This window comes from Pinus tabuliformis, chromosome 1_2 (assembly GCF_031772625.1).
Source record: "Pinus tabuliformis cultivar Carrire ecotype Pingquan chromosome 1_2, CPIR1, whole genome shotgun sequence".
In the NCBI taxonomy this organism is placed as follows: Eukaryota; Viridiplantae; Streptophyta; class Pinopsida; order Pinales; family Pinaceae; genus Pinus; species Pinus tabuliformis.
Genome location: NC_142298.1, coordinates 58,618,565 through 58,762,743, shown reverse-complemented (window position 1 = coordinate 58,762,743; position 144,179 = coordinate 58,618,565).

Here is a 144,179-nt window from a genome sequence, read left to right as displayed (position 1 = left end):
AAATTCCCTCCACAGTCCCCGGCATGGAAATCTTTCATGACATTGTCAGTTTCATTTAAAGTTAAACAGTTCAACAAAATTCCTTCATGATTCTTCCAAAATAGGGCACTATCTATGACACAAAACTTTGATGCTTTCATTTTCAAAAATATCTTTTTGGTTCTGGACGACCCTGGGGGAGCAAACAGGTTTAACAATATAAAACAAATATCAGCATACCAAGGTGATTGCAAGAAAGCTTGACTGATCTGTGGAGTCGCCAGCTCCTGTTTGTTGTCCAGTTCATTTATGTCTAGGGCTTGAAAATTTGTTTCGGACATCAATTTGGCTAAACCTTGTCCCTTTATCAGTTTAGTGGGCTTTATCTCAATGTCATACTCAAGGATATTGGCAATCCATTTGCCTCTTTTTCCCTCAATTCCTTCTTGAGTTAATATGTCTTTTATAGCAACATTTGGAACATAAGCAATCACATGTGAATATAAAATGTAAACTCGGAAATCCTTGATGGCCTTAACAAGGGCATAGGCCTGCTTTTCCATTATTTGATATTTCAAGGGTGCATCTCTAAGGGCTCAGCTGAAAAAAGCAATAGGCTTTTCATTTCCCTGATCATCCTTTTGCAAAAGGACAACAGCAATGGTGTGTTCAGATGCGAATGAAAAAATGATGAAATCCTTATCATATTGAGGGCTTGTGAGGACTGGTGCTTGGGTTAATGCAGTTTTTATGCCCTCAAAGGCTTGCTTGGCTTCTAAGGTCCATTTTACCTTGGAATCCTTCTTTAACATGTTATTTAGCATTCTTGTTAACTCAGCTAAGTTTGGGATGAATCTCCTTAGGAAATTGATCTTTCCTAGGAAAGCTTGCAACCCTTTGATGTTTCTTGGATAAGAGATTTGCAAAATGGCTTGGATCCTTTCCAGATCGATTCTAATTCCATCTTTTGAAATAATATGGCCCAGCAATTTGCCTTCTTCTAGGCCGAAGAGAGATTTCTTGGGGTTCAAGGAAATGCCATATTTCCTACAGGTTATGAACACTTGCCTTAGGTGTTTAAGGTGCTCTTGATCATATTTTTAGAATGGGGTAAGGTCATCAAGGTAGACTACCAAGAAATCATGGATTTCCTTGGAAAATGCAATGTCCATTGCCCTTTGAAAGGTAGCACCTGCATTCTTTAGGCCGAAAGGCATCCTCACATACTTAAATGTTCCCCACGATGTTGTAAAGGCTGTCTTGTCTTGGTCATCCAGGTGAACAAGTATTTGATTAAAACCTGAAAGCCATCTAGCAAAGAAATTATGGAAGACCCCACTACTCTTTGTAGAATATGGTCCATCTTTGGCAATGGGTAGTGGTCCTTAAGGGAGACTTGGTTCAAATTCGTTAAATCAACGCATAGTCTAATCTCACCTGTTTTCTTTCTGGTGGGAACAAGATTGGATACCCATTCTGAAAATCTAATGGGTGCTATGGTACCTACTTCAAAAATCCTCTTTACTTCTTTCTCAATCAAGCAGAGAAGCACAGGATTGATTCCCCTTAGTTTCTATTTGAAGGGCTTTTGATTTGGCTTTAAGGGAATGGTATGTTGAATCACTGAAGTATCATAGGACTTGAGGTCCTCATAACTCTAGGCAAAGACATCTTGGAACTCTTTAAACAAGTCAACATATTTTGGTTTTTGATCAGGAAGCAAAGACTTGGACAGTTTAATCATTTTGGGCTTCTCTGCTGTCCCAATATTGCAGTCTTCCATAGCAGCATTTAATGGTTGCATCTTTGGCTTTTTGGGGACATCGTTTGAATCAAATATGTCTTCTAATGGAGTGAGGCCAGCAGGCAAAAAATTGTCTTTTAAATCAATGATTTCGGCCTCTGTTTCAGCTATTTCTTCTAAATGCATTTTCTTCAGCTCTTGCATGTTTTTCTCATCAAAAATGGTTGGGTGCAGCATTTGATTTGCTGCTTTAGCTGTTATAGTTTGCTGGATTTGGTTTATTGCTTGCAGTTGTGGGTTATCCATGGCATCTTCATCAATTTTTAGGCCTGAAAACTCATGCTGTAAGCTAAGAAAATTGTTGATTTGAGCATCATCCTCAAACATTTGCCAATCTTTGACATTGTTAGGGACTGCAGGCCTGTGCTTTATTTCAGCTGAGAAATGGTGATTGGGCTCAAAGGGAAGCTTGCAAGTGCTAGCAAAATTAGCTAGGCTGTGGGTATGTAGGTTATGGCTTCTTGGAATTTTAGCAAGCTGGGATTCAGTGAAGGTATTGAGTATTTTAGTGGCAGCAGTCCTATAAGCTCTTAGTCTGTTGTCATTTGTAACAAAGTTGCCTTTCATTCGTTGTATGATTAGGTCGGAGTCACCTAGAATGGAAACTTTTGTTGCTCCTAGAGATTTGATTAGCTTAAGGCCTAAAAGGAGGGCTTCATACTCTGCCATGTTGTTAGTACATTTGAAATTCAATCTATAGGCATGACCCTCTGCATGGTTGGTTTGTCTGTTATGGATCCACACTCTTGCCCCTGCTCCTAACTTATTAACTGAACCATCAAACTCCAAATACCATAGGATTTCTTGCTCTTGATTGTTATTAGGAGTTTCAACCATTGTCGGAGTGGGCAGATTTGAATTTTCTGTTTCGGGAGGTTCTTCTTGTGTGCTGGTTGCATTGATTGTTTTTTCAGTTTCATGGGTATGGGCAACCAATTCCTCATTCATGCATGCTTCTTGTTCTAAAGCCAAAGGCTTATCATCAGTTGGAGGACTTGTTTCATCATTAAACAAAATAAAAGAATCCATATCAGAATGGATTGAGTAAATTGGAAAGTTTTGGGGCTTTTCCTCACTACTTACCACATATTTCATAAGTGTTTCCCTATACAGTCTCTTTGGTTGCCCAAAGACTGATATAGTGGCATAAGAGAGGTCTAGTTGGAGAGATCCTTGGAGTTTTGCTCCCCAAGATCTTGATAAGAGCATGCCATACTTTGGTGGAATGTCAGCAACCACCACGTCCATTAGGATTGTTTTGTTGGGATATTGGACTAAAGACACACATAAGTCTTTGATTAAGCCTAAACACTTGACTTGACTTGAGTCAAAGGAGAATAAGTCTTTGTAGGGTCTTGTAACATCAAGGTTTAGCTTCTCCATTACAGCTTTGGGCATAAGGTTGTGTGAGGCACCTGAATCAAACATGGCATTATGCAAGACTTTATCATGTATGTGTAAACTGACATAAAAGGGTAGAATAGCCCCATGTGTTGATTTGCCATCGACTTCAGGTCTGAAAAGGAGCTCAGGTTGATCATCTAATACATTCACATCATCCCTATTCTCTGGCATTTGCAGCAATCTTTTGATTTGCTGCCTATAGATATCATGTTTGGCAAGTTCAGAGAGAGGCATAGATATCTTCAGTTTACCTATTTCTGCCTCTAAGTCAAATGGTTTATCTGATTGAGTTTTAGTATGGTGATTGGCATATTTTCCTTTTTCAATTGCACTTTCAGCGATTTTCTCTTGTTCTTCATTGATTTCTTGAACTATTTCTGATTTGGAAAGGTTTTTAGGAGTGCTGTTTACATTTTCCTTTGAGGAAAAAGATACAAAAGGCTGATTTTTAGAGGGCTGAACATGTGTGACATCCTCTATGGTCACCTCTTTTGGATTTGGGACTATTTTATCAGCAGTTTCTATGAGGGCAACCTTTTCTTTGATATTCTTAGGCTGCTTGGTATCATTTGGTTTAACCTTTTCGGGCACATCTATGGTTCTTGTCCTCAGCTTATACTGTTTGTGGACCTCGTAAACAGCTGAATCATAGCCTTCTCTAAAGTCGAAAGACTCACTAGACTTAGTCTAAAATTGATTTATATCATCGTCATCTTGGTCTTCTTGGGTTAGAAAAACTTGTTGCTCACCCTTCAAACCCATCAAGTTTATGTGAGTGTCCTCTGTCTGCTCACTGGACGTTGATGCTTCAGCATAGTTCTCATGAAAAGGAGGTCTTATATCATGATCAGGACTAGCTCTTTCAACATTTGGGTTTTGGTATTTTCTAAATTTTGGGTTTCTGATAGTATTGGTTTGTTTTCCTTCCCATGATGTTTTTCTTTCCATGGTTCCCATTCTATCTTCAAAACTGTTCACCTTATTTAATATTGCATCCAACTTTTGCTCAGAAACTGAAGTTTCATCTTTGAAAGTAGTTCTTCTCTCAGCTCTTGCTCTGTTTCGTTTGGCAATCAGATTTGCCTCCACACTGACAGCTACATTCTTCATGTCTGCTAGGCTTTGAGGAGCTCTTTCCCTCAATTGATATGCCATGTCGATATCAAAACCATCTGGGAATTTATACAAAGCAAGATCAGGTGGAGGTCTGAGGTTCTGTGGGATTGCATTATAAACATTGTTAAACCTAGCACAGTAGTCTAAGACAGTTTCTTGAGGGCCTCCTTTTATGGTATCATATTCGGACAAAATGTGCAGCGGATCTTTCTTTTTCTCCCACCTGTTAAGAAATGTCTGGTAAAGGGCCTCTGGATCAGCTATGGAATTTGCAGGAAGAGCTCTAAACCAGGGCCTAACGTCACCTCTGAGACTTTGGACAAAAATCTTCATTCTTACATGATCATCATCTATTTCATAACTCTCAAAATAGTCCTGCATTTCCTTGGTGTGTTGCAGGGCTGTGCAAGAACCAGTACCATCAAAATATGTGATTTTAGTTTGGTAATCCTGAGGCATAGCCCCAGGATTAGCAGGCAGCTATAAGGGTGCATATCTATTAGCCATATTTACAGGGATAAATGGAATAGCAGGAAGAAATGGAACGACTGGAACAGTGGAGATAATATTAGTAGTATGTGTAGTGGATGAAGGAGTGGAAAAGGTGCTTTGAGAGGTGGATGAATAACTAGGAGAGGTGGGGGTTGAACGAAATAAAACTTTGACAGGGGTTGGAACACCGCTTGGCTGAACTACTTCAGGACTAGAATCAGCAAAATCTTCTCTTCGCTCTAGCTTTCTAAGGTTCCCTGGGATTATATTGGGATTTTCAATAGCAGCTGGGGGATTTGGGTCTGGATTTGACCTTGTATAACGTGAATTCTTCTTGGGAGCCAGCTTCTAACTTGTTTTTTGGAATTTTCTGAATAAGATCCCCAGTGGAGTCGCCAGTATGTTATCACTCAGGTTGTCCCTTGGCTCCTTAAGGGATACGGCCGAGGTAACCACAAACCAATCTTTGGACTATAGGTCCTAGCCTACATGCAATCAAAGAGAGCTCTCTCTTTATAATTTAGCTTTGTTTTGGGTTTATTTTAGGCTAGTTATGATGTTCTTGGGTTTTGTTTTGATTTTGGTGGGAAGGATGATGTTTCAAGTAGAGTTGGGATGCATAGTGTGAGAAGTTCAAACCATTGGGCATGGAGTCATGGATTAGGGCTTGCTGTTGCATTTTCTTGGTCACAAGAGGAATACAACACAAGGTAGCTACACATAAAACAATACCAATTACTGAAAAAGATGGAATGAAGGCCAGAGATGAAAGGCAACTAAGAATCTTTCGCCAGCTAGCAGAGAAGGAAGGTGAATGAATGTTTATCTAGGAGCAGTTAATAATTCCTAAATAACAGTCATATGTGATGGAATTAGTGTAAATATGAGCCAAAGGGTATTCATATTCATAGCCAATTCAGAGGAAAACATATAGAAATCACAAAAACTGAGCATAGAGTGCTGCTAGGCAAATTCTAAGCTAATCTTTCTTTCTGCAACTTGGACCATGACATATAGATGGTATAACATATATAAATTGAAAAACAGAGACAAGGAAGACTTATTGAGCCATGTAGGAGCACGAGAATCCTATAGTCACTCTTCAGCCATTAAAACATCCAACATAAAGTCCATCAACAAGCTCTTCAGTGATCTTTGATTATAGAAGTTCACAAAAATACAGCACAAGTCTAGAGAGGAAGTTATCAACCAACCAACCCTTTCTACATCACTGAGGGCGGTATATATAGAGAAAATATCTACAAACAACAGATCTGAGACAGATCTCATGAAATAAGTGTCTTAACCTAATTTGTACTGAAATAAATGCACAAAATATCTATCTAAGCTGCGCTGGAGGCAGCAGCATCACAAAATGAGTAAATATGGGTCCTTTGAGCTCTGCGCTGGCCATTTTGCCATAACTGTGCCTTGGGCTCTGAAGCGCTGCTCTCATGTGTCTTTACTGCTCATAAATTCTGATTTGGTGAGCCTTAATGGCTTTAAGCTCCTTACTGATACTCTTTGACTTGGATGGAGGGCCTTTATTGCTCATCTGCTTTGAAATTAAGATTTCCACTGAAAAACATTTAACTGATACTCTTTGTCGCTACTCTGATACTCTTTAATCTGAATCGGGGCTCATCCTCACTGTTGATACACTTTTCGCTGTTAAAATCGCCCTTGCCTGCCACTTTATGGCAAGATTTGATTGCTGTGGCGCTTTCTGCGGGCTTCTGGAGGCTTTGAAGGAGTTTCGACGCTGGCCAATCAAAACACTATCAAAAATGAAGAAATTTTGTACAAATGGCGGAGGATTAGTGAAAAGCTGACTGTACGGAGGCCGTGCTCATTTTCCAGAGCAAATTTGGGCTGGATCGATCGAAAATGGTGAAGAAATGACCCTGCTTCCCTTGAACTTGAAGCGCACGTGGGTGCCGAACAGAAACTATGAAGAAATGGCCTTTTTTCCTTTATAAGTCGAAAAATTCCTTTAAACGTGAAATTTGAGCTTTGCGGGGGCGGGAGCGACCACTGTAGCTAAGATTAAATCCTGGCCGTTGGATCGCGCGAAGGCAGATCCAACGGCTGGCGCTAAATCGGCGATCGGCGGATCGGCGGACCCAAAACATAAAACCTCCGAAATGCCGCGGACCCGAAATGCTATAGGCTCTTTCTTTTATGGAGATCGGGTCCGGCCCGTCGGCGATTTCATATCGGCGGATTTAATAAAAATGGATAAGCGGACCCGATCTCCCTTCAAAACTGCACTTTATAATATTTCGGCTCTGGCCAGTCGGAGCCATATGGGAGTGATGCGATTAAATATGGGCCGTTGATCTAAGGGCCCGAATGGGCGGCTATGATTAATTCGGCATTTCGGCAATCGGCAGGGCGGAGGGTTTATACACATTCGATCGCCGAAATGGTGCGATCACCAAAAAGATCAGAGTCGTTGAATGGGCGGGGGCGATGGACGGCTGAGATTAACTCGGCGCATTGGTGATCGGGGCATAATATATGTAAAAGGGGCCAATACTGCCGCGACCTCCGACAGCGATATTGCGTCGGAGGGGGGGCATATGCATTCGGAGACATACCATATCCATCGGTAAAGGGCCATTTGCGATCGGAGGCATTTTTTCATTTCGGCTAAGGCATTATATGATCGGAGGAATGATTTAATGGATCGGAGATGGATTTCTCCGATCGGAAGAGGGTTCAAGTGCATCGGAAGGGGCCTTTGGAGATCGGAGGGGGATTTTTAAGGCTTTGGAAGGGAATCTTAATGCATCGGAAGGGGTCCGAAGCATGGAAAGGGGGTTTTTTGCCTTGAAAAGGTAAAAACAAGGTTAATGGAGGGATTTGCTCATCGGAGGAGGGATTTTATGAAGAAATAGGGGCTTTTATGCATTGGAAGGAGTCCAAATGCATTGGAAGATGGCTAGATGAGCAAAACTGAGGGTTCTTACTAAGTTTCAGGCAAACTTAGTAATTCCCAAGCATATTTATGGTTATTTTTCAACCAAAGGGAGGGGATATATAAATAGGGGGATTTTATACATATTTTAGTAAGGGGAAGGGGAAATAGATGGGGATTTACATAATAATGTTAGGAGTTAATATGAAAATGACAAGAAAGCGCTAAGTTGAGAGATCTTAGGCTATAAAGGGGAAATAGAACTTTGTAGAGGAAATATGAACACTCCTTAAGTAAAGCAGATCTTTACCAAGGCAAATGATATGAAAAATGATGAATTTAAGAGGTATCAAGCAGATCTTGACCTCTTTAGGGGAAGTCAGTGAATATTTTGGGGAAGAGAAAGAAGGGGGAGTTAAACATGCCTCGCTTGAGCGCCACCAAGGGAAACTTGCTTTACACTTGTGATCTGAAGTAGATTAGCCCTTTGAAACACAAAACTGATCATAATTGCTTATTCTGCAACCTCAAAAACTACCTACCCAGCCTACTTGCCTAACATTTTTTCTTCTTTTTTGTTTGGGTGCACTTAGACTAGCAAACCCAACTTTTCAACTTTTCTTTTTGCTATCCTCCTATCTAAATCTATCCTTATTTCTGCCAGGGGCCCAGATTAAACAGTTGAGCGCCCAAGATTCTCTACCTATCTACAAATCTGCCAAGATTAAATAGTTTGGACAGACATTTATTCTCTATATTCTAAAACAAGATATTTAAACCTAGGGAAGCCAAGATTAAGTTGTTTGGCCTTCCCTTAATTGTGAAACTCTTCAAAAATGGTATGATTCTTCAGAAATGGAATTTGGTGGAAATATGGAACTTTGTAGCATGAAAAGATGACATATTTGGCATGTAAAACAGTCAATCATGAAATATGAACACCTATTGCAATAGGAGGCTAACATATTAGATCAGAAAAAATTCGTAGTATTGCTCTTTGGAATGTTGCAGGTGCATTACATAACCCAAAAGGAAGTACTCGGTAGGCATAAGTTCCCCATGGACAAGTAAATGTGGTTTTATCTTGATCTTCAGGTGCTACCTGAATTTGATTATAACCACTAAAACCATCCAAGAATGAGAAATACCTCTTACCTGCTAATGCATCTAACACTTGATCTATAAAGGGAAAAGGAAAATTATCTTTAAGGATTGCTTTATTCAATTCTCTGTAATCAATGCACACCCTCCATTTACCATTCTTTTTAGGTACAATTGCCAAAGGAAAAACCTATTGGCTATCTGAAATTGGGTAAATGAAGTTTACATTCAGTAATTTTTGGAGCTCTTCTTTCACAATATCTCTAAGATTTGGATTCATCCTTCTCTGAGGTTGTCTAATAGGTCTACAATTTTCCTCAATGTAGATGTGATGAATACAAGTCTTAGGACTAATTCTTTTCATATCGGTGTATTCCCATGCAAATGCAGCAGAATTTTGTTGTAATGTTTTGATTAGCTCTTCTTGTTGTAGTTTCTCCAAGTTTTTGTTTATGTTCAATGTTCTACCTAGAAAAATTTCAATTGTAGAGCTACCAAACTCTTCCATAGAATAGAGAGACATCTGCCTAGATGAAAGTATTCAACATTAGATTTTTCTTGAAATTTCTCATGGTCATATAAGATGATTCAAAATTTTCCAATGTATTTAAAATTTGACTATCTTCACTAACATCTGAAATAGTAAAGAGAGGCTGAATATCATATTCATCATCAATCCATTCTTTGTCATCTATTTCTGTGATTGATTTTGCTGGAGGATATAGAGTAAATTTTTTTGTTGAATTACCATCAGAAATATACATGTCACCAGATCTACAGCTAATAAAAGCATCAGTTGTGGCCAGCCAAGGTCTTCCTAATATGAGTGGATGTCCTCCTAGATTGTTCTTGGGAGTTAAGATCATGAAATCAACAAGATATTCCCAAGAATCTAAGGATACTGAAATATCTTCTAACACTCCATCTGGTTTGATTACTGATCTATCTACTAGTTGCAGTAAGGAAGGTGTGTAAAGAAGATTAGGAAGCTTAAGTAGTTCCATAGTTTGTTTGCTCATGATGTTTGTTGCTGCCCCTAAGTTAATCAATGTATTTGGAATTTCAACTCCATTGATATGTGTTTCACAATTGGACTTCCTGGATCCACATATTTTTGTATGGAAAATTTTCCCATCATTATGTCTGTTATTTTTCCTACCAAGTGAATTCTTTTTGTTTGCTTTGTTTTTCTTCCAGATTCCTTTGTGCTCAACTTCTTTATTGTTTTGGCTAGAATTGGAATTTCTTTAATGGCTTGTGTTATAGACATTTTTGGGCACTACAACCCCAAGCATGAAATGTCCATAAACCAAGGGCTCATAAGTCCCTAAAAGTGTTGTTCTAACCCCTAAAGGAACAAGGTCAACTGATTACAGCTTCTCCCAAAAGTTCTCCATGAAAAACTGCTCAGAACTGGTCAAAATAGGATCATTTCAGCTGCTCCATAGGCAAAGTGCGTTGCATCTCACCTAAACACACTGTGTGGGTGCGTTGCATTTCAAAAATCCCTTCTATGGGGTGCGATGGGCGAGAAGTGACAAATGGCAGTGTCATTCCGTGAGGTGGAGAGGCATGGAAACTTCCAGAAACTTCTCCTGTGACACTTGCCTCTCTGAATTCGACCAAGGATGAGTAAGAGATCATCAATCTCCAAGTGGAAGCAAGAACTATCAGAGGGAAGACACTAATCAAATCACAAGCTGACTCATCTCTCTTACAGATATCTATATATGGATCCCTCATCCCAGAGATCCACAGGCTGGAATTTTGCATATTGTAAGGAATTGATGTTGGTTTCTTGAGACAACATCAGATCGTTGGGTGATCTAAGCTTTGTATGAGGTGAAGAGGGGCTTCCTTGCTGAGAGGATGATGCTGGGTCAGAACAACTGGTTGTAACTCCCCTTGGCTCTTTCTTGTTTATCAATAAAAGCTATTCAAGTTTTCCTCCATACTCTTGTGTCATTTATGTTTACTGCATTTGTATGGTCAATTTACATCTGATACTAGATTTTTTATGATTATAGATCCATGTTCTTGTATAGTGCTATGCTACTGTGATCTTACAGGTACTCTGTGAAGCTGGGCATGCAAGGGAACAAGTAGCGAAAAAAATATCAAGAGAGAGAGGAATCGAATCAGGAGATTAGCGCAAGACAGAGGTTGGTCTTCTTTGTTCTTCTCTCATCTATACTTCATAAAGGAAAAACGAAAGTAGCTTTGCTTTGTTTGTTTCTAAGGTAGCTATCACACCTTAGTGGGATAAGCAGTTCTGTGTAGACACTTGTCCTTGTAACAAAATGGCGACTCCACTGGGGACGAATTAGTTTGTTTGTTTATCTTCCTTGTTGTCTATTTTATAAACTTACAGACGAAGCCTGAAGTCGAGCCAGGTAGCTTTCGAACTGCATTTGCTATGCAAATTCAAAGTAGATAAATGTCGCTTCAGTCAATCTCCGGGATTTGTTTATAAATTAAACAACTGATTTAAAAACTCTCTGATTTCCCTTTGTGATAGCTCTTAGATCCTCCTTAGATCTACCCCTGATTGTTGCATTACTGATTACCATTTGCTCGGCCAAAACCCATGAACTGAACTGCAAACTGTGACCCGAAACCCAAGCAAAGTCTCGTCTCTGGCCCAGCGCAGGTACTGTTCTGTGAATCTGAAATTCAGTGCACTTCCCGAGTGTAGTAGGTGCGCTGCATTTCAAATTCCCTGTGTTACAGGTGCGCTGATCAGACTAGGCATTGTGCAATTTTGGTTTCTGTAGTTCATTATTTCCAGTTCTATTCATGAATTTTGCTGCCTATGATCAGTATATCTCTGTTTGAAACCCCTTTTCTTTGTTGTTATTCCGCCTCCTTTGTACAAAAGAACTGTAAATGTTTTTGTGTGTTTGTTGGGTCATTTTCAGTTCTCCTTTGCAAAAGTAACGTAATCGTACTGTCGTCCTTTGATTTGAAAGCGTCGCAAGTGTCGTTTTCAAGCATAGGAAAGAGTTTGATTGCTGTAGATGGTCGATTATCCTGTTACTATTGTATTTGGTCTGAATTTGTAATTTTTCTAGTGTCGAAAACAAGTATTCATTTCAAAATCATAAGGTGTTGTGATTGCCTCCATTTTTTATTTCGAAAAGAAACTTGTTGATAACTGTCGCTTGAAAAGTAATTCAGATTTGTGCATCAACTTTCTTTTTACCATTTACATACTAAGAAAGTCGAAAACAAATACATGCATGTGCATTTGCATTTAGACTGTTTGATTGGTTTGATTTAGGAAAGTGCATTTAGAGTGTGCTCTTTGCTCTTTGTGAAAGAATATTGTCTCTCTTTCCTTAGTAGCTAGGATTTTCATTGCACAAAGAAGATAAAAGACTGTTTATCATCTTAGATTGCATTTTAGGAATTACACATCTACATCTCACGGTGAACCTGAAAGGCAAACTTCATAAACAAGATCAACTATAAAATAAATTCAATGAATCTAACAACGCTTTGGAACCTAACACACAACATTTAGAAGTCTAGGCTAGAGACGTATTCTAGCGTCGTAAAGCTTGGTAACTGTTGTTCTCACTGATGGTTGGGTGATTCCTCCACTTTGAGACGATAAGTGCCAGTACGGACTTGTGCTACCATGTACCGTCGAGTATATTTTGGGAGACCACAATAGGCTTAATCCTTTATCCATAGGAAGCCGTGTCTGCCGCCCTATCGATCGCAATGCACTGAACACAGAATCCGGGAAGATTGACTGCCGTACCGTAAAAAGTATTCTGCAGTTTTGCGATTGGTTTGGTAATCCCTCTACCTAGATTTCCAGAGCAGTCCCTTTCGTTCCTTTTCAGACTCCTTAACGGAAAAGGTCCATCTGAGCACTTGTCACTTCAGGCTCATTAAAAATCGAAGGCGACTAGAGTCATCTTTTGTTTTTTCTCGACTCTTAAAAATTGAAAAAACAAGTTGTGTCAAAGCGTCTAAAATTTATTTTAAACGGAATAATCATCACCCTTTCCTACGTTCATCTTAGGTTGAGAAAATGGAACCCACCAACCAAGGAATTCCCCTTGGAGGAAATACTAGTTCCTTCTCCTCTTGGGGAGATGTTGGTGCACCCCATATGGCCACATTGTCACTTCCAGGATTGACAATCGGTTTGCCCGTATGGCTCTTCTCAACCTCTGTCGTTCAGAGCACCGCAATTCCTGAACAATCGAGTCAGCAACTAGACGGGTCCAGAGTTACCCACCAACCTTCTACTTTGTTATAGACATTTTTGTGCCTTACAGCATGAAGCATGAAATGTCCATAATCTAAGGGATCCAAAGTCCCTAAACATGTTGTTCCTACCCCTAGAGGAACAAGGCCAGCAAACCACGGCACTCAACGAAAGTTCTCCACCTGAAAACACTCAAAAACAAGGCAATTCTGGATCATGTCAACTGCTCCACTGAGCATCTGCGCTGAATGTCAACTGCTCCACTGTCTGCCTGCGTTGAATGTCAACTCCAAAGAAGGCTACCTGCGCTGAGCGAGTTTGGACATGTGGCAGAGTCATTCCTCAAGGTGTCAACGCCCAGGAAGCTTCCAAAATGACACTTGGATCAGGGAATTCGACTGGTGATGAGTAAGAGGTTCCAAATCTCCAAGTGGAAGCAAGAACCTCCAAGTGGACTTAAGAACTGAAGTGGGAGAGGACACTAGTCAGCTTCATGCCAGCCTCAAGCTGACTCATCCTTTCTCCAAAACTCTTATATATAGATCTCTCTCATGAGGTCTAGGGAGGCTGGAATCTTGTGAATGTAAAGAATTGCTGTTGGTTTGAGTTTAGAACTATTGGGTGATTTGCTTTGAAGGAGGTGAAGAGGAGATTTCTTTCTGCTGGGAAGGTGATGCTGGATTGGGCCTCTTATGGTTGTATCACTTCCTGAATCTTACTTCTTCCATTAATAAAGCATTTGAGGTTCTTCTATATGCATGTGTCTCAATGGTGTATTGTTATACTTGTGTATTTGATTTATTCTAATCCTTGAATCAATTATGAATGTATGCTTCTTGTAGTTTCCCTCTCTTGCCGTTTTGCAGGATCTTGGTGTAGCTGGGCCAGTGAAAGAGCAAGGAGCTGGGGGCAAGCAGCAAGGAGAGAAGATTGGATCAACCATTAGCGAAAGACATCGGTTAGTGGATCTCTTTCTCCCCTCTTTTACATCTCATAAAGAAGTAATCTTAGATAGCTTTGCTTTGATTGTTGCTAAGGAACTATCACCCTTAGAGTGGGATAGGGTCATTCCGTATTGGATACTTTTCCCAACAACAAATTGGCGACTCCGCTGGGGATCGTATCTTGTTGGTTGTTTGTGTTTTTGCTATTCATTTCCTAAACACAGGGAGTACCGAATCGAACTGCATTTGGATCTTTCAAATGCAAAGTAGAGGGCAGCTACTCTAGCTCAGTTTCTGGGCATGTTTATGATTTGAAGAGCTGATCCACAAGGACTCTGAACAACTCTTAGTGATAGCTTTTCATCCTCCTTTGAATCATCCTTTAGTGTGTACTTGATTGGTAGCTTTGATTTGGCCAAAAACTGTTGATTTTTGAGCAATCTGTGACCCAGAACCAAGAGAAACGAGAGTTTCTCCTTCATTGCAGGCACTATGAAGGCATTCTGCATTTCAACGCAGGTCCCGAAGGGGCTACCTACGCTTAATGTCAAACTGACTGTGTTCTACCTGCGCTGAACCAGTTAGGCCTTGTGCAATTGGGGTTCTCTACTTTCTGTTGCCCTGTTTTCATCCCTGTTTTTGCAGCCTGTTATCAGTCAATGTACCTATCTGAAACCACCTTTCTTTGCCACTATTCCGCCTCAGTTGTATAAAGAAATTGTATTTGTTCTTTGTGTATTTCTTACATCATTTGCAGTTTCCCATAACGAAAGTGAACTAGTCTTGCTGTGGCCTCTTAGATCTAGACCTGTGATAAGTGTCGTTCTGATCTTAAGAGTTAGTTTGTTTGTTTTTCATAGCCGATTGAGCTTTTGCTTTCGTCATATGGTTTGAATTTATGTATTTCTAGTGTTGAAACAAGTAAATCTTAAGGTGTCTTTTGATTTTTGACAAAAGCTTGTTTGCTTTCACTTGAAATTGAATTCAAAGTTATACAACAGCTTTCTTTTTGTAGTACATCAACATTAAGAAAGAGAAAAGAAATACCTGCATTGTGCATGTGCATTTTGACAGCTTGCATGTTGATTTAGGAAAAAGTGCATTAGTGTGTGCTCTATGATATGTGTGAAAAGATGATGTCTTTCTTTTCCCTCAGTAGTTAAGATTTTCATAAGTTGAAAAGATTGAAAAAGCTTGCTTCTCATCTTTAGACTGCATTTAGGAGTTGTACCATACATCTCGTGGTGATCCATAAAGGCAAACTGCTAAACAAGATCAACCTAAAATAAATTGAATTTACATAACAACGCTTTGAAACATAACGCAAACACATAGAGGTCTAAGCTAGAGACGTGTTCTGGCGTCGTTAAACGTGATATCTTAGCGTTGAGTGGTTGGGTGATTCCTCCACGGTGAAGCGATAAGTATCAATATGGACTTGTGCTCCCACGTACCGTCGCGTATATATTGGGATACCCCTATAGGAACAAAGCCTTTATCCATAGGAAGCCGTGTCGGCCGCCCTACTGATCGCAATGCAGTGAACACAGCATTCACGAAGATCGACCACCCGTACCGTAAAACGTATTCTGTGGTTTTGCGAAAAGTTTGGCACACCCTCTGCCTAGAACTCCAGAGTAGTTTCTTTTGGCCTTTTTCAAACTCTATAATTGAAAAAGTCCATCCGAGCATTTGTCACTTCGGGCTCGTTAAAACATCGAAGGAGACTAGAGTCATCTTTAGCTTTTTCTCGACTCTTAAAAAGTGAAAAAGCAAGTTGTGTCTAAAGCGTCGTTATAAAATTTATTTTAAAACGGAACATAATCACCTCCTATTCCTGCGTTGATCTGTAGGTTGAGAACATGGAACACACCAACCAAGGAATTCCCCATGATGGAAATCCTAGTCCTTTCTCCTCTTGGGGAGAAGTTGGTGCGCCCCACATGGCCACATTGTCGCTTCCAGGACTGACAATTGGCCTGCCAATCTGGCTATTCTCAACCAATGTATTTCAGAACACCATGGTTCCTGAACAGTCGAGTCAATAGTTAGATCAGTCTAGAGCTGCCCACCAGCCTTCTACTTCCTATAACTCTTCCTCCAATCCTTCATCTTCGCAAGGTAGAGCCGGCAAAAGCCAAGTTCCCATGGAGAAGAAGGAGAAAAAGAAGAGAGAGAAGAAGAAGAAGGAGCCTAAGGCGACTGGGGGCAAGCAAAAGACATCTGACAAAAATCCACACACAGCACAGACCGGGCCTAAATCGCCATGTGTCATATGTAGAGGAGACCACTTCCATAGAGATTGTCCCTGTATTCCCCGGATACTAAGGGATTGGTCCCCTCGTTTGCACAATTCGGGAGCATCAACCTCTGATAGCCATGTTGAATGCTTACCGTCAACCAGCGAAAGTGAAGGTTCAAGACAAAGAGGGGGAGCAAGATCCCCCGGCAGACTGTGTGAAGGCGATCACGTCATCCACCGTTGTCCCTTCTTAGACGAAGCGAAGAGAGTTTTGGAAGATCGTCCGATTTCACCGTTGAGACTTCCTCCTGGATACAAAAAACTCGTGCCAAGTCCTTCGTTGGTTGAGAATACAGCTGGCCCGCTCAAGTGGTTAGCTGAAGCGTCAGTCATTGAAAATGAACCTACTGAATCCAAACCGGACGAAAGTCCAAAGGTCGAAGCGGCAGTTGACCCGGTTCTCCCTTCAGAAGCTTCATCTTCAAATGACACCGTCACTGAAGATTCATCTTCAAATGACACCCTCACTGAAGAGAATAAGGATGACACCATCCAGATTCTTTTCATCAACACAGACTCTGATGAGCATCAGGGCAATGCGCCCATTACTTTATCGCAGGAAGGAACATCGTCAGGGTCATATCCGGCCGTGTATTCGGTCCCACCACCAAGCAACCTGGTTGTGTCCTTTGATTGGAACCAACTAGGCAGACCCCGGTTGCCAGCCAGTATACCATTCAGAATTATAGTCCAAATATACAGAATGGTAATGGCTGGCACTATCATTGATGAAGGGGCGTCTGTGAGTATCCTTTCCTCTGTTGCTTGGAAAGCACTGGGTTCCCCGGCGTTTTTGCCTGAGATAAGAAATCTCTCGGGTTTCGATAAAGGAACTAGTCAACCATTAGGGATCCTCCCCAATGTGCCCATTACATTGAAAGGGAAGGCCGTTCAAATGAACGTGATGGTCGTTCAAGGACCCTTGGATTATAACCTACTCCTTGGGCGAGACTATATATATTGCATGGGAGCAATAGTCTCCTCACTCTTTAGAGTAATGTGTTTTCCACACGAAGGAAGAATGGTCAAGCTCGTAGACCAACTTTCATTTCCGGGATCATGCATCGCAAATAGTCACATACCAACCCTGAATGGTCTATTCAATCAAGAAATGTCTCCACCCCCAGTCCTTCTTCCCGATGAGTGCGAGTGATTCGGGAAGATGGGACTGGAACCCAGGGGGCATGCATCCTGGTCTGCATTGGGCAGAGAGAACTTTGGGTATAAGGTAGAATTTCCGCGAGAGAATATGACTAGTCCGTACCCCGTCCGTGGATGGAAGAGGGGTTGTTCTAGAATAAGATTCTTTTGTCAAAGTTACGTGTTTGACAAAGGTCATTCACCCTTGTCTATTTCGGTAGACATTGCCGAGGAAGTGTTTTGTTGAAAGAATAACAAGACAATCTTTGGGTAACCAGAAAGAGGTAAGCCTCCCTCAGTAACACAAATGTTTTGTCTTTGAGTAGTGTTCTTCTCTTGTCGCAAGTAGCTGCTCTCTTGTCGCAAGTAGCTGTTCTCTTGCGATCTTGCGAAAAATCTGTTAAAAGTTGGGCTGACGAGAAGACAAGTATCGTATAGACCCGTTAAAATTAACGAGAAGACAAGTATCGTTAAAATTGGACTAGCAAGACGACAAGTAGCTGTGAACACCCAAAGAAAAGCAGAGGTGAGAAGGAGGAGGGGCAACCTTGAAATTGTATTTTATACCTGGGGGCATGCAACCCTTTTGGAGTGCAAGCAAAGAGCGGTTATTTATCTGTTTTTTGGATTAGCCGTTTCCGAACTTGCATAAAGAAAGGAGCGGAGCAAAGCTTAGTGAGATGAAGCTCCATAAAAAATAGAATCTTGAGGGGACATTTCTTATCTTATGACTGGTAAAATCGAGCAGTTTTAGCATAAAGTTCATGCTCGTTAAAAAATAAACGCAAGATCCGAGCAGTTTTAACGCGGTCTTCATGCTCGTTAAAAAATAAATATAAGCAGTGAGCAATTTTTCCTCCAGAGTTTAAGCTCATTTTTAACTAAAAAATGAACCTATCCCAGTGAATAACCACTGTGATCGTAAATTTATCAGCCATAAAAATCCTTGGTCGTGTTTGCACCTGCCACCTCCACTTTCATTTGGCCGATCGTTCACCAACATATGATTGTTTACCCATTTTGAGGAACAGCTGCGAAGAGTGATTTCACCTAGCCATCCTTGTGACACTGCCGTGATTGGAAAATTCCAACCTGTACCTGGAATCAGTTGCTATCCCTGTTTATCACTCGTTCCTCAAAAGACGAGTCTTCTTTGAGCTCTTTTCAACTGACTCGTAAAATATGAAAAGATTGCCGAGTTTTGGCCTTCCAGCTCGTTAAAGGACCGGAAGAGCTATCCCTCCACTAGATTTTAATCTTTTTGGACCTGAGGGATTATTGCACAAAAAGATCGAGCGCTTGTTTTGTTCGGCTCGTTAAAGATATCGAAAACTCATCCCTTTTGTATTATTTTATACTTTTTCGGACTTAAGGGATTAGATGACGAAAAAGGAATTTTGGAGTTGACTTTATGTACCTTTTCAGACTCTCTAAAAATGAAAAGGACCGAGTTTTCCTTGTCGTTAGACTCGTTAAAATGATTAAATAGCGACAAACTTGTCTTTAGACGAGAACGAGTTTCCCTATCGCTAGGCTCGTTAAAACATAGCGATGGGCTTGCCCGAAGGGCAGGTTATAGAACAAGCATATGTTATCCTCCTCAAGCTTGACAAAAATAAATAGGTACTGGTCAGAAATGACTGGGGAAAAATTGGGAGAACCTCAAAGCTTTAATGGTAGCAAGTCGCTCTTGAACATGACACTTTTCCTCCGTACCACATCGGGTTGGGTTGTTTCATTCACCGGTCTCATCACCATGGTCTCGCCAAACCATCCACATTTGGGGTAATGCTACCGATCCATCGCATCAGTGTCGTTATATGTTCAAGAGATGTTGTTCAGAAAGAGTCAACCGCGTCCCATCCACTACCATACATCATCTTTCATCCTTTCATGACCGCCACCCTGAATCATATTTCACAGATCGTTTTCACCCTCATCACAATCATTAGCTCCGTTCCGTGTCACTGATGTGGGATTCATTAAGGCCCTCCTTTGACGGATCGCTTCTTGTCGACTTCAACTCATTATCCAAGAAGTTGATCTAGGAACAACCCCCTCAGTACTTTGAAGCTTGCATGCCTCAATGGCAAGTTTCTCACTTCCGGCGACAGGTATACATCAATGACCTTCGACCGAAAGATTCTGCGTGGTGTTCGACGCCAAGTCCTTTATTCACACCACGTAGATTGTACTGCTGTACCTTGAGGGTCATCATCATTATCAGTGATTCCTCTCACGCTTGTTAACAGTTTACATCATTGACTGGTAATCAAGCGATGTCTTTCCATGTTCGACTCCAAGAAATCCTCACATGGATCGACTTGTACTTAGAGTGAAGATCGGACGAGTTTGAATACCCCGGATCTAGTTTCATCCATCCGGGCTGCGATATATATTCAGGAAATAAAGACATTAACATGTGCAGCAGATGATCATCCTACTCAAAGGATGATAATTTCCACAGAGAATTATCAGTCTACCATCAGACGATTGTCTGTTCTATGTACAGAAAAATGTATTTATAAAGCTGAGCATGGGAATGCCCGCCTCAGCTAGATCATGAAAGCAGTATGAAAAATAATGTATTGTATTGTATCTTATTACAGGTCACCTCTCAGCGATTGAATGAACTTCGGATCCTCCTGATAAAGCATTTCACCCGATAAACGACCTCATACTTTAGGGGGCAACTGTTATAGACATTTTTGTGCCTTACAGCATGAAGCATGAAATGTCCATAATCTAAGGGATCCAAAGTCCCTAAACATGTTGTTCCTACCCCTAGAGGAACAAGGCCAGCAAACCACAGCACTCAACGAAAGTTCTCCACCTGAAAACACTCAAAAACAAGGCAATTCTGGATCATGTCAACTGCTCCACTGAGCATCTGCGTTGAATGTCAACTGCTCCACTGTCTGCCTGCGTTGAATGTCAACTCCAAAGAAGGCTACCTACGCTGAGCGAGTTTGGACATGTGGCAGAGTCATTCCTCAAGGTGTCAACGCCCAGGAAGCTTCCAAAATGACACTTGGATCAGGGAATTCGACTGGTGATGAGTAAGAGGTTCCAAATCTCCAAGTGGAAGCAAGAACCTCCAAGTGGACTTAAGAACTGAAGTGGGAGAGGACACTAGTCAGCTTCATGCCAGCCTCAAGCTGACTCATCCTATCTCCAAAACTCCTATATATAGATCTCTCTCATGAGGTCTAGGGAGGCTGGAATCTTGTGAATGTAAAGAATTGCTGTTGGTTTGAGTTTAGAACTATTGGGTGATTTGCTTTGAAGGAGGTGAAGAGGAGATTTCTTTCTGCTGGGAAGGTGATGCTGGATTGGGCCTCTTATGGTTGTATCACTTCCTGAATCTTACTTCTTCCATTAATAAAGCATTTGAGGTTCTTCTATATGCATGTGTCTCAATGGTGTATTGTTATACTTGTGTATTTGATTTATTCTAATCCTTGAATCAATTATGAATGTATGCTTCTTGTAGTTTCCCTCTCTTGCCGTTTTGCAGGATCTTGGTGTAGCTGGGCCAGTGAAAGAGCAAGGAGCTGGGGGCAAGCAGCAAGGAGAGAAGATTGGATCAACCATTAGCGAAAGACATCGGTTAGTGGATCTCTTTCTCCCCTCTTTTACATCTCATAAAGAAGTAATCTTAGATAGCTTTGCTTTGATTGTTGCTAAGGAACTATCACCCTTAGAGTGGGATAGGGTCATTCCGTATTGGATACTTTTCCCAACAACATACTTCCTCCAATTCTTCCTCTCCTCCTTCCTCTTCGCTTGATGGGGCTGGTAAAGCCAAAAATCAAGTACCTAAGAAGAAGAAGAAAGAGAAAAAGAAGAAGGAGCCAAAAGCGAAAGGGGGCAACCAAGCATCGTCTAGCGAAAATCCACACACTGCACCGACCAGGCCTAAATCGCCATGTGTCATTTGCAAAGGAGACCACTATCATAGAGATTGTCCTTGCATCCCTCGGATCTTAAGGGACTGGTCTCCTCGTTTGCACAACCCGGTGTCGTCAACCTATGATAATCATGTTGAAAACACACCGTCAACTAGTGAAAGTGAAGCCCCAGGACAAAAATGAAAATACAAATTTCCTTGTAAACTGTGCGAAGGCGATCATGCCGTCCACCGTTGTCCCTTCTTAGACGAGGCTAAATGAGTTTTGGACGATCATCCGGTTTCACCGTTACGACTTCCTCCTGGATATAAAAAACTCTTGCCGAGTCCGTCACTAGTTGAGAATCTGGCTGACCCGCCCAGGTGGTCGGCTGAAGTTTCTATCATCGAAGAAAAACCATCTGAATCCACACCAGACGAAAGTCAAAAGGTCGAGGCGGTAGTTGACCCGGTCTTGCCTTCAGAGGTTCCGTCTTCAGATGATACAATCACAGAAGAGAGTAAGGATGACACCGTCCAAATTCTTTTCATAAGCACAGACTCCGATGAACATCGGGGAAATTTACCCATTCCTTTACCGCAAGAGGGAAGTTCGTCAGAGTCGTACCTGGCCATCTATTCGGTCCCACCTCTAAGCAACCTAGTTGTCTCCTTCGACTGGAATCAACTAGGCAGACCCCATTTACCGGCTAGTGTACCATTCCAAATTATTGCTCAAGTATATAGAATGGTTATGGTTGGTACCATCATAGATGAAGGGGCTTCTGTGAGTATCCTTTCCTCGATTGCTTGGAAAGCGCTTGGTTCGCCATCGCTTTTACCTGAGATGAGAAATCTAACAGGCTTTGACAAAGGAACCAGTCGACCGTTAGGGATCCTTCCCAATGTGCCCATAACACTGAGAGGGAAAACCATTCACATGAACGTAATGGTAGTTCAAGGACCCCTGGATTATAATCTACTCCTTGGACGAGACTATATTTATTGCATGGGAGCCATTGTCTCATCACTCTTTAGAGTGATGTGTTTTCCGCACGAAGGAAGAGTGGTCAAGCTCGTAGACCAGCTTTCATTTCCCGGATCACACAGAGCAAATAGTCATATACCATCCCTGAATGGTCTTTTCACACAAGGAATGTCTCATCAATCTCCAGTCCATCCACCTGATGAGCGCGAGTGATTCGGGAGACATGACTGAAACCCAGGGGGCATGCACCCTGGTCTGCTTCGGTAGGAAAACTTCGGGTATAGGGTAGGTTTCCGCGAGAGATATATGACTAGACTGTACTCCCGTCCGTGATTGGAAGAGGGGGTTAGACTGGAACAAGATTCTCTCGTCAAAGTTATGTGAGTGGATTGTCTCACCTTTGTCTATTTCGGTAGACATCGCCGAAGAAATGTTTTGTTTGCGCTGTGAATAGAACAATCTTTGGTAACTTGAAAGAGGATTACCTTTCCTGATAAAACAAATGTTTTGTCAGTAGAACAAAAGGTGGCCTTGAAACTTTATTTTATACCTGGGGGCATGCAAGCGAAGAGCGACTATTTATTTTTTTAAATTTGTAGGTCCTCTAACCCTTTAAACTCGTAGGATGGGTCGTTTCCTAACTTTCATAAAGAAAGGATGTGGGGCAAAACTCTAAAAATTGCCATTTTTAAATGGGACATTCTTATTATACGACTGGAGTAATCAAGTAGTTTTAGCGCATAGTTCAAGCTCGTTAAAAAATAAACATAAGCCATGAGCAAATGTTTCCCCCCGCGTTTAAGCTCATTAAAAAATGAACTATTCCCCGGTAAATAACCATCGTGAATGTAGTACTTCAGCCTTTAAAAGCCTTGGTCGTGTTCTCATCATCACCTCCACTCTGTATCTACCAATCATTCACCTCCATTTGATTGTTTACCCCTTTTGAGGAACAGCTGCGAAGAGTGATCTCACTAGCCATCCTTGTAACACTGTCGTGATTGAAACATTCCAAACCTTACCTGGAATCAGTTGCTACCCAATTTTATCACTCGTTCCTCAAAAGACGAGTCTCCTTTAAGATCTTTTCAACTGACTCGTAAAATATGAAAAGATTGCCGAGCCAGTGGCCTCTCCAGCTCGTTAAAGGGACCGGAAGTGCTATCCCTCCTCTAAATTTTAATCTTTTTGGACCTGAGGGATTATTACACAAAAATATCGAGCGCTTGTTTTGTTCGGCTCGTTAAAAGTATCGAAAACTCATCCCTTCTGTATTGTTTTATACTTTTTCAGACTTAAGGGATTAGATGACGAAAAATGAATTTTGGAGTTTCCTTTACGTTCCTTTTCAGACTCTCTAAAATTGAAAAGGACCGAGTTATCTTTGTCGTTAAACTCGTTAAAACTTAATAGCGACAAACTTGTCTATAGACGAGAACGAGTTTCACTATCGCTAGGCTCGTTAAAACATAGCGATGGGTTTGCTCGAAGGGAAAATTATAGAACAAGCATATGTTATCCTCCTCAAGCTTGACAAAAATAAAGAGGTACTGGTCAACAATGACTGGGGAAAAATTGGGAAGAAAACTTGAAGAAACTTTGTTGGTAGCAAGTCGCTCTTGAACATGACACTTTCACTCCACATCCAAGTCGGGTTGGGTTGTTTCATTCACTGGTCACATCACCATGGTCCCATCACACCATCCACATTTGGGGTAATGCTACCAATCCATCATGTCAGTGTCACCGATATGTTCAAGAGAAGTCATTCAGAGAATTCACCTGTGTCTCACCCGCTACAATACATTCATACTCCATTCTTTCATGACCACCACCCTGAACCATATGTCATCAGATCGTTTTCACCTCCATTAAAATCATTTGCTCCGTTCCGTGTCATTGATGTGGGATTCATTAAGGCCCTCCTATGATGGATTGCTTCTTTTCGACATCAGCTCATTATCGAAGAAGGCGATCTAGGAACACCTCGTTCAGTACTTTGAAGCTTGCATGCCTCAATGGCAAGTTTCTCACTTCTGGCGACAGGTTTACATCAATGGCCTTCGACCGAAAGATTTTGCGTGGTGTTCGACGCTAAGTCCTTTATTCACACCACGTGAATTGTACTGCAGTACCTTGAGGGCCATTATCATTATCGGTGATTCCTCTCGCGCCTGTTAACAGCTTACATCATTGGCTGGTAATCAGGCGATGTCTTTCCATGTTCGACCCCAGAACATCTCTCACATGGATAGACTTGTACTTAGAGTGAAGATCGAACGAGATTGAAGACCCCGGATCTAGTCTCATCCATCCGGGCTACGATATATATTCAGGGAAATAAAAACATCAAATGTACATCATTGCTGCACAGATAATCATCCAATCAAAGGGATGATGGCTCTATCAGAATCATCAGTCTACACTCAGACGATTGTCTGTCCTATGTACATAAAAATGAATTTATAAAGTTGAGCATGGGAATGCCCGCCTCAGCTAGATCATGAAAATATTATGAAGATAATGTATTGTATTGTATCTTATTACATGTCTCCTCCCAGCTTGAAAGAACTTCGGATCCTCATAATAAAGCATTTCACCCGACATCAAAAAGATTAACGACCTCATCCTTTAGGGGGGAAATGTTATAGACATTTTTGGGCACTATAACCCCAAGCATGAAATGTCCATAAACCAAGGGCTCCTAAGTCCCTAAAAGTGTTGTTCTAACCCCTAAAGGAACAAGGTCAACTGATTACAGCTTCTCCCAGAAGTTCTCCATGAAAAACTGCTCAGAACTGGTCAAAACAGGATCATTTCAGCTGCTCCATAGGCAAAGTGCGTTGCATCTCACCTAAACACACTGTGTGGGTGTGTTTCATTTCAAAAATCCCTTCTATGGGGTGCGATGGGCGAGAAGTGACAAATGGCAGTGTCATTTCGCGAGGTGGAGAGGCATGGAAACTTCCAGAAACTTCTCCTATGACACTTGCCTCTCTGAATTCGACCAAGGATGAGTAAGAGATCATCAATATCCAAGTGGAAGCAAGAACTATCAGAGGGAAGACACTAATCAAATCACAAGCTGACTCATCTCCCTTACAGATATCTATATATGGATCCCTCATCCCAGAGATCCACAGGCTGGAATTTTGCATATTGTAAGGAATTGTTGTTGGTTTCTTGAGACAACATCAGATTGTTGGGTGATCTAAGCTTTATATGAGGTGAAGAGGGGCTTCCTTGCTGAGAGGATGATGCTGGGTCAGAACAACTGGTTGTAACTCCCCTTGGCTCTTTCTTGTTTATCAATAGAAGCTATTCAAGTTTTCCTCCATACTCTTGTGTCATTTATGTTTACTGCATTTGTATGGTCAATTTACATCTGATCCTAGATTGTTTATGATTATAGATCCATGTTCTTGTATAGTGCTATGCTACTGTGATCTTACAGGTACTCTGTGAAGCTGGGCATGCAAGGGAACAAGTAGCGAAAGACTATCAAGAGAGAGAGGAATCGAATCAGGAGATTAGCGCAAGACAGAGGTTGGTCTTCTTTGTTCTTCTCTCATCTATACTTCATAAAGGAAAAACAAAAGTAGCTTTGCTTTGTTTGTTTCTAAGGTAGCTATCACACCTTAGTGGGATAAGCAGTTCTGTGTAGACACTTTTCCCTGTAACAGCTTGTAGCAAAGGGATTTTGATACAGACATTCTTCAATTCATCTTGAAAATCATAATTGGGCAATATAATCTACTTTTCTACTCCTTTATCAATTTTTAATCTTTCAGGAAAAGGAGGTGTAGAAGTAGATGTCAGTTGCTCAATGATAGGAGTTGTGTTCACTGATTCTTTTTGTTTTCCTTTTTCAATGTTTTGGTTTTGGAGAGATGTTCCCTCAAAACTTTTATTGACCTTTAGAGAATCTTCCTTAGAATTATCTTGCTCTTGAATAACTATAGAAGGTCTATCCTTTTCTAATATCCTACCAGATCTCAGTTGAACATCATTAAGATCTAGAGGAGTGATCATATAATTTGGAAATTGTTGCTAAAGCATTAGCCTCGATTTTTTACTTGTTTTGTAATTTAAGGGTGTCTATTTGCTCACTAAGACTCCCTAGAATGTTAGTTTTCAATTCATTAGACATGTTACCAATTTCTGCCCTACTTACAGATCCAGTTGCAGATTTGTTTACTCTAACAAGAGAAGGATCTCTTGGACCTTTCCCAATTTTAGATTTCCCTCTTGAGAGATGAACACATAATTCTCCTATGTCACTTAATGGAAGTTGAGAGATATCTCCCTTCCCCATCATGTTAAGGATATCTATCCATTCATCCCTAATGGATTTTAGTAAAAGAGCTTTTAATGTGTCTTCATCTAAGTTTCCCATCTTTTCTCTCTTCAAATTATAGTTGAATCTCTCAATAAAATCCTCTAAGTTTTCATCCTCTCTTTGCATCATTTTGAACACTTCATCTTTGTGATTGGTAGGCATGCAATAATCCAAATACCTATCCAAAAACGTTTTTTTCATGTCATTCCATGTTCTAATGGACTGAGTGACTAACCCCATGAACCACTTCAAAGCAGCTCCTTTCAGTGTTGAAGGGAACAACTTAAGTTTTTGAGAGTCTTCTAGATAGTCATAGGTTCTGCACAAGACTTCAAACTCAAATAAAAATGTTTCAGGATCCTCACTTTTTAACCCATGGAAGTTTGGGAGGACAGAAGGTGAGATATTTTTCATTGTGGCATTTGTTTCTTCATCCACTATAGGGAATCCAAAAGAATTATCTATTTCCCTATTTCCTCTACCTCCTCCATTATTTCCTCTACCTCTTCCTCTACCCCCTCCTCCAAATAGTGTGAATTCTCCATCTTGTTCTTCTTCTTCCACTATAGTTTCTTCAGGGTCAGTATAGGGTTCAACCTGCAAGGTTACTTTCTCCTCCTCTGGTTCTTCTATCAATGGAATATGGGAGAGAGGTTCTACTTCTTCTTCCTCACCAAGTATTCCTAATTCTTCAATTAAAATGTGCTCCCCTGTGGAGGTGAAAAAGGCTACTCCTGCTGTTGGAGATTCAAGATTTTTCTCCCCTAGAACTGACTTGGTAGATGAAGTAGGAGATTCTTTTGATTGGATTTCTACTCCTGGAACTTCAGGAGTTCTATGGCTGGGAGTATGAGTTTGGGATGGAGGTGTATCTTTTCTTGTTCTTGGTGGAGTAGGTGGTGTTGTAGGAATTGAACTCCTGCCTCTAGCTATAAATCTACCCCTAGAGTCTCTTTCTCTATGCATATCATTTTTTTTTTGAATGTAAGAGATAAGGCTACCTAGTTACACTTCCCTGACAACGACGCCAAAATGTCTGGTAAATTTAGTGTCCTAAATTGCTCTACATAAATTATCAATCCGGGTATCATAAATTGATGAAGTGTAGTGCACTGTTTGTGCTAGCTAACCCTTCTTACTTTGTTGTTTTTATGTTTTATGTTGTTTTGGGGGTTTTTGGTCTTTTAATTCCTAATGATTTACAATGTAAATTATCAAAACTAAATCTAATTTTCTTAAAGACTGCTCAAAATCTAAAAATGAAAACAAAGCTAAGAAAGAAATGAAAACAGAGCTAAGAAAGATATGGAAACAAAGCTAAGAAAGAAATGAAAACAAATTTTCTATTCTTATATTACCATTATTTCAAAATCATGAATTAAAAATGAAAGTGAAATTTGCAATTGATGTCTAACTAATTACTGAAATAAAACTAAATGAAATACTTTGGTTACTCTGCCTCTCAATTTTGGGAGAAAGTCTCCTTGGGATAACATTTGAGTAATTCTGTACTTCATTAATCTAAGAGAAAGCAAATACAAAGATGCAAAAATAACTCATTACATAGATGAAATGTTCAACCACTTAGTTAAGGATGAATTATCAACTTGAAGGGTTTTCCATAAACATTCATTAACACCATGAGTTAGTATTTTAAACTAAAAAAGAAATAGCAAAGATAGTAAATGACACTGATCAGTTTAATTGAGAATTTAAACTAGCAAAACAATAAATGAAGTAAACTATCCAACAATGTATCCTTATCATTCTTCAATCCTACTCTCATCCTAAAACAAGGTTAGTTTTTAATTGAAGAAACAAGATTACACTGTTGAGTTCTATCTTCTAAACTACTTATAAGAACTAAAAATAAATCAAGATAATGAAAACTGCTCTAAATTATAAACGCTGTTAGTAAGAAAATGATAGAAATTGCATTATGAACATTGTTAGTAAGAAAATGATTATAAACACTATTTTAGAAAGGAAAATGATGAATTTACAGTTAACAAGAAAAAGACAAATAAATAAAATAAAACCTTCTTCAGTGCAGGGGCCCTCTTCAACTGATTAGGCTACGCTTACTCAATCAACTCCAAGAAAACTCCTTCAGATGTTCATAAAAACATGCGGTCTTCTCATATTCAAATAGGGACACAAAACGCCCAAAAATTACAAAGTCTAGAACTTCGATTTCACATTAAAACTATTACTAACTTCTTTGGTCCTTTACACAAGTAGTTATAAGAAAAATCATATAACTATTTGTGGAGAAAAGCATGCTACAGCCAAACACGTAGAAGACAGATACACGGAATTTCTTCCTCGGTTGCTGGAGAAATAAATCCAAGACATGGTGGCTATTGGATTTGTTTGTACAGGTGGCTATTGGAGTCCGTAGGTACAGGTAGTTGCTCCGGATAACGCTTCCCATCACTGTGAAACGCATTAATTAACCACGAGACAGAGTCATGTTACCTTCAGTCTCTTTGTGTTTGACTTATCCATTAACCATCGTCTTATGTCATCTTCTTTGTCAACCTGGGCTGAATGAATAGGACAAGGTCCATGTCATGATGATTTCAAAGCTGCCCATGTGGCTAGTTTCTCCTTCTGACACCTGGAACCTATTAGAGCATGGAGGTAGCTGCAGAATAGCCGGTTAGCTGCAGAATAGGCTGCGTTCCATAGCTAATATACAAAAATTTATTCAAACAGCAAAACATAAAAAGCATAACATGTAAATCACTAAATGTCCTCTTCAATATGGTATATACCAGTTATTAGTGATGAGAATGCATCTTTCTTATGGAAAAACAAAGGAAAGGAATGAGAAGAGTTGCTAGGGAGAGAGTAATTTTGAGGCTCAACAATAATCACATGCTCTTCCTAGCCTCTCACCAGTCTTAAACACCTCACCCATCAAGCCCTAGAGTGCTAAAGCTTATGCCTACCTTGCCCCATTGAACACCTTGCAATTTTGACCTAATTCCCTAGCCCTAAACTGTCCAGCTCCTCCTGATCCAGCAAAACCCCTTCAAAATCCAATCAAAACTTTGTGCTACTATACCTAGCCTAAAATCCTTTTCCTGATCCAGTCATCTTGGCTGAGATCCTTACGGAGAGAGCCCTCTCTTGGCCTAGTAGGGCTAGCTACTTGGCTAAGCGTGGTTTGTGGTTACCCTGACATTGCCTTCCTTTAGCCTGAGGTTCAATCCAAGTGATAACATAGTGGTGACCATACTGGAGAATGAAAGACTAATCACCTTGGTAGTATCTTTCATTTGAATTCTTAAGCTTATGGATGATGAGTTTTAGAATTTATTAGGCTGAATTGGAAAGTTGTAAAGCAATATATAAAACTTCAAAATTTGAGCACAATGGCTTCGAGAAAGTACACTAGGGCCAATCCAGATCCAAACCCTACCCCAGTAGTGGATAATCCCAACCTGATTTCGAGAAGACTTAAAAGACAAGAAAGTTCAGTCAGTCCAACACCTTCAATAAAAGCAGATTCCTGCCCTGATGAGTGGTTGTTTTTAGAAGACCTTCCCTTTGATTTTTCATTCGACATTTCCCTATTTAGAACCAAGTCTGAAAGTGCACTTGATGACATAGTTCTAGATTCAAAATTTATTGCAGATCTCGAAGTCCAAAAGGAAAACCAGTCAATTGATGAGTATATTCTAAATTCCCCTCAATCATCCCTTACTACTACTAAGATCCCTGAGCTTTCTGAACCAGTGTCCACTACCCTTAATTCACCATTATTCCCTTCAACCTTTGAAGTTCATTCCCCACCTCCATTTATACCTTCACTTCCCTATCAACCTACTATTCCCCATCAATCACCTATTACTCCCAGTTCTCCATCAACTACTGCTTCATCTCCTAGTACCCCAATCCTTGCTTTAAATCCACCTCCCCCACCTCGAGTTATGGTTGCCCAGTATTCACCCCTTGTTTTACCTCATAATCTTGGTGCCATGCCCATTGATTATCAAACCAAGATACCTTTCTTTGATGCCACTCAAACCATTACAACTCAGCAACATGTAGATAAAATGAATGATTTCTTTGGCCTCCATGAAGTAGAGATTGAAGATGTGACAATGATATTGTTTGTACAAAGCTTTGGAGGTGAAGTTCAAAAATGGTTCAGAGCTTTACCAGCAGCTTCTATCATCACTTTACCAATCCTCCATAGGCGGTTCTTGGATTGATGGGAGGTGAAGAAGAATCCACTTCAGATTTTGTCCGAGTATGAGAACATCAAAGGAAATGTCGGCGAGAGTGTGCCAGACTATTTTATGAGGTTTAATGCAGTATACAACGCTATTCCTACCAACATTAAACCACCAGAGAGATTGGCTTTGCTCAAGTTTCCAAACGGTTTCGATGTTTATATGGCAGATCAGTTGCGGGAATGCGATCCTACCACACTAGAACACATGCAAAAGAATGCTATGAGTGTAGAAGCAAACTTGTTGGCCAAAAGAGAAATAATGAGATCTGAGAAAAGGGTGACCATGAAAGAAGAAGCATCTACCTCAGATGTAAAAATGGATACACTAATTCGAACAGTGAAGAGGATGGTTGACCAGTTGTCCATCAGAAGTAGACCCGAACCACCAATCTGGAATCCAAATTTTAGAGGACAGCAGCAGCCCCAATTCCAAATCAAGCAGAGAGAACAAAAAGCACCAGAGCAACTAGCGCAACAATGACAGATCAGAACTCCCTTACAGCAAAATTATGTTCAAGGAATGGAAGAAGAAGATGAGGAAGATCCGGTAATTGAAACAAATCACTTTTTCACTGCTGATGGTATGCCTATATTTCTGACCAAAGATGAAGAATACACAGAAGTTCCAGACATTCAAAGGGATGAGGATTACATCTTAGCAAATGATGTGGTTTTGGAGGCTGAATCTGATGATTATCAGTGTGGTTATATGAATGCTTTGACTGCACAGCAGAGGCAGTACTCTTTAAGGAGCAGAGATGTACCGGTCAATCCCATTCAGAAAAGAAAGGATGTGAAATCAAAGAATGATTCCTCAAACACTTAGAAGAAAGGGAAAGAGCTTGTTGATCTAAATCCCAACAAGGTACCATCAACAAGTATCACTGCAAACGAGAAGAACAATCAACAAAAAGATAGTGCAACAAAAGAGAAAACAGATAAGAAGGACATTGGTGTCAAAGAGGTAGAAAAAGTTTCATCCTTTAATTTAGAAAGTGAAATTGCTAAATTAAAAGTGTCCATTCCTTTGACTGAGCTTGTTAAGAATAGCAATTATAAACACCATGTATCTAGAATATTGCAAATAGATCCTTTATCAAACATGGTGAATGTCGAGGATGATCATCCTAAACTCATTTTTGGTCCAGCCATAGAAGGTCAGCCTGAAGATAGTGAAGTCCCTCCCTTTTATCTGAGTCTTAGACTGCATGAGTATATTCTCCATAATGCTATGTTAGATTCTGGAGCTTCCCACAATTTGATGCCCAAAGCCATTATGGAAAAGTTGGGCCTAGATATCACTCAGAAATATCATGATTTGTACTCCTTTGACTCTGGTAGAGTTCGTTGCATTGGTCTCATCAAAGATTTGGTGGTTTCTTTAGATCAAATCCCAGCCAAAAATGTCTTGATGGATGTGGTAGTTGCTGATATACCACCTCGATTTGGTATGCTCTTATCTAGATCGTGGGGTGCTAAACTCAAAGGCACTTTACAACTTGACTTCTCTTATGTTACCATCCTTGTTTTCGGTCAATAGAGAAAGTTGTACCGGGAAAAGAAAATGAAGTATATGATCACTAGTAAAGAGAAGCCTATGAATCATCCGATAAATGTTGTACATATTGATTTAGAGTCCTTTGTTTTGTACTCTGATAGTGGATTGAATGATGTAGACATCTAGCTTGTAGATGTAGATGATGTACCATAAATTTTTGAGAATTTTAGAGCAGTTCTTAATCAAGAAAAAGAAAAAATAGCAGTTTCTTCTTAGCATCCTACACAGCAGCAAAAGGTCAGTGAAGAGCAGAAAAATGAAGTAATCAACAAAGGTAAGGTTGAGAAAGAAACAGAATTCCAACATCTAGAAGATGAAGCCGGCCTTTGGAGCATGGACTTCGATGGCGTTGTGGGTAAAGACAGTGTTGGTATTGGAATTTGGATTCAAAGCCCTACTTTCCAGCCTGCCAAAGTCCCAAGTAATGTTAGAGTATGTTCCTATAAGTTAGCTTTTGATTGCTCTAATAATGAAGAAGAGTATGAGGCTTTGATTACAGGTCTTAAAATTTTGAAGAAACTGGATGTGAAAAGGATATCTATTTATGGTGATTCAAAGTTAGTGATTAAACAAGTAAAAGGAGAATATCAAGCAAAACATCCACGGATGAGAGCCTACAGAAATGCAATTCTAGATATTTTGAGGATGTTTCCAGAATATACCTTGACAGCAGTACCCCGGACTCAAAACATCATTGCAGATTCACTCGCCATTGCGGCTAGCAATTTGAAGATTCCAATTAATTCTAGCAATAAATTTTAAATTCATGTCAAACATAGGCCTGTTGTTCCTGATAATTTGAGGTATTGGCAACTTTTTTGGGATGACAATGAAATTAATGCCTTTTTGTAGAATGAAGGAAAGTTTAAGAATTCTTTCATTGATGATGTTTGTGATTCCGATGAACAAGATATTGAGGTACATCAAATGGAGGTTTAACAACTGAAGGATAATATTATTCCTAGAGGTCTCATACCTTTAGAGGAGTTTTTTTATCAGGATGATGTGGCAAGAAAACCAACCTTGGTTCCTACAAACAAAGGAGACGAAGATGTAAATCTTGGAACAGCTGACCAGCCCAAGCTTGTAAAATTATCAAAAACATTGTCTCCCGAAGTAAAGGCTAAGTATGTTAGATTACTTTTTGAATTTTCTGATGTTTTTGCATGGGATTATTAAGATTTCAAAGTGTATGACAATAATATCATTCAGCATACTATTCCTATCAAGCCGGATCAAAAACCTTTTAGACAAAAGTTGAGAAGAATCAATCCAAAGCTACTGCCATCCATCAAGAAAGAGGTAAATAGATTGTTTAAAGTTGGCATCATTGTTCCAATTAGATTTTCTGATTGGATTTCAAATTTGGTCCCGGTACGAAAGAAGACCGGAGAAATAAGGTTGTGCATAGATTTCCAGAACCTCAACAAAGTGTCCTTAAAGGATAATTACCCTCTTCCTAAGATGGACCATATTCTGCAAAGAGTAGTTGGAGCATCACGAATGTCACTACTAGATGGTTACTCAGGCTATAATCAGATCTTGGTGCATGAAAGAGACCAAGACAAAACTACCTTCACAACACCATGGGGAACTTTTCAATATGCCAAAATGCCATTTGGGTTGAAGAATGTCGGAGCCACTTTTCAGCGGGCGATGGACATAGCTTTTGCTAATGAGAAGGATGTTTTCTTGGTAGTTTATTTAGATGATCTGATGGTATTTTCTGGTTCTGATGATGAGCATTTGCACCACTTAAGGATTGTCTTTCAGAAATGTAGGAAGTTCAGGATTTCTCTAAACCTGAAAAAGAGTCTTTTTTCCATGGACGAGGGTAAACTCCTTGGTCATATAATTTCTAAAGATGGTATTTGCATTGATCCTTCAAGGGTGGAGGCAATCCAACATATAGACTTTCCGCGCAACAAAAAGGAGATTTAGGCTTTCAATGGTAAGATGAATTTCTTACGCATATTTATACCAAATTTGGCTGAGCATTTACGTGAAATAACTAATATGTTGAAAAAGGATAGCACTGTGAAATGGACCGAGGATGCCATGAAATCGTTCAACTTGGTAAAGTTTGCTTTGACCACAGCCCTAGTCTTGATCAGTCCTAATTATACTCATGATTTTATTATATTTTCATTTGCATTCGAGCACACCATGGCTGTGGTGTTGATGCAAAAGAGGGATCAGGTGGAGCAACCCATTGCTTTTTTCAGTAGGACTATTCGAGATGCTGCCTTGCATTACAATATCATTGAAAAACAAGTGTTGGCTCTTATAAAAGCATTGAAGGATTTCAGAGTATACATTCTGCATTCACATACTATAGCATATGTGTTATCGGGAAATATAGTGTCTATGCAGAGCTGCTAGTCCCACTAAGGCTAGTAGCTACCTTAGAAACAAACAAACTAAAACCACTTTTGTTTTCCTTTATGAGAAGTAGATAAGAGGGGAAAGAAGGAGACCAACCTCTGTCTTGCGCTTGGTTCCTTGCTTGATTCCTCTCCCTTCTGATAGATCTTTGCCACTCGCTTCCTCGTCTACCCAGCTTCAAAGAGCACCTGTAGAATCAAAGCAGCATAACACTATCCAAGAACATAGATCTACTATCATAAGCAATATAGGACCAGATATATATTGACCACACAAATGCATATATCATCAATCATACAAGAATGTGGGGGAAAACTTGAATAGCTTTATTAATAATCAAGAATAGCAAAGAGGATTACAACCAATTGTTCTGATCCAGCATCATCCTCTCAGCAAGAAATCCCTTCTTCACCTCATGAAAAGCTTAGATCACCCAACACTATGATGTTACACCAAGAAACCAACAACACTTCCTTACAAGATACAAAATTCGAGCCTCTGGATCTCTGGGATGAGGGATCCATATATAGATGTTTGCAAGGGGGTGAGTCAGCTTTTGAGATTTGATTAGTTTCCTCTCTCTGATAGTTCTTGATTCCACTTGGAGATTGATGATCTCTTACTCATCCCTAGGCGAATGCAGAGAGGCAAGTGTCACAGGAGAAGTTTCTGCAAGATTCCATGATCCTCCACCTTGCAGATTGACCCTGCCATTTGTCCACTCTTGCCCATCGCACCCCATAGAAGGCCTTTTTAGTATGCATCGCACCTTCCGGGTGTATTTAGGTGGGATGCAGCGCACTTTGACCATGGAGAAGGTGAGATGGTCCAGTTTTGACCAGTTCTTAGTAGTTTTTCATGGAGAACTTCTGGGAGAAGATGTAATCAGTTGACCTTGTTCTTTCAGAGGTTGGAACAACACTTTTAGGGACTTAAGAGCCCTTGGTTTATGGACATTTATGATTGGGTTTGCAGTGCCCAAAAATGTCTATAACAGTTTCCCCCTAAAGCATGAGGTCATTAATCTGTTGATGTCGAGTGAAATGCTTTATCATGAGGATCTGAAGTTTTTTCGAGCTGGAAGGCAACCTGTAATAAGATACAATACAATACATTATCTTCAAAATATTTTCATGATCTAGCTAAGGCAGGATTCCCATGCTCAGCTTTACAAATTCATTTTCATGTACATAAGACAGACAATCGTCTGAGTGCAGACTGATGATTCTGGTAGATCCATCATCCCTCGGATTGGATGATTATCTGTGTAGTAATGATGTACATTTGATGTCTTTATTTTCCTGAATATATATCGCAACCCAGATGGATGAAACTAGATCCGGGGTCTTCAATCTCGTTCAATCTTTACTCAAAGTACAATTCGATCCATGTGAGAGGTGTTCTGGAGTCAAACATGGAAAGACATCGCCTGATTACCAGCCAATGATGTAAGCTGTTAACAGGCGCGAGAGGAATCACCAATAATGATGATGACCCTCAAGGTACTACAGTACAATTCACGTGGTGTGAATAAGGGACTTGGCATCGAACACCACGTAAAATCTTTCAGTCGAAGGCCATTGATGTAAACCTATCGCCGGAAGTGAGAAACTTGCCATTGAGGCATGAAAGCTTCAAAGTACTGAAAGGGTTGTTCCTAGATCGACTTCCTGGATAATGAGCTGATGTCGACAAGAAGCGATCCGTCATAGGAGGGCCTTAGTGAATCCCACATCAATGACACGGAACAGAGAAAATGATTTTAATGGAGGTGAAAACGATCTGATGATATAAGGTTCAGGGTGGTGGTCATGAAAGAATGGAGCGTAAATGTATTGCAGTGGATAAGACACAGGTGAATTCTCTGAGCGACTTCTCTTGAACATATCGGTGACACTGACATGATGGATTGGTAGCGTTAACCCTAAATATGGATGGTGTGATGGACCCATGGTGATATGACCAGTGAACGGAACAACCCAACCCGACTCAGATGTGGAGTGAAAGTGTCATGTTCAAGAGCGACTTGCTACCAATAATGTTTCTTCAAGTTTTCTTCCCAATTTTTCCCCAGTCATTGCTGACCAGTACCTCTTTATTTTTTTCAAGCTTGAGGAGGATAACATATGCTTGTTCTATAATTTTCCCTTCGGGCAAACCCATCGCTATGTTTTAACGAGCCTAGCGATAGTGAAACTCGTTCTTGTCTGTATGGACAAGTTTGTCGCTATTCGGTTTTAACGAGTTTAATGACAAGGATAACTGGGTCCTTTTCAATTTTAGAGAGTCTAAAAAAGGACGTAAAGAAAACTCCAATAATCCTTTTTTGTCATATAATCCCTTGAGTCTGAAAAAGTATAAAACAATACAAAAGGGATGAATTTTCGGTACTTTTAACGAGCCGAACAAAACAAGCGCTCGATCTTTTTGTGTAATAATCCCTCAAGTCCAAAAAGATTAAAATCTAAAGGAGGGATAGCACTTCCGGTCACTTTAACGAGTTGGAGAGGCCAATTGCTCGACAATAATTTCATATTTTATGAGTCAGTTGAAAAGAGCTTAAAGGAGACTCGTTTTTTGAGGAACAAGTGATAAATTCGGGTAGCAGCTAATTCCAGGTAAGGTTTGGAATTTTCCAATCACGGAAGTGTCACAAGGATGGCTAACAGGATCACTCTTCGCAGCTGTTCCTCAAAAAGGGTAAACAAACAAATGGAGGTGAATGATCGGCCAATACAGAGTGGAGGTGATGATGAGAACACGACCAAGGCTTCAAAGGCTGATGATAATACATTCACGATGGTTATTTACCGAAAATTGGTTCATTTTTTAATGAGCTTAAACTCTGGGGGAGCATTTGCTCATTTCTTATGTTTATTTTTTAACGAGCTTGAATTCCACGTTAAAACTTCTTGATGTGGTTTTATTTTTTAACGAGCTTGAACCCTGCGGTAACACTGCTCGTGGCAGGTTTATTTTTTAATGAGCTTGAACCCTGCGGTAACACTGCTCATGATAAGTTTGCATGCCCCCAACATAATAACGCAAATCGAGGTGCATGCCCCCCAAGCTTCATTGCATTCATCTCAGTGGTTGGAATGAAGGTTTACCTTCGAGATCTTCAAAAGACTCGACTTTGATTTTACGAGATCGTAATCAAAGACTCGATTTGGAAAGGGAGTCGTTTCATTTTTTAATGAGGTTGACACAGTAAAAGAACTATCCTCATGACTCCTTGTTTCATTTTTTAACGAGGTCAACACGAGATAAGAACCATCCTCGAAATCCATCGTATTTATAGTATTCGATAGAAAATGAAAAAATGAAGGATGATTAAGGTTGCTGGAATAATCTTCGTGGTAATCCGGAAGATGGGAGCGATGGTGGTAATCTTCCCATGGTGCCTCTCCTATCATCATTGATTGAATGATTCCTTCGTCTGTAGAATGTACATGCGACCAAGGATCTGAAGAGGTGCCATATTCCTTAGACCTATCTATCCAAACACTCGATGAGCGTTGATTTGGGTTTGCCTCCCATGCCAAAAACTTTGATTGCTAATTTATTTCTATTGGGCTTGGAGGCAATACCTGCAGATGATCCATGCTGATATCATTTTTTGAGATCTTTTGAATGGAAGATATCATATTGCAGGTTCCTACCATTGCCACTTCTGCCAGATTGATCGGAGGCGGGAGGGCAAAAGTCCCCATTAATATAGGGTCTTTTAGTAGGCCTACTCCGATATTTTGAAGCGAATGGGGGCTTCCATGGATCATCGGAATGCTTCCCGTAACTTGGGAACTATTGGGGAGAAATGTTTGTTGGTCGACGATTGTAATTCCTCTTTGAAAAGGAAATGCGATCTTCCTAAATTAGGTCGACACAACCGTAGCCATAGCATATATCCAAGGCCTTCCCAGTAGGATGTTGTAATCGAGGTTTCCGTCGATTACTTCAACATCTATTTCTATTGTTTCCCCCCCCAGTTCAACTTGCAAGTTACTTAGAATCCCATATGGGGTATATGTTCGTCCATCAAATTCTTTTAATGTCGTCGAAGATCGCGACAAGGTTGGAGATCCTAAATTTTTCCAACAACTCATCGACATAATACATGTAGATTCCCCCTCATCAATAATTGTTCGATGAACAGTTTTGTTGAGGGCTTTCACTTGAATGAGGAAAGCTAGTTGAGCTGGTAACTGAGGATCATATCCTTTGTGATTAAAGGATACAAGATTAGAATCCTTTGGGTCTATCCCACCTATTGCTAATAATAAAGCCTGCTTTTGGGAGGGGCAATTTTGCAGTACCTCAAGTGTCGACATAGCGGATGGCAATTGGGCCAGATCTTCCACTATATTATAATGTTGCGCTGCTCTGGCACGCGGATTAAATGTCGACTTGTGTACTACTCCCTTTGGCGGTTTTATTGTTAGCTCTGGAATAATGGGCGGCGCAACTTCTGTCGAAGTCGTTGTCGAACTACTAGGTTGATCTTTATCCTTGTTGTTCGACAGCTGTGGATTCCCGTAATATTTATTCCTTGTCATTATCAAAGCATCATTTTGCTGTTTCGAAACCGATAACATCAGCACTTGGGACGGGGAAGCATTGTCACTAGCAACCAGATTTGTTCCTGGATTTGGAAATGGATCAGTCAACACTGCCGAGGTTTTTGAATTCTTGAAGAATTTTCTAAGCTCGGCTTTATATGGACAATCTCTTGTCCAGTGATCCTCATCACATATAAGACATGGATGATTTGGTTTCTTATCTCCAGAAGGGTTTGCAGAAGATTTTTTAAGTGATGATTCCTCCTGTTTCTTCTTCTTCCCTTTGTTTTTCTTCCTGACTCCTGGTTGCTTGGTTTCTTTGCCTTTATCAGTTGAGACGGCATTTACTTTTGAGGCGAGAAGTTCTTCTTTTGCATTTTGACTAGAAATCTTACAGGCCTTTTTAGATGTAGCCTTTGTTGATTTCGTGTCTGTCGTACCAATCATGCCATCGTCGGCATGAGAGTCATTGTTCGATTTAGGAGGAGGAGGAACCGAAAATTCCGGTCTGGGAGCGTCAGGAATTTTATCGTAGAGCGTGCCAGACTGAGTATAAATCAAGTCTAAATATTGCGCACGAGCAATAACTTTCTCTTCGGTGACGACTCCTCCTTTTGCCACATCTTCTGTAATGGAAGGTAATTATGACTTAATAAACCATTAAGCTAAAAGCTGATCAAGAACATATGTTTTTACCATTCTACGATGACGTCGCCACTCATGAATATGATCGGATATGTGAGTGGCCGTCGTTTGTTTGAAATTGGTAAGGAGTTATGTTCCCATTTCGTACCTTATAGGTAACTGAAAATGGCTTAAAAATGTTGTGGCTAGCGCACTGAAGTTATCAAACGAAGCTCTAGGTAATTCGATATACCATTTTGCTGTCGGACCAGTTAACGTCCTCTGAAAAAGGCGAAGCCTAATCAAATCATCGTTTAGGGTGTTTGATGAACACCACAGATGAAAGGTCATCACATGATTCAACGGGTCTTCACCCGGATTTCCATTAAATTTAGGAATATCTGATGGAAGTTTATGCGGAATCGCTGGCCACCAAGAGGCGTAAGCAATTGGATCGTTCGTTAGCCGATTTATATCCGGTAACTCTAAAGTTGCCACGAAGGGTAACTGTTGATTCAGGTTTGACGAAGCATACCCAGGATAAGATGGAATTTCCTGAGCAGTTGGTCTTTGCATACCAGCATAATGCATTTGATGCTTGTAACTTTGGTAAGGTTGATGGGCATAAAAATTGTAGAATGGTTGATTTTGACTGTTTTGAATATACGGCTGCCCATTATTTGCAAAGATTTGTTGCTCAGAACCTTGGTAAACTTGTTGGAATGCGGTTGTTGATATTGCACCAGCCATGGTTGTGAAGCCATGTGTTGTTGCCCAATACTGGTTGTTTGACCAAGATGAGGGGTAATTGTACCCGTTTGGGCCTGTGTCATTCCACTAGTTGGTGATTGTGGTTGAGTCGTAGGGACAAGAGGTTGTTGCATTACAACCTGAGAAACCTGAGGTTGGCATACAACAGGCAATGCTTGTACTTGTGATACCGTCACAATAGCCGGCGTAGTTGGTATATTAGACATAGGTAAACATTGTTGCATCGAGTATACAACTCTTGGTTGTTGAGGTAGTATTGGCACCCAACCGCTAGATGTAATTCCAGCATAACCTGAATTTTGTTGTGAACTCTTGTATGGTTTTCCTCCCGGAGGAGACAATGAAAGGGTATATTGCCCCCCATACGGTGGTAATCCGGTACTCAAAGGAATGGTTTGTCCTTGAGGACCGGACTGCCCAAATTGACACCGTGAAGGATCAATTTGCTGAGACTCAACATAAGAGTTCTCGGATATTATTCCGGATGAACAAACAGGAACGGACCATACTATCGAAATAGCCCCTGAGTGGGCCCCATCCAGCGATTGAGAGCTAGTTGGGATAGATGGTATGCCGGCGAACATTGTTGGAGTGACAGCAGGAAGTTCTGTCATCATTGTGTCTGACGACACAGTCCTAGATGTCGACGGTTGTTCAGACATCTCTAGTCTATCCAAAAGATTTCCAGTGATTCTACAGGAGCTTCCGATAACAGTAGACTAATTTCTGATGAAGAAGGATATAGGGTGATCTCGACTCCAAATTGCGATGGAGTACTAGATGGAGGATCCTCCACAATCTCTTCTATAGCAATCAGACCAGGTGGAAGAGGTAGACCGTCTGGTCCATAAAATATTTCTAGTGCCGAAGAAGGTATAGAATCTGCAGCGACACTTCTTCTGTAAAGGCAAGGATACCAAAAATGTTTGGAGTAACCGGAGTCTCCGATGGTGTTGGAACACTTGTTCTAACTTTACCAGGGGATTTGGAACCGGTTAAACGAGTTCGCTTTGTCCGTAACAGTTTTGATTCTGGAGAAAAACACGGTTGACTCATAAGCCTCCGTGAACGACGAGGTTTCAATTGACTTTCTTCCACGATTGCGGATTACTTGATCAACTAAAAATCAAGCGGAAATATGTTTCCGAATTAAATGAATTTTAGACGCTTTGACACAACTTATTTTTTCAATTTTTAAGAGTCGAGAAAAAACAAAAGATGACTCTAGTCGCATTCAATTTTTAATGAGCCTGGAGTGACAAGTGCTCAGATGGACCTTTTCCTTTAAGGAGTCTGAAAAGGAATGAAAGAGACTGATCTGGAAATCTAGACAGAGGGATTACCAAACCAATTGCAAAACTACAGAATACTTTTTACGGTATGGCAGTCAATCTTCCCGAATGTTGTGTTCAGTGCATTGTGATCGATAGGACGGCAGACACGGCTTCCTATGGATAAAGGATAAAGCCTATTTTGGTCTCCCAATATATACTCGCCGGTACGTGGGATCACAAGTCCGTACTGGCACTTATCGTCTCAAAGTGGAGGAATCACCCAACCAGCGATGAAAACAATAGTTACCAGGCTTTACGACATCGGAATATGTCTCTAGCCTAGACTTCTAAATGTTGTGCGTTAGGTTCCAAAGCGTTTTTAGATTCATTAAATTTATTTTACAGTTGATCTTGCTTAAGAAATTTTCCTTTCAGGTTCACCGCGTGATGTAGATTTACAATGCCTAAAATGCAATCTAAGATGATAAACAATCATTTAATCTTCTTTTTGCAATGAAAATCCTAGCTACTAAGGAAAGACAGACGATATTCTTTCAACACAGAGAAGAGAGCACACACTATATGCACTGTCCTAAATCAAACCAACAAACAATCTAAATGAAAATGCACATGCATGTATTTGTTTTCAACCTTCTTAATGTGTGAATGATAAAAAGAAAGCTAAGCGCAAATCTGAATTATTTTTCAAAGCGACATTACTAACCAGTTTCTTTTCAAGAAAAAATGAAGACAATGACGACACTTTGCGATTTGAAATTGAAAACTTGCTTTCGACACTTGAAAAACTTACTAATTCAAATCATATACAAGAGTAATAGTGTAATCGACTATCAAGAATAATTGGATTCTCTTCTATGACTGAAAACGACACTTGCGACACTTTCAAATCAAGAAGCGACAGTTAAATTACGCTACTTCTTTGTAAAAGAGAACTGAAAATGGCTCAAAATACATAACAACATTTACAGTTCTTTGCATAATGGAGGCAGACTAATGGCAAGGAAGGGGGTTTCAACAGAGGTATACTGACTACATACAGCAAAACTCCTGAATAGAGCTGAAAAGAGTGAACACAGAAACCAAAATCTAAGAGCAGAAGAGGTCTTGTCTGATCAGCACACCTGTAACATAGGGAAAGTGAGATGCAGCGCACCTACTACACTCGGGAAGTGCAATGCATCCAGATTCCAAAGAAGAGACAGTGCGATGGTCCAGGGACGAGACTTCAACTAGGTTTCAGGTCACAGTTTGCAACTCAGTTCATGGATTTAGGCCGAGAAAGTGGTAATCAGTAAATAAATCACAAGGGTAGATCTAAAGAGGTTACTAGAGCCACCACAAGGGCAATTAGAGAGCTTGTAAATCGATTGTTCAATTCATAAACAAAACCCGGAGATAGACTGAAGCAGCATTGATCTACTTTGCACTTGCATAGAAAATGCAGTTCGAAGGCTAGCTGGCTTGACTTCAAGCTCCGTCTGTAAGTTTATAAAGCAAACAAATATAGACAAACAAACAATCTATTCACTCCCCAGTGGAGTCGCCATTTTGTTATCGGGAAATCTAGTGTCTATGCAGAGCTGCTAGTCCCACTAAGGCTGGTAGCTACCTTAGAAACAAACAAACTAAAACCACTTTTGTTTTCCTTTATGAGAAGTAGATAAGAGGGGAAAGAAGGAGACCAGCCTCTGTCTTGCGCTTGGTTCCTTGCTTGATTCCTCTCCCTTCTGATAGATCTTTGCCACTCGCTTCCTCGTCTACCCAGCTTCAAAGAGCACCTGTAGAATCAAAGCAGCATAACACTATCCAAGAACATAGATCTACTATCATAAGCAATATCGGACCAGATATATATTGACCACACAAATGCATATATCGTCAATCATACAAGAATGTGGAGGAAAACTTGAATAGCTTTATTAATAATCAAGAATAGCAAAGAGGATTACAACCAATTGTTCTGATCCAGCATCATCCTCTCAACAAGAAAGCCCTTCTTCACCTCATGAAAAGCTTAGATCACCCAACACTATGATGTTACACCAAGAAACCAACAGCACTTCCTTACAAGATACAAAATTCTAGCCTCTGGATCTCTGGGATGAGTGATCCATATATAGATGTTTGCAAGGGGGGTGAGTCAGCTTTTGAGATTTGATTAGTGTCCTCTCTCTGATAGTTCTTGATTCCACTTGGAGATTGATGATCTCTTACTCATCCTTGGGTGAATGCAGAGAGGCAAGTGTCACAGGAGCAGTTTCTGGAAGATTCCATGATCCTCCACCTTGCAGAATGACCCTGCCATTTGTCCACTCTTGCCCATCGCACCCCATAAAAGGCCTTTTCAGTATGCATCGCACCCCATAGAAGGCCTTTTCAGTATGCATCGCACCTCCCGTGTGTATTTAGGTGGGATGCAACGCACTTTGACCATGGAGCAGGTGAGATGGTCCAGTTTTGACCAGTTCTTAGTAGTTTTTCATGGAGAACTTCTGGGAGAAGATGTAATCAATTGACCTTGTTCTTTTAGAGGTTGGAACAACACTTTTAGGGACTTAAGAGCCCTTGGTTTATGGACATTTATGATTGGGTTTGTAGTGCCCAAAAATGTCTATAACAATATGTTCCTAACATGGCCATCAAGGATGTTCTCATGCAAATTGATCCAGAGGGGAGAAGAGGTAAGTGGATAGCAGTAATGTTGGATTATGATCTTGAGATTAAGCCTACCAAATTGATCGAAGGACAAGGCTTGGCAAAACTTATGGCTGAATCAAATTTGCATTCTCTAGACATAAATCTCATTGCAGCAATGTCAGATGACGAAGATGGTGGCTCACTCATTCAAGTATCAGAAATGTTTCTCAAATCACCTTGGTATTCTAATATAGTTTATGTTCTTCAGCATCTTTTTCCACCTTCTAGAATGTCAAGAAGTAAAGGTAGATCACTAAAACTAAAGTCTGCAAAATTCTGCATTTTAAATAGTGCTCTCTATTGGAAAGATCTGGGAGGAATTCTTCTTAATTGTTTGGTTGAAGATGAAGCTCAGCAGGTAATGAATGATTTTCATAGAGGTGATTGTGGTGGTCATTTGTTTTGGAAAACAACAGCTAACAAAGTGTTGAGAGCAGGATATTATTGGCCAACTTTGTTTTCAGATTTATATAAGACAGTTATGGGCTGCCATGAATGCCAAGTTTTTCAAGGAAAAAGGAAGTTGCTTCCTCTTCCTTTGAAGCTAGTTGAAATAAATGCACCTTTCTAGCAGTGGGGACTTGATTTCATAGGAGAAATCCATCCCACATCATCAACACAACACAGATGGATTTTGACAGCTACCGATTACTTCACCAAGTGGATTGAGGCCATTCCGACAAGGCAAGCCACGGACATGGTAATTATCCAATTTTTAGAATCTAATATCTTGTCTCATTTTGGTTGCCCTCATAATATTATAACAGATAATGCAGCAAAATTTAATTCCAAGAGGATGGTTGAGTTTTTCAACAAGTACAATATTAAATTAGGTCATTCCACGACATACTACCCGCAGGGCAATGGATTGGCTGAGTCATCAAATAAATCCTTGGTGAATATTATCAAGAAAATGTTGGAGGAAAACAAGAAGAATTGGCATCGAAAGCTTGTTAATGCCTTATGGGCCGACAGAGTGAGTAGCAAGAAATCAATAGGTATGTCACCTTTTGAGTTGGTTTATGGTACTGATACAGTATTTCCTACATCACTTGCAGTCCCGGTCGTGAGATTATTACAGGAAGCTGGCAGCGAAGAGGATGATATTCAGCGTAGAATTAATCAAATAATTGACCTTCAGAAAACAAGGGAAGAGGTTTCCCAAAACACTTTCCAGTTGCAAGAGAAGATAAATAAAATTTATGACCGCAAAACCAAAGCAGAAAAGTTTCAGCTGAAGATGTAGTGCTGCGGTGGGATGCATGAATGAGGAAAAGGGAAAGCATGGTAAGTTTGACAATTTAAGGAAAGGACCGTATAAAATCTCAACTTATCAAGGAAAAAATGCATTTTTGTTAAAGGAAATGGATGGTCAGGAATGTTCAGGAGGGCCAGTGAATGGTAGGCTCCTAAAGCACTACTACTTTTGAGGTTGTTCCTTGAAGTTACTTCACCTTCATTGTATATACCAGTTTTGTATTCCTTGGAAGGTTCCAAGTACATTGTCATCTGATTTTGGGGCCCGAAGTGAAGGCTATAAAGTTTGAATTATTTGTGTCAAGTTTAGCTGACTTGGTTTATAATCAAGTTTAGAGTCGGTTGTGAGTCAATTTTCAGTTTGCATTGAGTCATTTTTCTTTAAAAAATTGTAGAAAAAAGGGGGTTTCCCTTGTTTTAGTCTTATGTTTGTTTGACCGTATTGCCCAATGGATGAGGCACTTTGTCTATGGTGTTCTTGACACCTCCAAGGAGCTGCCATCCCCAATAAGGCCAATGTTAGTGTAAGTATCTGCATACTTCCATCAGGGATCAAATTTTCTCTTTGCATTTTCATTTTAGGGGGCTCGTACTAAAATTTCTTACATCATTTCATTAGTTCATGTCAAACTAATCCACTGATGGTTGTCTTCTCTTCATAAAATCTAATTTCTCCCTCATAGAGTATACTTGCTAACCCTTTTTTAGGTTGTCTTTAGTTATGGTTTCAAGGTCAATTTGCAAGCATGCTTTCATTAGGTCATAGGGCAGCTTTCATTAGGTCCTAGGGTTTCATTTCCAAGGTCAAGAGCATGATTTAAAAGTGTAAATAAAGGGCAAAAAGGGTATGAGGATGATAAATAAGTCAAGTATGATGGCTAGTAAGTCATAACCACTATATAATTATATTTTAAACTAATGTAATTTTCACCTCAAAAAAGATGTTTTTGAGGTGAAAACAGAGTATTTTGAGCTAATTTGTATTTCTTATGTAATTTTAAGTCACTTTATGTAATAAATGATCCCAGCTGCACCTAAGAATCTCTCCTTGCTGCAAGACAAAGAAACACTGCAAAAATCAATTCAAGTTGAGCATTATCCACCTTAAGAGAAACAAAGAAGGAAAGGCATTTAAAACATAGTTTTGAGAAAGGTCAATAAACATTAGAAAGTGGGTTTTTCAAGTGAAAAATCAAAATCTACTCCTATATAAGGTCTCAAATTTCATTTTCAAGTTCATCATTCTCATTTAGCAAAGAAGGAATCAAAAGGTGAGGAAAAGAAGAAAGGTTGAGTGAGTTTTAGGCAAAGGAGAAGTGGTGTTGTGCTTCTGGATGGTGGCATTGCGTGTTTGGAGTAGTGGTGAAGTGGAATTACGCTTCTACAATTTGGTGCTGCGCGTTTCAGGAAGGAGAGTTGGCACTGCACGTTGAGAGGTTGGCGCTACATGTCTGGAGGTTTCCACAATGCAATTTTACACTATGTTGCGCTTTGAGTGGTGGCATTGTGTGTTTGTGAGTTGGCACTGCACGTTGAGCAGAAGGACCAGAAAGGCCTCAAACTTCATAAAAAATTCCCAAGGCACCCTCTCATCTCTCAAACGAGTAAGTGTACTCCCTATACCTCATCATTAAAGTTGTAATTGCAGGGTTTGAAGGAATTTACCATGCCAAATATGAAACCCTAGTTTCTCCCTTCATGACATTCTAGAAACCCTAATCCCCTGTATTTTTACCACCACTTATCACTAAACCCTAAACCCCTTCCATACATCACTCCATAACATCTATACCCCCTCATCCTTTATCCCACAAGATATATTTCAAATGGGTCCCAAACCCCTCTCCCTCACTTTCATAATTCATATCCTTCCCTTCATTTTCTAGTCTACTAAAACACCACATAGGGTCATCTCCCATCCCCTCACTCCTAAATCACTCTTGCTCATTCCCTTTATCCCTTTTCTTGGAGTGTACAGCCTTAAACCTTGCAAACATGGATAGAGAAGACCAAGACTATGAGGAGGAGGAAAACACAAGTAGTGACAGTTTGACAGATAGACCTCGGCATCAGAGAAAACCACACAAGGGAGGCAGAATTATTAGGGAGGAGCCATCAAACCTCAGAGAATTGCAGGCCTCTCAGTTAGTTGTCACTTGTTTCAGACATCTAGGGTGCTATGAGTTCTGTGAGTAGGTAGAGAGAATTCAACACCACCCTGAGCTCACCAGAATTTTTGTAGCCCATCTTCAGGACAACAAGGTGACTCTTGCTGGGGTGACATTTACAGTTTCACCTTCCATTATTGTGGATGCCACCAGGATTTTGAATGTAGGGGAGAAGTGGTACAAGGCACAGGACCTGGATGAACATTATTATGAGCCTTATATCAAACCCAGGTACAGAAATGAGGCGAAAATACTTTTTCCTTTCAGATTCCTTGAGGACAAGTATGCCCCCATGATGAAAATCATCATGAAGTATTTCACTTGTGAGGGCAGATTTTCCAAGTTGTACACCTATCACATCAGGCTTCTCATGAATTTTACCAAGGTGAGGATGTTAAACCTCCCTTATTTCTTGTTCAGGAATATTAAGAAGATGGCCCATTTTGTGCAGAAAAAGCCATACCCTCAGCAGATGAGCAGTCTCTATCATTATTCCCTGATCAAGATGATTGTGCTTCATCATCTTAGCCTCCTCAAAATCTCTTGGGAGACATTTATTGCTCATGACATCTTCAGGGGTCCTCAAATTCCTCCACCAGTGTCTCAAGAATCAGGGGGACCTTCTAGCAGTGCTCAAGTGAAAACAGATGAGGAGGCCAAAGAGACTAGAGCTACTGAGGTGCCCAGGACTTACATGACATATTAGAGGGGCACAAGGATATTGTTTGCAGCTGATAGGAAAATGCTTGCTCCAAAGGATGTGGAAGGGGCTTTGCCTTCTTCATCAACACAGCAGGTACAAGTGCAACGACTACACAAAGGGAAGGAAAAGATGCCAGAGCAAAGTTTTGATGATGAGGAGAAAGAGAGGGACTTTGATTTGATAGAGCATGATGAGCTGGAGCAGTGTTGTACTCATCATGGTGTGGAAATAATTGACTTAGAGGCTCAAGATGAAGAAACAATGAAGGATATCATCATACAAGAAAATGAGGCTCAAGTCCAAGCATTGATGGACAATTTGGAGAGAGCCAAGTATGTCATCACATATTTGGAACAAGAGAACAAGTAGTTGAGTGACAAGCAGGTCCTCATGGAGCTGGAACTTCTCAAGGTGAAACGACAAAGTGACAAGGAGGCACAGGTCACTTTGACTCCTATTGAGAAGGAAATTGAAGATGATAGAGAGACTTGGCTTGAGAGAGTCAATTTGCACCTAGAGAAGCTATTGCAGAAGGCCAATAGGGACAACCAGATGATCAGGCACATGGCCTACCATTACAGGACCCGAAACAAAATTTGCAACATGAGGGTCAAAAAGATGAAAGCTAGGCTAAGGCGGGCTCTAAAGGGAAAAAAAGAGGAGGATAGGCTTAGGTTGCTTGCTGAAGCTTCCTTGGCTCATCAAGATCCTTGATGGTGGTGTTTCTCACCAATTTTGGTCAGGTTTGGAGGAGTTTTTGTCATTTGCAAGTTTTGGAAATTGCACACACAGAAAATCTGGCTCAACATGCAGCGCCACTGGCTCTACGCTTTTCCTAGGGGCACCCAATGCACAAATGGCTTGCATTTTTGGATTCAGAGTGATGATTACATGCACCCTATGGATTTTCTAAGTTTTTGGGGCAGAACTGGTCCACCAAAAGGTCAAAAAACACCCTAAAAATGACCTTTCTGCCACTTTTTGGTCACACAGAAGCAGTGTTGGGTGAATCAACGTTTTAGGGGTTAAATGAGATTCAAATGAAGAAATTGCAGGTGTTTTGGAAAGTAGACTTGAATAAATTTCCAATGAGCTATCATGAGCTCAATTTGGATGTCGGGAAGGCCTCGAAAAGGGACCTGAAAGTGGCACTGTGCGTTGGGCCAGTGGCGCTGTGCGTAGGGAAAATTTTGCACAGGATGGCTATTTTTCTGAGTTTTGACTGTGTTCATGTATTTTCTCTTATGGAGGATGTTTTACCATTGTAAATGATGAATTGGCATGTAAATATGATGGATAATTAGTAGTAGAGGGTAGATTCATTACATTAAAAGTCAATTTGAGCTCAAATGAATCAGTTTTTCACTTTTAGAGGCAAGTTGTTAAGATGCCTATATTCTTGTTTCTTGTTCATTGTTGGATATATTAGCTCCTCATCTTAGGGATTCAACCCCTGAGGATGGGAGGAGGTTGAAACAATGCCTATATCTTCTTCTTCTTTCTCATTATAAAGGGTTGGACTCAGCTGGATGCTTAGACCTTGATTGTACATCATTTTGTAGCAGTTTAGCAGGAGATTAATAAGAATTGCAGTTATTTTTATGGGATCCATGTGGTATGGAGTTTTAGTACAGTTTCTTCTCTTGTGATCATATTTTATTATGTTTTGTGTATTTCTTTAATCATTTCATTGCTTCTAAGTGAATGTTTTCAAGTTGATAGGCAGAATTCATTACATCACTGCTCTACTTTGGGAAAATATTCACCATTATATGTTTTCTATAGTTTGGGAAGGATCCATGATAATCACATGCTCTTCCTAGCCTCTCACCAATCTTAAACACCTCACCCATCAAGCCCTAGAGTGCTAAAGCTTATGCCTACCTTACCCCATTGAACACCCTGCAATTTTGACCTAATTCCCTAGCTCTAAACTGTCTAGCTCCTCCTAATCCAGCAGAACCCCTTCAAAATCCAATCAAAACTTCGTGCTACTATACCTAGCCTAAAATACTTTTCCTGATCGAGTCATCTTAGCTGAGATCCTTACGAAGAGAGCCCTCTCCCAGCCTAGTAGGGCTAGCTACTTGGCTAAGCGTGGTTTGTGGTTACCCTGGCATTGCCTTCCTTTAGCCTGAGGTTCAATCCAGGTGATAACACCTTCCATCTCTAGAAATCTTTGCATGAGTTGGTGCTTCCACTCTTTGATACTCTACATGTGGTTACTCCACATCATCCTGAGGTTCTTCCTTTGGAGCTTAAATCTTCTCTTCTCCATGCAAGTGAAGCTCCCTCTCAAGGGAATGTATCATCGTCTTGTCTTCATCGAACTTCACATCTCTACGAACCACTATCATCTTGTGAGATGGAAGGTACACCCGATAGTTGTGAGGTGTATTAGTGTACCCCACAAATATGCCCAACTCAAATGTTGGTTCTAGATTTTCCTTGCATCCTTGGTAACATGATAGTAAGCCGATGAACCAAAGATCCTAAAGTGCACCACATCTGGTTTCTTACCTGAAAAATATTCTTCTAGCGTACTCATCCCGAGAATCTGATGAGGACTTTTTTTATGCACATATACATATGTGTTGCATGCTTCAGCCCACAAGTGCAACTGTAGGCCCTGATCATGTAACATTGCTCGTGAATCTCCCACAATACTTTCGTTCTTCCTTTCAGCCACCACATTTTGTTGTGGGTTATGGGGCGCTATTAACTCTCGTTGAATGGCTTCTAATGCACAAATTTATTGAATTCATTCAACACATATTCTCCACCATTATCGCTCCTAAGAGATTTAACTTTCCTATCAGTGTCTTTCTCAACAAGTGCTTTAAATTCAAACAATTTAGCAAACGTCTGATCTTCTACTACATGAATAAAATCTAGTACTTGCAATAGAAATCATCTACAAATATTACATAATACCTGTGCTTGGCTGTGGAGGCTATCGAGAAAAATCCACACGCATCTGAGCGAACTCTTTCAAGGATCGCTTGTGCTCAACTATCCTTATCATGAAAGGTGGCTTTGGTGTACTTCCCCAATGTACACCCTTTGAATTTGTCTCTCCGCTCTAGTGCACCCTTGGGAAGTCCTGTAGAAAAATTTTTATGATAGTCAAAGCTCCGTGGTGCAAGTGACCCAATATTCTATGCCACAACTCACTAATGTCTCGACTCTTCACCTTCTCTTCTTTTGTGCTCAAAGTAACATAGTCTTCTACATCCAATTTGTAGAGGTTCTTCACCCGAACTCTTATCCGATTCACTTCTCCTAAGGCTATGTGATGAAGGAAAGCATTTCCTTTGCTAAATATCACATCGTAGCCATGGTCCTCCAATATGGAAACCCAAACCAAATTCTTCTTTAAACCCAGAACATATATGAAATCTTTTAATGTGAGACGAGAACTAGACTCCCTCTGAAAGGTAACAGTACCAATGTCGGTCTTGCTATACCTCCCATCATCTCCCATTTTGATGTGCATCTGGAGGTACTTCTCCTCCAATTCACTGAATAATTATTTATTGCTGGTCATATGGAATGAGGCTCTACTATCCAGATATAACACACTACCCATATTGTAGGCCCTGATCATTTAACATTGCCCGTGCAACTCCCACGATACTTTTGTTCTTCCTTTCATCCAACCCATTTTGTTGTGTTTTATGGGGTGCTATTAACTCTCTTCAAATTCCTTCTAATGCACAGAAGTTATTGAATTCATTCGACACATATTCTCCACCATTATCGCTCCTAAGAGCTTTATCTTTCCTTACAGTGTCTTTCTCAACAAGTTCTTTAAATTCAAGAAATTTATCAAACATCTGATCTTTCTACTACATGAATAAAGTCCAACACTTACGAGAGAAATCATATACAAATATTAAATAATACTTGTTCTTGGTCATGGAGGCTATTGAGAACTATCCACACACATCTGAGTGAATTTTTTCAAGGATTGCTTGCGCTCGATTGTCCTTATCATGAAAGGTGGCTTTGGTGTACTTTCCCAATATACACCCTTTGCATGTATCTCTTTGCTCTAGTGCACCCTTGGGAAGTCCTATAGAAATATGTTGCATGATATTCAAAGCTCCATGGTGCAAGTGACCTAATATTCTATGCCACAACTCACCAATGTCTCGACTCTTCACCTTCTCTGCTTTTTTGCTCAAAGCAGCACAGTCTTCTACATCCAATTTGTAGAGGTTATTCACCTAAACTCTGATCTGATTCACTTTTTTTAAGGCTATGTGATGAAGTAAATCCTTTCATTTGCTAAATATCACATCGTAGCCATGGTCCTCCAATATGGAAACTGAAACCAAATTCTTCTTTAAACCCAAAACATACATGACATATTTTAATGTGAGAGGAGAACCAGACTCCCTATTAATGATAACGGTACCAATGTTGGTCGTGATATACCTCCCATCATCTCCCATTTTGATGTGAATATGGAGGTACTTCTCCTCCAATTCACTGAAGAATTATTTCTTGTCGATCATATGGAATGAGGCTCCACTATCTACATATCACAAACTACCCACAACTAATGTCACCATGCAAGCGATGGCAATGAAATCCAACTCGAATTTTGAAGCAAGAGCTTCATCTTCCTCTCCTCTTGAGGGCTTCTTTCTGGACTTCTTATGCAAACACTTCGTGGCATAGTGTCCCAGCTCATGATAGTGAAAACATTTAATGTTCTATAATTCCTTCTTCTTTTTTCCCTGACTAGAATCTGATTTGAATGGGATGAATTCCCTTTCCCTTTATTTGAATTTCTAGCTAAGGAACAGTTATCCTCATCATCATGCTTGGATGAGCATCCACCTCTGGTTTTCTACTGAAACTCTTCTTGCACTAAGTCGGACCACAAATTCTCCCACTCTGGTAGCTTCTCCCTCCCATTTACTGAGTCTTGGTAGTTGTGCCAGCTCTTGGGAAGGTATATAAGTGTTAGGCTGACCAGATCATCTTCAACAACTATAACATCGACACTTCCAATCTCATCCTGACATTGGGTGAACTTGGTCAAGTACTTTCGTATTGTGTCGCCCTTCTCCATCTTGATTTTCCTGAGCTTGTACTTCAGTGCCAGCTTCCTGTGGTCATTGTTGTTTTGAAATAGGTTTTTCAAGGCCTTCCACATTTCATATGGAATCTCCTTACCGTGGAGGTTCGAGACAATATGATCTTGAACTCCTTCTAGGATAATCCTTCTCGCATTTGCAACACATTTTCGCCACTCTTCCATATCTTGAGTATCATTTACTGGAGGCTTAGGAATATCTTTGTCTATGAATTCCCTAAGCATGTTGTCTTCCAACGCTACCTACATCATGTCCTTCCAATAAATATAGTTTGAACTAGCCTCCAGGGCATATTTGAGTCTCAATCCGTAGAACGACATATTTTTGGCTCTAAAGTATGATACTACAAATTTGATTTCACCTGCAACATACAAACTTTCTCCTCTTCTAAAGTGATTTCTACTCTGATATCATGTAGAAATTCCTTGTAGATTCAAACTGCTAATTTTAATTTTCTAAAACAATAGACTTGAATCTACTCTACTCATCAGCGGAAATAATTAAACGATCGTGAAATCAAAAATAATACAAGGGAAATAATTCAATAAACACATTACACAATGATTTCTTGGGGAAATCCACAACTAAAAACCATTGCTATATGTATATTTCATTAGTCAGAAAATATGAGAAGATTACAATGCTTTGCTCAAGCCTGAGCAACCTCTACACTATCTCTATCTATCTCACAGCTTCCTAGACAAGATCAGGCCAATACTTAACCAAATTTTGGCTTTCCCAAGTCCCTATTTCCTTGCATTGTTTCCTTGGGAATTAGACCCCTATTAATTAGGGAAATTCCTCAAAGGAATTGTGTAATCCATCATAGGCCTTCCTTTGACTGCATGCACCACTTGTACAATTCAGATGATTATACAATTGATAGTACATTGTCCCTGAACTCCAATCTCAACTGGGTAACTCTCAGATCTGACATGCATGATTTATTTATGAGTGAATCATCAGTTAATTGGTTGATCACTGCAAGCAGCACCACACTACTAGACCTCCCACTAGTTCCTCCAATAGTTGGAACTAGTTTAACTAACTTTAACTCGGTTAAACTAAATTAATTAATTACAACTCAAAATAAACTCAACCAAGGCTCTTATAGTGTAGGAGACACTCTACATGACTCTAGTTAGACGCTAAACTCAAATTAATTAAGCCAACTAAGTCAAATTAACTTAGTTAATTAATACAAGTTGTCATGAGATGTGGAATCACAATTTTATTCCTAATTTAATTCTAGGACAAAAATAAATTAGGATTTTCTTGTTGCATTTTCAATAGGCCAAGGGGATTTCTTCCTCCTATGAAGGATTGCCAACAACCCCTTGTCCAATTGATTTTCCACTTCCTACATGACTGCTTTGTTTGTCACGTATTGTGGCATAAGATGATGGGATGTTTGACATCTTAAGCATCTTATATATGTGCCCTTAGGAGCTATAAACTAGTATGTGATATCTTGAAGTGACTCCTTCACTTGATCAGTGATTCATAGCGGATGAATGTCGAATATCAAGTGAAAAATAGCTGCAAAGAAGTGTTCATCCAACCTATTTTATGTACCTCTGAAGCTTCCTTCTGATAACACCCTGTAGTGGAAATAAACTGGGAACTTCTCTTTAGGAGTCCAGTTCCAATATAGTTTCAGGAATGCATACCATACACAGATCCCATCCAAGAGATATGTAGACATGTACAATTCTAGAGCTTGATTTGCCTACAAAGATGCTTTAGCCTGCCCCACCTGTCGTTGTAGTTCATTTGATAACATATCTGCTCAATTGAAGGCTCTTCCACGGTTCACCACCATATTTAGTGTATATATCCAATTCTCTTGGAACACATCAACGTTCTTAAGCCCAAACATCCAACAATAAATATCCATCAAATATTGATATACATCTTTGAGGATATTTTTCGGATAAACTGCTGATGGGTGATGATGGAACTTGGCAGGTTCTCGACACCATTGTTTAATAACATTAGTCATGTTGAGGGTAACCCATCTTGTGTAGAAAATATTGTTTGCGTACTCATTGGGCTTAATCATCTTATATTACGTTTTCGTACCCTCACCATAATAAATGGTGAGGTGACCGTCACTCTCATCTGCAGAGCACAAGGTGAGAGTCATCCATGTGTGTGATGATCTATTCAATAGCTTCAGCACATGGCATGACTAGGAATCTACATGCAATCTTGTGTATCCTGGACTTCTTAATGTTGATATATGCATGAAAATCTTCTAAGTCCTCCGAAAACTTCTCCAGCATGAATGTGTTGTAGATATTGCTCCAAGTAGCCTTTGTCATCTTGTTGATAAAACACTGAGTGTCCGCATATATAGGAACATTGGGCTTTGCAGCTTCAATTAGCTCTCTAGTGCTTTCTTCTAAAAAATCTCTTGAGGCTACTTTACGAGGTGGCATGTCTCCAATAGATGATGTCACAGTGGTGATACTTGTAGCACGTTCACCTATTGTGGAATCACACTCATAGTGACAAGATCAGCTTAAAACAACCAACTATGTAGGAAAAATTATAAATCATGCTCAAAACCCATCACGGATGATAAATCACGAAAAAAATGAACAACCAAAAATAACTTGCATGCATGCAAAAATACACATGCATATTAGGAGGGCACACTCTCAAAGCATGAAGAAGACATGCATGGTCATTTGGGGCTTCGTAGTGCGCTCATGCACTCAAGAAAGAGGTAAAATCAGCCAATGCTCACTTTAGCACCTTGAAGGGTCAAATAAAAGAGAAAATAGGCCTTGAGGTCTTCCTTATGTGCTCATGCACCCTAGGAGACAAGGAGGGCGCAATGTCGCACTCTGAAAGGACAAATAATGAAGAAAATAGAGCTTTAGGTCTTCAAAGTGCGCCTATGCACTCAAGGAAAAGGAGGTTTCATTGTCGCATGCTAAAGGGCTGAATAGATGGAGCTTCATGTCGTGGCAATGGGGCTATGTTCCCCAAGGTAAAGAGGGTGCATTGTAGCACTCTGAATGGTTGAAGGAAAAAGCTTCATGCCTTCATGATGCACCCATGCGCTCAGGAAGAAATATGGATCAAACAAGGTGCATTTTTCAAGGCTAAAGTAGCTTCGAGCTCAGGAAGTTCACTCTGCCTGTAGAAAGCTCGAAAACAAGTTTAACTGACAAGATTCAATGATAAGATGAGGAGAATATTGATCTGCAAGGAATTATAGTTGTTGTCGCATGCATGGTGCAAGATGGAAGGTCTTCTAAATGTGAAAGGTTTCTTGCATGTATTAGTGATTTAACACGCGCATGATGCAGATTCAGCTAACATGCCAACAAATCAACAAGAAAGAAAGAGATTGACAGCAAACAAATCAAGATTTGACAGTGAAATGATGAAAAGAAGTAGAAAATTGAGCATGCAAACTTACTTGTTGCACTGGTTGATGAAGGGCTTCTTGATTCTCCAGTTGTGCACTCAACTCATATGAAATGATGGTGAAATAATGATTAACTAAGTTTATTTAAAGATATTGACATGCAAAACAAATTCATGCATGAGTGCCACTTGTCATCGCATGAAAGGATTAGTTAAGAAGGATTTAAGGTGGTTCCTATTTGTTAGGAGTGTGCCCTCATGCAATAACTTGTCTCATGCTTGCAACTTGATAAGAATCATGTCTTCAACACGAAGGAGTGCACCCAGGTAGGGCGTACTTTCTCAGCCTGAATGAATGCACCCACGTAGGGTGCATTCCTTCAACCCGAAGGAGTGCGCTCACCTCAAGTGCAAGCCTTCGTGAACTCAAAGTGTGCTTTTTCTTTTGTGAGAGATTTTCTTGTTGTTTTCTTGCTTTTTCTACTTTTGTGTGCTTTTTTGAGTGTGTGCATGGCTAGAAGGCAAGTTTCTAAGTCAAGAAAGACCGTGAGTTCAGCTAACCACAACTTGCTAACTCAAACACTTCTAATGGTTAAGTGACAACACTTGAGAAACATCGACTAGGGAGGATGCAATATTAGGAGAAAACATACGAATAACAAATCAAACCACATGATGAGGAATGGGGGCTTGAAACAATAGTTAGCATAGACTCCAAAATTGACATAGGAAAAAATTTTGGATTCTCGTTATCATAGCAACAACAGTGGGAAATAAAGAAAGCCTCTAAGAGAGAATTAATATTACTACCCTAATGGAGACACACATGAATGAAAAAGGCTCATCTAACATCAAGCGAAATAGTTCACATAGATGTGATGATTGTTATAAACATTACAACACATTTCCAATAATTTAATTACCGAAGTCACCAAAATATTTCAATTACTCGAGTATATGTGAAAACAAACATGAATCATAAACATTCAAATAATAGTCTTAAAAACATCCTCAATCCATGTGTGAAAATGCGTTGGCCGAAAGGCTTCATTTATTAAGAAAAAATTCCAAGATACATAAATATAATGAGCATCACTAGCTCGAATAGTGGAGCGTTAGAGCCACTACTTTCTCCCCAAAAGCACTAATTATGTGTTGGGTCCCTATAATACTAGTAATTACCCCATTACTATTGTAGTTATACCCCTTATTTATATTTTTGTGCCCCTATTACCCCCATATTGTTATTTCTGTGCCCCATAGAATCCCTCTATTGTTATTTTTGTGGCTTTATATTATTATTGTTAGGTCGGCTGGATTACATGGTGACTCCTTAGACTCCTATATATAGAAAGGAGGTTTTGTCATTTGTATCATCCAAGAATTGTTCATTTATGTAATGTAAAGGAGGTTGCCCCCTCGAAGAGGCTGAATTCTAAGGCGTGGATCTCTCTTTTCTATCTTTTTGTGAGCTGGTTTCATAACATTTGGTATCAGAGCTTTGGATTCTAGGGTTTCGCTGCTCCAAACAGGTCATCGTGGAATTTTCGCTATAACTTTTTTTCTGTAACGTTTCAGAAGTCGCAAAAAAAACCCATTTGAGAAGAATTGGCGCTGAACTTTGGGTCCAAATTTCAGAGCTTTTAGCGCGATATTTTTGGAGATATGATCTGAGGAATTTGGCCTTTTTGCAGACTCCTGAATTACATTCAAAACAGGTGACCTGGGGAAAATCGTCATAACTCTCTCTCTGAGGATCGGATTGAAATTTCGTAAAAAAGTACATAAAGAGGACGAATGGTAGTTTCTTGTGGGTGAGTTTCAGATTCAAAGGTTGAAACAGTGACTCGTGGCACGTCGTACAAGTTCGCTCTACTGAACCAGTCTAAAAGCAAGTCACTGTGGGAGATTTCACATAACTCTTCCTTGGAGAATCCAATTTGGCTCAGACTTGTGGCATTGGAAAGAGGACGTAGAAGGCTACTACAGATAGCAATTTCAGAACTGGATGATCCGAAATTACAGAGATACATCAGATTCAATATCAAGCTTCTATAAAGTGAAAAAAGGTGTGTAGTTTTTTTTTTTTAAATTTTTGTGTAAGCTTGGTTTAACGGAATTCAAAGGGCATAGTAAAGCATTATTATCGGTAACTGATGCCCCGAGGAAAGAAAATGCAAACACCTAGTAAGGAACCTGAAAGCTCTAGCATGACTCATGAAGAAGAGGAAGAAATGCTACATGATATATCAAAATTACAAGAACAAGTGCAACAAATGTCACGCTCACAAAAGCTAACAGAAGCTAAGATAAGTGGCGTGGAATCTAAGATAAATGGCGTGGAATCTAAGGTAAATGGTGTGGAATCTAAGATAAAGGGCATGGAAGCTAAGATGGATGGCATGGAAGCTAAGGTGAATGGCATGGACGCTAAAATTGATGGCATGGATGATAAGATGGATGAATTGAAGAAGTTGCTACAAGAAAGGGTCACTAATGGTGAAAAGGTAGTAAAGGAAACTCATGATGAGAACAAAAGAAATGTTAATCATGATTCCATAGACTCTAATGTTGGATCGAAGACTCACCATGTTCCAAAAATCGATATGAGGAAGTTTGATGGCAAGGATCCCGCCACATGGATATTACAGATGGAGCAATTCTTCGATCTCAATAATGTGCAAAACACACAAAAGGTACGTATGGCAACTTTATATTTGGAACCAAATCAGTTTGTATGGTATCAATGGCTTTGTTCTCGTAAACAATTTATCACTTGGGCAATTTTTACGGAAGAATTGATAGCACATTATGAGGATACAAAAAGCAACACTTTTTTTAGCCAATTGATAAGTCTCAAACAAAAGGGTTCAATAATGGAGCACATTGAGGAGTTCCAAAAATTGAACATAAGGGTAAAAGATATTCCAGAGGAGCATAGGATTGATGTGTTCATAGGGTCTTTAAAGGATAATATCCAACATGATGTGCGCCTTTGGGAACCTGATTCATTAGAGAAGGCATTCAGGTTAGCAAGAAAAATGGAAAGCAAAATTATGGCAACTAGGAAGCATACCACTCACAACTATAAAGACGGAAGTGTTGTTGCCCATAGTCTTCCACAACCTACAAGGTTGACACCACAACAATTGGAAGAAAAAAGAGCAAAAGGGCTTTGTTACAATTGTGATAGCAAATACACAAAAGGTCATAAGTGTGCTGAGAAGAAATTATTCTACATAGATTGTGAAGAGGAAGAAGAAAAGGAGCAAGAAAGGTCAAAAGAAGAGGATATATTCCAGGAACAAAGCCTAGATGAAGAACAAATAAATCCGACCATATCTTGTAATGCATTGGCGGGAATTACCACTCCTCAAACCATCAAGATAGAAGGACAAATCAAGAAAAAAAAGGTAATAGTGTTGATTGATTCAGGAAGCACCCACAATTTTATTCATTGTAGGGTAGCAAAAGAATTGAATTGCTTCCTATATCCAGCACCAGAGTGTCAAGTGATGATTGCAAATGGAGGAACAATAAATTGCTCTGGAAAGTGCCATAATATCAAGCTATCCATGGGAGAATATGTATTGACTAGCCCAATGCTTTCCATTCCAATGGGAGGTGCTGATGTTGTACTAGGAGTCCAATGGCTACAATCCTTGGGTACAATAGCTTTTAATTTTCAAGAACTTTTCATCAAATTTTCTTCAGAAGGAAAGGAAGTTGAATTAAGGGGTATTGCAGGGAAACCAGGAAAGATAATCAGCTCTAATGGTATGACAAAGCTTCTAAAAAAGGAGCAAAGAGGTGTAATTGCACAATTATGTTCGCTAGATGTTTCCACATTGGAATCATCTATTTCTCCAGATCTCCAAAAAGTCTTGGACAATCATTCCAAGGTATTTGAGACTCCCAAGGGTCTCCCACCTATGCGTGATCATGATCATGCTATTCATCTGATTCCAGGAAGTGTTCCTCCAAACATCAGGCCGTACAGATATCCCTATGTCCAAAAAAGTGAAATTGAACGTATGGTTGCAGAAATGCTAGAGGCTGGTATAATTCAACCGAGTCAAAGTTCTTTCTCAGCTCCAGTAGTATTGGTGCACAAGAAGGATGGATCATGGCGCATGTGTCCAGATTATAGGGAGCTCAACAAGCTCACTATTAAAGATAAGTTCCCCATTCCTGTCATTGATGAATTACTGGATGAATTGCATGGATCAATTTACTTCACCAAGTTGGATCTTCGTTCGGGATATCATCAAATCAGAATGAAGATTGAAGACATTCCAAAAACGGCATTTAGAACTCATGAGGGTCATTATGAATTTTTGGTCATGCCTTTTGGCCTTACCAATGCACCTTCAACATTTCAAGGTTTGATGAATTCAATTTTCAAACCATTCCTTAGAAAATTTGTGTTAGTATTTTTTGATGATATACTAATCTACAGCAAGTCTTGGAAGGATCATGTTGAACATGTTGACAGGGTGCTACAACTATTGGAGGAGAAACAATTATATGCAAAAAGATCCAAATGTTTCTTTGGAGTCCAGGAGGTGGAATATTTGGGTCATATTGTATCTCATGAAGGAGTTAAGGTAGACCCTAGCAAAATTAAAGCCATTAAGGAATGGAAAATCCCCACATCCATAAAGCATCTGCGAGGATTTCTTGGGTTGACAGGGTATTATCGCAAGTTTGTTAAGAATTATGGGAGAATAGCAGCACCTCTAACAACATTATTGAAGAAAGATTCATTTTCATGGACTCCGGAAGCAACAAAGGCCTTTGAACATCTTAAAGAGGCAATGTGCCAAGCACCGGTCTTAGCTACACCGGACTTCACAAAAACCTTTATTGTGGAATGTGATGCTTCAGGAAATGGAATTGGTGCTGTTCTAATGCAAGATGAAAGACCCATTGCTTTTGAAAGTCGTCCAATCAAGGGAAAGTTTTTAAGCAAAGCTATTTATGAGAAGGAAATGTTGGCAATACTCCATGCACTTAAGAAATGGCGACCCTACCTAATGGGAAGACACTTCAAGGTAAAAACGGATCATGATAGCCTTAAATACTTTTTAGAACAAAGATTATCCTCTGAAGAGCAACAAAAGTGGGTCACAAAGATGTTGGGTTATGACTTTGAAATCATCTACAAAAAAGGGAAGCAAAATGTGGTGGCAGATGCACTCTCAAGAAAGGATGAGGATGTGGAAGCATTGTTGTGTGCCATTTCTATTATCCAACCAGATTGGATAAACGAAGCAAGGGAGGAATGGAAGAATGACGAAGAAGTGTGGGCACTTATTCGAAAGCTACAACAAGATTCCAGTACTTCTGATACATTTAGCTGGAAAAATGATTCGTTATGGTACAAAGATCGCTTATACCTCTGTAAGAATTCCCAGCTAAAACAAAAGATTCTTATGGAATTGCACACTTCTCCCTTAGGAGGGCACTCAGGATTTTTAAAAACTTACCACAGGGTTAAGAAGGAATTTTTTTGGGATGGCCTTAAATCAGATATTCAAAAGTTTGTGGCGGAATGTTTGGTTTGCCAGCAAAATAAAGTTGAAACAATTAAGACACCGGGTCTATTACAACCTTTATCCATTCCAAGCCAACGTTGGGAGGAGGTTTCAATGGATTTTATCACAGGTTTACCCAAGTCTGAGGGAAAGAGTGTCATCATGGTGGTAGTTGACAGACTTACCAAGTATGCACACTTTTGTGCATTATCACATCCATTTAAAGCCAGTACAGTTTCTACTGCATTTATGGAAACAGTTCAAAAGCTACATGGAAACCCAAAGATTATTGTAAGTGACAGAGATCCCATTTTCACTGGAAATTTTTGGACAGAATTATTTTCTTGTCTTGGTACTCAGTTAGCTCATAGCTCATCTTATCATCCTCAATCTGATGGGAAAACTGAGATAGTAAACAAATGTTTGGAAGGATATCTTCGTTGCTTTGTATCTGATAAACAGACACAATGGGTCAAATGGTTGCCTCTGGCTGAATGGTGGTATAACACTTCCTTCCATACAGCAACAAAAATGACCCCATTTATGGCACTTTATGGGTATCAACCACCATCCATCACATCATATTTAAGAGAAAATTCTAAGGTTCAGGCAGTGGAACATCACATCGAACATCAACAACAAGTCCTCCAACTCTTAAAGGATAACCTCGTGTTGGCACAAAATAGAATGAAACAACAGGCAGATCAACATCGCAGTGAAAGAAGTTTTGATGTAGGTGATTGGGTATTCCTACGGCTACAACCATATAAGCAAATGTCCCTAAAGCAAGCTAAGAAGGATAATAAATTATCACCAAAGTATTATGGTCCGTACAAGGTGTTGCAAAAGATTGGTACTATGGCATACAAATTGGAGCTTCCTGCAGCTTCTCGATTGCACCCAGTTTTCCATGTTTCATGTTTAAAGAAGGTTATAGGTGACAAGCTCCCAATTCAAACAATATTGCCAGAACTTGATGAGGAAGGAAAAATTATATTGGAACCAGAAGCAGTCACAGAAACAAGAACTCGACAGCTACGAAATCGATCAATTTCAGAGTATCTTATCAAGTGGAAGAACTTATCCGCTGAAGATTCCACATGGGAGGATGAGAATTTATATTATTATTGTTAGGTCGGCTGGATTACATGGTGACTCCTTAGACTCCTATATATAGAAAGGAGGTTTTGTCATTTGTATCATCAAAGAATTGTTCATTTATGTAATGTAAAGGAGGTTGCCCCCTCGAAGAGGCTGAATTCTAAGTCGTGGATCTCTCTTTTCTATCTTTTTGTGAGCTGGTTTCATAACATTATGTCTCTCTAATGCCTTGAAGGGAGAAGGCAAGGTTAAAATTCCTTTACATGAGTAATGAGGATCCTTTTATAACTTTAGGCATGAGCTTTCACATCCCCGTGCCTCTTGACTTTCCAACTCCTAATGACCTTTGGACTTCTACAACCTTTGGACTTCCATATGACTTTTGGAATTACATATGACTCTTAATATTACATGTCTTTTGTACTTTCATGACTTTTTGTTCCATACATGAATCTTGGACTTCCAATTATTATTCTTTACAATGATTACATCATTACATTGGTAAATTCCACATCATCATGTGATGAAGACGTGACAGGTCACTATCCTTGATGATTGGGACTAATAGTGACTAATGACATGGACTTTCTTCAATGGTGGTGTTAGTTTCAATCTTTGCAGCCTTCCTCTAGTGATCAAAAATGCTCTTACAAAGTGATTTTAAGGTGTCAAGGTCAAATTTTGTCATTTCAGTGAGTCTTCAAGCAAAATTTGGTCACTAGGCATTAGGTCTAGGGTTTGCTTTTACTCCTTTAAAAATTGTCCAAATGTCAGTCCATGTCACCATTCAGCTGAGTGTACCATCATTTAGAGGGTTGTCATCATCATGTCAGGTTCCAATGGGTCATTTTACACCTTGTTCATGCTTCAGTTGCGCCTAGGTAAGGTCATTTCCCTCTCCTAGGGTTTTGAAGGCAATTTCTCTTGGATGGTCAAATCATCAGCAAAACTTGTATCCTGATGTTCATACACCTTCCCCTATCCTTAATGTACCTTTTTAAACACTTCCCATCACCAAGATCCCCCAAATTCCTCATTTTCGCACAAACCCTAGTTTCTTGCTACAAAACCTATTTTCTAGGCTAGGCCTGTGTTTTTCCCTTTTAGACCCCTTCCCCTCACTCAATTTCTGAGATTACACTTTCCCTTACTTCCTAACATCCCTTCCTACTTCCCAAAATTTCCTCAAGAATTTAGAAGCTCCCTATCCCCTTCATTTCGCTTCATTTCGACAAATCTCTTGTTCCACACATTGGGGTAGGTTTTACTCAAATGATGTTTCTGAGCAAGGAAAGATTAATTTAGAAAAAATGAGAGAGTTTTTTGTCCAAAATAGGCCATGGAAGAAAAACCTCCTTCACTTTTTACACAGGTGTCATGGTTTTAAATAAATGTCAAAAATATTGTTGCCTTAGGAGAATTGATGCACCTCTGACATGACCTTGGGAAAATCAAGTTTTCTCCTAGCTTTGTTGGCCAAATGATTTTCTTGATAAGTCAAATGATAACTAGACACAAATATATTTCCAATGAGCTATCATGAGCTCAATTTGGAGTTGAGGAAGACCTTCAAAAGTTGACTGCAACAGCACTCTGCCTTTAGGCAGCCTCATTTGGCACATTTTGACCAGTCTTGGGAGATTTGATTTTTTATAGGGAAAATGAACTCCAAATTGAAAAATTCCAGTTGGATTGGAAATTAGACTCAAATAAATTTCCAACGAGCTATCTTGCACCCAATTTGGACACCAGGAAGGCCTCCAAAAGTCTCTTGGAAAAATCGCTACGCATAGGGAAGGCGCGGCGCATTGGGCTGCATTTCTCAGTGCAAAAATACACTAGCGCGGTGCATAGGGAAGGCGCGGTGCATTGGGCTAAAAAGCCTGAAATTCATTGAAATATTCCTCCAAATTGCAAATTCTTCATTCCACAAGTAGGTAGAGCCTCCATTTTTTTGTTTCATCCAAGTTTGTGCTAGGGTATGGTGGTTGATGGATGGTAATGGTTAAAACAAAAACATCAAACCCTATCTTTTAAAATACCTCAAGGAAACTTGCTGCTAGGGTTTCAAATCACTGTTTTGTCACCAAGTTCACTCCCTCATCTCATTTTTCCCTTTTTTTCATTATTCCCTAAGTTCCACTACCCTTTAAATTCATACATCCCCTATCCCAAGTTCCATTTCCCAAATTTCCTAATGTCCCCAAACCCTAACCCTATACAAAACCCCTAACCCTATACAAAATTCCCACAACATCTCATACTTCCCTAACTCAGTCTATCCCAACATTCCCAAATTTCCCACTAGTTTTCCCCTCTCCTAACAGTCCCTTGTTTCACTGTTTTCCCCTTGGTGACAGAGATCAAGCACATCATAAAAACAGTATACCACAGTTTGACACATCAGCACCTGTTTCTTCAAGCCAATTTGTCTATCAGCAGTTATGGCATCCGATCATTCATCTGATTATGAAGTGGAGACCCAAAGTGACTCTCCCACAGAGGTACATGCACCCAGGAGGCCTCATAGAGGTGGCAAACATATTCGAGAATCGCCAAGCTGCCCAAAGGAGGAGGGTGGAGTTTACTTCACTTGAGCAGGAGATCAATGCCGACCGAGAGTCTTGGCTCGAGAGAGTCAACATCCATTTGGAGAGACTGCTGGACAAGGCCGATAGAGACAAAGCATTTTTGAGACACATGGCTTTCCACTACATGGCACGGAACAAGGTTTGCAAGGCACGAATAAGGAATCTAAAGGCAAAATTAAAGAAGGCAATAAGGAAGCAAAAGAGGCAAAAGGAGCATGATCGTCTTGAGATATTGGCCGAAGCTTCTTTAGCCCAACATGACACTTGATGGAGAAGCTCCAGCCCAAATTTCAAGAAATTTTTGGCATTTTGACAAATTTTGGCACAAAAAACAGGGTTTTTTTCCCTATGCATCGCGCCACGTGGCGCGCGCTTTTACTAGGGAGCTCCAAATTGCAAAAAATTTGCATTTCTGGATTTGGCATGAAAAATAATGGTTTCTGATGCATGGCCAAGAAATTTGGGCAAATTTTGAGTCCTCAGGAGGTCAAAAACACTCAAAAAATGACCTCACTACCCCTATTTTGACACACAGGAAGCAGTCTTGGAAGATTGAAGTTTTGGAGGGGCAAATGACATCCAAATTCAGAAATTCCACTTGGGTTGGAAATTAGACAGGCAGGGCTTTCCAACAAGCACACTTGGGCTCAATTTGGACTTTATGAAGTGCCTCAAAATCAGCTCCAAAGTGGCGCGATGCATATAGATTTTGGCGCGGCGCATAGAGAATTTTGGCCTGTTTTTCACTGTACAGCTCAGCAATTCGCCCAGTTTTGACTAGTTTCACTTTTTCATGTAACTCTTGATCCACCATGATGTAATTTCATAACCATGATGTAATTTTGGTACACATTTACTTGTTCTAGAGGATTCATTCACTAAAAAGTCAAAATTAAATGAATGAATCAGTTTCCTAGCATATAGAGGCAAGTTGTTTGAATGCCTAGATTTTAGTGCTTTGTTTAGAATTGGTTGAAACAGCTCCTAGAATGATGAGCTCGACCCCTAGAGGCAAGGGAATGGGTTTGGCTTGTCTATATTATGTAATTTCTCAATCATTTTCAGGGTTGGACACTTGGGATTGCTTGGCACTCTATTGTACATTTCATTTCTGCAATTTTGGCAAAGGAAAGACCAGGGTTTTGCACCACTTGTTGGGATCCTTGTGGCTCTGTGTTTGGATGGTGTTTTTCTCCATGTATTTGTAATTTCATGAATGTTTATGTATGCCATTTCCCTTCTCTTGCTTCAGAAATTAAACTAATGAGTACTTAAGGTGGAATTCATAAACTGTTATGCTCTGCCCTTGAAATTTTGTTTAATTTTACATGTTTTCATCTGTTTAAGGAGGACTATTGAGACTGTCATGCCCTCCTTGGCTCCTCACCGATCTAATCCATCCATTCATTCAATTTAAGGCATCCTAACCATTGCTTTCCTCGCCCCAACTTGAACTCTGCAAGAACTGACCCTCATCCCCAGACCCAAAATTTGCTTGTCCCTCTTTTCCAACAAAACCCCCAAAAACTCAAATCAAAACTTTGCACTTCATACTTAGCCTAAGATCAGTTGTTAAATCAGTCATCTCAAGCCCCATCGATTATCTTTCGCTGAGATTGACCCGGAGAGAGCCCTCTCCTGTCCTCGTAGGGCTAGCTACGACGCTGAGCGTGGTTTGATGTGGACCTAGAACCTTGCCTTTTCAGCCTAAGGCAAATCTAGGCTCTAACAGGTGGCATTGCTTCCACTCGTGTCTTTTTTTTTCATGCAGCTTTTGATCATTGATGTCTTCACCCTCTAAAGGGTATTTGATCTAATGGATTCTTCTAAGTGCTTTGGTAATCAATATTTCAATGTGTTCTTTATTCTTCAATGCTTCCTTTATTTTCCTTCCTTGATTGATCTTCTTCATGTGTGCTTGCCATCTTGTTTCTAGAATACCTGTATCTAGAATTACTCATGACAAGCAACCATCAACCTAAAAATCTCCTATTCTAACATATTTTATGCATATTTTTTGTTCATGCCTTATAAGTGCACTTGAAAGGAACAAGGAGAGATTCTGAGCACAATGGTGCACTTTGAAAGGTTGAAGGGTTGAAGGATGGAGGCTTCAAGGCTTCAGCATGTGCTCATGCACTCAATAGAAAGAGGCAATCAAGGCACGACACATGGCGCAAGTCTGAAGGATGAAGGAGAAGGGTTCGTTCTTCCCAAGTACGTTATATGATCAAAGGAGAGGAGGAGGGAACAATGCACATTCCTGAAGGCTGAAGGATGGAGCTTCATTCCTTCGGGGTGCGCTCATGCATTCAAGAGGCCCACGAGGGCACATGTTGCAAGTCTAAAGGATGAAATATGAAGCTTTGTACCTTTGTATTCAACTCATGTGCTCAAAGGGTCAAGAGGGTGAATGTTGCATTGTGGAAGGGTGAAGGGTGGAGCTTAAGGCCTTTAGGGTGTGCTCGTATGCTTAAGGAGGGAGCATTCCTTCAAGTCAAAAGAGTGTGCTCAAAGGAAGTGTCATACGGAAAGAGTCTTTAGTGCGGACACAACCAACCTCCCTAGAAGCCTAAGACTTTCTAGTGACAAACAAGACAAATAAGAGCAATCCTTCACTAAATATGCCTTTACAATATGAGAAATCAAGTGTTTAGATCCTACCTGTAACCCAACGCTGTTGTAGTAGTCTAGCTTCGTTGATCCGGATGAGCTCCTCCTTCCCTTCGAAACCTACATTCACTAACAATCAAACGATTAAATAGCACCTGAATATCGCATAAAATAAAACATATTTAACATATAGACCAAGGAGTATATGAAACAACTCATAAATAACAAATTGTTGAGAAGAATGGACTAATTTGTATTAAAAGGTAACAAAAGGAACCATTACAACCTGAGCCTTGGTGTTGTGCAGGTCCTTCCCAAGGTCCACAAGAGTTCTCCTTTACTCTGATCAGCTCACCCATTTCCAAATGAAACAAGCAAAGATGGTAATCTCTCCTCACAAGCTTCTACAAGGAAGTCCTAATTCCAGCAGCATCTACCCTTAGGAATGTTCAGCTTTCAACCTCCCCTCCCTTTGGCCCAATGCCTGTATTTATAATGCTCTAGAGGAAGTTATTCAGGTCCACCATCAATGGGATAAGCCCCTCTTTGGATGGGATAGCTCCCCTCTTGATGGGATAAGTTCCTCTTTGGTAGGGATACATGAACCATCTGGAGGCGCTTCATACACGTCAAACAAGCTTCTAGAATGCTCTAGAAATGACCACAAGTAACTTTTTTGGAGTGAAACTTGCGCCTTTTGACCTTTACAGGAGTACGCACCCACCCCTTTACATACAGAGCGTACAAGTACGCAGGTACTGTGAACTTGGGTTGCGTACACGCAGGTAAGGCTAAGAGAAACTGCGTACCAGAGATAATTGACTTTACATGACTTTTCTCTCTTTCTTGAAGTTTGACATGAAGAGCAGAGGCATGAGACTTGCCAAGGAGGATAGTATGACAGTGGATGGAGCCATACTAACTGCAAATAGTCATGGTGACATTTTTTAGTGTAACAGATTGCCCCGTAAAGTGCGAAGCCTGTAGTAGATTAGGGTTTTTATATGATCTAGGAAGGGTGAAGTACTTTATCATTTCAAGGAGTATCTTGCGGAGAGCCCGGTCAGAACCTGCAAATATTCAACACAAAATACATATATAAGATGATATCATCGCTGAGGTAGGCATTCCCATACTCAGATTAACAACTTTAACTAACAATCTAACTACTGCTCTGATACAAGAATGATTTTGCAGTACATCACAATCATAGACTTTTGTAGACACAGTATGGATGCAGCCATCTGTTTATGATTAGTCTACTATATAATGAATACAAAACTCCTCGCAGCCTGGATGGTGGAAACTAGATCCAGGGTCTTCATTTCTACTTCCTGAATTGGTACGATTCTATCCATGCGAATAAATGAGTTGATGTCGAACATGGTAGAAACCACTTAATTACCAGTCGATGATGTAAATTGTTAACAAGTGTGAGAGAGACCACTAGTGATGTCAATGGTTCTCAAAGTACCCAGTACAATCCATGAAATGTGAATAAATGGGTTGATGTCAAACACGTCACGGAATCCTTTGATCGAAAGTCAATGATGTAAACTGTCGTCAAAGGCGAGAAACCTGCCATTAATTCATGCAGACTTTCAAGGTACTGACGATTTCTAAGTCATCTCTCTAGATAATGTGCTGATGTCGATAGAAAGCGACCCGTTGCAGGCAAGCCCACAACACGAAATCATTGTTCAAGTTGAAGAAATGTTGCTGTAAGGACTGACTCAGGGATGATCAAAATGGATGACAAGTATTTTGCATATGAATGGTTTATTTGCAGAGACCTCTTGAACACATAACGACACGACAGATGGCTTGGCGACGATTGACCCAAAGTTAATACCCAGAAACGGTTGAAGACTTTCAAAGTGGTTTTATCAGCTTTAAGGCAAAGGATTTCCCAACCCAGGTGAATGAAACGTGTCGTGTTCAAGAGCGGTGATAAGGTTCTTCTGTAACAAAGGATAACAAATAGGTTCATTCTTCTCTCTTTTCCCCCACCATTTCTGGCAAGTACCTCTTTATTTTTTACAAGCTTGAGGAGGATAACATATGCTTGATTATAAGCTCATCCTTCGGATGAGTCCAACTTAGTTTAGATTCAGACCCTAAGAAGGAGTGGTCCGTTCCTGTTTGTAATCGAACAGGTCCTTTACTGTGAAATTTTAACGAGTCCAGTATAGGAGAAACTCGGCGTTTTTCAATTTTAGAGAGTCTGAAAAAACTAAAGAAGACTCCAAGGTGAACTTTTTCGTAAATTTGTGTCTCCCAAGCTTGAAAAAGTATAGAATAATACCTGAGAGAACCGCTTGATCTTGCGACCAAGGAGTACTTTCATGATTAATGCCTTTGACCTGAAAAGTAAAAAGCGATCAGAGGCATGTCGTTTTATTTCCAGTATCGAATTTGAAACGACAAAAATCCGGCAATCTTTTCGCGTTTTTACGGTTAGAAAAGGGCTGTAAGAGGACTGTCTTTTAATTCCATTTTAACGAGTGTAAAAGAAATGCTCGGCAATCTTTTCATGTTTTAGGAGTCAGAAAAGGGATTAAAAGATGACTCTGATGTCTCGGTTCGTGAAAAATGATGATTTTACCCTAAAGTCCTTTTGTCCTGTACAAAAACAACACATTACTCATACCTGTTTAAGATGGGCAAAAAATACATTGAAAAATATCTTTTCATGGTGAAAAATAAACAAACTTAGCATTCATTTATCCAAAAAACCTATAAAAAGACTTTTTACCATGTCATTTTTACCATTTTACTGTTGAGGGTGAGAAAAGGGCTTTTGACAAGAAACTTCCCATGGACTTTGCGGAGAATCCAACCGTCGGAATCGAGCGCTGTCTCTTTCAGGTATTTCACAACATCCTCCTCTTCAATTTCATCCGTTTAGAATTCCATTTTAAGTTTTAGTTTGATTTTTTGGGGGGTTTGGGGTTTTAGGGTCCGCCTTTCGGGGGACGCAGGTGCCCCATGGGTGACCTGCGTACCCCGACATTTTCGTATATGGGAAAATGGTCGGAGTACGCAGCCCACCTTCAGAACAGCTGCGTACCCACGCTCTGTTTTCTGAATGCGGGGTGCGTACTCCGCGGAAAGCGGATTTTCAAAACCCAAACTCAAAACCTAACCATCAAAATTTGATTTAATGAATTTTAATCAATGTTTTTTGGTGTGTAGATTGCCCACCATGCTAGATTGGCGTGAAAGAGAACATGAAGATGTCGATTTGGCCGCAATAGGTCATCAACCTTCCATTGATGCTTTAAAGGCATGCGGTCTCTACAAGTACTGGGCCATACCTGGCATGAGGGCCCAGGTGCCATTCTTAGAGTGGCTAGTTGAAAGGTGGAATAATCAGGATCAATGTTTCTACATCGGAGAACACCAGCTCGAGATAGAGCCCTCCGACATATATTTTCTCACTAGCTTGCCTAACAGGGGCGAGCAACTCTCTCTATTCGGGACTAGGCCTGGTGGCCAATCCCTTGCTAGTCTCCGGCTAGAGTGGTGCAACAATCAAAACCAGGATAAGGGGATAGAAATCAAATACATATCCCGACCTGAACTTATGGTAATTGCCTTTACAGTTACCAGACTTTGCGGTGCTGCCGCTTTGCACATAGCCACTAGTTCCCAAATGCGAATGGCTATAGATTTCTTCCGAGGCACCATTTTCAACTGATGCGATGCTGTGTTGGCCAATATGAAGGGCCAACTGACTAGGGAAAAGAACGGACAATTGAAGACCTTTGGATATGGGCCTTTAGTTGTGAGCTTTGCCCTAGAGAGAGTTCCAATGTTGATCCCCCAGCATCTTACTGTTCCAGTTGGGCCTCATCGGGAGCCTAAGTTGACGCGGTGGGTTTCGGTAATGGCTCGGCATCCTGATGAGGGAGCGGGAGTTGTCCGATTTCCTGCGGGTTACTTTCACTGGTTGGAGGACCAGGTCTTTGCGATTCAGGATTTTCCTTATGCCGGAGTAGATTTTCGCAATGATCCGAACATGGTTCTTCCACAGGGAGAACAATGGGACGACAGAGGTACTTAATTTTACACAAGTTTTTAAATTATCTATTTTTTTTGTTTTTTATACATCGTCTCAAAACTGACAGCAAAAAATTTTCAAAATGCAGATGTAGGCCCACAGCGTCCGGCCAATCTCCGAGATTTTGAGAGAAGAGTACCAGTTGCACCAGCACCATCCCCACAGGATGCGGCCACAGAGACCTTAGCCAAGCTGGAACAGGACCTAGAGCGTCTCACGGCGAACATACCAGAGACGACTATAGACGATATTCCTATCCGACTTTAGCACTATGTGGTCGCAGTCCCAGGACCTTTCAGGAGGTTCCTGTGTAGGGTAGCGCGGGCAGTGGTCTCATATAGAGAGCACCACCAGTGATTGGCTAGTCACTTTTTGTAGACATATATGACATTTTTGGTTTTTTGTACTTATCATTTTTGCCGATCATAAGGTGTTTTTCAACCTATGATCGAAGACGATGTATATTTTTTGACACACTCCTATCTATATATATCATTATTACCGGCTTATTTTGTTAAACATGTGTGATGAAATGTTTATGAATTTACATTTATGATTGTTACAAATGTCTATTTAACATTCGAGACGCCATTGCATCTGCTAATGTATTTAAAGACCTTGGAATATGCTGATATTCAATGTAATCAAATTCACGTTCCAAGAGACGCACCCTCAAAAACAATCTTAATAACACTGGATTTCTAATGGCATAGACTCTATTAAGCTGTGATACAATGAGTTCAGAATCTAACCTCACTATCAAACTCCGAATCCCAAATGAAATAGATTCAGATAATAATTCAATCACTACACTGTATTCTGCAATGTTATTTGTTGTTTGACCGAGGCTCACCCCATGCATAGAAACTAACTCGTCAGAGGGCGAATAGATAACCCAAGCTGCGGAAAAGATATTCCGTGTACTATGACAAGCACCATCAGCAAATCCAATGTACGTTTGGAGAGGCGTCGACATCTGCAATATCAAGAGTAAAACCAAGATAAGCCAGAATAACGACGAAAAACACACTCTCTAAGCTAAGCACATTGTCTAAACTAACAAAACACACCAGCTAGAAAGAAAAATTAACTTAACTAACCTAACTGAATCTCCATACCCACCATTTAAGCATAATACCTCTTTAAGTAAAGTCCATTTCTGGGCTTACCCAAAGAGTCCCCATCAAAATCTACCAGCTCATAGGCCCCTTTTGCTAGCTTTCGCTTGACAATGTAGGGCCCATGCCACATGGGAACGAATTTTCCAGCACCTAATTTATCGTTAGTTTGATCATATAATAGCACTAGGTCTCCTTCCGAAAAATTTCGAGGGGTCACATTCCGATCATACTGAGCTTTCATTCTTTTTGCGTGAGTCTCGATTGCCAATGCAGTGTCACGTCGAGTCTCATCTAATTTAGCTAAGTATAAGAGATGCTTCTCCTCTTCGGAAGTAGTTGGGAGTAATTCGATAGCCATTTGAAGTGATGGGATTTCGCATTCAATGGGCAACACTGCTTCCAAACCATAAACTAGTTGGAAAGGAGTGAACCCTGTTGATGTTTTCACTGAGGTTCGGTATGCCCAAAGCGCTGAAAATAACATGTTGTGCCAATTCGACCGATGAATGCCAATGATTCGTCGGATCATGATAACTAGAACTTTGTTGATGGACTCAACCAAACCGTTTGCTTGGGGATAATAAGGAGTAGAACTATCATGACGCAAACCAAGCTGGCTTGTAAGTTCTGTCATCATAATGTTTCGAAAATGGTGCCCATGGTCAGTGATTATCGCTTGTGGGACACCAAACCTAGCAATAATATGATTGAATACGAAAATCGCAGCTGTCTTGCCATCTGCCTCGAATGTAGGCATCGCCTCAGCCCACTTAGTAAAATAATCAACCGCAAGGATGATATACGCATGCCCCCGGCCGAGTGAGGGTTACATGTAATAAAATCGATACCCCATTTAGCAAAAGGACCAACAGCAATTATAGGGTGGAGAGGAGCAGGTGGTGCGTGCATCTTGCGATCAAACACTTGACAGTTGTGGCATTTTCGGACCGCAATGATACAATCTTTAAACATGGACGGCCTGAAATAGCCAGCACGCAACACCTTCTGAGCTGTGGCATATCCAGACATATGACCGCCACATGCTCCAGAATGACAGTCATTCAGAACCCTTTCTGCCTCTTCATGAGTTAAGCAACGATGAAAAACCAAGTCCGCCCCACGACGATAAAGAGTATCTCCAATAATTTTGTACTGTTGGGACTGGAATCAGATTTTCCGACGTTCCGACTTTGAAGCTTCGGGCTGAAAGGATTGGGTTTGGAGATAGACGATTATATCCCCATACCATGGATCTAAAGTGCTGATGAGAAACAGAGATTCGTCCGCAATGGGTTCCTCTGCCACAGTTTCCGTGTCAGCACGCGGGAAGTCACACATCAATTCCGCAAAAACTAAAGATTTCTTAGACTTATATTTTTCAAACTCCAAGTCGAACTCTTGCAAGATAACAATCCATTTAGAGTACTTTCCCCCTAGCAATTGTTTAGTCAAAATATAAATCATAGGGTTGCAATCCGAAATGACTGTAGTTTTACGGAGAAGAATGTAATGATGAAAACGTTGGACAGCCTAAACAGCTGCCAGGGCCAATTTCTCCACATGCGAATATTTTAGCTCAGTGGGATTTAACATCCTACTAAGATAATATATCACATGTTCCATTCCGAATTCGTCTTCCTGAACTAAGACCATTCCAATGGTGGAGTGGGAGGCGGCGAGATACAAAAAGTAGTCCTGGTTGTAGTTGGGAGGATGCAGCAACGGTGCATGGGTCAACGCGTGCTTAAGTGCATCAAAAGATTTCTGAGCTATCTCATCCCAAGAGAATTGAGCGTTTTGTTTCAACAACCGGGTGAAACCCTTTGTAACCTCGGCGTAGTTAGGAATGAATCGACGTAAAAAGTTTGCTTTCCCCTGCAAACTTTGGATTTGGCGCAAACTCGAAGGAGGAGGCAATTTGATGATAGCTTCGACCTTCGAGGGATCGACACGGATGCCGCTTTTGAAACGACAAATCCTAGCAATCGTCCCACTTCTATGCAGAAGACACATTTGTGTGGGTTCAACCGAATTCGATAATGCCGACACCTCATAAAAATAGCGCGTAAGTGAACAAGGTGATCAGCGCGATGTAAAGAATGAGCAGGCAAATCATCGAGATACGGTTGCACAATGTGCTTGATGTCGTGAAACGCGTAAGACATTGCCCGTTGGAAAGTGGCTCCGGCATTCTTAAGTCAAAAAGGTAATTTGCAGTAAGAAAATGTCCCCCAGGGACAAATGAAAGCCGTTTTTGGTTGATCGGCAGGTAGAATATTGATTTGGTTGTAACCGGAAAAACCGTCCATAAAGGAAAATATTTCACTGCCGGCACAATCATCAATTATTTGATCGATATAGGGCGTGGGATAGTTGTCTTTTGGACAAGCACGATTTATATCCCTATAATCGATGCATATTCTTATTGTTCCTTGTTTTTTGTTAACCGGAACAATATTCGATACCCAATCCGTTAACGGGATCGGATAAATGAAACCTGCTTTCAACAGCTTCTCGACTTCTGCTTTAATCGCAGCCACTTTCCTAGGGTGTATCTGACGCAGACGTTGCCGAACGGGTTTAGCGTCCGGGTAGGTCTTGATTTCATGAACAACAATGGAGGGATCAATTCCTGGCATTTCCTCATAGGACCAGGCAAACACGTCGCGGAATTCTTGAAATAGGACCTTGTATGTTTGAATTTCGTCATCTGTACACGAGGCACCTATATGAATGTTCTCAATAATTCTAGTTTTGACTGAAATGTCAATGGCAATAGTTTGGGAAATGTTTCCCAAATTCAACTCTGAATCAGGATGTTTCATGGGATTCTGAGCGTCCTTGACATATTCAGCTGTAAAAATTGATGAAAAATCATTTTCAAAGTCATCAACCTCAGGTAAAAACGAAGATCTATGATGAAGATCTTCCCATGGTAGATCGTCTACACTTAGGATTTCGCGAATTTGTTCGTCAGATGACACAACTTCAGGAAACGTTATCCGTTCTGAGGTTGATGTGAAAAGTGATTCCTCACGGACCACATTCATTTGGTCGATTTGGGTTGAACGCGAGTCGGTAAAAGACTGCACGGCTTCATAAGCAATTTCATATGGACTCAAAGGCATAGCATCACCGAATGAGTCTATCTCAGATTCAGATGGGACAATCCAAGGATCATCGTAAATAATAGTGTCTGAAGTAATCATATGAATGGATGCGAATGAAGGGTCTGCATTGATCGAAGGAAAAGGAAAAGTTCCTAATAAACCGGAATCTTTAACTAATCCTACACCAACATCCTTGTAAGGGATAGTCGTTTTACCGACATGCTGGATACTCTCTGAAGAGGCTGGGTCGGATGAAAAGTAAGCCAGCTGGTCTATCGTCACGATTTTACCATTGTATGGAAACTTTATAACTCTGAAGACCGATGACACGACCGTTGTCATACCGTAAGACCAACTGCGACCCAAAAGAAGGTTGTAGTCTAGAGGGGCATCAACCACCTCCACATCCAGACTAACGGTTTTTCCTTCAACCCCTATAGGCAAATCCTGTAGAATGCCAAACGGATGGAACCCATGGCCATCAAAGGCCTTAAGAATCGTCGGGGATTGGTTCAGTGAAGGAGAACCAAGCAATCTCCAACACTGAATCAACATAATACACGTAGAAGCTCCTTCATCAATTACAGTCCGATGAATTGGCATGTTTTTGACTATCACTGGGATCTGGAAAGCCATTTGATGAGGGAGACGCAGTGTACTATTTTCTAGATCAAAGATTATCAGATTCAGGTCCTGAATATCAACAGCTCCTATAGCCGAGAAGAGTAATTTTCGTTGTGCTGGGCATGATTGCAGCACTTCCAAAGCCAACATTGTTGAGGGTGAAACAGCTAAATCCTCAACAATGTTATAATTCTGAGCTACTCTCGCATGTGGATTGAAAGCAGACTTTCGAAGTATACCCTTGGCGGGCGGTTTGATTACCAAGTCCGGGTTAGGTTTCTCGATCTGTAGTGGATCGGAACCGGGAGCTGAGGTTGATGGATTAGAATGAGAAGATTCTGCTTCTTTGCCATCAACAGGACTCTTACTACCATAATCTTGCGATCGAGTCGTAATCCGTACATGAGACATCATCAATATGGGTTCTTCACTGGCACTCGAGGAAGAACCTATCATTTTACTCTCCTGCTTTGGAAATGGATCTTTCAAAACAGCAAGAGTTGGGTAACCTTTAACGATTTTCACAACCTCTGCCCGATGAGGGCAATCTCTTGTGAAATGATCTTCTTCACAAATTAAACAAGGATAGCGAGGTTTGCGCTTTTCGTCGTTAGATTCCGACTTCTCATTTTTCTCCTTTGGAGCCTTGTCTGCTTTATCCTTCTTCTTGCCTTTCTTATTACCACCGTTTTTTTATTTAGTCGTAGATGACTATACAGCATGAATGTCGGCGGTAATTTCAGGAGAAGACTCTCCTGTCGAGGAGTCTGGTAAGGTTATTATTGGAGAAGAATTCTTTGAGGATTTCTTCTTACTTTTAGTATTCACCGTACCAATCATTCCATCAGCAGCATGAGACCCCGAAGGAGCAGCAGCAATTTGATTCAACTTAGGAAGATCTGGGATCTTCTCGTGCAATGTACCCGACTGAGTGTAAACTAAGTCAAGGTACTGGGCTTGAGCAATGACTTGCTCCTCAGTAACTACTCCGGCCTTAGCTACGTCTTCAGTAATATTCGGTAATAATGATTTTACAAACCATTCAACTAAGATTTGGTCCGGGATAAAAACCTTCACTAAACGTCTTCGACGTCTCCATTCATGGATATGATCGGAAATATAAGTGGACGTCGATTATTTTAATGAAGTTAATAACTCAGTACCATTATCGTATCTGACCGACAACTGAAAATGAGTTAGGAACGAGGTAGCTAACTGGCTGAAATTGTAAAAAGAGGCCCGTGGTAACTCAATGTACCACTTGGTCGTGAGACCAATGAGCATACGCTGGAAAAGACATAAGCGGATCGAATCATCCGAGATGGAATTTGAGGCACACCAGAGGTGGTAAGTCATCACATGATTTGACGGATCCTCTCCAGACTTACCTTCGAACTTGGGTATGTCACTGGGCAACTTATTTGGCATTGGCGGCCAAAACGGAAGATAATTGATTGGATCGTTCGTTAGGCGCGTCAAGTCGGGTAAATCCAAAGTTGCGATAAACGGTAATTGCCGGTTAGGATCTCTAAAACTCTGGGTCACAATACCAGTTCCAGGAGGAGGATATCCAGGATAACTAGGAATAGGAATCGCGTTCGGGATATTGTATCCTCCTGGAAAACCAGGATTAACCGGACCGTACTGGGGTTGTTGAGGTTGTTGATAAGTGTACCCAGGATACGGTTGATACTGGTAAACCGGTTGTTGGACAGCAGGACCGAATTGGTACTGTCCCTGGTACTGTTGATAGGTAAATTGAGGTTGACTTGTTACAACAGTACTTAAACCAGGCTGCCCTACAGGCATCTGGACCGTGGTTTGAATCGTAGATCGGGACAACAGTAAAGATGTCTGAGGAGTGGTTGCAGAGACAGTAGAAACCAGAGTTGTCGATACTCCAGAAGTAAGTGTGGTAGATGTTGCGGTAGTTGCAGCAGTCGTTTGAGATGGAGTACTAGGTGCAATTGGCGGCTGAGTAACTACCGAAGTTACAGAAGTTTGAATATTTGACTGGACGGGTTGCGGTTGTTGGGGTGAACCAGAAACTACGGGTTGTCCAGTGTGAGGTAACAACTGTATACTTGGCTGCAACACCTGTTGACCTTGTGATGGATCCCACACTATCATTCCAGGGTATTGACCCGTAACAGGTTGAGGATACTGAGATCCGTAACCAGGTTGAGGGTAAGATTGATAATTGACAGGTACATTTCCCATACTTTGAGCATAAGCTTGACCTTGAGGTGGTAGATAACCTTGAGTCGAGTATTGACCTTGAGGTTGATAACCTTGAGGTAAATACTGATACTAGGGTTGACCTTGACCTTGAGGTTGATACCCTTGAGGTAAATACTGATATTGAGGTTGACCTTGGGGTACATATTGAGGCTGGGGTTGACCTTGAGGAATGTATTGTACTATGGGTACATACTGTCCTTGAGGTTGCCCCCCAGACACAATTTGTGTACCTTGAGGTTGCCCCCCAGGCGTTAATTGAGGCTGCCCCCAGGCGGTAATTGGCCACCTTGAGGTGGAGAACCGGGAACTGAACCTGACATCATGTAAATGTCCCCTACGCCCAACGGTTTATTACCATTGTTTCCAGCTAATAACCCATGTTCAATGGGTTGAGGAGATGCTCCCGCAAAAGTACCAGAAAGTGACTGATACCCAGAGGGAACAGAAGGACCGTCGTACAAGTAAGATTTAGGAGATTGAGTGAACACGGATGACTAACCAGACATATTTACAGGAGTATAAATACCTCCAGGTGGAAAAGGAGTTCGAGGTGGAGAAAAACCTATCCCTGAGTTGTCTAAATAATTGGTTAACGAAAGGTACCAAGTAGTACTTCTAGGAGGACTGTAAAAGATAGACTCACGCTCTCTGAGATCAATAGTAGGTTGATCTTCAAGGATAGATACGCCTAATTCTTCCTCTGGAGCAAGTTCTTCAATAGCTATCAAACCAGCAGGAAGATTTTCGGTGATGACTCTTTCTACTCTAGGTGAATCAGGTGCACTAGAAGTTGGAGTAACAGGTTCAGATACTTCAGGTTCTTCGCCTATATCACTAGTAGATGAAAAACTACCAGCAAGCTCAGAAACTGCAACAGCTTCGGGATTATAACCTGTTTCTATACCTTGGTAATCTGGATGGACTACCAACGACGATTCTCCTTCTTCAGGTGAACCTACTTTACTGCCACTAGGAGTAACAAGGACCTTTAAACCTTCGTAATGACTTGGGATGTCTTGAGGAGGTTCACCCTGAAGTCTACGGGATTTCCTCAACAATTCGGCCACAGAGACAACCTCAGGAGACTTGCCCCGAAGTCTACGGGACTGTCTCGGTAATTCCGCCACAGTTAAAAACTTTTAACTACTGCACACGCAAACAAAGTAAAATCTCAAAGAAAACCACCTAAAGTCTCTAAAGAACCAAACAAATTTGAATCACACGCCTAAAGAATCTAGGGCGTCAAACCAAGCACAAACAGTAGCCTTCCGGACCAAAAACGCTAGTTGGAGATGAAACCCAACATCGCCGGATTCAGTACAGAAGTGGCGGGTGGAACAGTTACCCCGACAACCTACTTAATGAATAGACCGGCACAAGTTCCTCCACTTTAACCGTCTCGAGTGAAGTGAACCCCCCGGAAAATCCAAGTGAGTCTAGCCGACGTCTGCTCCAGGTACAGTGGGATCTTCCCTCCACCGTCACCTCGATAGAATCCTAAAGATAATGGTCACTAAGGTTACCAACAACAACAAATGCACCTGGGGGAACAGTCTACACTCTGACAGCACGCAAGGGCAGAGTATCAAGCTCAATCCCCTTGCTGGCTCCTTGACAATAATCCAAGGTTTACCGACGAGTGACCCCTGGCTCCTCGACAATGGTTAATCCGAGGTTTACCATTTGTAATACGTGCGTGTCTGGCGTCGTCCCCAACGAGGGAGGATTGATCCCCTCACTGGTTCAGACACGAGCTCGTGCTTCTCCTTTAAGAGGAGCTTTCCCAGAGTACAAATGAAACAATTGGATTTATTCTATCACAAGATAAGCTACTTGTTTGGTTTTGTTGTCTTGGAGAGTTAATTACTCTCCTACTCCAAGACACTAGCCTGATCTATATTGGTGTTTCAGAGCCCTAGTAAATAAAAGTTACTAAGTTGATTTTACTTTAAGCGTTAATTTTATGGTTTTTCTTAAAGACAAAAAGGTAGTGGAGATGAAACTGGTGGTGTGTAGACTCGACTCGCAACCACTACAAAGATGCACCTAAGATGATTTACACTACTTTTCTTTTTCAATGAATCTCCTAGCTAAGAGAGTTGGAAAATGCAAATTTTATAGAAAACAACTTTCTTGGCAAAGACAATCAAAGAAACAATCTCTTTATCTTTTCAAAACATACAACTCATGACCACTAATTACTTCACGAAATTTCCTTTTTCTCCCAAAAGACTACAAATGCTACCAAAGCAAACTTTTTCCAAAAGAATTTTTGTGTTTTTTCTATATTAATAAAGCATGTAAAACTATTTATCAAATCAAATTTAACAAATCTAAGACAATCAAATCAAATTCACTCAAAAGCAAATTAAAAGGAAATTTACCTAAAAGCAAAAAATAATGAGGACAAAAGCCTACAAGGATAATTCCCGGATGTTTTACTCAGTCAAAATGCAACTAAGGATCAGTTCATGCAGAATCATAAACTAATCAAAAAACAAAATCAAAATCTTTTTGTTCTTTTTTCTCAAGAATGAAATTCAAGGTTTTAACAAACAAACTTTTCGAGATTCACAAAGATAAGGCACAAAGGTAGGTCTCTCACAAGGGTGACTTCTATGACAGGCCCGACTCCTAAGAGGACTGATCAAAACCAGGGAGATCCAAAGTTTGACAACCTCTAACGCCAAAGTCACTACAGGACCAGTTAAAAATCAAACCCTAAGGCAAAATCCCTATGAATTCCACCAAAACCCTCGACACTAACGGGACAAGTTCAGGTGAAGATCTCTGACAGTAAACCAATGGATCTGGGCAGTAAAAACAAATTAAAAACAAAATCTAAAGAGCAAAAAGAGGAAAAATGAAATTTTCTCAAATTTGACAGGGGTACGCAGGTGATCTGTGGACATAGGCGCGGGTATGCCCTGTGCACAAAGACGCAGTGCATACAAGTACGCACTGCGCCTAACTCAGAGGTTGCGTACTGCTGGCAAAGCTAAGAAAAATAAAAATCTAAATTGACTCTAAGCTAACCCACCCAAATACACAGTTAGACAGCCAAAAATCAGAAAACAAGCGATTTTTCTCAGATCAAAATATCAAATCAAAAAGAACTCAAACACATTCATGGATTCCCCAGTGGAGTTGCCATTTTGTCATATGGAAAGAGTCGTTAGTGCGGACACAACCGACCTCCCTAGAAGCCTAAGACTTTCTAGTGACAAACAAGACAAATAAGAGAAATCCTTCACTAAATATGCCTTTACAATATGAGAAATCAAGTGTTTAGATCCTACCTGTAACCCAACGCTGTTGTAGTAGTCCAGCTTCGTTGATCCAGATGAGCTCCTCCTTCCCTTCGAAACCTGCATTCACTAACAATCAAACGATTAAATAGCACCTGAATATCGCATAAAATAAAACATATTTAACATATAGACCAAGGAGTATATGAAACAACTCATAAATAACAAATTGTTGAGAAGAATGGACTAATTTGTATTAAAAGGTAACAAAAGGAACCATTACAACCTGAGCCTTGGTGTTGTGCAGGTCCTTCCCAGGGTCCACAAGAGTTCTCCTTTACTCTGATCAGCTCACCCACTTCCAAATGAAACAAGCAAAGATGGTAATCTCTCCTCACAAGCTTCTACAAGGAAGTCCTAATTCCAGCAGCATCTACCCTTAGGAATGTTCAGCTTTCAACCTCCCCTCCCTTTGGCCCAATGCCTGTATTTATAATGCTCTACAGGAAGTTATTCAGGTCCACCATCAATGGGATAAGCCCCTCTTTGGATGGGATAGCTCCCCTCTTGATGGGATAAGTTCCTCTTTGGTAGGGATACATGAACCATCTAGAGGCGCTTCATACACGTCAAACAAGCTTCTAGAATGCTCTAGAAATGACCACAAGTAACTTTTTTGGAGTGAAACTTGCGCCTTTTGACCTTTACAGGAGTACGCACCCACCCCTTTACATACAGAGCGTACAAGTACGCAGGTACTGTGAACTTGGGTTCCGTACACGCAGGTAAGGCTAAGAGAAACTGCGTACCAGAGATAATTGACTTTACATGACTTTTCTCTCTTTCTTGAAGTTTGACATGAAGAGCAGAGACATGAGACTTGCCAAGGAGGATAGTATGACAGTGGATGGAGCCATACTAACTGCAAATAGTCATGGTGACATTTTTTAGTGTAACAGGAAGACTTGGTCTCTTAAGGGCACAGTTCAGAACAAGGAAGGGGAAATGGCTTAAGGAGTGTGCTTTATGCTATTGGAGGGCACATGGCACATTTCCAAACATTGAAGGATTTATGCTCAAGGATTGAGAGTTCACTTTTATGCTCCTAGCCTCAACAGGTTCATTTTACAACGAAAATTTGTTTAAGTTTGGGATATACAAAAAGGGACGAATAAGATGAGTTCAGACATAAAACCATGTGCAACACACCAACTCGTCAAGAAAACATAGACAAGATTTAACAACGATAAGTATGCATCAAAACGCCATTTCAAATACATTCCCCAAGTACAACAGATGAAGTGTATGCGACTACAACCAAAAAGTGTTGTTTTATAACAACAAGGTTGTTACAACCATTGCAACCATGGAATGCACTAAATATGTTCTAATCAATGCGATGACACCTGAGAACACTCACGAACACTTGAAACACATAAAATGACATGAAACAACACTTGATGACCAAGGCAACACTAGATATGATCGTAAAGTAGGATCCAAATTTTGAATGTAGATAAATTTTTGGAGGGTTTTGTAGCAGTGACAACACTTGGAAATACATTGGGCGAGCTTCAACTGATCTGTATAGGAATATCTTTTCAGTTAAAGGGTCAACCCTACAGGAAGTATTGATTCACTGATTAGATTGCCTAAACTACTCCTTTCAACTAGGTTATATACATAGTACCTCACTTTCTTCTACTTGGTTGAACACACAAAGATACACCATATCACAATTAGTTCAATCCAGGAAAGGGTAATGTGTCCGGTGATTTTATGATATTTAGAGTATGAGTTTTCATCTTCAGTGTTTCTCCATTGCCAATGGGCCTAGACAGTACCCCAGAAAAGTCACTTTAGGAGCACAAACATTGCTTCACTTCTAGAAAGCTTGGATAGTACCCTGACGAAGTCACTTGCTTAACCTACCTATGTAGGAAACCTTTCTCTTCTTTCACCCTTTATTTGTTTATTTAATAGGACTGTGCATCGACACTTATTATTTTCAATGGGTGGAAGAGAGATCCTAACTTATTAAGAGAATAGGAGGTTTCCCCTTCAAATAAGTATTTTTAAGACCTCTGATATAGGTTTGCTCACTTTAGATTTCCCCTTTATCCTTTCTCTACTAAATTGGAAAAGTGTTAACACACAAGTATATTTACACCAAGTTGAGTAGTTCAGATACTAGCATAGGAACGGATCTAATAGGTTCCCTCAAGGTTCTCCTTTTGGATGTATCGTATTTTCCATCTGGACTTAGCTCAACCTATGGCATTTTCCCAAACAAAGAAGGAGAACAAACAAAAAGCCAAGTGTTGTGGTTGTCACACTTCTCTTTTATTCCACCACAAAGTTATTTTGAGCCATGCACTTTTACACAAGGTATTATTTATGTACAGTGACTAACAAACACAAAAATATAGGACACGACTAACATAACACACATATGACCGATGCATACGAAAAGGAAAATAAAAAGAACAAATTATACAAGAAGCGTAGCTTGTAGCTGCTATTTAAAATAATGTTTCAGATCTCAGCCATTTACGGTAAGGGGGTTAATCCTCCTGTCTAAGGATTTCATCTTGAAGGTATTATGACCGAGCTTCTCTTCAATGGTGCAAGGGACAATCCACAAAGGTTGGAACTTCATGTTTTTTCCTTTCTCTTCATGGGCTTTATCCCGCGTCAATACTAGGTCACCCACATTGAAACTCTTTGCCTTGCAGATTTCTTGTCAAACCAATGCTTAACACGGTTTTGGTGAATGTAAAATATATCTTTGGCTTTCAGCCTTTCTTCCTAAAGTTTGAGTAAAGTGTATATCTTGCATTGAACCAAAAGGAAAGGTCTACCTTCGGACGCTTGAGAGAGTTGCAAGGCTAGGAGATACAGGTTTTGGGGTAAGATAACTTCTTTACCGTAAACCAAAAAGTACGGAGAGGTCTTAAGGGAAGGCTTAGGAGTTACACGGTCAGCCCATAATGCATTGATCAAAGCGTTGTGCCAATTCCTTTGCTTAGAGAAGATTGTTTTCTTGATTATGCGAATAAGATTTTTATTTCTTGATTCAGCAAAACCATTTACCTACGGGTAATAATTGGATGCATTCTTTAATACAATATCATTTTCTAATGTGAATTAATAAAGTTTCAATGAAAAAAAATAAGTCGCATTATCAAAGAAAATTGATGTTGGAACCCCTAACTTGGTTGTAATATTTTGTCTCAAGAAGAGGATGACTTTCGAGTCCTTTATTTGTCTCGAGGGAACTGCTTCTGACTACCACGTAAAATAGTTTGTCACTATCAAAATATATCAGTGTTGCTTTGATGAGTGAGGAATATTTTTCTCTAGGAACATCTAGGCCCCATTGTTGGAAATTTTCCTCAACTACTATTGGTAGCAGTGGGGCAGCTGACCTCTCATCTCGATTGACGCATCTCTAACAACCTGGGCACTTGCAGACATAGGTGTGACCATCTTTGAATAGAGTGGGCCAACAATAAACAACCCTCATAACTTCATGTGATGTTTTGTCACCCGCACAGTGACCACCTGCCATTCCATCGTGCAAATCTCGAAGTACCTTCTTTGTATAATGTGTCTCATGGCATCTTAGTAGGACCTTTTATGGTGATTTCTTAAAAGCACTCCATGAACTAGCTAGTAGGATAAAGCTTTTAAACAAATTTCCCTCTTTTGTTTATTTGATAAGTGTGTGGGAAAGGCTCCATGCTTTAGAAATTGTTGTATATCGAAATACCATGGTGTTGTCAATATGGACTGAGGAACATGTTCAACATTGTACATTTCCATCTCCTTCTCCCAAACTTGAAGATCTTGCTCGGAAGCATATTTTTCTTTAGCTACTAGCTAACAGAGACCATGACCCTTTATGATATGCACTGGTTTAAATTCCATATCAAATTTTCTTGTAAGCAAGTTATCTAATTTTCCCTCTTCTCAGTCAACTCCCACTGTATGAAGAGAGTTATTACCATTGGATGATGCACAAAAATAATCCTGTGAACATTTATAAGATAGGGCCTGAAATATTTAACTTGCATGTATATGGCATATGCTTGTTTTTCGATGGAAGGATAGTTTAGCTCCAACCCTTATAAGTCAGAACTCATGAAAGCAATACGTGATTTGTTTCCTTCAACATCCTATTAAGTCAATACGTCTACAATAGATGAATCTGAAGCAAAGGTATAAAGTTGGAAATATTTACCATAGTCAGGACTAAATAATGTAGGTGCATCAGTGATGGCCTGCGAAAGCAATCTTTTCCCACTTGTCCCATTTGTAAATTTCATCTTTCTTAATCATCTCCTATATAGGCTTAACTATCTGAGCATAGTCAAAGATGAATTTTTGTAGGAAATTTATCTTTCCTAAGAAAGACTACATAGCCTTCTTATTCACCAGGAACTAGATTTGTGTAATAGATTTGACCCTCTCGGGATCAATTTTACTTCCACTCTTTGCAATGATGTTCTCTAAGAGAGTCCCTTCTGACACACCTATTAGAGTAGGTTAGTTTATTAGTCGAAGGTCTTCGAAAATTCATGAGTTTTGTTGTCATACAAAGGGTCAAACTCATAAACATTTTCACTATCATAAGCTTGACCTTTTACTGATTGGAAAGTCATTACGATGATGGTCATCACTTTGATCATTAAAGTTTAATCATTGAAGGGGTGTCTAAGCATTGAGAGATGTTATGACAATTTTTGAGTCAAGATATTGAGATTTTGCAAGGATGTCTACTTGATCATGTGTCTACAGTCAAAGGGATGATGTCAAAGCAGTATAGTCATTAATATCCTAATATTTTCCCTCTTTAAACATCATATTTTTCACTCCTTCCTATCCCCTTATTCCCTTGTTATCTTAAAATTCCCCTATTCCTAAACATTCATATTGTCCCTATTTTCTATTTTAGGCCTAGACCCCCATTTTATCCCAAGTATAAGTTCCTAGGCCTAAAATTGCCTTGCCTAAACATCATTTCGTATGATGATTAACCCCTGTCCATATCCATTATATACATGCCATTCATCATACCCACATTATTTCCGTAGATTCTGTTATGCCCCCAACCTCCAAAATTATTGATTTTCGTGTGTTTTTCAAGTGGAGCACTGATTAAACATCAAGTTCAATTGCGTCAAATAGAACTTTGAATCATTTTCAAAATCATTACAGAAGGCCGCCATTTTCATTATCTCTGATCATAGGTGAACGAATTGGTTCTTCATGCAAGGAATTTGAGATTGGTCATGTCTTGGAGGCGAGTTGCAAAGAAATTTAGACATTGTTGCGCTCTTGCTGCACAGAGGCTACTAAGGTCGTGCAGTGTTGCACAGGGTTTTCAGCAGCGTGCAGTTCATTCTCAAAGTTGTGAGAGGTAGGAGTGAGTGGCCTTGCGTGTGTATTCAGTGTTTTATATTCTGATCGAATTCTAACAAGCTTTGTCACATTCGTTGTTAAAGGAAAACCCACTACACACACTCAGTTTATCCATCAAGACTATAGTCACATTTTCAAGTTTTCAGTCGTGTTTCATAAATGGGAAATGTAGTCATTTTATGATGTTGAAAGGTTGAAGTAAACTGTAAAGTGGATTTGAGTTTTTCTCACTCACCTTCAACATCAGAAACCTACCCTATCACCATTTCCCAATACAATTGTTTAAGTGAAATTGCATTGTCACCGTTGCCTAGTCTTGTACCCTCTAACCTGTACACGTAGCCTCTTTCAAAATTGAGTTTGACCTGCCAAGTATCAGGATTAAATGGCTCCTGTTGTCAGCAAGAAAGGTGGGGATCTAGTGCGCACTGAGCCCAACACCCTAAACCTAATAAATTCCTCACCTACTATTAGGGTATCTTTTGAAAACGTGGGTTGTATCCCTTTTTTCCAGAAGGTCCAAAAGGTAGGTCACAATATGAGGCTCACCAATATGTTTGCCCTGAATTTTCATGATGGCCAAGTTAAGCTAGGAAAATTGGAAATTTTCTTGACTGAAAAGTTTATTGTTGATGCCACTAATCTCCCTACAATAGGGGGAAAATGGTTTAAAGGAGATGAATTGGACTTCCTAACTTTCAAATAGTTTGTTAAACTAGAATTCATGGCTAAGTTTTCTACAAATTTTCCCACTATATACATTCAGGAGCAGTATATTGAACTTTTGAAAGTCATCCAGAGGTATTTCAACTATGAAGTCAGATTTAGTAGGGTATATCAGTATCATTTGAGGTTGTTGTGGCATTTTACAGAGAACAAACCCATGAATTTACCATATTTCTTACTCAAAATCTTAGAGAGAATGGCACCCAAAGTTCAAATTCAGAAGGAAAATCATGTTTCGAGTTTATTTCATTTCTCTCTTATCAAAATTATAGTCAAGTTTGTAGTTGAAAAAAAGAAAATGCATTGGTCAGATTTCCTTTCCAGTATTGATTGTTTCCTCAAGTTGGGTCCTTATCAATGAAAATGGATGAGAAAGAACATGAAGTACAGGAAAAACTTAAGAAGGAAGTCATCCACCTATTCAAGGAGACAAAATCAGTGAAAAAGGAGGATGAAAAGCCAAGTAAAGAACTCATAGCAAGCTTGGTAAGAAGGCTAAGAAACAAGGCATAAAGGGTAAGAAGACAACCAAAGAAGCAAAAGTGTAGGTGGCATCAGCACAGTCTACCAAGGTTAAGGTAAAGGTTGAAGATACAATACAGGAGGAGTTTCTAATGAGACGTAGGACAAGGTCAAGGGTAAAAAATAATGAGGAAGAGGTAGCCCCTCAAGTAGTGGTAGAAATTTCTAAAGATAGACAGGGGGAAAAGCAAGAAGATAGCAAAGAGGAAGAAGTGAAAGGAGCTGAAATAATTCAGCCAGAGCAGAAGGAAGATATAGCACAATCTGAACAAGGTGCTATATAATATGAATAAGAGAACCCCAAGATGGTTAGGATGAAAGAATACCTTTCAAAATACCAAATGAAGATAGTATTTCTTGAAAAGAAAAATAGAGATTTGAATCAAACAGGTCAACCAACAATTGGAAAGATTGAAACACCTCCTAAATATCTTGCCAGAGACAAAGGGAAACATGTCTCATTTGTTGAACGGCCAAAGAGATTGCAATGGAATCCAGTAGACCCTTAATAAGAGCATCCAAATCAAAACATAGTTATGTACAACAGTTAAAAAAGGTGTCTCAAGCATTTGGCAAGACACATTTTGATCAGTGTAAAGAATATCATAGATGCCTAGAAGAGATAGAGGAGAGTCAAGAACAGGTCAAGAGGTTCATACAAGAAAATCAGAGTTACAAGAGATCTGTGCAACATATTCTTGAGAATTGTGACAAAGAAGTTCGTGAGGCATCCAAGGCCCTTGACAGAGGTAAGAATTTTGTAAAATGGTCCATTCCAGTGAGGAAACAATGTAAAAATCTATATGTCAGGAATTTGGTGTTGGATGCAAAGTTAAGGAGCATAAAGCAGAGTTTAGATAAGGCATGGGGATTAGTAAATAAGTATAAAGAAGCAGCTAAAGCATCTTCTCCTGAAATGGTGCCTAAACTGAGGTCTAAGATTATGAATGAAGCTAAACCTACTTTTCCATCACCCATTGAACAGTATTACCCCACTCCTCAAGCCTCAAAGACATAAGACTCCAGCAACAAGGCTTTAGGCAAAAGGAAGAGGAGGTAATCAGGCCTCACTTCAAGTTTAAAATTTTGTTTTAATTTCAAAAGTTGTTGATGTTGGTTTATTCAGAATAGTAGTATGAATTTGGTATTTTGGAGCGCATTTAGTAGCATAGTGTCATTTTGATAAGGCTGGAGGGAATTCAACAAGTTGTTTTGAAAATTTTCTACATAGTCGCTGCGCAACTTCTGCACAGACCATGCACACACTCTTGCACACATATTGGAAGGAATCCACCTTTCATGAATTTAAGGGGTTGACATGGAACAGATGTGGTAGCCATCTAAAGCCTTAAGTTATCAGCCATGTACCAATTTTGAAATCAAAAAGCATTGGTCGATGTGCCGCTGCTACGTAGCCTTTGCACAGTCAGTAGTCAGCTTTTGTGATTTTTTCTATTTTCATTTCATGATGATCATCTTCGAAAAATATACTATTTTCTTTTAGAAAAAGTTTAGTTTTAAAGTCAAAAACACTTTATTGTTTTTGTTTTTGAGGAAAAACATTTAAAACAACAGCTTTCCTCTTTTTGGTTTTGGGATTGATCCATTATTTGGATCAGTGATGCAGTGAATTCAGACTCTTATTATGCTTTGCATATGTCTATTTAAATTGTGAAATACATATGAAATGGTTGTTGTTGGTTCAGCATTATTGTGGACTGGTATTAGAGATTATGTGATTGTGATCAATTTTCATGTATGGAATGCTTATGACTTGAGGGTTTATCAATTATTGTCTGCAAGGATACTTATGGTATGACACTTTGGAGATCTTGTTATATATTTATCAGTTATTCAATCAATTCTTCTCTACTTTTTCTTGTGTATGAATATAGTGATTTCAATTATGTTGGAATTTAGTTTAAACTGCTCTAAAATAATTGTGTCCATATTTCAGTTGCAAATGAAATATTACATACATGTGCATGTTGTTACTTATGTTCAATTTCTTTCTGATGTATAAGCAATATTGTTATGTGCAAAGAAAGGATTTGTGTTTTTTTTCTCTCCTCTATACTACAGCTCATTTCTCTCCAAATTTTATGCTTGACAAGCCTTTGTGGGTGATATTGGTTTTACTTGCATAAGTAAAGTGGGTAGCAAGTTGAATTGATCACATATTTCCATCCTCTTCAATCATTCATACTTCAACAAAACATTTCAAATTCCCTTTTCAGATATGGTATTTGCGTACCATATAGTCAAAATCTTCAATTTTCATAAGTTGAGGGAGCCCCCTTCAGTTGGAGTCTCTCAACCCAAAGAGGTTTGTAGTTACCTCTGAGCTTTCTCCTTTCAGCCTGGAGAAAACTACGAAGTGCTAACAACACCAAAGTTGTTTTTCTTGGGATTGAGAGAAATCCCATATTTGTGACACCACTCAAATATTTGTTTCATATGGCGTCCATGATCTGATATTCTTTTGGAAAACACAGTAACATCATCCAAATAAAAAAAAATACACTTTTACCAATAAGGCCACAGAAGGTGATGTCCATCGCTCTCTGAAATGTAGCATCAGCATTTATAAGTCTGAATGGCATTCAACTGAAAGTGAATGTTCCCCATTTGTTCCTGAAGGTAGTTTTCAAGAGATTTGGTTTCACCACTAGCACTTGATTATAACCATAGAAACCATCTAGTAATGAGAACATCTCAAACACAGATAATGTTTGGAGGATTTGTTCCATGGATGGCACTAGGTAATTATCTTTATCGGATTCCCAGTTAAGATTGTGGAAATCTACACATATCCTTATTTCACCAAACTTCTTTCTAACTGGGACCAAATTTGAGACCAAGTGGAATGTCTGACTTTAAAAATGATATGAACATCTATTATCTTTCTCAATTCCTTTTTGATGAGGGGTTTCAGCGTTGGATGAACTTTCCTTAGTTTCTGCTAAAAAGGTTTTACCCTTCTTTGATGGGAATGGCGTGTTGGATAATATGAGTGTCATATGTCTTTAATTCGTCGTATGTCCATGGAAACACATCATAATATTGTTTGAATAAGAAGATAAATGCTTGTTGTTCTTATGGAGAACAACATGTATCGAGGTTTACATACTTTGTATCTTCTTGAGTTCCTAGATTGACTTTTTCAGATGATAACTTCGAGCTATGATTTTTTGTATTGATTGGTCCTCTAAATTGGATCTACAGGTCATATAATTTTTCCAGGGACACCACACCTTTAGGAATAGTGTTTCCTTTCATCACATTAAATGCCTCCTGCAAAGAATTATTGTGCTCATCCTCTTCTCTGGAAACATCTTTGAATACGTCTGCATTAGCCATAAAACGCAATTTTTGTTGGTCGTCATTGAAAACATGAAAATTAGTGATGTTATTAGGCACAAATCGTTTATATATAATTTCAATAGAAAAACCATTTCTTAATGGTGACATCCTAGCGGCTACATTTGCTAATGCATCTGTTGTAGCATTTCTAAACCTATGAACATAAATAATATTAAAATCTTTAAAAAAATTAATCAAACGCCATACCTCCTATTGGTAGTTTTTAAGATTTAGTGGAAGACAGTAGATAGTATCTTGTACCTAACGAGTGGCCACCTCCGAGTCACCAATTACCTTGAGGAACTCTACCTTCAGGTCAATGACTTTCTTTAATCCAAGTATGAGTGCTTCATATTCAATAGTATTATTGGTACGCTCAAACTTCAAATGACATGAAAGGATATGCTTCTTGTTACATGGTTCTATAAGTACGCAACCAAATCCAAAGCCATCCTACATCTTTGATCCATCAAATTATAATGTCCAAATATTATTGGCTACTAGGCTACTTCCTATATTATTATTAGTATTACTATGTACATCTATATTACATGATTCTTTTGCACCAGGTGGAGAACAAGGAAAGAGCTCCAACTATGTATCTCGTGGAATGGGTTATGGTTGTGCTTGATAGAAACAATTTCCAAAGATCAAATCGACAAAGGCAACAGGGTTATTGTGGCCCTCAAGTGGTGTCACAGTGTATTTCATGTATGGCTCGCTTTCCACTCGAATTTTGTTGTTTCTTCCCTTGTATGGAAGTCATAAACGTGACCAATCTATAGAAAAATACCCTTATAGTTTACTAGACCAATATCTACTTAGGAGTGCACTGTAGGATTCAGGGATGTCCACAATTATTATATTGATACATTGGTTAACTCAGTGATCATATGATAATCAAATAAGAACATTCCTGAGTTCACCAATAGGTTGGACAAGAGATTTTTCTAGCTAAATGATTTTTGCATTGATTTTGTCCCATTTGGCATTTATTTTCTTAGCAAAGGATAACGGCATTACATTCATAGCTACATCGGAATTCAATAAACAACTATGGACATTGTAATTGAAAATTTCAAAAGTTAACAAGAATAGAGGGAAGAGAGTGTTAGCATATAATGTTACAACATTAACTATAGATTCAAGGGAACCAGTAGACTTACCAAACACCTTATGAAAGGTAGAAGCTTTGTCACCTAGTGAAGGTTATGAAAAGGCTTGGACTAGCAGTTCACATTGGTCTGCTATCTTTGCGCTTTCAATGATGGAAATATTGGCTGAAGCACTCTTCAAATATTCAACTATGTTATACTCAATTGTCTCACCTTTTGGCGGGAAATGCTAAACTGTCTGGAGGAGTGGATTTGTTTGACACTTTTAGAGTAATGGACTTACAACATAGTTACCTATCAAAACGAAAAAATTACCTAGTACTCACTTTTTTAAGGTAGAATAAAAAAGCACTCAATTTTAAAAAGTGGTTATTCAGAATACACCTTTTTTTTTAGTATATTTTTGACACTTTAAATTTTCTTATGTAACATTTTTTTTTAAATATTAGTGATTTTCATGTTGATTTTGAAAAGTGTTGATGCAACATCAACACATTTTTTTTAAACGGCTTATTTTTGACACTTTAATTTTTTTATGTATCAAGTATGAATATTTTTTTTTTAAATATTAGTGATTTTCATATTGATTTTGAAAAATGTTGATGCAACATCAACCCTTTTTGTTTAGAGGGCTTATTTTTTACACTGAATTTTTTTAATGTATTAAGTATGGATAATTTTTTTAAAATGTTATTGATTTTGATGTCGGTAATAAACCATAAAAATAAAATAAAAAACATGACAAAAAAATCAAATATAAAAATTTATATAAAAATAAATAAATAATAATAATAATAATAATTAAAAAAAAAAAAAACAGAATAATAAATATAATAAAATAACAAGTTAAAAAATAATAATAATAACTTGCAAAAACTAAAAATTTAAACAAACAATAAAACACAAAAAATAAATAAATAAAAATATTCAAAAATAAAAAATAAAAAATACAAATGAGAAAAATATTAAAAAAAAACATAATTCAAAAAAAATAAAAATAAAAAATTGAAACAGTTTTAAAAAATGAAGAGAATTTAAAAATAAAAACAAAAATCTTAAAAAATAAAAACAATTAAATTTTAAAATAATAAAATAATAAAAAAACACAAATTTAAAAGAATTAAAAAATAAAAATAAAAATTTAAAACAATTTAATAAAAAAATAGAAAATAGAAAAAATTGGCCATTAGCGGCCAAATTGTTTTGAATTTTTTTATTTTTTTATTTAATTTTTGTTTTTTTTATTTTTAATGTTTTTTTTCAAATTTTAATTTTTTTTTGTTTTTTTTAATTTTATTTTTCAATTTTCTTAATTTTTTATTTTATTTTTTTTAAATTGTTTTTTTTTTTCAATTTTTTAATTCGGTTTTTTTATTTAAAAAAATAAAAATAAATAATAATAATAATAATAATAATAGTAATAATAATAATAAAAATAAAAAATTGATGTTTTATTTATTTATTTTCTTGAATTATGTCTTTTTTATTTTAATATTGTACCAAATTTTTTTCTTCATATTTTTAAATTTTTTTGTCTATATTTTCAATTTTTACAAACTAATTTTGTTTTCTTTTACATTTTTATAGTATTTTTTTCCTTGTTTTGTTTTTTTAATATCGTTTTTATATTTGATTTTTAATTGTCATGTTTTAAAAATATATATATTTTTATTACTTGTTATTATTTTTTAAATTTTTTTTGTTTTGTTTTATTATTTTTTTTGTTTTTCAATTTTTTAAATTTTGTTTTCTTTTGAATTTTGTATTTTATTTATTTATTATTTTGGTTTTTTTACCATAATTTTTTTTCAACAGGTTCTGTGTTGATGCTTGACTAGCAACCCAATCCCATTATGTGCAATTTGATAGTTGGTTTTAAAATTTTTGTTATAATGAATAGAGTCTGCCCCACAATGTGTCAATTTCATGGTTGGCTTTAAGTTTTCATTACAATGGGTCGAGTTCACCTACACTGTGTGTCAATTTGATGGTTGGTTTTAAATTTTTCTTGCAATGTATCAAGTTGTTTTAGGCTAAGGTTTTAAAATCGCTATACATCTAACATTTAAAAAATAAATTACTCTTGGTATAATAACTCTTTCATTCAGGTGTTCATTTTTTAAGTTTTTTTAGTCATAATTTTTTTACATAATGTCATGCTTGAAATATTTTGAAAACTTAAGGTTTTTTTATAGTCATAATCTTTGGTTTTAATTCCATAGTTGAAAAATTGTCAAGATTTTAATGTTTTCTAAGTCATGATATTTTATCTTTAATGTTATGGTTGAAAACAATGATAAGTATTTTTTCTTTAGCACCATGACTAAAAATTGTTGGAATTTTAAATTTTTCCAAAGACATCATATTTTATCTTTAATGTCATGATTGAAAAGGTTGGAAATTTAAAGTTTTTCGAAGTCGTGATATTTTATCATTAACGTCATTATTAAAAAATGTTGAGAATTTACCCTAAAACACACAAAAAAGCACGTTATTCTAGCATCAACACTTTTCATTTTTAGGGTGTCTTTTGCACACAAAAAAATTGGTTTTTCCTGCAATTTTTAAAAAAGTTGAAAATTTACTTTGAAAAAAAAATAAATAAATAAATAAAAATAAAAAATAAATAAATAATAAATAAAAATAAAAAAAATAATATTAATTAATTAATTAAAAAAAAATTGTTATTCCAGCATCAACACTTTTCGTTTTCAGCCTATTTTTTTCATTTCTTTTGGGGTTTTTTGGCTAGAGTTCTCATTTTGAGGTAATAGTTTATGTTTCATCCGTAACTTTGTTTTACTTTTGTTGTTGGAGGAAGTAATATTAGAAGCGGTTCCATTTCCAGACTTACTTTGTGCATTTTGAGTAGGATTTACTAGTGGTGAGATCCTTCTTAGAAAATTTTCCTTCAATTTATGTCTCGTCACCTCCTGTACAAAAATGGGCCCTTTTCTCCTCAAACTATATCAACCATTTTTCTTCTGAGGAGGGGCTTCACTTTGTGGGCGTGTCTTTTCTAAATGATATTCCTAATGGAAAGATCAATAGTTGTCCATAACCATACTTTCTATATTCAACACAACATTCAAACTATAGGCATACTTGGGGGGTTGATTGTTGTTATTATTGTTATTATTCCTTCTGAACGGAAAAGACTTAGGAGGCTTGGGAGGATTTAACTCTGAAATCTAATTGGTAAGTGATTTTACTATCCTGGTCAAGCTTTCAATATCTGATGAATCCTTATCTTTAGCCTTACTTGAAGAAGGTTGAGACTTCCTACTAGTCCCCTTGGAGCCTTTTGATTCATCATCATCAGTAATAATTCCAATGGTGCACAAGACTTTCTCGATGGTGATTGGTTCCACAAAGTTTAGTGCCAATGTTTTCTTTGTAGCGCTTTTAAAAAACAAGGAAATGTTGGTAGGAAAGTAAGTTGTGTAATAACAAATAGTAATTGAATCATGTGGTTGCGTGCCTGGGGGGAACTTGTTCAATATGCGATTGATCTTTTGATTAAAATCTTTCACTTTCTCCTTTTCCCCCATCTTATTATTTCCGAGCTATTTTAATAAGAGGGCGAGAGTCTTGTCATCAACAAATTTCTCTAGAAATAACTTCTTAAACTCCCTCCAACTATGGATTGAATTGACAGGCAAACTATGGTACCATGTTACTCCTCTACCTTCTAATGTAAAAGGAAAAATCTCGCGAGCAACATCATTGTACCTTACCTCCAAAATTCGTAGATGCATGTAGAAATTGTTAATGTGACCTTATGCCTTTGTCTTCTTATCTGGATCAAACTTTGATAAAATATTTTCTATATGTATGGCCATTTTATGAAGATTATCCTGAAGAGAAAGAGGTCCTTGGGCCATCCAATCCAGGTCCCGGTCATCCATGTCTTTGTCTCTTGGTTCCTCCTCTTTTTTAAAATCTAAGGAGCCTTCTCCTTCACTGTCTAAACCATAAAAAATTTCATAAAAAAGAAAAATTTATTTCTCGTACCCTTCATTAATGGGTGGAAGTGGATCTTGATACACTGTGTCTTCTGAGGACTCTGCTAACTCTTCAAGAGTGGAAAAAACCAAATCTTCCACTATTGAAATTAATACATGGTACAAGTTGTTTCTTTCTTCTTCGGGTGATGCGAGAGATTATGTACAATAGGAAGTAAAAAGATATCCTTTGAAAACCGACGAGTTATAGGTAGAAGTGCCTTGAGTTGTTTGTAGGTAACCTTATATGTCAACTTCAGACCAGGCTAAGAGTACTCTCCTACTTCGAGAATAGGAGTTGTAATGGTGCTTAGAATATTGCTACTTTGTCTAGAATATTAATGGTTAGGGTGTGGAGTTATCATCCATAAAAAACTGGATGCCCTCCTTCTAGCGCTAGAATGATGACGATGTTGGATACCACCAATATATAGGGGATCTCCCCAATATGAGGTCCCAGTTAGATCTCACACCGTTTGGTATATGGGTCCCGTCAGAAATACGGCTCGGCTACCATTTACTTAAAGATATGCCTTGGATTTAGTTGTTAGCACGAGAGAGAGAAGTGCACATGTGCTTTTGGATGAGCAAGCAAGTGTTCCAGATGTATCAAAGTTCTTTTACTACAAGGGAGATATAAAGTGAGACTCTAAGAGAAAAGTAATATTACTACCCTAATGGAGACACGCATGAATGAGAAAGGCTCATCTAACATCAAGTGAAATAGCTTACATAGATGTAACGATCATTATAAACGTTACAACACATTTCTAATAAGTTAAGAACCGAAATCACCGAAATAGGTCAATTACTACAGTACATGTGAAAGAAAATATGAATCATAAACATTTAAAGAATAGCCTTATAAACATCCACAATCCATGTGTGAAAATGCAATGGCCGAAAGGCTTCGTGTATTAAGGAAAATTTCCAAAATACATAAATACAATGAACATCACTAGCTCCAATAACGGAGCATTAGAGCCACTACTTTCTCCCCAAAAGTAATAACTCTATGTCTCTAATGCCTTGTGGGGAGAAGCCAAGGTTAAAAATCCTTTACATGAGTAATGAGGATCCTTTTATAACGTGAGGCATGACCTTTCATATCCCCATGACTCTTGACTTTCCAACTGCTAATGAACTTTGGACTTCTACAACCTTTGGACTTCATGACTTTTGGAATTACATATGACTATTGGTATTACATGTCTTTTGTACTTCCATGACTCTTTTTCTTGGGTGTGGAGCCTAATTATCTTCCTGATTTAGAGGTATTGTTTTAGTCAAGTGTATACCCCAGGAGGACAGTACACCCCTCCATGCAGGGGGTGTGGGGGGGACTTGTCCGTGCGCCCCCCACCCCCCGCGGAGGTCCAGGGGATAGCGGTCTCCCAGTAAAGGTTTAGGGGAAGCGCCCCCAAAGCTAAAAATAAATGAAAAGTTGCCTTATAAAATATTGTAATTTCATAGCAAATCTGAGTTGTTCATTAAGCAGGTGATCTAACAGTAGAAGTTATCTTAATTTAGGGTTCATTTCCATAGAAGGCAACCCTCGGTTTATATGATGTAATTATATTGTGGCTTTGGATTATTATTTTGAGAGAGAGAGAGGATGTTATGTGAGAGCGAAGAGGAAATTACAATGGATTTGTTGTAGGTTGTATCTCTTCATTTTGCTGGATAATATAAAAGGAATGACTAGATGTTTCTCCGTGGATGTAGTCAAAATTGGGTGAACCACGTATATTTGTGTCTCTCTTGTTTTATGTGTTATGAATTTGTGTTTCTACAATATTGTATGTGTTTCTCCGTTAATTAATTTCCAAAAACTAATAAGAGTTGAAGGTCTATTTGGCTCATAAACTCGTAGGAGAGAAGGGTTCCTGGTTTGAGTGGGAGAAATGGCAGAAGATGGTAGGTTTAGGGTCGAGAAATTTAAAGGCCAAAACTATCAACTGTGGAAGATGAAAATGGAAGTTCTTTTATATCAAAAAGATATATACTTACCATTGATTGTAAAATAAAATAATTTGACGAGTACAAGGAAAGAAGAATGGGGTCTTCTTGAGAGAAAGGAACTAGGAACAATACAGTTGTGTCTAGTAGCATCTATGGCATTCAACATTTCAAAGGAAATGAAAAAAGAATATTTAATGACGCCACTATCCAAACTATATGAAAAACCATTGGCCTCAAATAAGGTATCTCTTATGAAGCGTCTATTTAATATGAAGATCTCAGAAGGTGGATTTTTTAGTGATCATTTAAATGAATTTAACATAGTTACCAGTCAGTTCATTTCTGTAGGGGTAAATTTTTATGATGAAGTTAGGGCTCTGTTATTTCTGTGTTCATTACCAGAAAGTTGGAATGTCTTAGTTATGGCTATTAGTAACTTTGTCTCTGGATCTAGTACTTTAAAGTTTGATGATGTTGTTGGTGTCATCCTTAGCTAGGAAATATGATGAAAAATCTCCAGTGAGACATCAGGTAATGCTTTGAATACATAGAATAGGGGAAGAAAAATGGAAAGAGGAAGGAGCCCGAGAAATCATAGTAAGTCAAGAAAAGGTAGATCCAAATCCAGATCAGTGATAATGTGCTAGAAATGAGGGAAGAAAGGACACCTGAAGAAATACTGCAAATCTCATAATGGAAAAGAATGAGATGGATAGCAAGAGAATAATCATGAAGTGAATGTAATAGGTGATGCCTTGCAAGATGCTTTGATTCTTTCATTAGAGGATATTATTGATCCCTAGGTGGTAGATTCAAGGGCCTCATTCCATGCCACACTTTATAGGAAACATTTTCATGACTATGTTCAAGGATATTTTGGACAGGTTCGTTTGGGTTATGATAAACCATGTAAAATCATTGGAATGGGTAAGTTTTTTATAAAACAATGGAATGGGAACCAATGGTTATTAAAGGAGGTAAGGCATGTTCCATAACTAAAGAAAAATCTAATTTCAACATAGCAGTTAGGGGGTGAAGGTTGTGTAACTGCTTTTACAAACAAAACCGGGAAGGTCACTAAAGGAGCCTTGTTAATAGCAAAAGGAGAAAAGGTCAGTACGTCGTATTTATGTAATGTTATTTTTAATTTTTTTAATGCTTTAACCTCCACATGAGTAGATATGACATTGTGGCATTATAGGCTCGGGCACATGAGTGAGAAGGGGATGCCGATTCTTCACTCAAGAAAATTGTTGCCGAGCTTGAAGCATTTTGATTTGGATTTCTATGAGAATTGTGTTTATGGAAACCAGAAGAGAGTCATATTTATCAGATTTGGGAAAGAAAAGAAGAGCGAAAAATTAGAGCTTGCGCATACTTATGTATGGGGACCTTCTCAAGTATCATCTCTCGATGTCTCTCACTATTATGTTACTATTATGTTACTTTTATTGATGATGCAACTAGGAAAACCTAGATTTATTGTATTCGAAATAAAATTGATGTATTTGTTACTTTCAAGAAATGGAAAGATTTTCTTGAGAATGAGACAGGAAAGAAGTTGAAGTGTCTCATATCAGAAAATGGAGGTGAATATTAAAGTAAAAAGTTTAATAACTACTGTTCAGAGCATGGAATTCGCAGAGATAAGACAATTCCAAGAACACCACAAGAAAATGGTGTGTTAGAAAGGATGAACAGGACAATCATGGAGCGTGCAAGGTGCATGAGATTACATGTAGGATTGCCCTTACAATTTCGGGAAGATATTGTAGATATTGTTGTTTATCTAATAAACAGAGGGACTTTAAGTTCCTTGGATGGTGGTATTCCAGAGAAGGCATGGACAGGTAAAAAGGTAAACTGCTTGTTTTTAAAGCGTTTAGTTATGAATCCTGTGTCCACTTTAATAAATAAAGTAGAACAAAGCTTGAGGAAAAATCAAAGAAATGTACCTTTATTGGATATGGTGTTAATGATTTTGGTTATCGCTTATATGACTATAAAAATCACAAAATCACTAGGAGCAGAGATGTCATATTCAATGAAAAGGTTTTGTATAAGGATCAGATTCAAGAAAAGAAATAGGAAAATGAAAACAAAGAATACGCAGTGCTTGATGAGATCATAGAAAAAGTAAAAGTGCCCAAAAATCATAATGATCAGCAGCCACAACAACAATGACAACAGCATCAGGCACCTCAAACACCTGAAAGTGGTGTTAGAATATCTATCAGGTAAGTAGACCCCCTGAATGATACTCTCCTTCATTAGATTAAGTATTGTTGACTAACTCTGGTGAACTGGAAAGATATGAAGAAGTAAATTAGGTAGAAACCAGGAAGAAGTGGGAGCAATCCATGGAAGAAGAGATGGACTCATTGATGAATAACCAGACTTGGGACTTAGTCAAGTTTCCTGCATGTAAAACAACATTGAAGAATAAATGGGTTTACAGGTTGAAGGAAGAAGATGGAGGTAAACAGACGTATAAGGATAGACTTTTGGTGAAGGGGTTTGAACAAAAGAAAGGTATAGACATTGATGAAATTTTTTCTCCTATTGTTAAAATGACTTCAATCGGAACTATTTTAATTCTAGTGGCAGCAGAAGATTTGCATCTTGAGCAGTTAGATGTAAAGACAACCTTTCTCCATGGGGATTTGGAGGAAGAAATGTATATGCAGTAACCACAAGGGTATGAGGTCAAAGGGAAGGAGAATTAGTGTGCAAATTAAAGAAGAGATTGTATGAATTAAAATGGGCTTCAAGAAAATGGTATCTAAATTTTTACAGGTTTATGTCTGAACAAGGTTATACTATATGTCATTTTGATCACTGTGTTTATCTTAAAAGGAAAAATGATGGCATCTATATTATATTGTTATTGTATGTATATGACATGCTTGTTGGAGGGTCTAAGATGCAGGAAATAAATGTGCTCAAAGGAAAATTGGAAAATTCATTTGCAATGAAGAATTTGGGTGCTGCAAAACAAATCCTTGGTATGAGAATAACTAGAGATAGGAAAAATCACAAATTCAAATTGTCTCAGAGTGAGTACATAGAAAAGGTGTTGGAAATATTTAATGTTCATAATGCAAAACCAGTTAGTACACCTTTGGCTATCCATTTCAAACTAATTAAGGAGATGTGTCCGATGACTCAGGAAGATATGGATTATATGTGTAAAGTTCCATATGCATCAGTAGTTGGAAGCTTAATGTATGCAATGGTCTACACAAGGCCTGATATTGCACAGGAAGTGGGAGTTGTAAGAAGGTATATGAACAATACAGGAAAAGAGAATTGGATGGTAATGAAATGGATTCTCAAGTATTTGAGAGGTACCACAAATCAAGCATTATGATTTGGTGGTTCAAACATTACTCTACAGGGATATGTTGATGCAGATATAGAAGGTGATAGAGATAACAACAGGAGCACCATAGGGTATGTGTTTACTGTAGGTGGAATAATTTTCAGTTATGTTTCAAAATTGCAAAACATTATTGCACATCCAACAACAGAAGAAGAGTATGTTGTTGCTATAGAGGCTAGTAAATGAATGATTTGGTTACAAAGGTTTATGGATGAATTGGGCAAGAAGCAGGAGATGTGCAGGTTATACAGTGACAGCTAGAGTGTCATTCATCTTGTAAATAACTTATAATTTCATTCCAAGACTAAACATATACAACTCAAGTACCATTTTATATGGTTAGTGTTGGAAGATGTAAAGTTGAAGCTGGAAAAGATACACACTAGCCAAAATCCTCCAGATATGTTAACAAAAGTTTTAACCTGGGAGAAACTAAGATTCTAATCAATTTCAATTAGTCTTTAAGTATGATGATGAAGATGAGAAACATCCAGGTCCAAAGTGGAAGCATTGTCTAGCAAATGAAGCAGGGGTCAAGTTGTTATATTTAGTCTCCAAGTGGGAGGTTTTTGGGTGTGGAGCTTGATTATCTTCCTGATTTAGAGGTCTTATTTCATTTAGGTGTATATTCCAGGAGAATTATGCACCCTTCCACGTTGGGGGGTGCGGGGGGGACTTGTCCCCAAGGTGGGGGTTCAGGGGCTAGTGGGCCCCCGGCGAGGGTTCAGGGATAGCTCCCCCGAAGCTAAAAATAGATGAAAAGTTGCCTTGTAAAATATTGTAATTTCATAGTCAATTTGAGCCATTTAATAGGTAGATGATCTAATGTCAGAAGCTATGTTAATTTAGGGTTTTTTACCCCAGAAGGAAACCCTCGATTTATATGAGGAAATTGTATTGTGACCGTGGATTATTATTCTGAGAGAGGGATAGGAGGTTGTGTGAGAGCGAAGAGGAAATTACAGTGAATCTATTGTAGGTTGTATCTCTTCATTTTGGCGGATAATATAAAATGAAGGACTTGTTATTTCTCCATGGCCATAGGCCAAATTAGGTGAACCACATATATCTATGTCTCTCTTATTTTATGCATTTATGTATTTTTTTTTTTTAGCAATATTATATGTGTTTCATTGCTCCATTAATTAATTTGTAACACTTTTGTCCATACATGACTCTTGGACTTCTACTTATTTCTCTTTACAATGATTACATCATAACTTCCACATTAGAATGTGATGAAGACGTGACATGTCACTATCGTTGATGACTAGGACTAATAGTGACTGATGACATGGACTTTCTTCAATGGTGACATGGCTTCCACTCGTGTCTTTTTTATTCATGTAGCTTTTGATCATTGATGTCTTCACCCTCCAAAGGGTCTTTCATCTAATGGAGTTTTTGGTGCTTTGATCATCAATATTTCAATGTGTTCTTTATTCTTCAATGCTTCCTTTGTTTTTCTTCCTTGTTTGATCTTCCTCATGCATGCTTTCCAGGTTGTTTCTAGAATACATGTATCTGCAATTACTCATGACAAGCAAGCATCAGCTTCAAAAACTCTTATTCTAACATGTTTTATGCATATTTTATATTCATGCCTTCTCAGTGCGCTTTAAAGGAAAAAGGAGAGCTTATGGGCACAAGGCCACACTTTAAAAGGCTGCAGGGCTGAAGGAAAGAGGCTTGAGGGCTTTGACATGTGCTTATATGCTCAAGAGAAAGAGGCAATCAAGGCAAGGCACATGGCACCAATCCAAAGGACGAAGGAGAAGGCTTCGGGCTTCCCAAGTGGATTATGCACTCAAGGGAGAGGAGGGTGTAGGGTGCATTCCTGAAGGTTGAAGGATGGAGCTTCATGCCTTCAGGGTGTGGTCATGCACTCAAGAGGCCCAGGAGGATGCATGGCACAAGTCTAAAGGCTAAAGAATGAAGCTCAATGCCTTTAGAGTGTGCTCATGCACTCAAAGGGTAGGAGGGTGCATGCCACATTGTGGAAGGTTGAAGGGTGGAGCTTAAGGCCTTTGGGGTGCACTCATTCGCTCAAGGAGGGCACATTCCTTCAGGTCAAAGGAGTGCACTCAAAGGAAGACTTGGTCTCTGAAGGGCACAGTTCGGAACAAGGAAGGGTAAAGGGCTTAAGGAGTGCACTTTACGCTATTGGAGGGCACATGGTGCACTTCCAAACGACGAAGGATTTCTGCTCTAGGTTTGAGAGTGTGCTTTTTCACTCCTAGCCTTGACGGGTTCATTTTACAACCGAAAATTGTCTAAGTATGGGATATAGATCAAGGGATGAACAAGATGAGTTCATACATAAAACCATGCAGGAAACATACCAACTCACTGAGAAAACTTAGAAAATCTAGAAAAAGGATATGTATGCATCAAAATGCCACTTCACATACATTCCCCAAGTACAACAGATGAAGTGTGTGTGACTACGACCAAAAAGTGTCATTTTACAACAATAAAGATGTTACGACCATGGAATGCACTAAAGATGTTCTAATCAATTGGAGGAACTTGAGAACACTCATGAACACTTGAAACATATAAAATGACATGAAACGGCACTTGACGACTAAGGAGACACTAGATACGATAGTAAAGTAGGCTCCAAAATTTGAATGTGGAGAAATTTTTGGAGGGTGTTGTAGCAGTGACAACAAGTTCCCATAAATAGATCTAAAAACAAATCTTTGAAAAAAATTATTTACTTTGAGACTCAACTTTGGAATTGTTGAATGTGCTATGTAACTATACATTTTTATCAAATATTTACCAATTGGCTAAAGAATGTATTTCTCTTAGCATCCCCATAATGTGCTATCAATTCCTATATAAAAATGGACTGATATAAAATATAATCTTTTTTTCTTTCACAAATTCATTGATACCATACATGTTGATCTTGTTCTAAAAACATGGATGCAATATTTACCTTTCTCATGGCTTCCATTTGGCATAAATCAAAGTATCGCTCCATCTGGAATATCCATGTTATAGGGTCATTACCATCAAACTTCTTCATATCTATCTTTGGAATGTACTAGTTCCTTAGTGTCGAATTGAAGCCCTGATGATGTGGATTTTGGAGTGAAGAATCATGCCTATGATTCTCTAATTCAATATTTATGATTTTCAATTGTGATAAAATATTTCCCATCGGCAATTGAGCTCCAACACAATTGTTTCTCCTTATTTTCATGATTTACTTAGATCTCAATATCCCTATTAAGAGGCATCTCTAAGAGAATTTTTTCCATGATACTCATGGACTTTTGTACTTTTCCTTGTTTTCATTCATCTTCTTTATCCATAATTTATCTTCTAATGTTTTCTTGAGAACTTGATAAATCCACCTTTTTCAACATACTACCATCCATTTCATTAACTTTCTTCTCTAATTGGGAGAACCTAAATTATATGTCTTCACTTTCTTCATGAGTCTTGGATGATCCCTTAGGAGGTTTAATTAGTGTAGTAGTTTTCATTAGAGGAATAGTAATAGTACTTCTATTTATTACAATTTTTAGTTACCAAAAAAATTGGATCTTCTAATCAAAATTTATATTGCTTGTTAGTTATGTACCTTTAAAAACTTAATTTGGACTCAGAGTTTTAACATACTTGAGTTAAAGAACTATCTTTGCCTCATTCCTGGTGGACTGGTTCTTGGCAGCCTGTTGCGTGCCCTTGGCCTTTTTCTGAGGGTTCCTTCCCCTTCCTCCTCCCCTATCCCCTTTCTCGTGCTCCCTTTGTTCTTTCTCCCCTTCGGGTTTGAAGTTTTTGTTTTTGATTGGCTGGATAGCCCAAATGGCTACGTCAGCCCAGGGTGGCTCTCTGGAAGCTAAAATAGTTGCCTTCAAATCCCTGGTTGTTGTGGCCCCTAAGTTTCAGAAGCAAGGATCATCGCGCTTTGTTAAAAACGCAAATGAGATTCCAAAGATTAACATCAGCACCCCTTAATCTCATTCACGTGCCCTAAAGCTACTAAAGTGGGGCCTTATTGGATAGTTTATGGGCCTTTGGTCTTCTCCTTACTCGATTCGGTCCTAGATAGAAACTAATTGGAAGCTGCTAATTAAAGGAGAAGTTATGTCAACATTCTGAGGGAAGGGCTTCTACACCTTCTTCTTTGAAAACAGACTGGACAAAGATTTGGTTTTAAGGAGTGGCTCTGACTTCATAGGAGCCCAAGGGATTTATTTGGATAGGTGGAGTCCCAGCTTCAATCTAGACTATGATATTCCTACCTCTGTCCCATTATGGGTGAAGCTAACGACGCAACCTTTCGACTGATTGGGAACTCTCTAGCAAAGTATATAGATTGTGTTGATCCAAAGGATGGTCTATTCTCTTTCATAAGGATATGTGTGGAATTATACCTATAAAAAGGATTCCCTGTTGTAATCAATATCTATATGGATAGCTAGACACAAGTACAAGAAGTTGACTACAACCAACTTCCATTCAAATGTAAACTATGTCATGGATATGGACACTTTTCCAAAAGTTGTCCAAAACAACAAGATACACCAAAAATGCAACAAGGAGAATCAAATGAACAATGGCAGTAAATAAAAAGGAAAAAGAGGAACACAAAGCAAATAAATGGGCCAGCAATGATCCAAGATATTTTGCTTATAGATGTATTAAAGAATCACATGTAGAAATTGCAGCTTAACCATAGAAATCTAATGTGCACATGAGAGAAGAAGAAGACAACAAGACTTGATAAACGAGTTCATCCAACTTGGACTATGTCTCCAAGCCCTACTCGATCAATGGGAAGGCCTTCATTCATTAGATGGCATGAAAAAGAAGAATTCAATCATCCGTTACAACAAAGGAGTATTATACCTCCATTATGGAAAATGGCTGAGAAATGGAGAACTCGAATGGAGAAACGGATAGCGCCATGGTGTTTGTAGCGTCAAGAAGGGCTGAAATCACATAAAATTTGTCAAATCTGGACAAAATGGACTTTTTCCCCTCCTGCTTGCTCCTGCCTCAAACTGCATGCAAATTCCTCTCCCTGCACTTTTCCATGATCATTGGGTTTTATAACACAATGCCACTTAAAAATCGGGGGTCTGTTCATTTAGAATAGAAGTCGTTCTATCGAATGGATCGGCGGGCGCAACAAACCCTGAAAATAGTCTTTTTCCGTTCCAAGCTATAATACACAGAAACATAAGAAAATCCGACCACAAAGCCTTTATGCCGGATCTCAAAATATATTAAATCAGATCTATAAACCCATCGGGTCCGGCCCCTATATCGCAATCGCATATCGTGCTGTTCAATGGCCCTTGTCATGGGGATCCACCAATCGCCGATCGCCGATTGCCGATCGTTGATATCACCGATATCGACGTATCGCCATCGGCCCTATCGCATCGGCATATCACATTTGCTACGGCTCAGGGATCTTTTCCTTATACCATGGGCTATACTGACCCGATCCACTGATCAGATCACTCCATCGAATATCGCTAGTTCTAAAGTCTCAATATCGTCGATCGCTTGCCCCCGATTGCGATTAATCGGAGATCGTTGATCAGGGGTTCCTCTACCCTTGCCTTAAGTCCGCTCTTATGACTCCTCTGATTGTGATTTTCCCTTTTAAGGTTTTACGCCTATTTTTTGAATAAATGCCTCCTTTTTCAAAGGAACAAAGGTAGACTCTTTTGGCGTTAACTTCATCATCCAAAGTCCATTTTAGCCCATTCGAGTTGCAGTAGGTTCAGAATGAAAATATCTATGCAACGGGATTGTTTCCAGGAGCATCCTTGGACTTTCATTTTTCCCTATTTCCTGCAAGTCAACCCAGAACTTTGACTGCTTCTATCTCCTTCATTCAGACTTGGATTGGAGTGTCGTTCGCACCGTTGGAATCAGGGCGATGAGCACTTCGATTTGATGTCAAGATAATTGCCTTTCTTCCACTTTGAATTTTGAGATTTTCCCATGCCATTGTGTCTGAAGATCCACCTGGATCAATCCTCCCCACTAAAGAGCTTTTGGACCCCAAAAGCATTAGCATGCTGTCTCAATCCACACTTTCAATCACCTACATACGAAACCAGTACATTCTTGCAATCATGCACACCACACATGACTCAGCAACCCCTCATTGCCAAGAGTTCATAGCACACACTCATTGGCTAAGGATTACATAAAAAGTAATTAATGCCTCAAATACTAATAAGGAAAGGCCAAAATATCATCATTGCATCTTTGAAGTGATGGGAAACACACCATCATTTTTACATTTACTTGCAACGTATGATTTACAATGGTGGCCATAACAAGCTACTACCCCTAAAAAAACCAACTTAATAAAGTAGACCACCGTGAATGGTGTGGATTCATCTGTTGAACATATTCACCTTTTGGCTCCTCTAGCGATGTTTCCAGAACATGGAGCATCGGACACGTGATTTGTTGGTGTCCCTCTTTGTTGCAATGATTACAACAATTCTTTCTCCGCCAAACTTTTTGGGCCACCTTGGGGTGCTTTCCCCTGGTGTTCCTTCGATAAGTGTTCATGGGGCCTTCACTATCACTGGACTGTGAGGACGGAATTTCGTCATCTATTGTTGGTTGGTTACTGGCTATATTGGAGTTTTCCCCGACTCCTTTCTGGTGTATCCAAGTCCTGCATGGTGCGGAAACTCCTTGACTTTGATGGGGTTTATGATGCCTTGGCCTTTGATGCCGAGGCCCTTTCCTTGATATCCCATTTTCTTCATTAGTTTGGATCCAATCCCTGTAGTATGTTTTTCAAAAGCAACAAATCCATCATCATGAAAATCATATGAAATTAGAGAATCGATTTTTACCTCTAGATAGCTATGTTGCAGCTTTTCCAAGGCCTCGTCCTTGGCTTGCAACTGGCGTAGTAATCTTTGGTTTTCTTCCCTTGCCTCCTGTAGAAGCCTCCTTAGCTCAACATTCTCTGCTTGGATGCGGTGGTTGATCTCCTCAAGTTCTTGGCATCCTGCTACGAGGAGTGCCCTTTTCGTTATGTCGGTTGAAATCCTTAATTCATTGCCGGAATTAGACCCAAAATCTATGGGTCCTCCTGCCGTGATCCCAAAGGCTACAAACTTCGTCTCATCACCGGAGTTAGACCCCAAGTCAATGGGCCTACCCCGTGTGAATCCCATAGTTGTGACCTTCTCTTCTTCCTCTGACTCGGAATCTTGGCTTTGCTACACGGTGGCGACGGCCTTTTGCTTCCCCTTTCTGTCATTCTTCTCAGGTCTCAGCTCAAGATGCAGCTTCCAGCAATTCTCTTCATGATGCCCCTCTTTCCCACAATGTGTACAAGAGGGCTTTGCTCCACTTCTCTTGGCTGCTACAGTTCTCTTTGAGTGGTCATCTTGTCCATGTGTTCCTTTGTTTTCCAGATGAATGGCCTTTACACTGGCCGAGTCAATGGTAGTAGGTTCAAACAATAATAATGAATTCCTAATGTAACTATGTAATGATCCAATATACTTAGTTACTACTTCAGGTTTATCAAGTGCAATACCCAAATTAAGTGCTTGCTTTCTAAACTCCTCTGTAAAACTTTGAACATCCGAACCTTTTCCTTGCCTTAAATGCTGCCAATTCATTAATGCTTTCTGCTTGTAACCCAAGGGATAAAATTATTCTTTTAATGCAGAAATGAAATCAAGCCATGAGGAAAGAAGGTTACCACATTCTTACTGCTTTGCAATTTGCTCTCCCACTAGACGAGAACGGTGCTGCTCAGCCGTAGAGAGGCCAACCGGATCTTTGCCTCATCCTTCACGATTTGTTGAATCCTGCAGTAGATCTCAATCTGCCTAATCCAATTATTAAGCTTTTCTGCATTACTTTCACCATTAAACATGGGAAGATCAAATTTGACATCTAATTTAAAGAAAGGTTTCTTATGTGCATCCCTTGAATTCCTATGATGATGGTGATGGGAGGAAGAAGAACTTTCACTCATGGAAGGAGAAAGAGGGGGTTCTTCTCCACCATTTCCATGTGCTGAACCTTGTTCTTCTGGTTTTCTCTCTTCTGCTTTCTACAGCCTTGAAAGCAATTAACCGACATTCTCTGCCATTGAATAGAAGGTTTTGTGGAAATTGTGCTCCTCTTCAAGACGAGCCTCTTCATCTTCCATGTTTCTCCTTCGATCTGCACGCCCCAATTCGGGATCGAAAGGCTCTAGTTCCCCTTCGCCTCTTCGGAGCCTATTTCTTGTTAGCATACAAACATGCAATTCACATCTAAAAAGACCTACTCTGATACCACTTGATCCAAGATCTTTTGCTTATAGATGTATTAAAGAATCACATGTAGAAATTGCAGCTGAACCATAGAAATCTAATGTGCACATGAGAGAAGAAGAAGAAACACATAAAGCATGAGAAGAAGACAACAAGACTTGATAATGAAGTTCATCTAACTTGGACTACGTCTCTGGGCCCCACTCGATCAATGGGGAGGCCTTCATTCATTAAATGGCATGAAAAAGAAGAATTCAATCATCAGTTACAACAAAGGAGTCTTATACCTCCATTCTGGAAAATGGCTGAGAAATGGAGAACTTGGATGGAGAAATGGATAGCGCCATGGCGTTCGTGGCGTCGAGAAGGGCTGAAAACATATAAAATTTGTCAAATCTAGACAAAATGGACTTTCACCCCTCCTGCTTGCTCCTACCTCAAATTGCATGCAAATTCCTCTCCCTGCACTTTTCCATGCTCATCGGGTTTTATAACACAATGTCGCTTAAAAATCGGGGGTCTGTTCGTTTAGAATAGAAGCCATTCTATCAAATGGATCGGCGAGCACAACAAACTCTGAAAATAGTCCTTTTCTGTTCCAAACGATAATACACATAAACATAAGAAAATCTGACCACAAATCCTTTATGCCGGATCTCAAAATATATTAAAGCGGATCTATAAACCCATCGGTTCCAGCCCCTATATCGCAATCGCATATCGCACTATTCAATGGCCCTTGTCACAGGGATCCGTCGATCGCCAATCACCGATATCGTCAATTGCCGATCGCCAATATCGGCGTATCGCCATTGGCCCTATCACATCGGCATATTGCATTTGCTACAGCCCAGGGGTCTTGCCCTTATACCATGGGCTGTGCCGACCCGATCCGCCGATCTGATCGCTCCATCGCATATCGCCGGTTCTAAAGTCTCGATATCGCCGATCGCTTGCCCCCGATTGCGATTAGTCAGAGATCGTTGATCGGGGGTTCCTCTGCCCTTGCCTTAAGTCTACCCTTTTGACTCCTCCAATTGTGATTTTCCCTTTTAAGGCTTTAAGCCTATTTTTTGAAGAAATGCCTCCTTTTTCAAAGGAACAAAGGCAGACTCTTTTGGCAATAACTTCATCATCCGAAGTCCATTTTAGCCCATTCAAGTTGCAGTAGATTCAGAATGAAAATATCTACGCAACGGGATTGTTTCTAGGAGCATCCTTGGACTTTCATTTTTCCCTGTTTCCTGCAAGTCAACCCAGAACTTTGATTGCTTCTATCTCCTTCATTCAAACTCGGATTGGAGTGCTATTTGCACTATTGGAATCAGGGCGACGAGCACTTTGATCTGATGTCAAGATAATTGCCTTTTTGCCACTTTGAATTTTGAGCTTTTCCCATGCCATTGTGTCTGAAGATCCACCTGGATCAAGTAACAACCTCAAAATTGGCTCCACAGAAAGAAGTTCCAAGCCAAAGTGAGCCTACCCCCCCAAGTGGGACAGACACTCTGGAGGGTGAAGTTGGCAAAGAAGAAAAGAAGTTTGTAGCTTTGGCATCGATTCAAGAGGAAGGTGGAACTCCCATAAATTCCATAGCCCTCAGTGGTACTGAGGCTTCCCTACTCTCCTTGACCTCAAAAAGGGAAAAAGAAATTCCCACAAGCCCATAAACAACTAGTAACAAAGATGACACCAAAGATGAAGAGGAAGATGACGAAGGGTTCTTACCCTCCAAAGAAATAATGGTAACTACAATACTAGAGAGCTCAGCAGACGATAAATCAGAGGGTGTAATAATTAAGGATATGGAGAGAAAGATAATAAGATCAGGATAGAAAACAAACAAATAAATAAGGAACGAAAAAACAGAAAAAGATAAGGGGTTGGGTTTTCAATACACCATTCAACGATAGTTAGCCGAATTGGGGGATAAAGGAGGAAAAAAGGGAAGTGTAGCAAGCCCTATAAAAGGGATTCCATCCACAAAGGGTAAATAATGAATATTATCTCCTAGAATTGTAGGGGTCTAGGTTCTGGAAAAAGAATAATGGAATTCAAATCACTAATACAAAAGGAAAGACTAGTAGTCACCCTCCTCCAAGAGTCAAAGTTGAGCGAGATAGAAATATCCTCCATTCACTCCAATTTTGGGGGTTTTAGCAATATGGAAGCGAAAACCTTGAGAGGCACTTCGGGGGGCCTCTGCACAATGTGGAATCTAGCAAAATTACAATTTGTAATCACTATAAAAACCTTACACTGGATTGCAACTACTTTTAATATTTTAGATTTGCAACAGATCTTCTCTGTGGTCAATGTATATATGCATGTTCACTTTAGTGAGAAATGGGAATGATGGAAGTCATTGATGGAGTTAAAAAACATCGAATATGGGTGAAATTGTATACTGGGAGGATATTTCAATACTTCTATGGGTCAAAATGAGAAGCGGAGAGGATCCACTATTAGGGATGCCTCCCAGGAGAATATGGAGGACTTAATTATCAATCTCAATATTTTCGATGTAAATCCTCCTAAATTCCTTTATACTTGGAATAACAAGTGCTCAGGCCCAGGCCATATTGTGGCTAGGCTTGATAGATTCCTCACCTCTAACAACCTTCTCTTGTTGAATTTATGCTTGAAATCCTTTATTCTCTCATGGTGTGGCTCGGACCATCGTCCAATCAACCTCCTTATCTCGCCCTATCTTAATCTTGGGCCTATCCCCTTTAGGTTCTATCTTCTATGGTTGGACTCTCCTGGTTTCTATGATATGGTATCACTTTCATGGTCTATTTGGGTTGAGGGAAACCTAATCTCTATATGGGAACCCAAAATTAAAAGGCTAAAAGGAGATATTAAACAGTGGCTAAAAGAAAATAAATCAGAAAGGCAATATGAAATAAAGGATATGGAGAAACATCTAGCTTCAATTCAAGGTAAAATGGAGATGGCCTCGATTAATCTATCAGACTTCCAAAAAGAAGTTGAAATCTTCAGGGCTCTTCATGGCCACCTCAGAAGAGAAGAAGAGTATTGGAGACCAAAGTCCAGAAATAACTGGCTCATGGTTGGAGATAGAAACATAAAGTTCTTTCATAATCAGGAAAAATTTAGAGAAAGAAAAAACAAAATTTCTCATATCCAACATGGGGGACATACTAAGTAATTTTGAGGAAATTAAGAAAGTTGTGTTGGACCATTTCAAGAACCTCTATCAAGAGGACCCCCAGATGGATCTTGAAAGTGGGGATTTTTTTCTAGAAAATGTCCCTGCTCTAGTTTCTTCTGAAATGAATGCGACCCTGACCTCACCTTCGAATTCATATTAAATTAGATCAATAAAGACATATGTTGTATGATAGGGTACTCTTTCAAGAGATATATAATGGGGGGAGGAATCGACACTTCCTAAGTAGTCCAACCCCTCCTCCTTTGTTATATTTTCGCCTATCTCTCTTTGTAATGTCTCGTATAAGGTCATCTCGAAATTTCTTTCCTCCGGGCTCAAAAATCTTCTGCCTCTTTTGATCTCGATCACCCAAGGGTGATTTGTGCTACGGTGACAAATCTTTGATAATTTAATTCTACTGGAGGAGGCTATAGATTCGAGTTGGAAAAGAGGGGATCAAGGAATGATAATAAAATTGGATATGGCAAATGTGTTAAAAATAGCAACAAGAAATTCCAGTTTAATTTGTCCTCGAATTAAATTGTGAATTAAATTGTAATTTTATTCTCATAGCAACTTGTAATAGTAAATTAAGTTAAATTGACTTAATTGACTTAGGAAATTCAAATTGGAAGTCTATCTAGAGTCATGTAGAGTGATCCCTAAATTTTAGGGGCCCAAGTTAAGTTATTTTGAGTTGTAATTAGATAACTCAGTCTAACTGAGTTATAGTCAGTTAAACTAGTTCTAATTGTTGGAGGAACTAGTAGAGGTCTAGTGGTGGAGTAGTGCACCAGTACCACACCAGTTAATTGAATATTCACTTGTACATAACTCATGCATATCAATTCAGAGGAATACCCAATTGAGATTATGGTTCAAGGACAGTCTACTATCAGTTGTATAATTTTCTGAGTTGTACAGATGATGCATGCAATCAGTTGAGGACCTATGTTTGGATTGCATAGTTATGGAGAGTTGATTTCCCAATTAAATATGTCTTAATTCCTCTATGGATTTGCACAAGGAAGTAGGGGCTTGGCAAGCAGCAGAATTGGCTAAGTGTTGGCTAGAGCGGGTTTATGAGGCAAAGAGATAGATCATACTTCTGCAAGAATTGTTCTAGTGAGAACAAGCACTATATTTTCTTCTCAAATCTTCTGGTTAATGAAACATATATTATTGTTTTCATCGATCATTATTGGTTTCCCCTGTAAAGAGTAGAGTAGATTATTGTCTTGTGTTTTAGTATATCACATGAGTTGTTGAATATACAGTAAAAATACACAAAATTCTTTTGATAGGGTCAGACATAGCTTTCTGCAGAAAGTTATGAGAAAGTTGGGGTTTGAGGAAACCTTTATAAAATGGATTTCTCTTTGCATATCTTCTCCTTAAATCGCCCCTCTAGTTAATGGTCGGGTGGAGGGCTCTGTTAAAGCCTCCATGGGGTTGCATCAAGGCATCCCTCTTTCCCCTTTTCTCTATATAATAATGGATGACTCGCTGAGAAGACGATTGGAGATTAATCGAGAGTCTCACCATCTTTTGGGGATCATATATAAAGAGGGGATTCAAAGTATCAATCATGGACATTTTGCAAATGACACCATTCTTTTAGGTGGTGCCTCAGTTGTGATTTCTAGGGGCTTCAAAGTAAATCTAGATAAGTTTAACAGAGCCTCAGGAGGAGCCAAAAATGACAGCAAAATTCATATATATACTTGGAATATCTCTCCTCAGAGGGAAAAAAGGATAGAATAAATTTTGGGATTCAAAATGGTCAGGGATTGGAAATATTCCAACTACCTAGGAGTCATAATCATCCTTAGAAGAGTGGATCCCTATGCTTGGAAAAGGGTTCTTGACAAAATAAAGACAAAAATTGTGAACTAGGGAGGAATCTGGATAAATAATGTGGGGAGGACTATCCTAGTGAAATATGTGTTATAATACATCCTTATTTATCAATTCTTAGCTCTTCAAGCTCCCAAATATGTTTTGTATCAACTTGGAATATATATTTGAAAATATATATGGGAGGGAGGAAAGAAAGAGAATAAAAAATTTCACTTAGTGAACTAGAAAATTATTAGAACGCCAAAGCAACATGGGAGGATTGGTATCAGAGATCCTACCATGGTTAATTCAGAAATGGGAGCCAAACTCTATTGGATTCTAAAGACGAAGTCATATCACTGGTGGCTACAAGTAATGAGAGAAAGTTTTTGCATCATTATAACAACAAAGAGGAGCACCTGGAAGCATCACAAGGTTCCCCTATCTGGAAGTTGATGCAATCATCTTCAACTCTCATTTTGAGAAATGTCTGTAAAATTCCAAGAAAGGGTGATTCGATCAATATTTGGTCAGATTTGATCTTAGGACTTCCCCCCTTGGGTTTTGATCCCTCCATCTCCTCCCTAAGGGATCATTTTCTGCAGTGCGGGGTGGTCTATTTAGATCAAATCTCTAGTTGGGACAGTCAAGGTCTATGGAAAGGGTGGAAACTGGAAAATATCCCGCTAAACCTGATCTCATTGTGGGATATTCTATTGGAGAAACTAATTGGATGCACCCCCCTTGTGCAATCAATAGAGGACAGGTGGGGGTGGAATAAATCCACATTCTCGGTCAAGGAAGGCTACTCCCAGCTATTATTTGATGCCCAAATTCCCCCCAAGTCCTCAATCTAGAATAAGATTTGGATAACAAATGTTATCCCCAAAGTAAATTTATTTTGTTGGTTATTAGCTCATAAAAGAATCCTCACTGTAGAGAATCTCCATAAAACGGGCTTCATTGGTCCCTCCTAATGTCCTTTATGTGAAAACTCAGAGGAAAACATCCCTCATCTCTTCGTCTGTTGCCAGTTTACAATATCGGTTTGGTCGGTCACCCTTGGGCAACTTTTCCTTAGAACTAGGTGGTCGGTTGATCTCCTTAACCTCTTTGACTCTTGGAACAAGTTTTACATGGGATCCCTTCAGTCCAAAAATTCCTTCAAGGACCTCTGGATTTCCCTCCCCAAATACGTTTGCTAGAAAATATGGCTATCAAGAAATAAGGCAATCTTCAGCTTAGCTCGCCCTGTAGCCAGGATCACTGCTCTAAAATCTCTCTCATCATGTTTTGAATTTCATAGACCAGCTCCAGAACCCTCTCTTGATTTTAAATCGGCTTGGCTCTCTCCTTGGGCTTGGCTCCTGTCCTCCTCATCCCCTATGAAACTGTAGCAATCCCACCCTCCTTGGATCCTTCGTTTGACTCAAGAAGGACTTGTTGAATGGTTGAATAATTCAAATTCATGGACTCTTCAATTTGATGGTGCATCAAAAAGAAATCCTAGGGTGGCAGGAGGGGGATGGATTCTCATTAATCTCGATGGAATAATTGTTGATCAGTATGCTTGGGGTTTGGGAAGGAAGACAAATAACTAAGCAGAAGCCTATGGATTATATTTTGGCCTCACTCTAACGCAGTAAAAAGGAATCAAGGAAATGAATATATTGGGGGATTCTCTCCTAATTGTAAATCACATGAACTCAAGCACTGCAACTTAGAATAACAAGTTAAATCGAATACAAAAGAGAGCCCTTGGCTTGCTCCCTCTCTTTGGGCATCTGAAATTCTTTCATATTTTAAGAAGTCTAAATAAGGAGGCGAATATGCAAGCCAATATGGCTTTCCAAATGAAATAAAGTTGTAGCAAGGTAAATGAAACTGAAGGCCATCATCCCATCCCTTAAACCCGAGCATGAATGTCCTAAATTTGATGATAAATATCTCCTACTACACTAAAGACCGGACACAAAAGTCTTATACCTTGGAATTAAAAGCTATAATAATACATGCTACCCCTCCCCTCCCTTGGAGTGAATTTTTCATATCTCCCTTGGGCCCCTCCTCTCTCCTTTTTCTCCCCCTCTTCTTCCTCCTCTCCTCCCACTCTTTGATCCCCATCAGCTTGGCACCTCCTCCGCCCCTTATTCTCCCCCCCCCCTCCTCTCCCTACTCCTCCTGCATAAGCTTCCTTTGTCACATCCAAAATCCATATTGGATCCCCCTCGTCCCTCCCATCTGGAAGCATCTCATAATAAGCATTACCTCACTCATGACTCATGGTTGCATATCTAAGCATCCCAAGACACTTGATGCGGAGCAAGGAACAAGTGTGAGAACTATGTGTGTGGATTTTTGCATTCAGTTCCATAATAGGAACATTCAAACTAGCTCTATATGGGATTCATCATATTGAGATCCTCATTTAATTCCTCTGGGATGGATCAGATGGATCGCATTAGGGATAGTTAATTAGCTTACGGTGGAATTTGTTTCAGGCCTCAAGATAATCATGGCAGTGAATTAGGACCTCGAAGGTAAGCATGCATTCTCTCAGCTCAGAAAATACTATAAATTGGGGAATAAAAGCCTTAAATTCTACAAAATAAAGGATTTTGTCGAGAAGGTCGTAGGTGGGAAGACTCTTTGGCAGAGCCCAGATTGTCTGTGGGAAATTCTGGTTGTTGAGAGAATTACCGAAGAGTTTCAGTCTGGTGAGTGCCAATTGTTTGAGATAAGTGACGATGATTGAATTGTTGGAGATTTTGAGTCTTACTTTGACGTGATTCTAGGTGTTGTGGTGTCAATCGAGTCTTGGTTTTTTGTTCCACAATGTTAATTGGGTCATTGTTCCTCTTCAGTGGCAATTGGGTCAAGGTCTTTGTTCCTATGTGGAAATTGGGTCTTTGTTTTTGGTTCCATTGTGTCAATTGGGTTATTGTTTTTTGTTCCACTATCTTAATTAGGTCTTTGTTCCTCCTCAGTAGAAATTGGGTCACAGTCTTTGTTCCTCTATGGAAATTGGGTCACTGGTTTTCCCCTAGTTCATCTCTTTCCCTTCGATATCATGGATTCTAACTCCTAGAGCTATCGACATCGGCACTCGGATAGGTCAGCGGGCTATTCTGATCGGAAATGGTAAAAGTGCCCACCCCTGGCTACATTCTCCCCTTATTCCTGTGGGCCTTGTGAGAGAGAACATTATGAATTGAGGGAGATTTTTGTTGATATTCAGAAGTATTTTCAGTAGCAACGCAAGGAAGCTTGAGAAATGCAAGAGAAGAGCATTGAGAAGAACCAAAAGATTAGACAATTGGAAGATGAGGTGTTTCCTTGCACAACCAAATTGAAGATCTGCAAATTCAACCGGTTATGAAGAACTCTAAGAATGTTGAGGTATCAACTGGAATTGAACTTAATCGGCCTATGGAAAATGGATGCTTATTCTACCTCAGTTGTCTGTGCTTTATGTTGAATTTTAAATGTATTTTTATTTTAGGGTGGTACTGCAAAGTATATACAAGTATGCTTGTAAATGCTCAGTCGCAGTTTAAAATTTTGAAAAGGAAAGGGGCTTGTTTAGCCAGTCTACAATTAGCAATGCCCTTGGATGGCAATGTAATTGAAATGTAACCTCCCATTTTTTGTATAAATATACTACTCTTTACTGTTAAAAAAAAAAAAAAAAAACCTCAATTTGGAAAATATATGAATGGTCAACCTTTTTCTTGATATATTATGAGATTTGAGCCCTTCTGAATCTGAAATTTTGGCTTGTAATACTCTGATATTTCTCCGCTACAATTCCGGAGGTCTAACCAGAATTTGACGTGCTAGGTAAAAGTTATCGTAACTTTCCAAAAACTTGTTTATTTTTGGCCTCTTCCCAAGAGTAGACTTGTATGATGTGCCACTAGTCCAATTATTCAAATATGATTCTAAAATTTAGGTTTGAGGCAATTGGCTAAATACTTGGATAGCTTGTAGTAGGTACGCCGATTGTGTTAAAGATAGGCCTTAGAGGCACATCTTCTTTGTGTATTTTTGGATGACCATAAATCCTAAGGGTTGAGGGATATCTAATAATTAATTTATTCCTGATATCATCATCCAAATTGGATTTTCTAATGACATTGGATACTTTTTTGGAAATTCTATTAATTAGATTCTTATTAAGTTTCTTATAGCTTCCATTTTTTTAGATGATCAATCATTTTAGCCACATATTCCTTAGATTTCATGATAACTATGACACTAATATTATTAACCTTAAGGACCACAATGTTTTCATCATTCTTCAATTCTTTAAAGATCCATATGTTACTTCATGGAAATGTTTCTTCTTGGAATTATAACATGTCTAAGAATCACCTAATAGTCTTCTTGAATTTCTTCATTAATCCTATTTGGAAGCCCCTTTATTCCATATTCAACACCACAAATGATGCCTTCCATAGTTATTCTTCGAGGGGAAATGGAAAAATCCAAGCCTTCCTCCAACACTTATGGAATCATTATTGACGATGTAGTCTGAGAGTATCACCACCAAGGCCTTTTATAGATGTGGAGCAGGAATGATGTCAGGATTCACAAGAGGAGAGTTCTTGGTTTGTTTAGATTCATCATTATTTATCTTAACCAAGTCATTTGTTACGGGTTTTATATGTTTATATTAATTCCCTTCTCCTAAAATTTCAACCGAGGTCTGTAATCTTAGAGTTGCAAAACATCATGGTTTAGGTACAAATCCATTATCTAATCAACACTGTATTTAATCCTAAGATTAGACTAATACTGAATGAAGTACCAAATACTCAACTCAAGTCTCTATCTTAAATCCGAGTTCGAAATCATTCACTACTCTGATCAAACTTACTGAATTGAAGAAACCTATTAACTTCCAGTCAAAAGTACTAAATAACATAAACCAAAGAACTGTGTTACTCCAACAATATGCAGTATTGGAATTTTAGCTTGTTCAAATCTAATGTCATTGCTTAGATCAATCCAAGTTGTATATTCTATTCAAAGCAAATCTATTAATAACATACCCCAATCAAGTAACTCTCACAATGACTTAACTCAAAAAGACTCATTCACTCATAATTCTAACCCCAGTGTCTTCAACCAAACCAAATCTCACTCAACCCTAACCTGTAATAAACGTCGGTTCCAACACTAATGCAGAAGACAAGAAACACCATTCAGTTTGCAAGTAAGAGATCATTCAACAAGAGTAGAAACTATAATACTAACCACACATTTGTTGTTTATGCTTTGAAAATTAACTAAAAGCAACCCAATATCAGAATGAAGGGATTCACAATTTAATTTGCTACCAAATCAGTCAACATCCACTTTGAAAAAAAAATATTACAGAGTACCTTGTTCGAATTCAAAGATAGAAATTTAATTTATAAATAATTTGAATACTTCAGTTTAGATCTCAAAGTATACAAGTTAAAATACTCCAAATCCAAGAATCGTTCACTAAAAATGCTTCAACCTCTATATTGAAAGTTCAATGATTTAACTTCAGACTATAAATCTAAGGAAAAAATTATTTTGAAAAACGAATCTGGAAATCAAATATTCAAAAACTAGAAAATTTAATTAACTACAATCACACTAGAGTGTCATCGATCATACTACATGTATGCTATATCAATATACATTTATTCCTACTCTAACTCAAATCAATTACAGCTTGAATGAGGTTAGTGATGGGCCATGATGTGTAGATATGACCTGAAAATATATTAAAATTTCAAATATACCCAATAACTACAAATAATCCCAAGAGAAATATAAGAACAAAGTATAAAAGCTTCAGATCTTTATTAATATCAAACCCTTGAGGTAGGGTAACACCATACAACTACTCCTTAAGGAAGGAGAACACTCCACAAGCCATCACTTTTCAATACAAAACCAAGACTCGACATCTCTCAATGGAGATTCTCTAGCCTCTATATAAGCTTCATATATACAATACCATGGGTAATTACCATGGATCTCTAAATATAATACATCCAATACCATGGGCTTATCACATTATTTCCTAACTACTTGTGGTCCCTTGAATAATGTGGGTTAACCACTTTATTTATTAAGTATGGCCCATTTATTTATCATCCTTACATTATTCATTAAATTATTCTCTTGGGTACCTCCCTTTGTACCCCATATTATCCCCCTAGGTATACTACAGAAAGGAAGACAAGGGGAAAAAATAAGGAAACAAGATAAGAATAGCTAACCCAAAGAAGGGGAAGAACTAGAATGCTCTGGACATGTAGTCTTGCTAAATGAGGGTTATAGTTTTACTAATCTTCCATCTGTTAGCACTCAAAATGAACCTCAAGGCTGAGAAGAGGCAATTCCGAGGTAACCACAGACCAAGCTTTTGATCTGGCATCTAGCCCTGCCAGACCAAAGAGGGCTCTCTCTTTACCAACAAAATGTGGCTGCGATAACTGAATCTTAGGCTAGCTATGAAGAATAAGGATTTGGTTGAAAATTGTGGGTTGAAAATAGTAAGAGAAGGGACTATTGGGCTATGGATTTGGGGCTAGTTTCTGTCGGAAAACTTGGGGCAAAGTAAGCACAATGTACAGCCAGATTAAAGATATAATGAGAGAAGAAAAGAGGGAAAAGACCGCTGCCCTACAGGCATCAATCAGGGGATGGATCTACAATGGAAACTTTAGAAGAAAGAGAAGCACAGGGTTACTCAACAGAGCATCTAACAGAGGATGGATTCTGAAAAGATAACCACTACATCAAACAACATAATCATTGTGAAAGGAGCATTGTGCATGGATGGATTCCTAACACTTCCCTTAGAGAATGTTGTAACCAAATTAGCAGAAAAAACAAAGCATGGAAATGAATTTACAAGAAAAACATGCTGCACATTAAACACCGTGATGGATCCCAAATCTAAAGGGCAAGAACTGCTCCATTAAAAATAATATTCAGAAAAAACTTTACACAATCCAAAGCAGCTTTCCTCTGCTAAAAAATTCGAACCTTTTACACTCTAAAATTCATAAAATATATACAATTAGCTCATCCCTGTACTAAGGGAGTTGAGCTCAACCATCTCCCTAAAGATAGAAACAGTTACATTAAATTTGGACCGAATTTCTGAAAATAGGGGTCAAAGATGAACTCGTATCTCTTGAACCATAACACCTGTTACAAAACTGAAAGAGGGTTTTGTAGATAAGGTCATGTTTGAGAAAAAACTCTCTCAAATTTTGGAAATTCATTTCCAGTTGCTCGGAATATGTGCCACAAAATAATCTCTAAAACAGGAAATCATTAAATATTTAAATCTGTAAAAATAGGCTGTAAAGATCTAGTCAAATATTCCAATTCACGATACCTGTGAATAAAATGAAAGAGGTTTTTTTTATATGGCTTGTGGGTGAAACCTCCTTGGGTTTCTCAAAATTACTTTCCATCTGTTGTAAAATGGCACCGCACTACAATGACTAAAACAGTAAAACAAATGCAAAATTTGTTTTGTTTTAATGTAGGCTTCAAATATCACTGCATATCTCCCACATAGTAACACCTGTGCATAAACTGAAGGAGGCTTTTGTTATTGGGTATGTGATTGACAAAAACCTCTTTCACTTTTTTAAAATTCATGTCCATTACTTCAGAAACACATTTTGTAGTAAACTTGTCCCTGTGTACAGCAAATGACCTCAAAACATGCATAACCAAGAATCAATCATTCATTTCAATCATATCTTCTGATCCGGGAGCCGGTTTTGGGAGTGTGATATACCGTTGGAAATATTTTTCCTAGTTGCTTCTAATGAATATTCTTAGGATATTATTTGCATTGAAGATCATGTGCAAAACATCTCTGAAAACCAAACATAGTAAGAGCCCATTTTGATCCCTGGTGACAGGCTGCGAAGACTGGAACTAACACCATCCATCATCACAATTGAGGTTGTTGGAATTCTTTTCAATTTCGATAACCTCTCTAATATTTCTCTTGGAGTAGTGGTTGATGCTAGCCAAAAATTTAGTATCATCCATGTATATATGGTGGTTAGTCTTTTCTACATGATCAACCAATGTTGAGGCCTCAATATGTTCCTTAACCCTTGTCTTTATAGAGTGTCTAGTTTCACCAATGTAAGCCAAACTATAGGAACATGACACTTTGTAAACTCTTATACATTGCTCATGACTAATAACATCTTTAACATATTTTAAGGAATTCTTAATAGTAGTAAGGGGTTTGAAGGTGCCTTTTTCTCCTACCAAAAACCTTAGGAATCTTTTCAGTAGTTCCATGAACATAAGGAAGGAAGGCTTTAGGTCCAACATGAATCTCATCTTTACTATGATATTGTATATAAGTTTTTTCAAATGCTTTTAGAACTTGGAGTTTTTGGTAACCATTATTTTTTAAAACATTGATAAGCTGGAGTTTGCATTCTTTCAAATTCTCATTATCAGAGGTTCTAAGAGCCCTTGTACCCATGGTTTTATGAGCACCTAATTTTTTAGCAAGGTGGTGATGGAATTATTAAGGTTATAGACATTGAATATAATGATAATAATGTTGTGTTGAAAAACAAGTTTGAGGAAGGAAAGATGAATAACATTGCTAAGAAACCATAATGATATTCCCCTTATGTTGGTAATCAACATAACAATAATAACATTCCTTAGTCATGTTCCATTGTTCTTGTCCTGCGAGCTAGCAATTCAATAATGTGTGTTGGTGCCTCATGTTTGCAATTTGATATGGTGTATCATAATGATTCTAACCTTAGTGAGTTATTGTTTTTGAAAATAAACTAAACCAACATCATTAATTCCTTAACCCTAACCTCTGATACTAACCATGCAAATGATACACAAGAAGACAAGTTGCATACTACCCTTGTGAATAATTCCACATACATTACACACGATGAGGAGTTGCATAAAATTCCATTGGTTGATGGTAAATAGATCAATACCTTGAATGTTAATAATATAGTTATAAGTTCCTTCCCAAACACGAGTGATGTTGGGGCCTATTTTGTCTCTTTTTGGACACCCTATCTTGCTACCTTTCATAATATCCTATTCCATCTTGACCCTTTTTGACACCTTAAAAGCCATCCTATCCTTTTCAAATGGTTCGAGTAAATGAATGGAGGTAAGGTAACAATTAGGACCATTTTCATATGTCTTTGGTTAGTCTAGATAGATGTTAAGTGAATTCATATTATTTTGAATAAATTTGGTTGTAACTTTACTAGGATTCTTAAGCACGAGGATAGAAACTTGATGGCATTAGCAGATCACATTGGTGGGTCAACATTTAAGTTCATGGTGCACCGAGAAGCTGTTTGGTACTTAGTTATGCACTTCATTCAGTTCCATGTTCCAAAATTCAGTATTATTCAACTAGATGATGATTCCAAAGCAACATTGTCATCTTCTTGTGTTTCTTTTGAAAGCAGTGACAATGGCTCCCTCCTAAAGATAGTACCACTACAAGATCCCTATTGATATGATAGACTGTATGGTGATATTCGAGGATATGAATTACCTTAATTAAGTCTAGATCATATTTTGTACTATTTTTCTTGTTCATTTAGTTAAGTTATCTTTAGGTTGTGATCTCTTTAAAAGAGCAATTAGCAGTGCTATGAGGGTTGGCAAGTGAGAAGGAGAGAACAATGACTTTGAACATTTTTAAAAACTCTATTTTATTTCAACTTAGAACTACTTCATATATGTATTGTTGAAAGACTGATTAATATAATAATCTCGACTTCTATTTCATGAGTGTATGTGTTATTAATATGTAAGTTTATTGTTGTATTTTAACTTGTCTAAGGTCATGATCAGGTGTAGTATACCTAGGGGGGATAATATGGAGTACAGAGGGAGGAACCCAAGAGAATAATGTAATGAATAATGTAAGGATGATAAATAAATGGGCCATAATTAATAAATAAAGTGGTTAACCTGCATTATGCAAGGGACCACAAGTAGTTAGGAAATAATGTGATAAGCCCATGGTATTGGATGTATGGTATTTAGAGACCCATGGTAATTACCCATGGTATTGTATGTATGAAGCCTATATAGAGGCTAGAGACTCCCCATTGAGAGATGTCAAGTATTGGTTTTGTATTGACAAACGATGGTTTGTGGAGTGCTCTCATTCCTTAAGGAGTAGTTGTAAGGTGTTACCCTACCTCAAGGGTTTGATATTAGTAAATATCTAAAGCTTTTATACTTTGTTCATATATTTCTCTTGGGATTATTTGTAGTTATTGGGCATATTTGCAATTTTAATAAATTTTCAGGTCAGATCTATTACAAGTGGTATCAAAGCTCTTTCTTGGGAAAAGCAGGGAGGATTTTTTTTCATTTTTTGTAGGAATTTTTTGGGTGGAGAGTTTACAAATCAGATATGAAAAATTTTGTGAAAATTTTGTGAAAACAAATTAGTGAAAAAATACTCAAATTCAAATAACAAATCGGCTGAATCAAAGTCCGGGTGAGGGAGATAACTCTTATTTAAAATTAGTTGTGTTGCAAAATAAATTCTAATAGCAATTCGTGGATGGTGGCTCTCCAATCATTTTTTGTGGTTTTTGTGAAGAATTTCTAAAACAAGGATTATAGATCTGAGCTCCTCCTAAAAAATCACCCAATTTCAAAAAAAAATACCAAAGAAAGGTGAACATTTACAACTTGATAGCATTACAACGTACAATTCCCTCGTTTTTCTCCTAAAGGGAGGATGGTTTTATACCTTTTTTTACTATTATCCTAAAAAAATATTTAAAGAATAGTCGTGAGAATCTATAATTCTCGTTTTTTTTCTAACACACTCAACTAATTCCATAATATGAATTCAAAAACTAATCCAAACTAACACAAGGCTTTCTTTTTATTACAATGTGGCCACATTGCCTATTGCAACCTAGCACATCTACAATAATGGTTCATTGGTGTCCTTAACTAGTTCTCATGAGGTGCTTTAGATCATCATAGTCATTACAACATGTTAGATCTCTAGTTGGGGGGATATTTTTTCCATTCATTTTGCGAGAAAATATGAGGTCACATTTGTGTCATATTCTCCCATTGGAATCACAGTTTCATGACAAAATAAGGGATGCACTTGGAGTAGTAGAAACATCGTAGCGGGTTGGGAGTAGCAACATCGTAACCTTCTAGGAGTAGCAACACAATAATATCATACCAAGAGTATCAACACTATAACAACATGCCGAGAGTAGTAGCACTATAGAAACATGCTAAGAGTAGAAACATTGTAATGGAATCATGTAGCAGCATCTTGTATAGCACCCTAGAGTAGCGGCTTGTAACCATCCTCATTAGTAAGAGCAGAAAAGGAATTTCTCCCTCAAATATACAAGCATAATTCACTAAAATGACACAATGTGGGAAAACATACCTAAGGAAAAAATGAATAATTAGGTAATGATAGGCTCAAAAATGGCTATGAAACATGGCCAAAAGAAGTAAAGTTATAAAAGCAAAATATGGAAAAGATGCAATTTTCAGTGCCAATCATCTCCACCCAACTACGAATGTTCCATGTCTTCATGCAATCGATGTGATCAATATGAATATGAGTCAAAATCTAAACCTCCATATGAATGTCTATGGTAGAGGTTGTTGAGGTTGTAATTAGGATGTGTTTGTCCTCTAGTTGAGTGATATCATACATTGGATTTGATTTCTTGCCAACAACGAGCTTCCACTATGGGTATAAATTGATATTTTGGTGAGGGAATCCATATTAAACAATATTGAGATCTTAAACCAATTCACTAGGGTCCACACCTCATGATACATTGGACATATATATACACTATCTACAAATTTATACCAAGGTTGAAAGGATTTAAGGCATATTTTCTTCTCATTTATTCAATTTCAGTATCCCACATGTATTGGAATCTAGTACAGCATATTCTCTCAAGGTCCCAATCTGCCTACCGCAGTGGGAAAATTTTTCTTATTGATTTACACACATGAACTTAGCATGAAAAGCTTATGCCAGTAATTCATGGTCCAATTAGAGGATGATTTAAGGATTATGGAATTCATCCCCCATCCATAAACTAGAATCCTATTGATTTCTTTTAGCCATAAATTGAGCATACCTTAGTGACTCAAGTATAACAAACCTTTTTATCACCCTCATATAAATATTGCCATATCAATTGTTCATGTAAATTGATGTAAATTACAAATGATGACTAGACTAAGAGTGGGCACAGATTCAGAGTCTGTAGAGGTGAAGCTGGTTGGGAATGGCTTGGAGAAATAGCCAAACTTTGAATGATGCAATTAATCTCCACCTATATCTTTGTTGCATTAAAAAAAAGGTTTATAAACATTAAAACTAGTGTATGGGCACCTGAGAAAAGGATGACCTAGTCCTGTAGTATGTGTTGACCCTAATAAACACGCAACAAAACAAACAAATAAGGAAAAATGGCCCTTAAGACATTGGTAGAGAAGATGAGATGACTTACAGTGTGGAATGTGGAAAAATGCACAAGAAAGCCCAAGCATGGTGATAGTGCTACAACAAGAAAGATTGTGCATTAGCAGTGCTTAAGAAGTAGTGGAAGGGGATTAGTGTAGGCTTAGGCTTGGGAGATAACTAATGGACATTGAAGAAAGGAAAAATTGTGGTGTTGAGAAGGTAGAGCATGGTGGACTCTAGACTCCTACTTAGCAGGTGGAGACATTAGGTACTATAGGACTTCTCTTGGTGTTTTCACAAGTGGTGACCCTAAAGGTGGACTCTATATTCCCATGAAATCTATCATGTGGAGGCATGCTGTGCTATGGATTCCTATTATAATGTAGGTGGAGGAACTATGGGCTCTGGATTCTTGTAATATGAATTAGGTGAAGACATTTTGGGCTCTGGATTCCTATAGTGAGTGTTGGGTGGAGTATTGTGTGCTTTGGACTCCTTGAAGTGGTTATTTGGGTGAATACACTATGCTCTTTGGACTCTTAGGTGTCAGTTGGAGGCAATGTGTGCTCTGGTTCCCATGTTTTTGTAACTTGGCTGGTGTGAATTTCCCTTCAGCACTTCACTTCTCAAGCTCCATATCTGGCACAGGGTGGTTAATTACAAGAAAATATAGCAATATAGTTGGCCTACGGATGGGAGGAGTGTTGAATTCCTCTCTCAATTGCTATTCGTTCAAGTAAAAGAATATTTTCTTACTTGTATCTCTTTGTATACTTATGTGCACTATGAATGATCAATGATGTTGCTAAGTGAGATAACAAGGATTGTTTTAGCACTGTTGGTGGAAGAATATTTATTCATGTTTATCTCTAATGAGATGTTATTTACATGTTTTTCATGGTTATGGGAGGTTGTATACCTCTTCATGCATGTGTTGTTATTATTCTAAGTTTAGATCCATTTACATGATCTTGCATGAATGTTAAATATGCATCGTTGAATCAATACAATGGATGAAATTGATTCCTTAACATGTTTTGGATGCTAAGTATTTATGTGTTTAAGACAATTGAAAAGTATGAGAGTTGATGCTTGATAGTAGGCATGATATTCAATTCATTTATTAAAGTTATGACTTAAATTGATGGTTCAAATGCTTGATATAGGAGTGGTGGTTTCACTCTTGTAGGAATCAACATGCTAAATAATGTTGTGCATCAATGCAAGTCTTGGCTAAGTCCCTGGAACTATCTCAAAATGTTTAGTCTGTATATCGCAGAGATTCAGACATATGTTTGGGCTAAATGAGCTTCATATTTATTAAGGAAAATTTGTGAAAATTCAAAGGGTGGAGGCATTAACTAAATATGTTTGATTCGCCATTAATCCTAAGATTAATCACCTAACACTGGTGATTAGCATTATTGTTGCGCAGCTCCAATTTCTAATATCACCATCTTTGGAGTTGACACAAAGTAACAGAAGGCATGGATTTGACGGGAGCTAGACAGGAAGATTCCCATTTCTTAATGAGGAATTTCACATCATGTCATGCCATGGTTTCCATGAGGTCCCAGTGGGAGTTAGCACAGTCGACAAAAGGTACGAGACGAGAAAATGATTGTCATCTACCACTGAGTTTTTTATCATGTCACAGGGGTGTGACAGTGGATTCCTTCAAGTTAGGCACATTGGAACTGTTGACGGAGGGTGAGATAGAAAACCCTATCCATCCTTAAACAGGAAAGCATTGCTCTGCACGGAGACCTGGGACCCAGTGGGACCCTTGATGTAAGTCAAGATGGCCAATGCCATGTGGGACATGAATAATGTTTACTTGTGATGTGGTGAGGTTATCGATGTGGCACGGTGACAACATGACACGTGGCAAGAAGAAAAGCCCCTTTGGAGGGCCAAGTGGCCGAATTTTGGCTGACACATGGCACCCTAAAGGAATGCCACATGGTCAAATGATATCAACAAGACACAATAGGATCAAGTGACATGGAGGTTAGGTTTATGTGGCACCTAGGTGACACATGGCAGTGGGTTTGTAATGCGAGATGGATTGGAAAATGTCACATGGTACTAATGTTGTAGATGACGTGGTTGGGTGACACACCATCACAGACTATGAACCCTCGGTGATGCTTTTCTATGCATTTCATAGGTAGGTCACAGGTTGACGGAATTCATGGAGTAGATGAAGCTTACAGGACAAAGACCATCCATCTTACCCAATGGAGACATTCACACCATGTCATGGACATTTGGAATAGAAAACCCTTGGGGGTGTGGTGCGATGGCATAATGGTGTTCTGGTGCTATGACATGGAAAGTTCCATGTTGGACCTCGTGTGAGGTAGCGATGTCACAAAGTGGATCCTTGTTGATGTGGAAAGGTGAAGGGGTCCAAACTTAAAATGGGAATAACTCTCAATCCAGAGGTTGGATTGAGGGAAATTTTGTATCACCAGAAATCTCTTGTTGAGCTAGATGCAATGGTGTTATCCGAAGTTAATTCCACTAACTTTGGGAAAGGAATAATTTTTATAACCCCATATTCATACGGAGACCATGGAGGTTTGGTTAATTGAAAATGACACCTCTCATTTAGTTGGGATTAGTCCAAGGGGATGGGAGGGAGCATTACAAAGGGGTATCAGAGCGCCCAGGTTCAACACTTTGACTAAATGGGATTAGAAGGATAAAATATAGAACTTTGTTAAAGAGTGTGGTGTTTGTTAGTGACTATTTCTATGAGTTTCCAACAACATTTTAATTAATGTTTTAATGATGTATGGAAGTGTTGATTTTGATATGTTAATTATCTTCTAATTGGCATACCAACTTGAAAGTTGGTGCTATAGATATCTCACGTCCATATGATTATTATAGAATTGCCAAGGTGATGGTAAATATGATTATTTATATATTTCTAACTAACATTTATGTGTGTATGAAATCACATAAGAAGACACCAGGAATGAACAGTAGAATGGAGCAGCACGGCACTGATAAATTCCATCATTGTTAGGAAGAAGAGTTAATTAGAAAGAGAATAGATGAAGACTTCCATGTTTGGATGAACACCTTGAGAAGTGTAAGGGTTGAGTTTAAAAGTTATAAGGATGAAAATGAAAGGAATTCCATGGCTCAGGAGAAGAAATCAGAAGTAAACACAATTATATTTCCAATCCTATCATATTTGCAAAGGCAAAAACAACATGATCTAGGTGCCAACCAGCTAGGAAGGGATAAAAGAAAGTAAAGTCCATCAGGACTTAGAAGGCATGAACTGAGGGTTGATGGTGCAAAAGGAAGTAGATCTAAGAAGAGGCATATGTAGACAAGTGAAGACACAATGAGAGGTGGAACTCCATTGAGTACTCCATAGAGGAGGTCAGATAGTTATGAGAAGTTGTCTAGTGCTGCAACAAAAAGATATTATCAATAAAAGGGGAAAAGAAAAGACTTCATGCCAGAAGAATTTAAGAAGGAAAATCCACCTACAATTGATGGAGCATTGAAGAAGGTTGACAAAGTAGAGGCATGGTTTCTAGGCATGAATAAGTCTTTCAATGTGCATTAATACTCTGAGAATATGAAGGCGAGAGTGGTCATCTTTAGCCTGAAGGGAAAGGTTGATACACTACAACAAAACCAGCGATTAGCGTCCCTTTTTACTTCTTTTTTTGCATCTAGAGCCCATTTTTGGTGCTATTTGCATCCCTTTATCAAATATGGTGCAAAACTTGACACAAAATTTGCATCAAGTTTTGCACCAAATCTTACACCAAGTTTAGCACCAGGTATTGCAATAGGTTTTGCACCACGTTTTGCACCAAATTTTATGCCAAGTTTTGTGTCATCCTTTGCACCAGGTTTTGTTCCAGGTTTTGCATCAATTTTGGCATTATTTTTGTTTGACATACTTTTGCATCCTCATTTGCATCCACTTTTTGCACCTACACTTGCATCAACTTTTGCATCGACTTTTGCATCCTTTTTTGCATCCATTTTTTCATCACTTTTGCGCCACGTTTTACATCGAGTTTTGTGTCTAGTTTGGCATCCATATTTACATCCTCTTTTGCATCTATTATTGTACCCACTATTGCATCTAATATTTTTGTGCCACAATTGGCACCTCCTTTTGCACCCACTTTTGATTATAATTTTGCATCCACGTTTGCATCCTCATTTGCATCTAGGTTTTCATCAACTACTACATCTATTTTGCATCCCTTTTTGTATCCAATTTTGGACCAGGATTTGCATCGGGTTTTGTGTCTCATTTTGCATCTACTTTTGCATCGACTTCTATTGCATCCACTTTTGCATACAATTTTGCATCCACTGTTACACCCATTTTAAATTTCACTTTTTGCATCCCTTTTTACATCTTCATTTGCATCATACTTTGATTCTTTTTTTTCATCTATCATTACATCCACTTTTGTTATGCCATAATTTGCACCATGTTTTGCACTCACTATTGTATCCACGTTTGCTTCCAATTTTGCATCCATGTTCACATCCTCTTTTGCATCAAATATTGCATCTATTTTTGCATCCACTTTTGTGTCAGGTTTATGCATTGGGTTTTGCATCTCGTTTTGTATCTACTTTTGCATCTACTTCCATTGTATCCATTTTTTTCATCCAATTTTGTTTTGCCTGTTGCATCAATGTTTGCTTCCACTTTTACATCCATTTTTGCATCTTATTTTGCATATTTTTTGTCTATTGTTGCATCCACTTTTGTTGCACCATATCTTGCGCCTACCATTGCAACCACATTTGCTTCCACGTTTGCATCCACATTTGCATCCTCTTTTGTGTTCAAGTTTGCATCAGATATTGTGTATGTTTTTGCATCCCCTATTGTATCCACTTTTGTTTCATCCATTTTTGCATCTACTTTTGTGTCCGTTGTTGCATCCACATTTGTTTCACCACAGTTTGTGCCAAGTTTTACACCTACCATTGGACCCATGTTTGCTTCCACTTTTGCCTTCATGTTTGCATCCAAGTTTGCATTGACAACTGCATCTACTTTTGTATCCACTTTTGTGTTAGGTTTTTCATGTTGTTGTGCATCTACTTATGTTGTATCCACTTTTCATCCAATTTTACTTCTATTGTTGCCCCCATTTCTATGTTCGCTTTTGCATCCCTATTCCAACACTCATCATATTTTCTGCATTGATGATATTCCTTATGGCATTGACAATTATGAACAATTGATGACAATGTCAATAATATTGACAATGATGAAAATGAAGATGATGGCGATGACATGAATTGTGATTATGATGATAAAGACGATAGTGGTTACAATGACATTAATGATGATGATGGCAATGATTATGATGATGACGACGCTAATGACCTTGGCGAATATTCCCAATTTTAGATGTTGTCATTGTCATAATCATAAGAATTATCTTTGGTGTCATCATCATCATTTTCATCTAGGTCATCATCAAAAACAATAATGGCATGAATGATGATGATGATTACAACAATGTTGATAGAAATTACATTAATGATGATGATGGGGATGATAAAAATGACAATGACGATGATAATGGTGGTGATGATGATGATCATCGATCATCTCTCAAAAATAGAGTTTTTATTTCTCTTACGTATATCAATGTGTCCTAAACAACCCTTTTCTAGCACTGATCACATTTTTTGGGTTGTTGATATTTCTTACAACGTCTATAATTATAAACAATTGCAAACAATGTCCATAATGATGATGATGATGGCATGAATGGTGATTATGATGATAATGTAATGATGGCAATAACGATGACAAGGATGATGGTGATGATGATGACAATGATTATGAGAATGAGAATGAACAATTACTAGTTTCACTACCATCTTCTGGATACATATTACTATCATACTTTTTAAATTTTCTGTCTCTCTTGAGGTATCTTACTATAATGGTGTTGTCAACACTAGAAAGATATCTTGTTGTAATGGTGGTTCTAATGTTAGCACTAGCAAAGTTTTTGTTAAATTTTGGTTTAAAAAAATCGATTTATGCAATTATTTTGACAATCTATGTAAAAAAGTAAATAACATCCAATTATTTTGACTGTAGTCCCATTGATTATCATGAATTCACCAGTCTGAAGACCATCTTCTACATACATATTATTATTAAACTTTTTGCATTATATCCCTCTTATATCTTGTTGTAATGGCAGTATTAGCACTAAAAAAATATCTTGTTGTAATGGTGATGTTAGTATTAGCACTAAAAAAATCACTAAATTTTGGTAAAAAAAAGTTTATCATTTATTTATTTTTAATTTGGGAAATTTTTGTTTTTATTTTTTTTGTTTTTAATTCTATTTTTATGCAGTAATATTTTTTTTGGTTGAATTTTGGTAGTAACTAGTTTTTGGTCGAATCATATGTATTAACCATGTTCTTTATGCTACAAGTCTAATTGTTGGGACAAAATTGCTCTTTCAAATAAGTTGCAAAAGCTATTTTACATCCATTGTTGCACCCATGTTTACACCCACTTTTACATCCCTTTTTGCATCCTATTTTTCATCTTCATTTGCTTCTTTTTTTGCATCTATCATTACATCTACTTTTGTTGTGACAAAATTTGTTCCATGTTTTGCACATACTGTTGTACCCATGTTTGCTTCCAATTTTGCATCCATCTTCACATCCTCTTTTGCATAAAATATTTCATCTATTTTTGCATCCACTTTTGTGTTGGGTTTTGCATCTCATTTTGTATCTTCTTTTGCATGTACTTCCATTTCATCCATATTTTGCATCCAATTTTGTTTCTCATGTTGCACCCTTGTTTGCATCCACTTTTACATCCCTTATAGCATCTTGTCTTGCATCTAAGTTTGCATATTTTTTTGTGTCTATTATTACATCCACCTTTTTTGTGCTATTATTTGTGCCATATCTTATGCCTATCATTGCAACCCACATTTTCTTCCACTATTGCATCCATATTTGCATCCTCTTTTGTGTCCAAGTTTGCATCAAATATTGTTTATGTTTTTTGCATCCCATTTCGAATTTACTTTTACATCCACTTTTGATTTGTCTAGTTTTGCAACTAATTTTATGTTCACTATTGCACCCATGTTTGGCCCATGTTTACATCCCTTTTTTCATCCAAGTTTTCCTCCTTTTTGCATTCAAGTTTGTGTCCCTTTTTTTTTACATTCATTGGAGTATCCACATTTGTTTCACCACAATCCATGCTAAGTTTTATGCCTACTATTGTGCCCATGTTTTCTTCCACTTTTTCATCCATGTTTGAGTCCTATTTTGTGTTCAAGTTTGTATGAACTATTGCATCTACATTTTCATCCACTTTTGTTCAATTTTTCTGTCTTGTTTTGCATCTACTTATGTTGTGTCCACTCTTCATCCAAATTTACGTCTATTTTTACCCCCATTTTTTTGTTTACTTTTGCATCCATTTTCCAACACACATCATATCTTTTGCATTGATTATATTTCTTATGACATTGAAAATTATGAACAACTGATGACAATGTCAATAATTATAACGATGATGATAATGAAGATGATGACGATGACATGAATTGCGATTGTTATGATAATGACAATGATGATAAAGACGATGGGAGTTACAATGACAATGATGATGATGCTAATGACCTTGGCCATTCCTCCCAATTTTTAAATGTTATCATGGTAAAAATCATAATAATTATCTTTGGCGTCATCTTCCAAGTCATCATCATCTGATCATCATTATCATTATTTTCATCTTGGTCATAATCAAGAACAATAATGGCATGAATGATGATTATGATGTTCATGATGAAGATGACAAAAATTATGATAAAACTTATATTAGTTATGATGATGGGGATGATGACAATTATAATGACGATGATAATGGTAGTGATGTTGATGATCATCAATCATTTCTAAAAAATAAAGTGGTTATTTTTCTTTCATATATCATGTGTCCTAAGGTTGGTGATATTTCTTATGATACTTATAATTATGAACAATTGACGACAATATACAAAATCATGATGATGATGATGATCATGAAGAAGACATGAATGGTGATTATGATGATAATGAAATGATGACAATAATGATCACATTGATGGTGGTGATGATGGCAATAATGAAGATGATGACCCTCCCTCTAAACTAGTGAGGTACTCATAATGAGACAAAAAAGTACTCTCAAGTTGAAATATTCATATAAGAAGGGATCTAGATTGATAAGCATCAATGATGATTTACATCATCATAGCCAAAATTTTCAAAATAGTAAGGCCTTGACTAACAAGTTTATCTCTCCATTAGATCAGAGCACAATGTTGGGAGGCATAAATTTGGACACCACTGCCTTTCAAGGCACTTACCCCACCAAGATGTTTACCAGGTATGTCCTCACATGATCATTTCCTAATCCACTATCATAATATTTGACACCAGAAAATGTCAATCCTCATGACTATTCTTATCTTGGATTAATGTACTTGACTTATGGCGATTAGTCCTAGTCAATGTCCAAATTCTCAAAGAATATTGGTCCCAGATGTTTATCCAATCCACCATTATCCCTACTAGTGCCTTTACTAGGCTTACGATTGTTAATCCTAGCCATAGTACATGACACATGGATAACATGGTGTCTACCCTCACTCCCTCTCAACCAGGGAGGAAACATCCACAAGCATAAGATTTTCTCAAGAATACCAATCATTTTCGTAGAGAATAACATCATTAATTTGTTTTTATCACATGACGACTTTATGATTAAGCATTCATAGATTTGTGGCAAAATATTTCCCCTTTTGTATTTGTGATGAAATACAATAAAAAAGTGAAATCCAAAATCATTAAACATACACTATATTGATTTATCTAAGTCTAAACTCTAAGGTTGAAGTGAAAATTCATGTAAATCTTATATCTATGAGTTGTGCCAAACTTATGAAAACCTTATTCCCTAAGTCCAATATATAAGAAAATGAAAAAGAAAGAAAAATAAGGGCCAATAAATGGTAACTCATGTATTCACTCCCTCTTTGGAAAATATATGAATATATACACTCCTAGTCACACTTGATCACATGTATGTGATGGTTAAATCATGAATTATTCTTTTCTCCTTGCATTTTCACTTCATCATTTAAGCACCTAATTGAGGATCTAAGGAATGTTTGTTTCCTAAGGCTTTCATGTCTACTCTTGGTTTACTTATGTCACACTACTGTCAATTTATGTGACAGAGTGAAATACATAAGTTTGTCGAGTTATTATAGAGGTGTATTGAGTTCGTAACCACACACACATGTATTACATCTCATTGATCCACATGTGTGGGTTGGAGACTCATTTCTTGACAACTTTAAGGAGACTACTTTGTGGCTTTAATGGTATAGCTTACAAAATATCTTGTTAAACATTTCAATTCATTCTTTCTTTTCCTCGAGACACTTATAATATTGAAGTCACTCCCAACAATCCATGGAGATGGGGAGTATAAATTACTTGTGCTAGAAATAGAATTGAGAAATAGAGGTTTTCCATTTGCGATATTGGAGTCATAGACATTGGATACATGGTAGTAGTCCTCAATGTCAATTAAGTAAAATTGTATTGTCATAATGTGAAATGAGGTAAACATATTGGTAACCTTGATGTCTTAATCATTTCAAATAATAACCATTCCACCCAAGTATCTCTAAGCATCAATCACTACTACTTGGAAATTCCTCCCCCATTTTCTAATTATATGACGTTGAACCTCACTTAATATTTTTGCTTCTTATATCAACATTATTTATGGGTGCTTTGCATACCATTTTTCTTTTAGGAGTTTGTTTTCGCTTACTATTGACGCCCCTCATGTTCCAAGACTATTTTCATAAAAAATTTACATAGAAAGAAAGTATAAAGTGACTAAAAAGAAACATGTCTCAAGATTTAAGTGCTTGGACAATTCCACTTCATGACTCCTATATTTCCTTAACCTAGGACCAAATGGTGAACTTGATGGCCTTAAGGGAAATTGATCAATGAAAATCTAAAAAAGAGGTGATTTTTGACTTTATCACATACAATTTAATATACTAAAAAAAATATCCATAACAATTTCATCAATCAATGAATCATTAAAAAAAATATCCAAAACAATTTCATCAAGCAAAGAATCATTGAATTATAAAATACAATCTATAAACATTTTGGGAAAGTTTTGCTAAAACATGCTTAAAAATCAGCATATTTAATATTAATATTTAACAATAATATGGACAATAACACATTTTGATAAATTAAATAACATATTATCAAGCCTAAAAAATGTCACTAACTGAAAACTACAAAGCATGCAACTAATGGAAGTGACCACTCAAGGCCACCACAAGACAATTAATCTATTAAGACCAAGATTAATGGGGACAAAGATCTATAAAGGACAAAGGAAAACCTATTTTAACTTTATTGTTTTATTAGCCTGGTTCAAGATGAACATTTCAAGATATCATGAAGAACATAATTAGTTTTATTGCATTAAGAAAACCCAAGTACATTCTATAACTTAGCAAGAAAGAGATGTATAACACCCATCTCAGCAACACGACACATGACATTAAGTTACTTTACTATATATAATTTAAACTCCTATCATAAAATCACAAATTTAGCATGAATGGAATGTTTAAAATCCATTTTTATAAAAACAAAATATAATTTTTCTTATAGAAAAATATACCAAAAACTAAATATATTTTTCTAGAAAAAAAAATACTAAAACTAAATATATATTTAAAAAAAACTAAAACATAAGCAAACTAGAATTTGAATTTGACATTCTTGGTCACTTTCGGAAACATATGGTGGAATGTAATCTCTTTATCCTCATCTTTAGCTTTTTCCTAAAAAATAAAAGCATACAAAAGTGGGAAAGAGCCATAAAGCATGGGGAAGCTTTTTCCTAAGCACAAAAGCATCTAAAAAGTGGAAAATTCCTTTTTTATATGAGGAAACATTATTCACCCAAAAGATTTTTCCCAAATTGAACTAATGAGGAATTTTGGAAATCTTCATAGCCTCCACTTTCCTATATATTAGAGGCTTGGCCATTGAAAAAATGATGGGAATTTTGTATTGTCACGCTCTTGAGATCTGTCTTGAGAGGGAGAGTTTTGGAGCTATGAGTTGGGGGAGGTGATGTTGCAACTATATCTGATTGTTGTAACTTTCCTCCAACTCCTTTATTCATATAGATCAGTTGTTCTTCCTTCCATATGTTTCTATTCATTCTTTACTTCTTCTATTTAACTAATGTATGCATGGGTTTTTGGTTTATATTTATTTATTCAATAATATTTATATGTTTTTTATAGTTTTGATTATTAAGATATTATGTTGTGAAGGTTGCTTTATTCTCTCTCTTATGTGTAGGACCAAGCTTTGGAGCTAGCTAGGAGCGCTTCTTGGCTATACGAAAAACTCCAAGAAGACCTGCATGCGAGGACTCACAAGAATTCATTCTCTTTTTCTTAATCTATACTCTACATCTTGATCTACTAAGAATCCTAAGCCTTAGAACAACCTTTCTCTTAATTGGTTTGTCCTAGGTTTCTGAGATAAACTGAGAGAGTTTTGTTTTCATCTAACCATGCATTAAATCCTACAGCAAAATGATATTTAGAAAATTTAATATATTTCACTATGTAAATGAACTTAGTAAAATGAACCCATAAAGGTGGTCATAAATGGAAATAAAAGTAAAACTCTAAACAAGAAGCCAAAAGTGGATTTAACCATGGATGAAAAATTGGGAGTAGAATTGGATGTTAAACTAGCCATCAAAACAATATGCAAACAATGACACAAAAAGGTTTTTAAAGTAAAATTAAAAAAGGGTGCAACACTAGACACAAAGAAGAGAACAAAATAGGGCATATGAAAGGATACCGAATTGGGTGCAAACAAGGATGCAAAAATGGACACCAAAATGAGGATGCAAAGAATGGTGTAAAATTAGGATGCAAAAAGGATGTAAGAAAAGACACAAAACAAGATGCAAAATGGGACTAAAAAATGGTGAAACCAAGGATGTCAAAGATGATGCATAACTAGATGAAAATTCCAACTAAAATCTAGGTGCAAAATGAGATGCAAATGTGGACTCAAAATGTGGCAAAAAAAAGGATGCAAATTTGGAAGCCAAAAAGGATGAAAAACTAGATACCAAAAAGGATGCAAATTTGGACATAAAAAATGGTGCAAAAATGGGCATAAAAATGGGCAAAAATGGATGCAAATTGAGATGCAACATTGGATGTAAAATGATGCAACAAATCATTCAAAACTTGGTGCAAAAACAAATGCAAAAGTAGACGAAAAAATGGCTCAAAAGTGAACGTAACAATAGACACAAAATGGGATGCAAAGGTGGATGCAATATATGGTTCAACATAGGATGCAAATTTAGATGCTCAAAAGGATGAAAAATTGGATGCAAGAAATGGTGTTAAAAATGATGCTAAAATGGATGCAACAAATGATGCAAAATTAAATGCAAAATATGGTGCAAAATAGGATGCAAAAAAGGGAGATAAATAAAATGCAAAAGTGGATGCAAAAAATGGTGCAAAAATGCATGAAAAATTTGGCACTAAATCAGATTCAACATATGGTGCAAAATTGGATGGAAAAGATGGTGTAAAAAAAAGCAGAAAAATTGGCACAAAAATAGATGTAAAAATAAGTACAAAATTAGAAGCAAAAGATGGCATAAGACCAGATGCAAAAATTGGCACAAATTGGATGTAAAAAAAGGCGCTAAATAAGATGTCAAAGATGGTGTAAAAATTGATGCAAATTATGACACAAAAATAGAAGCAAAGAATTCCACAAAAGAGGAAGCAAAAAATGATACAAAAATAGATGCAAAAAAAGGCACAAAACTAGAAGCAAAACCTGTTGTAAAACCAAATGAAAATATTGGTGCAAAATATGATGCTGAAAATGATGGAAAATTTGGCGTAAAAAAGATGCAAAATTTGGTGCAAAAAAGGACGCTTTAAAAATTGTACAATAGAGCCAGATTTAGCGCCAGGTTGCTCATCCCAATTTAGAAAAAAATGCACTAGAATCTGGTGCTAAATCTGGCGCAAATTGCCTGTTTTGTTGTAGTGATATCTGGTGGGAAGATTTGAGGAATGTAAAAGATATCAAAGAGAAAGAGTTGTCCTAGAGGAGATTCAAGAGGTATTTCTGTGAAAAATACCTATTTGAAAGGTATTATGACAGTAAGGCCAAGGAATTCTATGAGCATAAACTCGAGCAGCTAACAATTGATGAGTATACAGATCTGAACTTAAACAGGAACACAACAAATTACAGATATAACCATAAATACAAAGATGCAACAGAAATAACACTTCCTTTCATTAATATAAAAGTATTTAAGTATGCTTACAAACATAATGGAAATAAGACTAGCTCGGGCGATGGTAGCTTATCTCTGAGAAGAGATGTGGTGGCTACATGCCTCTAAACTAAGTTACTTTGAGGCAAAAAGGCCTATTTATTATTGAGAAACAATGGAAAACCCTAAACTTCCAAAAACATAACCCTAGGAGATGAAGCAAAAAAATTGTGGGCCCCATTCGAGTAAATTGGTACATCAACTTCCCAGGATCATAACTTTGGCATACAATCTTCGTTTAGCTATCATAATACCTCGTTTCGAAGATCTCAAAAAGAACGCTGGAAACAAACTAGCAAGCCACTTTGACATGTTTCTAGTCTCTCTTTTTTTCCCTAAAAACGTCGTTTAGGGCTTCAAAACGGCTCTAGAAGTTCAGGACCCGAAAAACTGCCAAAAATAGTAAATTGTGCTACAATTAAGGAAACTGAAAAACTAAAAGAGACAGTGTTGAGGGTCCAAGTAGAATAGGCGGGTGGCCACCAATAACCAACTGGATCAATACAACTAGATTTTTGGAGTTGCTAAGATATGTACCTTACATCAAGGATGAGAAGAAAAGGATTCAAATATATCTCAGTATACTACCTCAGGAATTCAAGGACATAATACAATTTGATGAGCCTAAAGCATTGGAGGATGCCATCAAGAAAATGAAGTATTTCTACGAGCAATCCAAGCACAAGTCTAAGTTCAGGGTTGATTGGAAAACGAGGGGAAATCCCAATTTTAAAG